The sequence below is a fragment of the Podarcis melisellensis genome (genome assembly GCF_964234715.1).
Source record: "Podarcis melisellensis genome assembly, chromosome: 16".
In the NCBI taxonomy this organism is placed as follows: domain Eukaryota; kingdom Metazoa; phylum Chordata; class Lepidosauria; order Squamata; family Lacertidae; genus Podarcis; species Podarcis melisellensis.
Genome location: NC_138533.1, coordinates 8715719 through 8836391, shown reverse-complemented (window position 1 = coordinate 8836391; position 120673 = coordinate 8715719). Strand labels below are relative to the sequence as shown.

The 120673-nt window shown below is 49.4% G+C and overlaps 4 protein-coding genes and 2 long non-coding RNA genes across 23 annotated transcripts; 3 read left to right on the top strand and 3 right to left on the bottom strand.

The window, feature by feature from the left end:
* Nucleotides 1-6561: 6561 nt before the first annotated feature.
* On the bottom strand, nt 6562-26340 carry AQP10 (aquaporin 10). Its single transcript, XM_081891886.1, has 6 exons — nt 26019-26340; nt 16443-16569; nt 12230-12367; nt 11235-11353; nt 10104-10321; nt 6562-8136 (listed from the first exon to the last, which is right to left on the bottom strand). Exons 1-6 carry the CDS (start codon nt 26121-26123, stop codon nt 7860-7862), a joined length of 984 nt encoding a protein of 327 aa, XP_081748012.1. The 5' UTR covers nt 26124-26340; the 3' UTR covers nt 6562-7859.
* A 6319-nt stretch (nt 26341-32659) lies between these two features.
* HAX1 (HCLS1 associated protein X-1) lies at nt 32660-42070 on the bottom strand. The gene is made up of 8 exons (XM_081892105.1): nt 41937-42070; nt 40597-40820; nt 40173-40321; nt 37520-37577; nt 36539-36648; nt 35225-35342; nt 34112-34235; nt 32660-32802 (listed from the first exon to the last, which is right to left on the bottom strand). The coding sequence occupies exons 1-7, from the start codon at nt 41987-41989 to the stop codon at nt 34147-34149; spliced, it is 801 nt and encodes a 266-aa protein (XP_081748231.1). The 5' UTR covers nt 41990-42070; the 3' UTR covers nt 32660-32802; nt 34112-34146.
* A 3621-nt stretch (nt 42071-45691) lies between these two features.
* On the bottom strand, nt 45692-93361 carry UBAP2L (ubiquitin associated protein 2 like). Of its 17 annotated transcripts, none has more exons than XM_081891353.1 (29): nt 93242-93361; nt 84368-84491; nt 82969-83046; nt 82605-82715; nt 81277-81445; nt 80205-80300; nt 79026-79071; nt 78719-78831; nt 76427-76501; nt 73955-74007; nt 73767-73852; nt 71177-71348; nt 70781-71018; nt 67503-67780; nt 66063-66235; nt 64337-64526; nt 63614-63668; nt 62702-62882; nt 62086-62158; nt 59888-60083; nt 57367-57455; nt 57010-57063; nt 55587-55668; nt 54068-54285; nt 53863-53968; nt 50979-51046; nt 49137-49337; nt 48767-48802; nt 45692-46445 (listed from the first exon to the last, which is right to left on the bottom strand). In XM_081891353.1, the coding sequence occupies exons 2-29, from the start codon at nt 84449-84451 to the stop codon at nt 46350-46352; spliced, it is 3417 nt and encodes a 1138-aa protein (XP_081747479.1). In that variant the 5' UTR covers nt 84452-84491; nt 93242-93361; the 3' UTR covers nt 45692-46349. The 17 variants fall into 17 exon arrangements, with proteins under 17 accessions (XP_081747479.1, XP_081747482.1, XP_081747480.1 ...); XM_081891356.1 differs by having other exon boundaries at nt 57010-57057; XM_081891354.1 differs by having other exon boundaries at nt 62705-62882.
* On the top strand, nt 74577-75959 carry LOC309358828. Its single transcript, XR_014163648.1, has 2 exons — nt 74577-74704; nt 74783-75959. It is a non-coding gene; the product is annotated as an uncharacterized lncRNA (long non-coding RNA).
* Nucleotides 93362-95291: 1930 nt separating the features above from the next.
* On the top strand, nt 95292-102737 carry LOC309358604 (protein C1orf43). Of its 2 annotated transcripts, none has more exons than XM_081891952.1 (7): nt 95292-95451; nt 97323-97424; nt 99407-99524; nt 99628-99681; nt 99771-99937; nt 101321-101379; nt 101672-102737. In XM_081891952.1, the coding sequence occupies exons 1-7, from the start codon at nt 95344-95346 to the stop codon at nt 101868-101870; spliced, it is 807 nt and encodes a 268-aa protein (XP_081748078.1). In that variant the 5' UTR covers nt 95292-95343; the 3' UTR covers nt 101871-102737. The 2 variants fall into 2 exon arrangements, with proteins under 2 accessions (XP_081748078.1, XP_081748079.1); XM_081891953.1 differs by lacking the exon at nt 95292-95451 and adding an exon at nt 95615-95766.
* A 1362-nt stretch (nt 102738-104099) lies between these two features.
* Nucleotides 104100-105768, top strand: LOC309358922. The gene is made up of 2 exons (XR_014163672.1): nt 104100-104782; nt 105139-105768. It is a non-coding gene; the product is annotated as an uncharacterized lncRNA (long non-coding RNA).
* The last annotated feature ends 14905 nt before the right edge of the window (nt 105769-120673 follow it).

The window sequence follows — 120673 nt, the reverse complement described above, 5'->3', positions numbered from 1 at the left end:
GGAGGTCCGTTCTTAACCTGAAACTGTTCTTAACCTGAAGCACCACTTTAGCTAATGGGGCCTCCCACTGCTGCTGCGCGATTTCTGTTCTCATCCTGAAGCAAAGTTCTTAACCTGAGGTAATATTTCTGGGTTAGCGGAGTCCGTAACCTGAAGCATATGTAACCTGAAGCGTATGTAACCCGAGGTACCACTGTATATCCCTAACTCAGGACGGCTCTGTTTTTCACAAAAGCTGATGCTGTAATAAATTTGCTCGTTTCCATTAACTGCCGCAAAGCTCTGTCGTTTTTCCCCTCGGTTGTCCTATGCAACTCCTACTCAGATCAGACCCATTGAAACCAATAGGCTTAGAAAAGGGTTGGAGACAGATCAGAGTGGGCTTTCTCGGGGGGGGGTGAGGGTGAAGAACTGGGGAGATGGGGGTGGGATTCAGTTCTCAGTACGAGGATGGAAGACTGAGATGAAATGGGGATATAGGTATATAAGATTGTGCTTTATTAGGAACACAAATACCGTATTGGCCCGAATATAAGCCGCACCTGAATATAAGCTGCACCTTTAAAAGGGAGGGGGGAGAGAGAAAAAGATAAAATACCCAAATATAAGCCGCTCCATTCCTGGCTGCATACTGGGGGGGGGGGCTTTCCCCTTCCTCACTCTCTCCCTTCCTGGGCGAGAGGATGGGGGACTATGTGTGGGGTGGGCGCCTCTTTGCCGTGCTGTTTGCCCCCACTCCTGGCTGCAAACTGTAAAGTCGCGAATATAAGCCGCACTTTAACTTTTCACAGTTGGAATTTGGGAGTGAGGCTTATATTCAGGCCAATATGGTACACTGGTACCTCAGGTTAAGTACTTCATTCTTTCCGGAGGTCCGTTCTTAACCTGAAACTGTTCTTAACCTGAGGTACCACTTTAGCTAATGGGGCCTCCCGCTGCCACCACGTGATTTCTGTTCTCATCCTGAAGCAAAGTTCTTAACCTGAGGTACTATTTCTGGGTTAGTGGAGTCTCTAACCTGAAGCGGATGTAACCCAAAGCGGATGTAACCCAAGGTACCACTGCATTCCATTTTGTATTTTCTTTGACAGGCATAGGCAAGCTTGGCCCTCCAGATGTTTTGGGACTACAACTCCCATAACCCCTAGCTAACAGGACTGGTGGTTAGGGATGATGGGAAATGTAGTCCCAAAACATCTAGAGGGACGAGTTTGCCTCTGCTTGTTCTTTGCACCCTCCTCAAGGGCTTTTGCCTGGCTGGAATTTGTCTTTGAACTCCGACCCTGCCACTTGCTTCCCTGGAGAGTTGTGTGTGAGTGTGTGGAGAAACTAGCCTGTGGTACAGAGGGAAAATTTGCATTTATTGCTTCGCTCCATTTTACCTCTGGCCCACCCCCCATTGCCTTGTGGCCCCTGCGGAGATCATCCAGAAGGGACCGTGGCCCCTGGGCTTCCAAACCTTTCCTGCCCCTGTCCTTGTGATAGGAATTAGAATTAAAGCCTCCCCATTGTCTCTTTCCCCACAAATCCTGTCTTAAGGGCACATTTAATATATGAATAGGGTGTGAGCCTGACCTGGCTCAGGAACTAAGTATTTATCATTACAAAAGACTAGCCAGGCTCCCCAGGCAATCCAATCAAGTGACCATTAAACAGGTAACCTGGGCAGACAGGAGGTAAACAAAGCACTCAGATTTCTCTTGTAGATCACACTTTCTGTGATGTATGTATGATGTATGTGGGGGTGGTCTTGATCTACAAGGTGGCAATTTCAAAAGTCTATATAACAGCTTGCACACCATTGTTTGAGGTCCTCCTCCTTTCCTGCGTGTGAGGAGAGCACCCTGTTGCAACAGATCAATAAAGATCAGGCTTACTAGCTGCTTTGCTTCTCAATATTCTCTGGTTGGCCTCTGTTATTCTCTCCTACCAATAGGGAACCTATGTAAGGGCGCTATATGGGCTCTTGGATACCCCATAAGGAGGAAAAGGGCAGATTTTGGTTTACAACATCCTAGTGAGGCCCTGCTGCACATCCCCTCACCTGGGGCTACTAAACCTGCCAAAGAGAGCAGGGACTTGTCAGTGCCAGCCCCACGGCTCTGAAACTCCAGAGAGCTCTGAATCTGATGAAAAGTGCCCCTTTTCCAAGGAAGCAGCCAGTTTCTGCTACGTCCTGTTTGTCAGCCGAACTCTGAAGGAGCTGCCGCCGCCTTGCCGCTCTTCCCATGCCTTTGGCAGGCGGGATTTCCGCCAAGGGCCGCATACGGTTCCATCACACGCGTCGTAAATCGTAAATGTTGTTGTTTAGTCGTTTAGTCGTGTCCGACTCTTCGTGACCCCCTGGACCAGAGCATGCCAGGCACTCCTGTCTTCCACTGCCTCCCGCAGTTTGATCAAACTCATGCCGGTAGCTTCGAGAACGCTGTCCAACCATCTCGCCCTCTGTCATCCCCTTCTCCTTGCGCCCTCCATCTTTTCCAACATCAGGGTCTTTTCCAGGAAGTCTTCTCTTCTCATGAGGTGGCCAAAGTATGGGAGCCTCAGCTTCAGGATCTGCCCTTCCAGTGAGCACTCAGGGCTGATTTCCTTCAGAATGGAGAGGTGTGATCTTCTTGCAGTCCATGGGACTCTCAAGAGTCTCCTCCAGCACCAGAATTCAAAAGCATCAATTCTTCGGCGATCAGCCTTCTTGATGGTCCAGCTCTCACTTCCATACATCGCTACTGGGAAAACCATAGCTTTAACTATACGGACCTTTGTTGGCAAGGTGATGTCTCTGCTTTTTAAGATGCTGTCTAGGTTTGTCATTGCTTTCCTCCCAAGAAGCAGGCGTCTTTTAATTTCGTGGGTGCTGTCACCATCTGCAGTGATCACGGAGCCCAAGAAAGTAAAATCTCTCACTGCCTCCATTTCTTCCCCTTCTATTTGCCAGGAGGTGATGGGACCAGTGGCCATGATCTTCGTAAATACCCGCCAGCAAATTCAGCCAGTGGGTCAATGCTGCTCGCGAGGCAGAGATCCGTTTGGGGTGCCTTGGAGGTTCCCTTCAGCACTGGCCCAGCCCTAGACCTCAACTGCCAAGGCATGCCAGGCCTTGCCCAGAGCTTGCCAACCAACATTCCTGGGCCCACTGACAGGCATGTGCTCACAAGCCCATCCGAGGGCAGCCCCTAGTGGCAGAAATGCAAAACACCGCCTGCCTGGTGGGCAGTCCTTTTGGGAACAAGCCAAGACTCTCAGAAAAAACCGTTTCCTTTGGAGCAAAAACCTCTTTGAGCCACTGAGAGCTAAGGAGCATGACTAACTTAGACCTGTCAACTGCAGCAGGGTCAGCTCGGAGTAAAACTCGGCTACCCTTTCTGGGTTTTTTAAAAAAGTGTCCGTCCGTCCCCCCCAAAATTCCTGGCTGCTTGTGGTTTCCAAACGTGAGGTTTGTTTCGTTTCCTTCGTTGTATTATTATTTTCATTTGGGAAGGTTGCAGATTTTAACACGCTGTCGCTCATTATGCCTTCCGGCAGGGTGAGCATATCGATTGACGAAAGGCGTTTTAAACGAAGAAATGAAGTGCTGTCGGCAGAATCTTGCAACAAAGCTTCTTGGGTTTCCACCCTGGAACGTTCCCTTTCTGTACACTCTGCTAAATGGGTCTTCTCCTCCTGCAACCTCTTTTCGCTTACCTGTCTCCCAGGAGAGGCTGCATAACCTGATTCTTCCAGCAGAAAAAAAGAGGGCAAAAACAGAGACACTTCAAGCCTGGCCTCACACTAGCCTGTATCTCTGTAGAAGAATGTCCACCGTGCCAAGTTAACATTGCCAGCCACACACAGAACACACCTTGGGGGCTGCTACCCCTGTTCGTGTTGCTCATCGCACCCCCAGCAACCCACCCCCTGCCTTTCCAGGTCTCCACTCTCTCTCCTTACACCTCGCCACCCCCCGCCAGTGTAAGGTTCCCAGATTTTTTTCAAAGAATCTGGGGACACTTTTTTTTTTTAAGAGAAAAAAATACTATTTAAACAAATATTATTTTTTAAATAAGAAGTAATATCTTCTCTTCTGTGGTCTCCTCTGTTGTAAACAAAAATTGCCCTTTTCCCTTATGGGGTATCCAAGAGCCCATATAGAGTCCTTACATAGGTTCCCTATTGGTAGGAGAAAATAACAGAGGCCAGCCAGAGAATATTGAGAAGCAAAGCAGCTAGTAAGCTTGATCTTTATTGATCTGTTACAACAGGGTGCTCCCCTCACCAGCAGGAGAGAGGAGGGACCCAGAACAATGGTGCGCAAGGCTTTATAAAGACTTTTGAAATTGCCACCCTGTAGATCAAGACCACCCCCAGAAACATCATACATGCATCACAGAAGGGGTGTAACCTAAGACCACCCCTCAGATACATCACACCTACATCACAGAAAAGGCGGTCTAAAACAGAAATTTGAATGTTGTTTTTCTCCTGCCATTGTTTATCTCCTGTCTGGCAGTTTACTTGATTGGATTGCCTGGGGAGCCTGGCCAGTCTATTGTAATGATAAATACTTAATTCCTGGGCCAGGTCACAGGCTCACACCCTGTTCATATCTTAAATGTGCCCTTAAGACAGGATTTCTGAGGAAAGAGACAATGGGGAGGTTTCCCACTTTGACCTTGCAGAGAAAACCTTTGCTCAGTTTGGGAATCAAAATGGTTCCAGGTCGGTCTTCCTGTGCTGATCTATGTACGTGCTTGGTTGGTACACTTATGAACATTACCATATATCTAAGACCTCAACATTCCTATCACACCTCTGTTACATGGCCTTCCTCTGGGCCATGTTACGGAAGGGGGGGGCATGTCTTCTTCACCTTATTCGCTACAATATATCCATTTATTCCCAATTGTCAATGTCAAAAGGGACTAAAATCTATAAAATCCATAGAAAATCAACGTGCCAATTTGCTCAATTTCTCTAGGACTCCATCACCCCTCCCCTGTCCTCCATAATCCCTCAAGTAAGGTGTCAAGACCCTAATCCTGTCAAAATCACTCTGCCAAACCTTTCCTCCGGGCAATGCCAGGTGACAAACTATGCATACATGGACCATTGTCTTCCCATCAGGCACTCAGGAAGCGCTTATCTGCGCATATCTCCAGCTCTGCATATTCCCCCCTCCCTCCTCCATATGTTAATCCGGTGTAACCCAACCTTTCCTTAATGTATTCATGATGTAACTGGGATGTATTTTGCACTGTATTCTGGGACATGGAGGGAGTTTCAAAAGTTCATGTCACCCCTTTCTCGCTGTTCAATCTTGTCTTGAACCTCTTGCGCAATAAACCTTGGATCTCCGCATTTTGCTTCTGTCCGGCTGAGCTCATTTTCTTCCGCAGGGACCTGCGGACACTTAGTCCGACGAGCTGGGTGGCAGTGTAGCCCCGCACCCAGATTTTAGCCGTAACAGCCAAAGCCTGCTCTCTTGGAGCGCTAGCCGCCGTGGAGTAGGCTCAGGTCGGGCCTGGGCTCAGCCATGTGTCCTTGCTCTCCTGGTGCTCCCCTACCTTTCCTAAGTGGCGGCAGCGGTGCAGCAAATTCGGGGCTCCCCTCTTTTTTCTCCTTGCTCTTTCTCTCTCTTCCTTCTCTCCTCCTCCTCCCTGCGTTGGCTCCGGGGTTTTCCTAGCCCTGGAGCACCACTGGGCAGTTGGCTGGGTGGCCGGGCGCTCTTGCTCCCAGCTTGATTTGTGTCGCCAGGAGGGGGCTGTCAATGGTTCCCCCAGTTGACGCGCCAGGCGTCCCCGGTTCCCTCTCAGCAGTGGTGGTGGCAGCGGCAGCCTCAGCAGCCCGGAGCCAGCCTGGTAGCGCAGTTGGCTCTGGCTGGCTTCAGGAGCTGCTCGCTGCCGTGGTGCCCGCCATTTTGCCTCACCGGAAGTCCCCATATGATGTGTCTTGTGCCGCGCAACATTCATTCCCTACTAATAAATCTACAACACTAAAAATATAAATCCGGGGACATTAAATGAAATCCGGGGACATTCCGGGGACGGATTTTGTCCGGGGACAGATATGTAAATCCGGGGACTGTCCCCGGGAAACGGGGACATCTGGTAACCATACTCCAGTGTCCTCTCAGCCCCTCTGTGCCCTTCCACTTCTGCTTTATCCATCCCTAAGATGCAGTTTAACAACCACAGAGCACCTCTGAGCATATAAAGAGTGCGGCGCCTGAGAGAGCCAAAACCTGACAGGGGTGGAGAGAATTAAGACAACTTTTATGTCACAGCAGAGATGGGAAACTTGTGGCCGTCCAGGAGCTGTTGGACTCCAACTCCTTTCAGCCCCCGGCAGTGTGGCCCAATGGTGAGGGATGATGGGGGTTGGAGCCCAGGAACAGATTCCGCTGCTGTCCTAGAACAATCCTGTCCCAACCAACCAGGGATCACATATTAAATGCACCCACAGAGGTAAAAAGCAGGGCTGGGGATCCAGTGGTCAGGGAAGGTAGGAGCTGGAGTTCAACGATGTACAGGGTGGGGCCAAGTTTCCCACCTCTGTGTTAGAAGGCTTTTCCCAGCGCCCTACGTATTTTAGAAACTATTTTTCGTTTTATTTCATCCTTTCATCTCGTTACAATACAGCGATCGATAAAAAGCATTTAAACAATTCATCCATCAGAACAGCAGCAAGAAAACATTGAATAAAATTAACAGAACACACACAAACACAAACAAACACACACACACACACACACACACACACATAACACAAGTCATCATAGCAGCATTACGTCAAGTAAGTTGCATTGTGCCAAGGCAAACCAGTGCTCCATGTAGCTCACTATTGTCTAGCCTCAGGAACGGGGGGAACCTGCGTCCCTCTGGACGCTGCTGGACTACAACTCCCATCAACCCTGACCATTGCTGCTGGTAATAGGAGGAAGGCGGCAACTTCCTTTTGGTCTGTGGTGATTGGCAGCTTTCCCCAGCCAATGGTGGCTGGTGCTCATTGGAGCTAGTGGGGCGGAAGGCAGGGAGCCTGACAGCAGGTGGCGCCAGAGGCAATGAGTGGCTAAGTCAACACATTCTAGTTCCGTCCCCATCCTCCTTCCTGTCCTGTTCCGCAAAGGCAATACTGTATATTAAGGCCATATTCCCAAAACACATTTAAAGAGCTATGATACTGCTTAAAACAGTCATGGCTTCCCCCCAAATAATTCTGGGAGCTGTAGTTTGCTCTGGTTGCTGAGCGTTGTTTGGAGACTCCCCTCACGGAGCTACAATTCCCAGAGTTCACTGCAAAGATGGATGGATTGCTGAGCCACTCTGTCAACTGCTGCTCTGGGAAGGGAATAGAACTACAGTTCCCAGAATTCTTTAGGGTGAAACCACGACAGCCCCTGCCCTGTAGGATAGAGCCTTCCTCCCCCAATACAATAAAAAGAGTCGGCACTGAGCAAATACTTCAAGAGTGGTCGTTCCGCAGTCGTGCCACCACAAAAAAGGCCCCGTCTCTGGTTGCTGCCATTGTGTAATCCCCAAAGGTGGGAGTCATTCTGCGCACGACCTCAGGTGATGATTTTAGCAAGCGATAAAGTTCATCTATGGTAAGGTTACCAGATTTTGTTTCAATGAATCCGGGGATTCAGTGGATTTTGTATGGGGACTAATTTGTAAATCCGGTGACTGTCCCCAGGAAACGGGGATGTCTGGTAACCTTAATCTAGGGGGGAAAGCGGTCCTTTGTCATTCCAAAACATCGCTCTTTTGTGTGGAATTCACACGCCCAGAGACCTACATCAGTCGTAAAACCAACAGCAACAACTCCATCCAATATATAAAAACGAAAGGATTAAGTCTCTCGCCTCTTCCGGCGCATGCCCCGTTTTAAAAGGAACTTGAAGTTTCCGATTTGCTATGGCCCCCGTCCGGGGGGTTGCCTGTGCTCCCGCTTGTCCAATCCTCTGCGTATTTATTCACGGCATAAATCGAGATCTCCGTATCCTTTTCCGTCCCTGGGTGATGCTTCTTGGTGTTCAAGGTCTCTTCCTCGTCCTGGGACGGCAGGTGGTGAAACTCCACCCCGAGCTCATACAGAGCCGTCCCAATGGTGGCCCCCACCATCGGAGCCACGACCGGAACCCAGCACCAGTAGTTTCCAGCACTGGAAAGATAAAGCAGAATTGGGACTGGTGGCAGAGATACAGCCATGTGGAGACAATTTGGAAAGGAGGTGAGTGTGTCACAGAATCATAGCATCGCAGGGTTGGAAGGGATCCTGCACGTCAGTCCAACCCAACCCCCTGCAATGCAGGATTAATTTTTTTATTTTTCCCCCCAAGGCAAGGTGGTTTTCGAACCCACAACCATGAGATTCAGAGCCTAATGCTCTACCGACTGAGCTATCCCAGCAGTGACTTTATATGGAAACCTCCCTACAGAAGGCATGGCTGTGGACCCTCCAAATCGACCATTGCTCTACCCTGCTCAGGGACGCAGGTGGGGCTGTGGGTTAAACCACAGAACCTAGGACTTGCTGATCAGAAGATCGGCAGTTTGAATCCCCGCGACGGGGTGAGCTCCCGTTGCTCGGTCCCTGCTCCTGTCCACCTAGCAGTTCAAAAGCACATCAAAGTGCAAGTAGATAAATAGGTACCTCTCCGGTGGGAAGGTAAACAGCGTTTCCGTGCGCTGCTCTGGTTCGGCAGAAGTGGCTTAGTCATGCTGGCCACATGATCTAGAAGCTGTACGCCGGCTCCCTCGGTCAGTAAAGCGAGATGAGCGCTGCAACCCCAGAGTCAGTCACAACTGGACTTAACAGTCAGGGGTCCCATTACCTTTACCTGCCCTGCTCATCAGCACAAAGAGACCTTGTATGTTGTCAGGTGGCTGAGGATCAAGACAGGGAAAAGTCCCTACCAACTGCTTCTTATTCAATATTCACAGAGAGGGGCTTGGAAAGGCAGCCTCTTGGAATAATGGTATTGCCCCGAGTGAGTCTCCACCCCCTCCCTCTCTCCCATCACCCATCACCAGTACAGGTGCTGAAAGGTGCCCTCTGCCTTTGAGCTCTTTGCTCTCCTACTTTCAAGGCTCGCCAGGTTCTAGGAGAAGGTTAGTGTCAGGTGTGCGTGCAGCAGCCAGGCCCTGTGACCAATAGGACTTTGCAGGACTGGGGCCTTCCTAAGTTTGTTCTGAAGAGGCAAGGCGCGGCCGCACAGGTGAGGTCAATTGGTAACTCACAGCACCTGGTGGCAAGAGCTGGGAAGGGATATAAGGTCAGCATCTCCCTTTGGCTCTTTGCCACAGCAATACGCTCCCTGCCTTGCTGCGTTTGGCTCCTTGACTCCTTGATCCTTGGACCCCTGACTTCGTGACTCCTTGCTCTCTCTGACCCTTGGGCTCTTGGCTTCCTGACTCTTGGCTTCTGGACCCCTGTTCCTGCTCCCACCCCGCCATCTTGCCCCCTGACGTCCCCTGGCGGGACCGATCGCCCGTGAACCAGACCATGACAGTGGGTCTAGAATGCTTTCTAAAGACACTGTGTCTGTCAGCTGTCGCCCCTCTGTTGCTTCTTCTTCTTCTTCCTCCTCTTCCATTATTTCCCAGCTTTCCCCCCTCATCCGCCTCTGAGCTGTGACCTTAGAATCATAGAATCATAGAGCTGGAAGAGACCACAAGGGCCATGGAGTCCAACCCCCTGCCAAGCAGGAAACACCATCAGAGCACTCCTGACATATGGTTGTCAAGCCTCTGCTTAAAGACCTCCAAAGAAGGAGACTCCACCACACTCCTTGGCAGCAAATTCCACTGTCGAACAGCTCTTACTGTCAGGAAGTTCTTCCTAATGTTTAGGTGGAATCTTCTTTCTTGTAGTTTGGATCCATTGCTCCGTGTCCGCTTCTCTGGAGCAGCAGAAAACAACCTTTCTCCCTCCTCTATGTGACATCCTTTTATATATTTGAACATGGCTATCATACCTTCCTCAACCCCCTATAGCAATTCTGAACTATCGCCTTCTTCTCTGGAAAGGTCAAGCTGTGGAGAAGGTCTCCACCATTCCCCAGTCCCTGACACACACACACACACACATGCAACTGGGCGCCGCCTCCTCGCCCCTCGCGCACTCACCTGAACACCTGAGGCCCCCATCCAGCCAGGTAGGTGAAGAGTCGTGGGCCCAGGTCCCGGGCTGGGTTGATGGCGCACATACAGTTGGCTCCCATTGCCAGGCTGAGAGCGGTGACCAGCAAGCCCACCGCGATGGGCTCTAGTCCATGTGGGACGCGCCTGTTGCGGGAGTCGATAATGGCCAGGATGCTCAATATCAGCACCCCGGTGCCCAGGACCTGATAAGGGGAAGAGGGTGGAGAGAGGACAGGACATCAGCCAAAGCAGAGGGGCATCGGAAACCACCAGAGACCAGCCTATTCGTTTATCCTGGCAACGAAGACTCAGCACCAGCCTGAGAAGGGCCTTCTCGGAAGTGGCCCCCTCCCTGTGGAACGCCCTTCCACCAGATGTCAAAGAAATAAACAACTATCTGACTTTTAGAAGACATCTGAAGGCAGCCCTGTTTAGGAAAGCTTTTAATGTTTGATGCATTACTGTATTTTAATATTTTGCTAGAAGCTGCCCAGAGTGGCTGGGGAAACCCAGCCAGATGGGCGGGGTATAAATAATAAATTATTATTATTATTATTATTATTATTATTATTATTATTATTATTATTATTATTACAGTGGTACCTCAGGTTAAGAACTTAATTCATTCTGGAGGTCCGTTCTTAACCTGAAATTGTTCTTAACCTGAGGTACCACTTTAGCTAATGGGGCCTTCCGCCACCGCCGTGCGATTTCTGTTCTCATCCTGAAGCAAAGTTCTTAACCCGAGGTACTATTTCTGGGTTAGTGGAGTCTGTAACCTGAAGCGTCTGTAACCTGAGGTACGACTGTCAATCTTTTTTAGAAAGGGGTAAGAAAGCGTCTGTAACCTGAAGCGCCTGTAACCCTAGGTACCACTGTATTATAATTATTATTATTACTACTATTATTATTATTATTATTATTATTATGATGATGATGATGCCAGGAATGAACCTGTTACCTTCTGCATGCAACCTTCTGGTGCTCTAACCACTGAGCCACGGCAAATGAATGGAGCAGCGGCAGAGCAGTTGGACATATGGGACGCATCGCCCTGAGCAAAGCATGCCTCCATCTCCGGGCAGCACTGGGAGTTCTACGGACGGCTGGCCCTACCTGGTCGAAGAAGCCGTTGCCAAGCGACAGGTAGGGAGCTGGGTAGGTGGCAAAGATGGAGGCGGTTTCACGGGGTCCGGTGACTGCAAGAGTCCCATTGCTGTAGGTGTGGATGGCGTCTGCGGAGAGAAAAGCCAGGGGCCGTGAGGCTTAGCTTTATAGGAAGGAAAGCCGAAGGCGAAAAGGAGAGCAGCAGCCCTGCTCCGTCAGTTCAGCTGAGAAACCACCTTCATGTGATTCCTTCCCAGTTTACATTCCCAACTGGTCATTATAAGGACTACCATGTAACTTTGACATCTGATTCCACTGCATTTTGTTCATCCTCTCCCCTCCTCATCCCTTTTTCCTTTTGTGCTGTGTCTCTTTAGATTGAAAGCCTGCAGGCAGGAATCCCCCCCCCCTCCGTGTCATCGTTCTTACGCAGGGGTCGGCAAACTATTTCAGCAGGGGGCCGGTCTACTGTCCCTCAGAGCATGTGGTGGGTCAGACTATATTTTGGAAAAAAAATATATGAACAAATTCCTATGCCCCACAAATAACCCAGAGATGCATTTTAAATAAAAGGACACATTCTACTCATGTAAAAACACGCTGATTCCCAGACTGCCTGCAGGCTGGGTTTAGAAGGCGATTGGGCCGGATCTGGCCCCCGGGCCTTAGTTTGCCTACGCATGCTCCTACGGCAGAAGCGTTTTAAGTAAATGAATAAATATGCAGTGAGCCTCACCGCTTGCCATTTCATAGCCTACGGCTGCCAAGGAATGCTTTCGGGCGTCAATAGCAAACTTCCCAGTGCGATTATGGCTTTTCTAGTATATCTGGTATATCTTTAACCCAAAGATTGGCTTTTCCATCAGCAGAAGATGAGCTGGGCAGAGTCAATGAATACAGACGCGGCGAGGCAGGGGAATGTGTAATATGCCGAGCTTGTGAAGTTTGGCAAGAAAGGCGCCTCTTATTTTCCCCATTGTGAAAACTCTGGGAGATAACGTTACCGTAATAAAGCATGTAGACGGTGCCTGCGCCCAAAAAGGCTCCAATAGTCTGGATGACAGAGAAGATGGGCAGTTTCCACCAGGGGCACTGGCCAAGTAGACACATGGTGAGCGTAAAGGCTGGATTTAAGTGCCCTCCTGTAAGAGAGAGAGAGAGAGAGAGAGAGAGAGAGAGAGAGAGAGAGAGAGAGAATCGTAGAATTGTAGAATCATAGAGTTGGAAGGGTCCATGTGGGACATCTAGTCCACCCCCCCCCCCCGCGATTCAAGAATCTTTTTAGCCCAATGTGGGGCTCAAACGCACAACCCTGAGGTCAAGAGTCTCATGCTCTACCGACCCCCTTGTTTGAAATCCTGATCCGTACGTTCTCTCGCTTCTGAAATTGCACTAGGCTTTGCACATGCCCTTTGCAGCAATGAGGACTAGGAACTTAGGCTGCACATACACACCATACTGTATATTTAAAGCAAATTATTCCCTCTAAAGGGACATGGGAGGCGCTGTGGGTTAAACCACAGAGCCTAGGGCTTGCCGATCTGAAGGTTGGCGGTTCGAATCCCCGTGACGGGGTGAGCTCCCATTGCTCGGTCCCTGCTCCTGTCCACCTAGCAGTTTGAAAGCACACCAGTGCAAGTAGATAAATAGGTACCGCTCCGGTGGGAAGGTAAACGGCCTTTTCGTGCGCTGCTCTGGTTCACCAGAAGCGGCTTAGTCATGCTGGCCACATGACCCGGAAGCTGTATGCCGGCTCCCTCGGCCAATAAAGCGAGATGAGCGCCACAACCCCAAAGTCGGTCACGACTGGACCTAATGGTCAGGGGTCCTTTTACCTTTTTATTCCCCCTAAAGAATCCTGGGAACCACAGTTTGTTCAGGGCACTGTGAATTGTAGCTCTGTGAGGGGTAGACGCCTCTCCGCTTGTTTCAGGCCTATACAGGTCCACTGTTCCTTAGACCTTGTGGGGGGCTGGACTATATTTTGGGCAGGGTGGGGGGGTGAACAAATTCCTATGCCCCACAAATAACCCAGAGATGCATTTTAAATAAAAGGACACATTCTATTCATGTAAAAACATGCTGATTCCCGGACTGTCCGTGGTCCGGATTTAGAAGGCGATTGGGCCCGATCCGGCCCCCAGCCCTTAGTTTGCCTACCCATGGTATAGATAATACTACACTCACCTCTTCCTCTGAGTAGCGGTGCAAATCAGCCCCAGGCAGAGAGAACCAAGCATGTCAAAAACTAGTGCCCATTAGAGCCTGGTAGGGCGGAAGGCAGGGAGCCTAACAGCAGGTGGCGCCAGAGCCAATGACAGGCAGGGCCAGCTAATTCTAGATTTGCCCCATCCTCCTCCTCTTCCCTTCTGAGTTCTACAAGGGGCAAAACTGAGACTAAGAAAGAGCAAGAGGAGGGAGCTGGCAGGCAGGGGCAATTGCAAGTAGGAAAGGGGCTGCAGACTGAGGCTGGCAGAGGAGTGTCCCATGCCCCCTAATGGACACAGCCTCCGGCCACCAAATGCCTCTTGGTAAAACTCCCTGCCAGGACTTGATGGAAACAGCCCTTTGAAACCCAAATGTTTGTTCCCTGCACCAGAGCCTCAGCAGGTACAATGCCACTGGCCATGGAGGCTCCATTGAGCTATCAGGGTTAATAATAACTACTGGTAGCTGGTCATAAGGTGGCTGAGTCATAGCTCCGGGAGCTAAGGTTGGCAGAGATAACAGGGACCAGAGGCGATAAGGAGCTTGCAGTTGACAGAAAGCAATCACCGGAGAATAAATCTTTGGCAAGCACCTCCACGTGGCTTCCCCAGGTCTGGAAAGCGGGGTCTTTTCATAGGAAGGACCGGGGAAGCAGGAGCGGCCCAGTCCCCAGCAAGCATCCCCATAAGTGACAGAGAAGAAATCTGATGCGGGTCTTAAACAACTTCATGTGCGTTTTCTGAAACAATGCACAAAACTGCGACACAGCAATCCTCTGATGTTTGTGCTTCGCCACATTTTGCAATGCAGCCAAGCCGCGCGTACAAAAACACATACACAGGGGTAAGGTAAAGGTAAAGGGACCCCAGACCATTAGGTCCAGTCGTGGCCGACTCTGGGGCTGCGGCGCTCATCTCGCTTTACTGGCCGAGGGAGGTGGTGTACAGCCTCCGGGTCATGTGGCCAGCAAGACTAAGCCGCTTCTGGCAAACCAGAGCAGCGCACGGAAACACCGTTCTCCTTACCACCGGAGTGGTACCTATTTATCTATTTGCACTTTGACGTGCTTTCAGACTGCTAGGTGGGCAGGAGCAGGGACCGAGCAACGGGAGCTCACCCCGTCGCGGGGATTCGAACCGCCGACCTGCTGATCAGCAAGTCCTAGGCTCTGTGGTTTAACCCACAGCGCCACCCGTGTCCCGTATACACATGGGTAAAACGTTCATATAATAGCACGTTAGGGAAGGTGGCTCTGCAAAGATGTCTCTGTTCAGATGAAAGGCTCCAAAGGATTAAAAAAGAAGATGACTTTGACAATATACAGTGTTGCTTTAATTTCTTACGTGAATAAATCTAGCCGAACTATAACGCCTCCATCAGCCCAGGTACTTTCAGGAGGGACTCTTTAAAGTTGATACGCTTGACTTTCCATTGTTCATTATTGCAACAGCTGCGTTGTGAATCTGCTTATTGCTTGTTACTATGGACACACCCTCCAAATGTCCCTATTTTCCAGGGACGTCCCTGATTTAGAGAAGCCATTTTGATTTGATCCTGGAATGTCCCACTTTTCCTTAGGATGTCCCTATTTTCACCGGAGAAATGTTGGAGGGTATGGAGTTATCCGACCCCCGAAGGCAATGAAGGCAATCCTGTATAGGGAAGATTTTTTATGTTTAATGTTTTATTATGTTTTAATACATGTTAGAAGCTGCCCAGAGTGGCTGAGGCAAACCAGTAGGATGTGTATAAATAATAAAATTATCATTGTGGAATGGGACATCCATATTTTCATCGGAGAAGTGTTGGAGGATACTTGCACATTTTGAAAACCTTTGAATAAAAATATTTATCCATATTGAAAAAGATGTCTCTGTCAGGCAAAATTATATACAAAATTCATATACAAAATTCAGAGACAGGCAGAGAAGGATGGTCATGTCTTGGCTACGGTATTGTTTCAGAAAATGCCACCAAAGTAGGTTTTCCGATTGTGATCTTTTTAACCCACACAGTTTCAAGCCTAAATTTTGTTCCAACACTAAGAACTAGCAACTTGCATATTCAAAAACAAAACAGATAGAAAGCCGCTATGATCAGGAAGCTGTAGCCTGAGTTCAACAATGTATTCTGCACCTCAGATTCTAGGTTTGATGAAGCCCTAATCTACTGAAGGCAATGGGTCCTTTATATGTCCAGCTGTCCTTTGTCAACAACAAATTGTCGCTGTTTTTTGTGCTGAAAATATGCTATATGGTAATTTATGGACCTCCTAGGTATCTAAAGCCATTGGCCACTGTTTCTGATGTAGGTTTTATTTTATTTCTTTTTCTATCCTATATTTTGGAAATGTACATCCAGTTGTTTTTTTCCTTTAATTTTTTTGGGGGGCCCCCAAGAGAGTGGGGCCCTAAGCTATAGCTTGTTTAGCTTATACATAAATCCGGCACTGCTCAGATTTCACCAGGCTTAACTTGTGCCCTGGCCTTTGCAAAACAAAAGAAACTCTGAATTTTCCTGCTGCTGCTTTTTTAAAAAGGATTTATAAGGAGATAGTGGGGACGCGGGTGACGCTGTGAGTTAAACCACAGAGCCTAGGACTTGCCGATCAGAAGGTCGGCAGTTTTAATCCCGGTGACAGGTGAGCTCCCGTTGCTCGGTCCCAGCTCCTGCCAACCTAGCAGTTCGAAAGCACATCAAAGTGCAAGTAGATAAATAGGTACCGCTCCAGCGGGAAGGTAAACGGCATTTCTGTGTGCTGCTCTGATTTGCCAGAAGTGGCTTAGTCATGCTGGCCACATGACCCGGAAGCTGTACGCCGACTCCCTCGGCCAATAAAGCAAGATGAGTGCCACAACCCCAGAGTCAGCTAGAGTCCTTTTTATAAGGAGATAAACATTGCATCTCCCCCCCACAATTGCCCCAAATTTTGAGCGAGGCCTGGACCAAGGGGCTCGTGCACTAGACCATCCCTGGGGCTCGTGCACTAGAGAACCGCCCCTTTCTCACCGGAAACTCCTCCCGAAACGTGGATGGCTACCATCACAGCAATTCCGCTTGCCAGGGCTGAGCTGAAATAGCCACCCTTCGTCCCTTTGCTGGTGGTGGCCTGTGCAGATGCGCTCAGAGTAATCACCTGGGAAAGAGAGAGAGAGAGAAAAATGAGGGGAAAGACCTTTGGGAGAATCTTTGTGCTGGGTCAACACTCCTGCATCATGCCCACGTTGTCCCTCCCAGGTGTTGATGGGAACCCTGTTTGTCCTGGTGCCAATCAGCTTCCATTTTCTGATGGTTATGGGGTGGAAGCGATGGGCTATGGCAGCGATAGCGAAACTTTTAGAGATGTCGCAGGAAACCCCCCCCCCCCGAATCATTCAGTTTGTACAAACTTGACACACACACACACTACATACGCTACGCTTCTGTTATAAATTCATAGAAAATCAACCATACATCGGATCTGCACTGTTTCACTTTTCTTTTACTCCATGAAGGAAGGACTACAAAATGGGGAAGGTTTGATACAGGGCAGCCATAATCCCTTGAGCATACCAGCACATACACAGGAGCCCTGCCCAGTTGCTATGCCAACCCTGATGGTCCTAGACAGAAGACCATCAAGATCACAAAGGACTTGCATATGGGAGTGGATTCAGCACGGACTGGAACAAAGGACAATAATCAGCTCTTCCCTCTAGGGGCAGGAAAGTGCAAACTCCCCTCTGTCACCTGGAAAGTACTCATGGGGAGGGGGAAAGGGGGAACCAGCCAGGTGACAGGACACTCAGATTACCACCACAACTCCTCCCTCAACCCCTCCTTTCTGTGATGTAGTTGTGATGTAGTCTTAGGGGTGCAGTTTGGGGGATTAGTAACTAATAAAAGTTGGGGTCTTCTTTTGTTCTGGGCTTCCATTTTGCTTCATCTTGTTGCGGGTGGGAGTCCTGTCGCGACAGTATTCAATAAAGGCCAAGCCTACAGGCTGCTGTTTTGCTCCAAGTTATCCTGGTTGGTGTCTTTGTTTTTGTCCAAGGGAGCCCTCAGATTTTTCGGTTAACAGAGACCAAACTGCAGCCCAAAACCCACTTATTGATCACCAAGTGCCAACATGGGAATTTAACCTGTATATCTCATTCCCCCCCCCCCGTGTGTTTCACGTTTCTTCTTCATGACTACTGTTGTAATAAATAATCCTTCATAAAAGCTACTGCATTACGTTCTTCATTAAATTATCTTTTCATCGGTATATAACTTTATGGCATAACTCAGTGCTTTCTTTCTTAAAAAAATGTTTAGGGGTACTGTTGTTTTGGCTCAAGAAAATCACCACCGGGGAAAAATAAATACAGTTCAATACGGGGAAAATAAAGACAGTGAATTTCTTCTCCCGTTAAATTCGCAAAATGTTTAGGGGTATGCGTCCCCCTGTGTCCCCACAGGAAAAAGAATTGCACAGGTATTACTCCAAAACAAAGTGGAGTTAATGAGCCATCAAACCTCGGAAATACATTTTTCCCCAGAAGGTTCCACAATTTTGGCCACTAGTGTACACTGGAGGAGTGTACGAAGAACCTCCCTCTCCCAGTTTTTAATATGATATAATAATGATTGTCTGCGTGTGCACATACAAATATAAAGAAATAAACCCATCCAGATGGGCAGGGTATTATTATTATTATGCAGGTGGCACTGTGGGTTAAACCACAGAGCCTAGGACTTGCCGATCAGACGGTCGGCGGTTCGAATCCCCACGATGGGGTGAGCTCCCGTTGCTCGGTCCCTGCTCCTGTCAGCCTAGCAGTTCGAAAGCACATCAAAGTGCAAGTAGATAAATAGGTCCCGCTCCGGTGGGAAGGTAAACGGCGTTTCCGTGCGCTGTTCTGGTTCGCCAGAAGCGATTAGTCATGCTGGCCACATGACCCGGAAGCTGTACACCGGCTCCCAAGGCCAATAAAGTGAGATGAGCGCCGCAACCCCAGGGTTGGCCACCTAACGGTTAGGGGTCCCTTCCTTTATTATTATTATTACTTTGCCATTTCTTTGGCTGCTGTTTGATTGCAGCCTCCACGAAATGAATTTCTCTTGTTGGCTTCTGCAAGAAAGCCCAGCGAACATGTAAACCCCTTCTTAGGTTGCTTACTGACCTGGGAGTTAAGCTCTGCTGAACTCAAGGCGGCTTACTCCCGAGTAGGAAAAACAAACTGGTGGGAGGCCCAGGCGCATCAAAGGTCTGCTCAGCCTCTCACTCGCTCGCCAGGTCCTAGTGCCACCCCCGGCATGGAAGCTACGGCTCTGCTGGGGCGACGGTAGACGTGCCCACAGAGAGAGCTCTGAGTGCCCTTTCTGGCACACGTGCCATCGGTTTGCCACCACCGGGCTATGGGGTCCTGGATTTTGGTTGCCAGCTGGCAAAGTGATAAAAATGTACCTAGAGGGAGGAGCGTTGGAAGTTGCACCCTACGGAGCCCGTAATAAATGATAATAATTTTATTATTTATATGCCACCCATCTGACCGGGTCGGCCCAGCCACTCTGGGCTTCTCCCAACAAAACACACTAAAACATCAACCATTAAAATCTTCTCTGAACAGCACTGCCTTCCGATGTCATCCAAACGTCAAATCGTTTCATCAGGACTAGGGAGTCCCCTCTCCCAGAAATCATACTTCTGTCTTGTCAGGATTCAACCTCAATCCATTGACCGCCACTCATCCTCCAACTGTCACTGCCAACCCATCAGAACGTTGGTCGTGGGGCAAGGATGGGGCAGGATTTGGTATTTCCGGTCAAATTGATCAGTCTGAATGCTACGAAATGGTATAGGAACTTGTATCTTTCAAAATCCCAGACAAACCACTGCTACAAACTTAAAGCTTTCAAAATGCACCTACTAGGAGAAGCCGTGCAAAAAAATGAATCTGAGGAGTGCAGTCACTGACAAGGAAGTTAAAGGTAAAGGTGAAGGTGAAGGTGAAGGAACCCCTGACGTTAAGTCCAACTGCGGATGACTCTGGGGTTGCGGCACTCATCTCACTTTCAGGCCGATGGATCCGGCGTTTGTCCACAGACAGCTTCCGTGTCATGTGGCCAGCATAACAAAGCCGCTTCTGGCAAACCAGAACAGCGCACGAAACACCGTTTACCTTCCCGCCAGTGCGGTACCTATTTATCTACTTGACTTTGACATGCTTTTGAACTGCTAGGTTGGCAGGAGCTGGGACCAAGCAACAGGAGCTCACCCCGTTGCGGGGATTCGAACCGCCAACCTTCTGATCGGCAAGCCCTAGGCTCTGTGGTTTAGACCACAGCACCACCTGCATTGTTACACACCAGCAAAATCAGGGGGGGGGGGGCTTACTTCTGAGTAAAGAGCATAGGGTGGAGAGGCTTAGCGATGACCCTATTAATTATTATTATTATTACTACTACTACTACTACTATTTCAAATGAGGAGAGGAGAGCCCAGGTTATCTCCCTGAAGCACCTTCCAAGCAAGGGAACCTGAACTCCAGAACTATTTTTTGCATTCCAGAAGAGGTGGAAAACAAGCCTTTTGGACCCTGAACTTTGCCTCTCTGGCTCGCCCGCTCCAGGGTCAGGTGCAATGCAATTAAACGCCCATTGCCCATGAAGGCAGGTCCAGCATTAACAGCAAGACATCAAAGCGTGACAGGTAGCCAGACAGGAACCCCATTCCTAAAAGCATGTCTTCAGAGACAGAACTCAGATCCAGATGTTGCAAACAGCCAACCTGCAGTGGCGTGCGGCAGCAAGAGCATTAATATCACCCAGGGCAACCGATGAACTCCTTTTTTTATAATCTTTATTAATTTAAATTACACACTTATACATAGAATTTGCAATCTCATACTACAAAAAGAAAATTAAAGAAAAAACAATTCAGAAACAAGAAAAGAAAATACAGAAAAAAAGAAAGAAAAAGCAAATTTACGTACATAAAAAAACACCTTAATCTTCCTAATTAATACTTAATTAAACTGATGAACTCCTATTGTTTCCTGGGTGATAACAAGGTCTTCAAGTTTTCTTTTTATTTGGTGATGGATTAGCAGGGAGGAAGTCAGAGGATCCGCGGGGCTGCGGTTTTGGATTCTGTTTCGGGAGCTGGTTGCGTGTGTGTTGTCATGGTGGACTCCTGTATTTAAATCATTTACACTCCCAGCACAGGCCAACCTGCGCCTGAGCTCTAGGATGTCAGGTTTCAGGTAGGAAAGATGGAATGATGTGATAGGGAGCTGACATGCCGGCACTGACTAGTCATCTTGACACCGATACCAGGGAAGATCCCAGAACGGATAATTAAACAGATAATTGGTTGGTGAGCAATCGGGAAAGGATGCCCGGAGCATGGGTTTCTCAAAAACAAGTCATGACACATGAATCTCGTTTCTGTTATTGATAATTACAGGTTTCGTGGATCATAGAAATACTGTGGACATAAGTGTACCTTGATTTCAGTTAGGCTTTTGACAAAGTCCCCCATAATATTTTTGCAGAGAAGCTGGTAAAATGTGAACTGGACGAGATAACCGCAAGATGGATTTGTAGCTGGTTGACTGACAAAACCCAAAGACTGCTCACCAATGGTTCTCCATTCTCCTGGGGAAAAGTGACAATGGCGGCATGCCACAGGGGTCTGTCCTGGGCCCTTTGTCTGATGTCTTTATAAACATCTTGGATGAAGGCACTGAGGGGATGCTCATCAACTAAGCAGATGGTACCAAACTGGGAGGGGTAGCCAATGTCGCTGAAGACAGAATCGGGTTTCGATGTGGCCTTGACAGATTGGAGAACTGGTCTCAAGCTAATAAAATATAGTATATCCAATATACTATATATACTGGATATATATATATATCCTTCAGTATATCTGAAGGAGCGTCTCCTCCCCCATCGTTCTGCCCGGACACTGAGGTCCAGCTCCGAGGGCCTTCAGGCGGTTCCCTCACTGCGAGAGGCCAAGTTACAGGGAACCAGGCAGAGGGCCTTCTCGGTAGTGGCACCCGCCCTGTGAAAAGCCCTCCCAGCAGATGTCAAAGCGATAAACATCTACCTGACATTCAGAAGACATCTGAAGGCAGCCCTGTTCAGGGAAGTTTTTAATATGTGACATTTTAGTGTATCTTTCATCTTTGTTGGAAGCCGCCCAGAGTGGCTGGGGAAACCCAGCCAGATGGGCGGGGTACAAATAATAAATAATAATAATAACAATTATTATTATTATTATTATTATTATTATTATTATTATTATTATTATTAAATGGATTTCAATAGGGACAAATGTTCAGATTCTGCACTTAGGCAGGAAGAACCAGCTGCACAAATATAAGATGGCGGACACCTGGCTTGCCAGTAGTAGTAGTAGCAGTAGTAGTAGTAGTAATAGTAATAATAATAATTTATTATTAATACCCCGCACATCTGGCTGACTTTCCCCAGCCACTCTGGGCGGCTCCCATTCGAGTGTTAAAAACAATAAACAATAAAGCATTAAATATTAAAAACTTCCTAAACAGGGCTGCCTTGAGATGTCTTTTAAAGATAAGATAGCTGCTTATTTCCTTGACATCTGAAGGGAGGGTGTTCCACAGGGTGGGTGCCACTACCAAGAAGGCCCTCTGCCTGGTTCCCTGTAACTTGGCTTCTCGCAGGGAGGGAACTGGCAGAAGGCCTCGGTGCTGGACCTCAGTGTCCAGGCAGAACGATGGAGGTGGAGATGCTCCTTCAGGTATACTGGACCGAGGCCATTTAGGGCTTTAAAGGTCAGCACCAACACTTTGAATTGTGCTCGGAAACGTACTGGGAGCCAATGCAGATCTTTCAGGACTGGTGTTATGTGGTCCCGGCGGTCGTTCCCAGTCACCAGTCTAGCTGCCGCATTCCGGATTAGTTGTAGTTTCTGGGTCACCTTCAAAGGTAGCCCCACGTAGAAGGCATTGCAGTATTCCAAGCGGGAGATAACCAGAGCATGCACCACTCTGGCGAGACAGTCTGCGGGCAGGTACAAGTGAAAAGGATCTAGGGGTTTTAGTAGACCACAAGCTGAACATGAGTCAACAGTGTGATGCAGCAGCAAAAAAAGCTAATGCTATTCTAGGCTGCATCAACAGAAGTCGAGTGTCCCGATCAAGGGAAGTAATAGTCCCACTCTATTCTGCCTTGGTCAGACCTGGAGTCCTGAGTCCAATTCTGGGAGCCACAATTTGAGAAGGAGATTGAGAAGCTGGAAGGTTTGCAGAGGAGGGCAACCAAGATGATCAAGGATAGAACTTTCTTTATGTATGCCACAACAGCAGCAAGAATACTTATTGCAAAGTACTGGAAAACACAAGACCTACCCACTCTGGAAGAATGGCAGATGAAGGTGATGGACTATAGGGGATTGGCAGAAATGACTGGCAGAATCCGAGACCAGGGAGAAGAGTTGGCGGAAGAAAATTGGAAGAAATTTAAAGACTATTTACAGAAATATTGTAACATTAATGAATGTTAGAATGATGTTGGATAGAAATTAAGTGGTTTCCAGCTGTGATGCTTTAAGAGAATATGAAAAAAAAGGTTTAGAAATAGGTAAAAATTTAATGGTAAGGATTTGCTGAACTAACAATCTGAATTGGAATACAAAAAAGGGAGGTATGAGGAGGTCCGGGAAATAAGTTAAAGGAAAATAAGTAATGGAAATTCTGTGTGTTTTTAATTATTTTTATTTTTGTATTTTTGTTATTTTTTCTTTTTCTTTTCATTGTATTATTATTGAAAATTTTAATAAATATTCTATTAAATAAAACACAAGATGATCAAGGGCCTTATGAGGAAAGGTTGAGGGAGTTGGATATGTTTAGCCTGGTAGAGACTGAGAAGAGATACGATAGCCATCTTTCGATATCCATAGGACTGTCACATGGAAGATGGAGCAAGCCTGTTTTCTCCTCTTTGGACCTAAACCAATGGCTTCAAGTTACAAGAAATGAGATTGTGAGGTTTGGGAGTTGAGTTGAGAGTTGAGGTTTGGGTGTTGAAGAAGGAAGAGGGAGATTTAGGTGTGGGTTGGTAGAGTTGCATTGTGAGAGAGTGAGAGGAATTGTTAGGTGGAGTCAGATTGTTAGTTGGAATAATCAGTTTGGAGTTGTTAGGAACTAAGAATACAGTGGTACAGCGCAAGACGAAATTAATTCGTTCTGCGAGTTTCTTCGTCTTGTGGATTTTTCGTCTTGCGAAGCACGGATGCACCCTGGTATTAACGGTTTTAAGAAAAAGGAAACAAACTCACAAGACGTTTCGTCTTGCGAAGCAAGCCCATAGGGATAATCGTCTTGCGAAGCAACTCAAAAAACGAAAAACTCTTTCGTCTTGCGAGTTTTTCGTCTTCTGAGGCATTCGTCTTGCGAGGTACCACTGTAAGAAACTGCCAAGAAAAATTAACCGTAACCATAAGCTTGTTCCTGCATTTAAAAATAAACTTGATTATTTGTTTACAACTGACTGGACTCCGTGTGACCCTGTGAGATACGGGGTGGTGGCAGCGGAAAAAGCAATCGCAGTGGCGGCACAGGGTCAACAGACCGTCAAACTTCTGGGGGCCCTGTGTGTGATCGCCACAGACATCAGGAAGAACTTTCTGACAGTAAGAGCTGTTCAACCGTGGAGCGGACTTCCTTTAAAGGTGGCAGTGGGCTCTCCTTCCTTGGAGGTTTTTAAACAGAGGTCAGATGGCCATCTGTCATGTATGACCTAACTGAGATTCCTGTATTGCAGGGGGCTAGACTAGACGACTCTCTGGGTCCCTTCGAATTCTTCAATTCTATGGTTCCAGCCCTCATAGCTCTACACAGAAGTCAACCTTAAACAGGAACATAGCAAGCCACCTTCTTCCAAGTGAGACGATTGGGCCCATCTAGCTCAGTACGGTCTGCACTGGCAGGCAGCAGCTCTCCAGGGTTTTCAGACAGGGAGCGTCTCCCAGCCCTGCCTGGAGTTTTCAGGGTTTGAAACTGGAAAAAGCAGGTGTTCTACCACTAAGCAAGCGCCAGCCCTTTCTCTGCAACATAGGGATCATGTACCAGCTCAGACTAGGGTTACCAGACATCCCCGGATTCACAAATCTGTCCCCGGACAAAATCTATCCCCGGATTTTAATTAATGTCCCCGAATTTATGCCTGGGGACTTTTTGGTGAGGCAACATGGTGGGTGTCATGGCAGCAAGCAGCACTAGAAGTCCCGGCCACGTCAAAGTCCCAGCCAGCCAATCCGCTGGCTGGGGGGACTATTTAAACCAAGGCGGGAGCCAGAGAGCTTCCTTCTGGCTCGCTTCCTTGAGCAAAGCTCGCCCCAAAATCACACAGAGCCGTCCACAGCAGAGCCCATGGCGCTCTTCTGCTGCGGGCTCTGCGCACCCGAGTTGGGGGTCAGCGAGTGAGGCGCTGAGGCGGTGAAGAAGAGGAGGAGAAGCGTAGAAAAGAGCTGTTCTGCATTGCGAGACAGAGAGAGAGAGGAGCCTTGTGTGTGTGTTTTAATGCGTGTTTTTCCAAGACCAGCGAGTGCCTTTACTCAATCTATTTCTCCCCCCCTCAAACCTCTTTTTTAGGGGACATTTGTGTGTTTGTAAATGGGCCTAGGACTTGCCGATCAGAAGGTCGGCAGTTCAAATCCCTGCGACGGGGCGAGTTCCCGTTACTCGGTCCCTGCTCCTGCCAACCTAGCAGTTTGAAAGCACTTCAAAGTGCAAGTAGATAAATAGGTACCACTCCGGCGGGAAGGTAAACGGCGTTTCCGTGCGTTGCTCTGGTTCGCCAGAAGCGGCTTAGTCCTGCTGGCCACATGACCCAGAAGCTGTACACCGGCTCCCTCCACCAATAAAGCGAGATGAGCGCCGCAACCCCAGAGTCTGGCACGACTGGACCTAATGGTCAGGGGTCCCTTTACCTTTACCTTAGATGGGCTTATCTGCTTGCCTTTTGTCCAGGTGCATGCCTGACAACTTTGGGGTTCCCCCCCCCTAAAAAGGTGAAGAACTCTGGGCAACCCATTTCCTAAAATAATAAAGCATGACATTTTTAAAAAGTACCTCCTAGATTCCTTGAAAAAAATCTGGTAAGCATAGCTCAGACTTCTTCTTCTAGCTCAGCATTGTTGACACTGACTGGCAGTGGCTCTTCAAGGCTTACCATATTTTTCACTCTATAAGACTCACCAGACCACAAGACACACCTAGTTTTTGGAGGAGGAAAACAAGAAAAAAATATATTCTGAATCTCAGAAGCCAGAACAGCAAGAGGGATCACTGCGCAGCGAAAGCAGCAATCCCTCTTGCTGTTCTGGCTTCTGGGATAGCTGCGCAGCCTGCATTCGCTCCATAAGAATTCACTCCTACTTTTCAGGAGGGAAAAAGTGAGTCTTATAGAGCAAAAAATACAGTAATTCAGGGTGGGGGTCCTCTCCCCAGCCCTGACTGGACTGAACCTGGGGCCTTCTGAATGCAAGACAGATGTCCCACGCCTGAGCTATAGGTGCTTTGCCATCTACTGTTTCCCCTGCCACAAAACCAGCAAATATTTGCAACTTACGATCAACATGAAGACCCCCAGGAGCTCTGCGAGGCACTGGCGGAGGAGGAGGCTACGGAGACGGAGGCAGGCTTGCGCTTTGGCTAAGAAGCGGGTGTAAATCATCGCCAGCCGGGAGAGAAAGCTTTCCGAAGGCAGATCAGAAATACAGATGTGTGCGTCGCTGCATGGGAGCTGCTCTCGGGCTACCGGTGATAATAACTAATTATTCTTGGAACTCGTTGCTTAAATGCCCGGGGAAGTTATGTAAGAAGGGAGAACGGGAGCGTGCAGGCGAGAAAAAAGGGCATGGATCCCTCCGGCACCAGCCTCTCCCCAGAGTTGGAATTATGACCTCTGTTGTCAGGAGCAAAAGGCGTGCTTGACCCATATGCCAGTGCTACTGGCACGGTGAGGCCATGCTGGAGTTTTGCATGTGCCCTTGCAATAACGCAGAGAGAGAGCCAGCTGGATCAGGCCAGTATCCGCCCCCCTCCTTGTCCAGCATCCCTGTTCTCGCTAGACAAAAGCCCCAGTGGGAAACCTTCAAGCAGGATTCGAACGCAAAGCCCTCTCCCCTCCTGTGGTTTCCAGCACCTGGTATTCAGAAGTATCACTGCCTCGAACTGTGGAGGAAGAGCGTGCTGGGCCCGGGGGTAACCCGTGAAATGTGGTCCAGGACCAGTCCAGAATCTGAAGGTTCTGCTAAAAGTCCGTCCGACAGGGCCAAGGCAGGACACGAGGCAGGAAACCAGGCAGGGACAGGTACAGGGGTAACTCTGGATGCGAACGGGATCCGTTCCGGAGCCCCATCGAGAGCAGAATGCAACCTGTGTCTGCACTTGCGCAGGTTGCAATTCGTCGCTTCTGCGCATGCACGTGGCGTCATTTTGAGCGTATGCGCATGCGTGAGCGGCGAATACCGGAATTAACGTGTTCTGTTACGTCTGGGTTGCCACGGAGCGCAACCCGAAAACCCTCAACCTGAAGCAACTTTAATCCAAGGTATGAGTGTACAGTGGTACCTCGGGTTACATACGCTTCAGGTTACAGACTCCGCTAACCCATAAATAGTGCTTCAGGTTAAGAACTTTGCTTCAGGATGAGAACAGAAATCGTGCTCCGGCGGCACGGCAGCAGCAGGAGGCCCCATTAGCTAAAGTGGTGCTTCAGGTTAAGAACAGTTTCAGATTAAATACAGACCTCTGGAACGAATTAAGTACTTAACCCGAGGTACCACTGTACAGGATCTCAGGCAGGATCTAGCATACAGCAATGTCGCTCCCGCAACCTGGGGCAGGGTCCGTCAGCCTTTTATCTGGGTAACGGCCGGGCCTGATCCCGACTCACCTCCCTGTTTCGCCCGAAGGCGAGCACTCAGGTCTCTCCTTCTCTCAGACCTGAGTCTCTGCAGCTCAGGAGACATCGGTGGGTTACTAGACCCAGAGGCTGCCTCAGCCTCCCCTGACCCAACTGGTAGTGGAGCAGCTGTAAGTGATGGCCCAGCTGGCGGCAACAAGGGAATACCCAAATCTGGAGCCAGGGCAGGCTCAGGCCCCTGACTCAGCCCTGCTTGTTGCAGGGGAACCTGTGCAGACTGGGATTCTTCAGGATCAGGCCCCAGACTTGGTTCAGATGATGCCTGAGGCAAAGGATCCGGTGAGACTCCTCTGGTTCCGAGCCCGAGTCCCAGGTCATCAAAAAGAGCACAGCAGCTGTAACTAGAAGCCATGAAGACAGTTTCCATGAATTTGTCCAATCCTCTTTGAAAGCTATCTGGGTTAGTGGCCTCTTGTGGCAGTGAGTCCCACAGTTTAACAATTTTATCTCTTATCTGTATTGACTCTTCCAACAGTTTTTGACTCTTAATGGTTTTATTGTACGGTTTTATGCTTTTATTGCAATAAACCGCTTGGGTGTATTTTTTTATGATATACCGGTAGCAGTATACTTTTTTTTTTTTTACATTACAGTGTTATGAGAAGAGGAGAAAAACGTCTCTCTATCTACTTTCTCCATGCATGGTGTAATTTTGTTAACTTCTATCGTGCCATCGCTTACCTGCCCTTTCTCTAAACTATAAAGTCCCAAACATTGCAACTTTTCCTCACAGGGACACCTCTCCATCCCCTTGATAAGGGGTCAGCAAACTTTTTCAGCAGGGGGCCGGTCCACTGTCCCTCAGACCTTGTGGGGGGCCGGACTAGATTTTGAAAAAAAAAGTAATGAACGAATTCCTATGCCCCACAAATAACCCAGAGATGCATTTTAAATAAAAGGACACATTCTACTCATGTAAAAACACCAGGCAGGCTCCACAAATAACCCAGAGATGCATTTTAAATAAAAGGACACATTCTACCCATGTAAAAACACACTTTTTCAATCCGGCCCACAGACCTGACCGTCTGTGGGCCGGATTGAGAAGGTGATTGGGCCGGATCCGGCCCCTGGGCTTTGTTTGCCTGCCCATGCCCTTGATAGTTTTGTTTGCCCTTTCCTGAACTTGTCCTCAACTCTACAATGTCCTTTTTTTGTGGTCCACTGAGGGTGCCACTTCAGGTGTGGTAGTGCACAAACTGTCCCATGTCCTGTGTAGCCATTTTCCCTTTCTTGTGTACACAACACAGAGACACACAAAGAACACGGAAACATAACCTGGCCCGGCCAGAAAGATGGGAACATCTCAGCCGGGGCTTGGCGGTACAAACAAAATGGCCGCACTCCGGTCAAGGGGAATGTTGGCTGACAGATGGTTTCTTCCTGCCTTTTCCTTCCTAACTGAACACTTTGCTTTCATCTCAAGCTTTATATTAAGCAGCGCAGGGAATCGTCTCCAACAAAGTTCTGCTTTATAATAGATCACGGAATATGCAGAGATGGCAGGACTGACAGCTCTGATAGAGATACAAATCCAGAATCTTTCAAGGAGGAGAGAAAACTTTTTCTACTCTATTTTTAAAAATTATTTTCCATACACACAAAGTCCACAGCAGGATTTGAAGTTTAAGGCGGGAAATAGCAGAATATATCAGGAAACCTGTTAAAGAGGATGAAACTGGAAATGATGGGATTTGAAGACACAATTGTTTGCAACTGTGATTATAAACTTTGAGGATGAGCAGAAAGTCATTTGTATTGTTGAATAAGGATTATAACCCTTGAGCGATCAAATGTAACTTTGAATTCTGAAATAAAAGAAAAAAGAAATATTGGGGGGGGGGGAGTAGACCCATGGGAATGAGTTTGGTATCGCAAACATTTTTTAAAGGTTATATTTAAAGAAACGGACACTAGGTGGAATATACAGGTTTTATTTTAGCAGTTTGCCTCTGGGCATTTCTGTAGGATGGTATGTAGAGTCGTGTGGGCTGAGGACAAAGTTGGCAGCCATCTTTGGTGGCTGGGAAAGGTTCCCCACGCCTACTGGCAGAGCTTGGAGGTAAATTGAGTCACTAATTAAAACCAAGTTTCCAAGGTCAGAAACATTAAAGAGCCCAAGAGGGTGATTAATGAGGGCAAAGGAAGAGGATCTGGCAATCGGCAAGAGAGACTGGTTTTGCGGGAGGGAACAGGTAACTTAGACCAGGGATGGGGAACATCTCAGGTCTGGAAGTCTGCTGGAACTCTCCATCTCTATCTGGCCCGACAGATTCTCCCTAGGCCCAGGAGACGTCGCAAGGGGGGTGCGGTCCACCCTGGGTGTCATGCCTGGGAGGGGGGTGACAAAATCGCCCTGGGCGGATCGGTGTGGCGGCGCTCACACTCCCAGTGGGTGGATTTTAGCGATTGGCGTGATCATCATAGCGAAAATCCGCCCGCTGATTGCGCAAATACGCTGGAGAGTTTTTGACACTCATCGGGCGTCTCTTCAGACGGGACGGGAGGGGAAGTTGCGGGGGGGGGGAGATAAAGGAGGGTGGCTGGCAGTGTTAAGTTGTGGGTGAACATATCAGACGACACAGCGATTCTTCAAACAGCTCTTGTTTATTCAGAGGCCAGGACAGAACTGAACTGAAGGGTTCAGTCAGCCTGCTTATATAGAGCTCCAGTACTGTACATCGTAACTGTAACAACTTTCTAAAACTATCCAATCACTGAACATCACTTTCAATCCCTTATTTGCATAACTATCTACAGTATCCCCCTGCTGGCCCAGGGTGTGAACTTCAGTACATAACAGGCAGAGCGATGTCTGTCGACTGGGAAATGAAAGTCAAGTCTCGAAACCCACCCCCCACCTCCCATTTCTGGTCCTCCTCGTGGGATGGGGGGCGGAGAGGAGGGGGCGGGGACTGGCCGGCTGCTGCCACTGCCCCACACGGTGCCGGGGCTGGCGGCGCCCCCGGCAGGTTCCCTGTGCACTCCGTGCCCCTCTTGTCATGTTTCTGGTTTGGGACGAGGTGGCGAGTCTGTGCACCAAGAAAAGCCGCATGCCCTCGAGCCCCGCTGCAGACCACAGACAGCGCGGGCCCCGAGCACCAGCTCCCAACGCCGCTTTGCCCGCTGCTCCTTGGAGTGAGGGAGACGGGTCCAGAGCTGCCAGACCCTCAGTGAGGCAAGGAGCAGGCACAGGCTGGAGCCCCCCAACCTAAAGCCTGCCATGCGCTGCCAGGGGCAGAGCACGCACCCCTCCGCTGCCTCTGCCGTCGCTGCAGCAGCAGCTTGAGGCGAGGTGACTGAGCTCCGATCAGCCGTCCAGCAAAGCGGCGGGCCGTGCTCACTGGCTCCCTCTCCTCTTTCCCTCCACGTCACCACAACCATACCCGGCGTATAAGACAAACCCCGACTTTTGAGAAGATTTTCCTGGGTTAAAAAGTCATCTTATACGCTGGAACATACCGTACCCCTGCAGTGGTCAGCGCCACACGCCGGGCGTATCTGCACGATCGGCAGGCAGTGCTGGCACCCCCGGGAGGATTGTCACACCGCTGATGGCACCCCCGGGAGGATCAGCGACTCCCCCCCCCGGGTGCACGTCATGTTTGCCGCTCCAGGTGCCCGAGCGTTTTACCTCCGCCATTGCTAGGCCCCGCCCCCTCTTCAGCCCTTCCTCGCGTGTTCTTGCCTGGCTGGAATTTGCCCTTGAAACCTGACCATGCCTCTTGCGTCCCTGGGTGGAGGATCGGAAAAGGGTGTAGTGAGTGTGCACCGAAAGCAGCCTACCGTACCAAGGTGAACTTTGAATTATTGCTCCACCCTCTTTTGCCTCGGGCCTCGTCCACCACTGGTACGTATCTCCTCCTGCCCCAGGCACAGAGCCTGAGAAGAGCTTGCTGGATCCGGCCAATGGCCCCTCGAGTCCAACCAGCGGCCTGTCGGAAACCCTTAAGCAGGGCCTGAACAAAACTCTCCCCTCCTGTGGTTTTCAAAACTTTGCTGCCTCCAACTGTGGAGACAGAGTATAATCATTGAGGAAACCCAGCCAGATGGGCAGGGTATAAATAATAAATTATTATTATTATTATTATTATTATTATTGGTGGCGGTAGTCACTGAGAGCCTCACCTTTCATGAATTTGTCCAGACTTTTCTTCCTTCCTTCCTTCCTGCCTGCCTGCCTGCCTGCCTTCTTTTTTTTAAAAAAATAAATTTTATTAGGATTTATAAATAGACATACAAAGCTTAATATCAAATACCTTTTGGGGGGGGGAGTCAAAAACTAAAATATTGATCTAAATACAATAAGAACATAGAAAAAAAAGAGAGAAAGAAAAGCAGGAAAGACAGAGAAATACAGAAGACGAAATAGGTAAGAGATTTTTTAAAAGAGAGAAAAAAATAAAGTTCAGAAATTAAAGAACTTCCGACTCTTTGTCTGGCTGCTGTACATAAACAACATTCACTTCAGCCTCTCCAGTTTAGCATCCTATAAAAGTCACGTTCTATAAACAAACATCATCTCCCATCCTCAAATTCCAGTCCTCTTTTTTCATTGGGGTGTTATTTTTCTTCCTTTTCAGATTTGAGGCCGAGCTCCATCAGGCCTTATAAGAACAACTCTTTCAGAATGTGTGCCCTGAGTTTGTTTTTTCCCTCTTCCCTCCCTGTCCCTTTCCCCTTTCGTGCCGTGCACCTTCTAGGTTGTAAGCCTGCAGGTAGTGACTGCCTTGCTTTGATTGCATGTAAGCTACTCTTCTGGGAGCCTTTTTGGCTAGAGAGCAGGGTGCAAATGCTCTAAATAGATACAGTGGTGCCACGCAAGACGAAAAACCCGCTAGACAAAAGGGTTTTCCGTTTTGGAGGCGCTTCGTAAAACGAATTCCCCTATGGGGTTGCTTCGCAAGACGAAAAAAACCTTGCATCCCCCCGCGGGTTTTTTCCGCTTTTCCCGCCCTTTTCTTAAGCCGCTAAGCCGCTTATCAGCTGTTCCGCTGATAAGCCGCTTAACAGCTGATCGCTGGAAGCCGCTTGACAGCTGTAGCGCTAATCCGCTAAGCTGTCAATGGGCTTGCTTCGCTAGACGAAAAAACCGCTAGACGAAGAGAATCGCGGAACGGATTCTTTTCGTCTTGCGAGGCACCACTGTAAGCAATTTGACACGACACAATGGATGCGACAGGGTTCTTTTTCAGTCTTCAAGAGGAGCTGAGCAGGAGGGTTTGCCCTTTTCATTCCTGCTGAAAGCAACTTTGGATGGGAAATAAGCACACAGAAAAACCTTAAGCATAAATAAAGGCTATTTAATGTTATATTTCTGGGAGATGGAGCCCACGCGGAAGAAAGAGGAGGCCGCAGGGAACTGAAAACACACAGGAAGGAAGCAATATCTGAAATGGAGGCCTTGTCCGCAGAGGGCACAAATCTGAAAAGAAAAAGAAAAACAGAAACACAATGAAACGGAGAAGAACCCGATGTCCCTCCCCTCACCACCTAGCTTCCCCCCCCCAAAAAATCTCCATTTTCATTCTCACAGTAATCCTGCAAGGAAGTTTATGCTGGGAGCTTGTGACTGACTCAGTGACCTTTTAGGGCCAAGCAGGGATTTGAACCCTGGCCTCTCTCCACGCCTCGTATGACGCTCCAACCCACAACACCACACCATAGCTGTCAACTTACAGATTTGAAAATAAGGGACCAACAGCCTCGAAAATAAGGGATCAGCAGCCAAAATAAGGGATTTTCCCAGCACAGGTATGTTCAACTTCTGAGCCCCTCCAAGCCAAAGGCAGAAAGCCCAGCCAGCAGCCAAACGAAGCCTCAAGCGGTGGTTCCCACAGCGCAGCAACCCGGCAAAGGGGATGCAGCAAGGAAAACCACCGTCACCTCTCCGCTGGGAAGCTCTGAGCAAAGGCGAGTCCCCAGGCAACGCGGCCGATTTGATTGGCACAAGGCATGCAAGCTCCACCCCCCCAGTCGTTCTTAGACTCCTTATTGGGTGAGCAACGCAGCCAAGCAACACAGTTGGAGCCTCCCTCCTCCCTGGCCGGCAGGGAGGGAAGGAGAGGGGCTGCTTCCTTTGAAACCCAGGAAATTTAAGGGACATCATCAATAAGGGACAGCAGTGGGACACGGCGCTGGGATAAGGGACTTTCCCACCAAATAAGGGTCGGTTGACAGCTATGCACCACACTGCCCTCCTTGCTCCCTGAGCACTCAAACTTTGGATAAATTACGCCATGGGCTTCCGTAGTCCCTGGGGCAAAATCTGTAATGCTACGCCAACAACTCAAGCATCATGGAAGGCCACAGGCTTCTCGCCTACGTCCTAGGCCCATGTCCCAGCCAATCAGGGATCCCATCCCTGACCATTGGTGCTGCTGGCTGGGCCTGATGAGAGCCGAGGGTCTGCAGAGCTGCTGGTTCCCCACCCCAGCTCTAAGGTTGAAGGCGAGAGCCCCCAAAGCTGTCTGACTCAGCCACAGGAAAGAGTGGAGGCTGCTCCATTTAGAGAGAACGGGGGCACTGCCTCACCAATCTCAGCCCCCCTTCAGCCACCCCCACCTGCCTGCCTTCTTACTTGCATCCATGTGTGGGGCGGGACTGCCTCTCATTGGTCAAGGCTGTGCCTCTCGTTGGCTCTAGCGCCATCTGCTGTTGAGCTCCCTGCCTTCCGCCCTACCAGTCCGAATGGGAGCCAGCCTACCACTGCATAGGAAGCCCTCAGATCTTACCCTCTAAGGCCACCCACCAGGCAGAACTATCGGCTCTAGAACCAACGGCGGAAAAAGGTGTCCAGGATGGAAGCGGAGTCGCCTAGGTCCTCTCCAGGGCGTGAGCGGAAGGGTGACAGGTCTCCTGCGAAAGGAACCAGCCCGGTTAGCCAGAGGTGGTGTCATGGATAGGCTGGATGCCAAAGAGCGATAGAAGGTACCAGCTGAGGAACCCCCGAGGGAAGAAGGCTTCAGAGCCAGGGGATGGGTGGTGGGAAGGCGATGGGTGGTCAGAGGGAGAAGACTGGGAGGAGGAGGTGTCGGAAGCAGAAGATGCAACAGGGTTTAGTGAGCAGGAAGAGGCAGTGGCAGAGAGCGGTTCAGACTCAGAGGTAGAAGCGGAGGCTGGAGAGGAGGAGGTGGCCAGGCTGCTGAAGAAGCCAGGGAGTCTCCCCCTCCTGCTGTGTGACCAGCTCCTCTTCCCTCCTGGTCTCCCAGAACCAGAAGAGGCATGAAGAGGGTGAAGCAAAGAGTGACAAGACAAAGGAGTTTCAGGTTGCTGGGGAAGGGCCCTGGGGAGAAGCCTTAGAAAGTGGTGGGAGGGGGGGGACCTTCCGTCCTCACAACGGCCTCACCAGGGCAAGACCTACAGTGGTACCTCGGGTTAAGTACTTAATTCGTTCCAGAGGTCCGTACTTAACCTGAAACTGTTCTTAACCTGAAGCACCACTGTAGCTAATGGGGCCTCCTGCTGCTGCTGTGCCGCCAGGGCACAATTTCTGTTCTCATCCTGAAGCAAAGTTCTTAACCCGAGGTACTATTTCTGGGTTAGCGGAGTCTGTAACCTGAAGCGTATGTAATCCGAGGTACCACTGTACTGGGAAGAGTTGCTGTGCTTGCTAGGCCTGGACTGCTTTGTTTCTTTGAATGAAGAGTGAACTTTTCTGACACATAAGGACTAGAAACTTAAAAAAAGAAAAACCGGAGAAGCAAAAGTTGAGATTCTTAGGAAGCTTCTGTGTGCTTCTCAGGAACAGCAGAACAAACGCTATGCCGAATCTCTGTTTCTCGTGACTGTTTAGCCAGCATGAGATGAAAGTTCTCTCGAACCAGGCTCCCCCTCTTTGCACTCACCTGAGCCTCCTTGCCGGCCACCGTCAAACCCCGGACGTGGCTCCCCTCTGCTCTGGCGGGTGACAACTGTCTCCTCGTGGCCCTGACTGTCACGCACCGTCCGCCTCTCTTCCACTGTCTGAAGCAAGAGGATGTAAGGGATGGGTGAAATTTGGGGAAGATTCCCGGGGTAGAAGTATAGACTCAGCTAATTAAGAAGGGGATCCAGTAGGATCCAGTGTGAGGAATGGCATGCTGACATTCAGAGGAGACCTTTACATTCCCAGGCACCTCAGGAGTCAATTCCTCCTAAACTGTTTTGAAGATTAATAAATTACTGAGCCCATTGTGTAGTTTGCCATTTTTCAGTTTAAAGCCAGGAGGTCCTGAGAGATGTCAATCAACAGCACCCCCTGCTGCCAGGTTAAAAAGTTAACTTCACAATGCAGCTTGACGCTGTCTTCAATTCACCTGAATGCAGAACATATTGCTAAATTATCATTACAGCATACTCTACATATCACTATATAATAAAATTGTCAGGCTGTCATCATGTTGCAGTTCGCATGGCCACCAACAGGTGGCTCCACAAAGTGACAGAACAGAACAATATTACATATTGATATGTTACCCTTCAACCACCACCCAAGGCCAATTACCGTATTTTTCGCCCTATAGGGCGCACCTAGGTTTTTTTGGGGGGGGATACAGAATTTTTTTTTATTTCCCCCCCAGGCGCGGGGCTGGGGAAGACCGAGCTTCCCCCGACCCCAGCCCCAGAACAGGCTGCTATCCGCAAGCCTAGGGAGCCCAGTGGGAACTCCCTCCGGTCTCCCCAGGCTTGCGGAGAGCTGCCCGAAGCCCAGGGCGCGCTGCGGAGCGCTCCCTGGGTTTCGGGCTGCAGGCTGCTGTCCGCAAGCCTTGGAAGCCCGGCGGGAACTCCCTCTGGGCTCCCTAGGCTTGCGGATAGCAGCCTGTTCTGGGGGCTGAGGTCGCCCCATAGGACGCACACACATTTCCCCTTCATTTTTGGAGGGGGAAAAGTGCGTCCTATAGGGCGAAAAATACGGTAATGCAGATAAAATATTCAACACGATGAAATAAACCTATCCATCACCATTGCTTCTCAACCTCTCCTTGGCAGAGAATCTAGTTTTCAGGAGTGAAAATCCAATGGACACAAGTACCATCTAAGTACTCCTGAAAGTAGATCTTCAAAATGAATGGGCCTAAGTGAGTTATGTCCATGGATTTTGAATGCAACTATTCTACACAAGTCTAACACAACCATTCACACACACACACACACTGGATTAAAGAAGCTTTGCCACATACCCCATCTGGTGCTACCACTTTTGTGATTGAGACGCTTTTGAAATACGACCGGGGTTGGGCTGGGGGAAGAATAGTCTCAAGCCCTTTGGATGTGACCTGCGAGTCCAGATCTGTAATAAAAATGTGACCGGGTATCAGCTGAGCCACTTTTTACACTCACACACCCCTCTCCATTCTTCCTGCAAGACATCCAGGTTTCCACAACTAACAAATCCCCCCTTAAGAAAACAAATTCAGCATGTCAAAACACTTTTGCTTAGAGTGTGAATCGTTTTTAACCGAGAGAGAGGCTTCTATGCTTTCCTCTGCAACAATAAGGACTGGCCACTTGAATGCACAAGAGTTGTCCTGGCAAAACAGATATGGCTAAGTCCAGTATCTGGCTCCCCGCTGAGGCCAAACAGACACCTCTGGGGAGATCACAAGCAACAGCCCCCTGCTGCCATACCTAGGGGTCGCCATGTGCCTGGAATATCCCGAATATTTGGTAGCAGCGTCCTGGTGAAAATCAGAGAAATGTCTGGGAAAATCCAGTCATATGGCAACTCACGTCGGCAGTGGCGTTTTTTGGCGATTTCCCATAAAAATAGCTCCAAAACGGTAGTTTTGTTTGCGATTTTGCCCAAAAAGGCTCATCAACCTTGGGCAAAACTAAAAAAAAATCTCGATAATTTTGCCCCCCCCCCGAAATGCTCAACAACTTTTTCACTGTTTGAAATATGGCAACCCTAGCTATCCCCAGTCACCGAACAGATATACTGCTCCTGAACTTGGAGGGTTTATCTTCCCAAAACGAAAGGATAGATTCTTGCATCACACAGCAAATTACATACAGTCGCATACAGCATATATACAGACACCCAGCCATTTCCAAATCACTCATGAATAATCTGGGTGGTCTCAAAAGACCCAGACATGTGGCTCTTCGGATGTTTTGCCCCAAACCAACCACTGTTCCCTCCCCTCCGTTTGCCCTCTGACCTCTGTCTTCCTTTGGGGTATCTTTCAGTTCTGGGAGAGGTGGATCAGTCTCTCGCAGCTGTAAAAAAACAACAACAGAGAACGTAGTCAGTAAGGCCTGTGATAGTGTGTGAGCAATGGGAGAAGGAAAAAACACATGCAGAAGGAGAAGGCGGAGTGATATGGCAGAGCGATTGAAAGACTGGCTATCTAATCGGCGTTCACCCATGACAGGGCCTTTTTAGTGATGGCACCCCAGTTGCGGAATCCCCTCTCCATCATTATTAACTTCCGGGAGGAATTGTAAAAACACTTCTCTTCACCCAGGTAATTGGTTGCCAAAGAAGACTGTTCCAAGCAACCCTGAGATCACTGCAAGGAGTATTGTTTTCAACTGTAATTGCTTTTAGAATGTCCTAAATTGTTATTAAGGACACGGGTGGCGCTGTGGGTTAAACCACAGAGCCTAGGGCTTGCTGATCAGAAGATCGGCGGTTCGAATCCCCGCAGAGGGGTGAGCTCCCATTGCTCGGTCCCTGCTCCTGCCAACCTAGCAGTTCGAAAGCATGTCAAAGTGCAAGTAGATAAATAGGTACCGCTCCGGCGGGAAGGTAAACGGCGCTTCCATGCGCTGCTCTGGTTCGCCAGAAGCGGCTTAGTCCTGCTGGCCACATGACCTGGAAGCTGTACGCCGGCTCCCTTGGCCAGTAAAGCGAGATGAGCGCCGCAACCCCAGAGTCGGTCACGACTGGACCTAATGGACCCTTTACCTTTAAAATGTTATTGGTTTTAGAATGTTTTTGTTATAGCTGTATATAAAGGTAAAGTAAAGGTAAAGGACCCATGGACGGTTAAGTCCAGTCAAAGGCGACTAAGGGGTTGCGACGCTCATCTCACTTTCAGGCTGAGGGAGCCGGCGTTTGTCCACAGACAGCTTTCTGGGTCATGTGGGCAGCATGACTAAACCGCTACTGGCACACGGAGGACCGTGATGAGTGCCAGAGTGCATGGAAATGCCATTTACCTTTCCACCGCAGCAGTACCTATTTATCTACTTGCACTGGCGTGCTTTGAACTGCTAGGTTGGCAGAGCTGCGACAGAGCAACGGGAGCTCACCCCGTCACGGGGATTCGAACCACTGACCTTCTGATCAGAAAGCCCAAGAGGCTCAGTGGTTTAGACCACAGTACCACCCACGTCCAGAGTAGGAGGCATAGCTATATATATAGCGTATCTGTTTGCTGCTTTGGGCTCCTTGGAGAGGAAGGGCAGGATCTAAATTCCATCCATCTGTGGAAATAACTCCCTGCCTGCAGAAAAGTAGCCTATCAGGGAGGAAATGCTATCTGTGACGTGATCATTTCCTATGGGAAAGGTCTTTTTTGATTGTTTTTTTAAGCATGCGTGAGATTGTGCAGAAATATCACCATGCCCCTCAAAATTTAAGGGGCAGAGCTGTAGCTCCATGGTTGAGCATCTGCCTCTTGAACACAGAAGGTTCCAGGTTCAATTTGTGACACCTCCAAGCAGGGCTGGGAGAGACACCTTGCCTAAAAATCCTTGGCAGCCACTGTTAGCCAGTGTTGGCAGAACTGAACTAGACGGACCAGTAATCTGATTCAGAACGAGGCAGCTTCATGTGTTCCTACCGGTCACGTGACGTAGTGCCACCCCGAATTCTACCACCTTCCAACTCATTCTGCATTATGGGCAGAACAGGTCAAACCAGGTAATTCCTTTGCAATGATCCCTGACTTTGGGGATTTGTTTAAAGAACAGACTGTCCCCATCTGTCTGGCCACCTTCCCTGCCCAACCCCAAACATCAGGCTTCCTCTGCCAGAACTGCAACCATTTCACTTGGCTACCTCAGTGGGAGAGAAGAGAAGCAGGGCTCAATCCCTCAGCTTTTCTTCGTCAGGCAGCTCCTACTGGTACCTGAGTTTGCTTTTTTCCTCTTCCCTCCCTGTCCCTTTTTCCTTGTGTGCTGTGTTTTTTCTTAGGATGCAAGCCTGCGGGCAGGGATTCTTTGATTTAAATGATTATATTTAAATGATTAAATGACCTTTAAAGCCCTTCACAGCTTAGGACCCTCGTACCTACGGGACTGCCTCTCCTGGTATGCCCCACGGAGGACCTTAAGGTCCATAAATAGCAACACCCTAGAGGTCCTGGGCGCTAAGGAAGTTAGATTAGCCTCAACCAGAGCCAGGGCCTTCTCAGCACTGGCCCCGGCCTGGTGGAACGCTCTGTCTCATGAGACCAGGGCCCTGCAGGATCTGATTTCTTTCCGCAGGGCCTGTAAGACGGAGTTGTTCCGCCTGGCCTTTGGCTTGGAGCCAATTTGATTCCCTCCCCCTCTTTCTTTTTCCTTTCTCCTCCTGTGAAGAGGCTACATCCTAATGTTTTAATGTTGTATTTTAATCTTGTTTTTTAAATTGTACTTTAATCAACTTGTTTTTATTATTGGTTGTTAGCCGCCTTGAGCCCAGTATTGGCTGGGGAGGGCGGGGTATAAATAAAATTAATTATTTATTATTATTATTATTATTATTATTACATAAGCCAATCTGGGAGCCTGTCCTGGAGCAGAATGGGTACCAAACACTCTAAACCAATAGGCAAAGATGAGGCATCGTATCAGGGATGGTCCCGGGTTCAGAGCACCACACACCCCTTGGAACGGCTGCCAGGGCCTCCTCTCTGGAGCTGTGGGGCCCAAGTCGTCCTCTAGGGCTCTGCTGCTGGACCTCTGGCTATCCGGATGTTTCAGCATGAAATCCCGCAGAGTCTGTCTCTTCTCAGGTGATGGTGCCGGTGGCTCTGTGGGTATAGAAACAACAGTTGCTCATTTTGATTTTATTTATTCTGGGGTTAAGGCTGTAGCTCAGGGGCACAGCAACTGCAGAGAAACCGCCATCTGAAAATCTGGAGAGTTGCTCTCTTTTATTCAGGACCATGAGGACTAGAATCTTGCAGTCTTTTTAAGGGAAGAGAAGAAATTTCCAGGTTCAATTCCCGCTTGCCTATTTCCCTCCAAACCAGGCCATCCCTAGCAGGACGCAAACCCAGCTGAAACCCCCCAAGATCTCGCCTACCAAAGGCCCCAGAAGGCAAACTTCTCGCTCCCATCTCTTGGAAGAGGTTGTTGAAATCCTGGAACAGCTCATCAAACCCGAAGGTGTCGTGGAAACGCATCCCGCCTGGGCTGAATGTGAATCCGAACCCAAAGTCCCCCGGATGCCTCGCCCCAAAGCCATCTTCATCATCATCGTCATCGTCGTCGTCCCGTGTGATTCCCCCAAAGAAGGGGTCGCGGGGCCTGTAGCAACAACAAGGGGAGAGGGTTTTTTTTGGGGGGGGGTTTGCTTTAAATGTTAATGTGCTTTACAAAACACATTTTGTAATGTTTTTCTTTTTTTCTTTTTGATAAATGTGAAAATCACTAAAAAAAATTGGAAAAAAATAAATAAATGTTAATGTGCTTGCTCAGCCTTAGCTTATTTACTGTTAGGCGGTACTCAATTTCTGTTTAAATAAACAAAAATCAAAATAGTATGTAATGCACGATGCAACCCACACCTCGTAACTACACAAAATGGCTAAAAACGATTACATGGATGGACCCAGGTTTAAATCTCCACTTGGGGATAAAATGGGGGGGGGCTTGGGCCAGCCCATCTCCCACAGCACAGACTACCTCGCAGGGCTGTTACAAGGGGGAGGTCGGGGACCCTCCAGCTGCTTTTGGGGAAGGGCAGGATACCCACGGTGATGCGGGTCACCCACAGGATACCCACAGGATAGAAGGGCAGGATACCCACAGGGACATGAGCGGCGCTGTGGGTTAAACCACAGAGCCTAGGACTTGCCGATCAGAAGGTCGGAGGTTCGAATCCCCACGACAGGGTGAGCTCCCGTTGCTCAGTCCCTGCTCCTGCCAACCTAGCAGTTCGAAAGCACGGCAAAGTGCAAGTAGATAAATAGGTACCACTCCAGCGGGAAGATGAACGGCGTTTCCGTGCGATGCTCTGGTTCGCCAGAAGGGGCTTAGTCATGCTGGCTACATGACGCAGAAGCTGTATGCTGGCTCCCTCGGCCAGTAAAGCGAGATGAGTGCCACAACCCCAGAGTCAGCCGTGACTGGACCTAATGGTCAGGGGTCCCTTTACCCTTTACCTTAGGATACCCACACTTCGTTAAAACGCCACCAAATAGGCGGATTACTTGGAACGAGGCCTTAGTAAATAATGCGATCGCCTTGCCAGCTGCAAGGCAGGCAGAAACTCGCCCGGTGCAGCCCCAGGGTGTTGGGAGGGAAGCTGCCCCGGTGGGATTTCCGCCTGCCAAGCTTTGAAAAGCTCAGAGGAGGAGAGGGGGCAACCGATTTGCGCACAAAATAAGAAGCACTGAGGACCCTGATCTCCCAGAGTCTCACCTCCGCTCCCCGGGGAAGCCGAAGAAACCCCGAAATACGTCGTAGAGGCTCATTCCGCGGCCAGCCGTAAAGCAATACCGCCACGCCTCCCTTCGCGCTTCCGCCACTCTGCTGTGAAACGTCCCCTTTCCTCCTCCTCCCGTCTGCCCTTATGTGGCGGCCGTAAAGCGAGCCCGGCTTCACGACGCTACCTCTAAACAACACTCCACAGATAGAACTGACGTTCTGCTCTCCGGCGGCTCATAGACTTATTCGTGACTTAGACTGATGCAATGCGCAAGTTTCCGAGTTCAATCCCAACGTCCCCCAAAGGACCTTGTAAATCAATGGAGAATTTAGAGTACCTTAAGAGCGATTGTTGAGAGGGCACCAAGTATTACGGTATTATCATAGCTGTCAACGTTTCCCTTTTTTTAAAGGGGAATTCCCTTATTCCGAATAGTATTCCTCGCAAGAAAAGGGAAAAGTTGACAGCTATGATGATTATTACATAGTACGTGGCTCCCTCCCCATTTTAGCCTCGCAGAGGTTGATGTAAAAGCCTCCCTTGCCAGCGAAAATGCTGATAACTGGAGATCTCTCAATTCCCATTCAATCTTGAGTTTATTTCAGGTTTATATATTGCAAGCAGGCTGGCTGGCAGGCCCTCTCCTTTTAACTATTGTACACCACCCAAATTACTTAAAAGACTTAAATGCAGTTTTGTACAATAGTTACAATAAAGGTTTTGCTACCATCCTTGGACAACAGTCAAGGCTGCCATAGAACAACTTGGGACTCAGATGCCTCCCAGAATTCCTCCTCCAGGCCAAAGATCTACAGGCTAATGGTTCTAGAGAAGGGATAAAAAAATTAGTTCCTTCCAGTAGCACCTAGAGACCAACTATGTTTGTTATTGGTATGAGCTTTCGTGTGCATGCACACTTCTTCAGATACACTTCTTCTGTGTATCTGAAGAAGTGTGCATGCACACGAAAGCTCACACCAATAACAAACTTAGTTGGTCTCTGTGGGTTAAACCACAGAGCCTAGAACTTGCTGATCAGGTCGGCAGTTCAAATCCCCACGACGAGGTGAGCTCCCGTTGCTCGGTCCCTGCTCCTGCCAACTTAGCAGTTGGCTCCTGCCAACCTAGCAAGAAAGCACCTCAAAGTGCAAGTAGATAAATAGGTAGGAAGGTAAATGGCGTTTCCGTGCGCTGCTCTGGTTCACCAGAAGCGGCTTAGTCATGCTGGCCACATGACCCGGAAGCTGTACGCCGGCTCCCTCGGCCAATAAAGCGAGATGAGCGCCGCAACCCCAGAGTCGTCCGCAACTGGACCTAATGGTCAGGGGTCCCTTTACCTTTATGGTGCTACTAGGATTTTTAAAAAAATATTGTTTCAACTATGGCAGACCAACATGACTATCTAAAGGTACCGCTGCCCGTACGGGCCAGTCTTGACAGACTCTGGGGTTGTACGCCCATCTCACTTAAGAGGCCAGGGGCCAGCGCTGTCCGGAGACACTTCCGGGTCACATGGCCAGTGTGACATCGCTGCTCTGGCGAGCCAGAGCTGCACACGGAAACGCCGTTTACCTTCCCGCTGGTAAGCGGTCCCTATTTATCTACTTGCACCCGGAGGTGCTTTCAAACTGCTAGGTTGGCAGGCGCTGGGACCGAGCAGCGGGAGCGCACCCCGTTGTGGGGATTCGAACCGCTGACCTTTCGATCAGCAAGTCCTAGGCGTTGAGGCTTTAACCCACAGCGCCACCTGTGTCCCTACATGACTATCTACCTGTAACTAGAGAAGGGATATTGGGGAAGGGTTATGCATGGAAAGGGTTCTCTTGGGGTGGGGTATTGGGGAAATTGCTGGAATAATCCATCCCTCTTGGATAGCCACTTATCCTTGGTCTTTCTGGGGGAGTGAGGAAAGCAGGATCTGCAGATACTGCGCAACACTGCAACACCTCAAGAACCACCTTTCCCCATACCCGGAGGACCCTGCGCTCATCATCTGAGGCCCTTCTTTGTGTGCCTCTTCCATGAGAGGTTGGGAGGACATTGACAACCAACAGGGCCTTTTCTGCAATGGCTCCCCGCTTGTGGGATGCTCTCCCCAGGGCAGCTCACCCGGCACCTTCATTACATAACTTTGGGCACCAAGGAAAAAACCTTCCTTCTCCCAGGCCTTTGGCTAACTAAGCAATTAATGGCTTGGGGTGTGTGTGCTGTTTTTCTTACCGTTTCTTTGTGTTTTTATATTGTAAAACACCCTGCAACCCTGAAAGGCAGCATTGGAATTTATTAAATAAACTACCATGAGCCACTCAAGTTCAAAGTTATCTGCTAAATTGATATTATGTTTATGGATGTTCTGTATAGTTCCAACGAGTGAAACACAGGTAAGTTCAAGTCCACGAAAGCAGCTGCTCTCGACTTGACTGTCTTGCAGTCTGCAATTCTTCTAGTCCATGCAAATCCATCCCCAAGATTTTGGCCCCCATAAATCCCAACACTTCACTGCACAAAATTAGGGTACATACAAGCAATGCCAAACTAGTATGCAGCATTGATTCTGGAGTTCTTCAATCTCGAGTCTGCAGGTGTTGCTGGGCTCTGACTCCTATAATCCAGAGTGTGTTTAGCCAATGGCCAGGGATAATAGGTGTAGTCCCAACGTAATGTTTGAAGGCCAATTATCTAATGATGGTGGTGGCTTTTGAGGACAGTGAAACTGAGTTCTTTATGGCATTGCTTTGTTTTTAGTTACTAATGCACAAGTCACTTGAAGTAGCTGAACAGAACAAGGACTTGTGTACACATCCTCCTCTTGACTATACAGTGGTACCTCGGGTTAAGGACTTAATTTGTTCTGGAGGTCCGTTCTTAATCTGAAACTGTTCTTAACCTGAAGCACTACTTTAGGTAATGGGGCCTCCCACTGCCGCCGCGTGATTTCTGTTCTCATCCTGAAGCAAAGTACTACTTCTGGGTTAGCAGAGTCTGTAACCTGAAGTGTCTGTAACCCAAGGTACCATTGTGTTTGTACCTTGCCTGACATCACAGGGGGTGCAAGTGGCAAATGAATGGCCAGCCCTTGCAGAAATCCGTTATCAGAGCTCAAATAGGTGGGGGGAGAGGGGGGGGAAGGCACCATGACCTGACCACGGTGTGTGTGTGTGAGGCTTTCTCTGGTAGGCAAGAGACTGGGAAGGTGGAAGGAGAGAGATTGAGGAGGAGAGATATTGTGACCCTATTGTGCATGGGTAGGCAAACTAAGGCCCAGGGGCCAGATCCGGCCCAATCACCTTCTAAATCCGGCCCGTGGACGGTCCAGGAATCAGAGTGTTTTTACGTAAGTAGAATGTGTCCTTTTACTTATAATGCACCTCTGAGTTGTTTGTGGGGCCTGCCTGGTGTTTTTTACATGAGTAGAATGTGTGCTTTTATTCGAAATGCATCTCTGGGTTATTTGTGGGGCACAGGAATTCATTCATATTTTTTTCCAAAATATAGTCCGGCCCCCAACAAGGTCTGAGGGACAGTGGACCGGCCCCCTGCTGAAAAAGTTTGCTGACCCCTGCTATTGTGGGTTGGGTAGAGAAAACAGACAAACACAGCAGTCCTGGGGAGATGGCTTCAGTGTGGGGAAGGAAACAGGCTTGGAGTGGGGCTGGGGCTGTCTGGCAGGTACCCTCTAAGTGCACGCGCGCACACACACACACACAGTCCAACTATAGATGGAAAACGCAAGGCCCAGAGAACAGAGTGGGGTTTTCGTTTTTATATACAAGACACATTTATCCATTAAATTTAGAACACAGTACAAAAAAAACACTTCAACTAATTAATCTTACAATGCGGTTCATATCAATTACTGATCTTATTCCTAATAATAAAGGGGGGCATTGTAGGAGGAGGAGCGGGGAGAGAGAGAGAAAGAGAGAGAGAGAGAAAGAGAGAGAGGATTCCAGATGTTGACTCCTTTGGATCCGTCAGGCGGTACTTCTTCTTTTTTCTTCCTTCCTTTTTCTGGGCGGGTGGGTGGGTGGGGAGGGGCGGGAAGAGGAAGAGTAAAGGAGTAGAAAAACAAAACAAAACAAAAGGCCCCTACGGCTGAACAGCTCGTAATCTGAATGAATGCAGAGAAAGAGAGAGAGAGAGAAAGGAAAGAAAAAAGATACAAATTCTATATTACATACAATGGGGAAGGGAGGGGGAAGAAGGTGGCTGGAGGGACGGGGTGGGGGGGGGAGGATGCTGAGCCCAGAGCCATTTTGGCCGGGGTCCGCCGGGGCTGTTGCAGGGCTGTGCTGAGGGCAGGGGAGCTCTTCTTTCCTTCTGGGGTCCTTCCTTCTTGGGTAATCGCTGTCGTCCTTCCGTTTGTCTCTTGGTTGAAGTGTGTGGAGCCGCCTCTGAGCCTCTCCTCAATTGGCGCCCCAGTTGTAGCTGTTGTAGGCAGACTTGTTTGCCTGCGACTTCTGTGGGATGGAGGTGCCCTGGCTGCGCTGCCCAGTGCCGCTCTGTGCAGGAAGAGAAGGGGGGGAAGTAGGGAGAGAGAGAGAGGGGAAAAGGAAGGTGAGCGAGGCTCGACTAGCAGCTAGCTCAGCTCCCCAGGCCTTATTTGGAGGCACGAAACAGGCTCCAGCAACCCATGAGCATGGGAAATGAGTGAATCAGCTCAAGAAAAGAGGTTGCTTCTCTTGCCAGCGACAGGAATGCTCTGGCTGCCTCTAGATCAGTGTTTCCCCAACTCGGGTTTCCAGCTCTTTTCAGACTACAATTCCCATCATCCCTGACCGCTGGCCTTGCTAGCAACGATGGGATTTGTAGTTCAACAACATCTGGCGACCCACAGGTTGAGAAAGGCTGCTCTAGATCAATGTCCCCCCAACTTGGGTTTCCAGCTCTTTTCAGACTACAATTCCCACCATCCCTGACCGCTGGTCTTGCTATCTCGGGATGATGGGAGTTGTAGTCCAAAAAACCCAGCTGCAGACCCACCTTTGGAAAACACTGACCTAAGCGCTGGGCTGCAGCTCCCACCAGCCAGCAAAGGCAAATAAGTCAGGGATGATGGGAGTTGTAGTCCAGCAACATCTGGAGGACGCCACAGGTTTCTCGCAGCCCGGCTCCGGAGCAAGGCCAGGCAGGGCTTGGGGTTTTTTAATAGGGCTTTTGTTAGTCCACCAGCCAGAGCCATGTGCAGCACAGGGTGGGTGTGGAGAGATGCACAAAATGACAAGTTTTGGGTGGGGGTCGAAGCCAAGCATACTCCGGGAGACATACATGGGGATGACCTGTGTTCACAAGTAGAAATCGGCACCTGGACTGCCAATTCAGGGTTTGGAAAGACCCTTCTGCTGCCAAGCAAGGGAAAGTCAGAAACCTTTGCCAATTCCATGGCAAGCGGCAACTCATCAGTAGATCCTCCCTCCTTCTACTTTAGAGGGAAGAGTCTGGACTGTGCTACCAATGGCTAAGGACCATAGCAAACTGCCACAAACACTCCCTGTGATGTCCCAAATCCTACTGTGCCGTTGGGTAGACTGGGAAAGCGAGGTACTCCAATTCTAGTTGCAAAATCTGACGTGGAAGTGTTTTACGACCTGGCGGGGCAAGACACTAGCAGCTGCTATTAGTTCTCAAAGCATAGCCAATAGTCTGGACAGCTCTGCCTGCTGAGCGTAACGGCACCTGCAGCGTATCTCTGTGCTTGGCCATTCAGATCTGAGGTGGGAGACCTAAGCTGGACAGCTTTTACCGTATTTTTCGCTATAAGACGCACCAGACCATAAGACGCACCTAGTTTTTGGAGGAGGAAAACAAGAAAAAAAATATTCTGAATCTCAGAAGCCAGAACAGCAAGAGGGATCGCTGCGCATGAAAGCAGCAATCCCTCTTGCTGTTCTGGCTTCTGGGATAGCTGCACAGCCTGCATTCACTCCATAAGACGCACACACATTTCCCCTTACTTTTTCGGAGGGAAAAAGTGAGTCTTATAGAGCAAAAAATACGGTAATTTGATTTTATTCATCGAGCCGACTTGGATCCTGGTATTCTGTGGCGGGGAATCCACACTGCACACGACACAATTTGGTAGAGGGAGCAAGTGCTTCTTAATACAGTGCACGGTTAAAGCTCATCACCAGGGATAGCCAACGTGGTGCCCTTTAAATGCTGAAGGACTGCAGTTCCCACCAACATCCCAGAACTATGTTCAGGGATGATGGGAACTGCTAATCAGCATCATCCAGAGGGAACTTAGTTGTCCAGCCTCGTTCCTGGTGGAAAGAGCTGTTTGATGGTGGAACAGCTTGGATCTTTTGTTGGAGGTTTCTAAGCAGAGATTGCTTGGCCATCTGCCTGGAATTCCTTTAACTGTGCTGTAGATGACCCTTGGAGTCCCTTCAAACTCTCCGATTCTGCTCATGATGTGCTGCCTCACTTCCAACACGTCCTGCCTTTGCTCCGTTCTCCCTAGAGAGCCTGTGCAAGGCTGGTTCATCATCGACCAGCCCCAGGACAGAGGGAGGAGCAGGGAAAGAAGATTTCTGTGGGTCCGTCGCCCTGTGCGTGTTGTGTGTGTGTGGTTGTGTTTTTATGCCCACATCTGTCTGGGGCAGAGCTGGGGGTACTGGCAGTCTTTTCCAGGTTCTGCTGGACTCCTAGGAGCCTCCGGTCAACGGGCAGGAAGGAACGATGGGAGGCTGGAGTCCGGCACACACATGGGAGGAATGCAAGGTTCCCTCCAGCTCCCTAGCCTACGGCAAAGACTGAGCACGGCCACCAGAGCGCAGCAGGATGGGCGCAAGCAATCACCCCCTTCCAAGAGGTTCGTTACCTGGTCTTCCTGCTGGCGTTGGAAGTACAAAATCGACTGTTTTGGGAAGGTGGAGGCAGGCCCAGGATATGGAAAATACAAGGAGACATTATGACAGCCCCCCTGGACCCAAGTGTGCAAGGACGAGTCTGGGATGTGGCAGGAGAGGAGAAGTGTACTGGCTAACGAACCAGTAGATGGGGCGGTCAAGGCACCTCTTAGAAAAGTATCCCAGGGCCTTCTCCCTACTGCGTGTGCATGAGGTGTGTTGTTTTACGTCTCTGTGCAATGAGGGGAATGGAGATGGAGGAGGAGGAGGAGGAGGAGGAGGGACCTGGAGACAGGTGGTGGTTGCCCAAAGGAGGGAAGGTGTATTGGGACCCGCCCTTACCTGCCCGTCCTGCTGCAGGTGGTGGTGCAAGATCTGGGAGTGCGGCTGCTGATGAGGCGTCAGGATGTGCATGAACGGGGCCGGCGGATATGCTGCAGCGGTGGCAGGGTTGATGGGGCCGCCACTGCCCAGCGCTGACGGCAGGTTGAAGGAGGCCGTGGGGGTTCCGGTGTGGAATCCCTGCTTCTCGAACGACTGCTGCTGGGTACACATACACACAGAGGGGCCTTTAGGGACAGGAACTCTACCCCAAGCGTCTCCTATCTCCATAGCTGTCAACTTACAGATTTAAAAATAAGGGACCAGCGGCCTCAAAAATAAGGGATCAGCAGCCAAAATAAGGGATTTTGCTGTTGTGGAGAGTTGCATACATTGGTAGGATTGACAGATGCTGTCAATCCGGCATGAGGTGGTTGCGGCGGCCGCTGAAGCGCCGCCCTTCTGTGTCCCTTCCCATCCCCTACTCTTCCTCCTCCCCCAGGCCGCCTCCTCAGCTGCCACCACCGGGCTCGCGGGCAGCGTGGGCAAGAGTCTCTCTCCCTCCCCCCGGGCGGGGAAGGGACGATGGAACTCCTCACACTAGGACGACAGCGCCAGCATGCGCTCTCTCTCACAGTGGACGACCCTGAGCCACTCCTTCCCTCCCAAAGTGGGCGAGCATGAAACCCAGGAAATTTAAGGGACATCAATAAGGGACAGCAGCGGCACACGGCGCTGGGATAAGGGACTTTCCCGCCAAATAAGGGACGGTTGACAGCTATGCCTGTGTCGCTGGCAGGGAACCTGCGTCACCACCCCACACCCAGTTCCTGATGCTGCTGGGCTCCCATCAGTCCCTGCAACAGTCACAGAGTGGCTCAATGGTCAGGGATGATGAGAGTCAGGAGTGCAGCAATATCTGGCCATCTGCAATGGGCTCCACATGGGGCTGCCCTTGAAAGTGACTCAGAAACGGTCTGAAATGCAGCTGTCAGATTACCCACTGGGGTTCCATTCAGATCACACACAAGCCCTCTTTGAAAACAGGTTGCCAGTTCATTTCTGGGCCCAATTCTAGGTGCTCACGTTAAACGTTTAAAGCCCTAAACCACTCAGGCCCCAAATATTTGAAAGACCAGATCCCGCCCTACAGACTCTCTAGATGGGACCTGCTCGGTAGTTTTGCCTCCCTCAGGAGGATCAGGGAGGGGCTGGCCAAGGTGTGGGCCTCCTCTGTGGCAGCCCCAAAATTGTGGAACTCCCTCCGCACAGAGACGCTCCTGGAACCTTCATTATACAGCTTCTGGCAAATGCTGAAGATACATCTCTTTACCCATGGGCCTTTGACTCCCAAGATGTATGCAGGCAACCCTTGATTTGTGTGGGGTTTGCGTTCTGGGTCACTGCGTGTTTGCGTGAAATCATGTGCAATTGAAACACCTCGTTCTGCCCCTGCTCCACTCTTTTAATGATGTCTTTCTTGATGTTTCTGGGTCACTTCGGGGTTCGGTGCTATGTGCATGTTCACAATCATGCACAAAATAATATAATCACAAAAAGCAGGGGAGGGGGTCCTGAAACATATAGGCAACCCGTTTTAGGCGTGACTAAAAAATACAGGCAACCCGTTTTAGGCGCGACTAAATGTTGCACCTAAAACGAGTTGCCTGTCTTTTTCAGGAGCCTCCCCCGTTTTTTGTGACTGTATTATTTTCGTTTCTCAGCAGTGGAAGAGGCGATTTTGGTGGGGAAACCGGGGCAGTTCCTTTGCTCCTACGCTCCAACTGGATTACTGAAAGGCAGCCAAGCACCCAAACCTCACACGGGACACTCAGGAGCCACCTCCCACATTGAAGCACCAACCTGTGTTTTGGAGTAAACAGAACCAGAGATGTCTGGCACTCCTGTGTTACTGGATGTTACTGACACACCTGTAAAAAAAGGGGGGGGGACAAAGTGGCGTTAGCAGTTAGCTTGGTCGGTTGCATGCAAAGACTAAACTCTTCCCCTCCTGGCTCCCCTCCCCTAGCTCCTTCCCAGAGCGATTTGAGGGCGAGAACAGCCTCCTAGCCATATCATGATGTTGCAAAGGCTTGCTTTGGTGTACATGTGCGCACATCAGCTTGGATGCAGTGGAGAGATGCAAGAAGCAAAACAAGCCGAGCTTGTCTCCTGGCAAGAGGGAGGCACTGTGGGAGAGTGGCTCCCGTGTCCATGAAACTGGTCAGTTGTCTTCCCCAGAAGAAGCAGGTTCACAATCTGGCAGTGCTGCTCTGTCACTGGAATGCCCAGGTAGTCGCGGTGGCCAGATGCTTATTTTACCATACTGATGCAGACGGAGTTCCTTGGAGCGTTAAAGGTAAAGGGACCTCTGACCACTAGGTCCAGTCGCGGATGATTTTGGGGTTGCAGCGCTCATCTCGCTTATTGGCCGAGGGAGCCGGCGTAAAGCTTCCGGGTCATGTGGCCAGCATGACTAAGCCGCTTCTGGCGAACCAGAGCAGTGCAATGAAATGCCGTTTACCTTCCCGCCGGAGCGGTACCTATTTACCTACTTGCACTTTGATGTGCTTTTGAACTGCTAGGTGGGCAGAAGCAGGGACAAAACAACAGGAGCTCACCCCGTCGCAGGGATTTGAACCGCTGACCTTTTGATTAGCAAGTCCTAGGCTCTGTGGTTTAACCCACAGCGCCACCTCAGAGTGTTAGGCCCTAACTATCGCCGTGTCTGTGTCTGCTTTCCTGATTAAGTGGTGCAGGGTCTGTATCTGGGAACAAAACCAGGGTGGGAGTTCCCAGCTACCCCAACCGCAGCCTCTGGAAGCCTTGAAAGTTGCTGCAGGAGAGGGACTGTGAGCAACACAACGGAAAGGGTGTTTCTGGGACCAAGGTGAGACTGCGAAGCTCCCTTGTTATTTTTGCTGTTGCCAGGAGGTCTAACGCTAACATAATCTTGTTTCAGTTATAGTAATGACGTGCTGGGGTTTTTTTTTGTATGCTGCTATATTTGCCGCTAGGATGCCGTTATGAAATGGCTCTTGCAGTGGTTGATTGTGAGACATGCTCCTGTTTTCTTTGCTGTTCTTCTGGCTGGAAAGAGGCATGCAAATGAAACTACAAATGAACGAATCTGTTGGAATCTGTGGAGAAATGTGGGGCCATCAAGAGGACCAACCCAATGGAGCTATTTTTGAGGAGTCAAAGCAGGCATAGGCAAACTCCAGCCCTCCTGATGTTTAGAACTACAATTCCCATCATCCCTAGCTAACAGGACCAGTGGTCAGGGATGATGGGAATTGTAGTCCCAAACATCTGGAGGGCCAGAGTTTGCCTATGCCCGAGTCAAAGGATGGCCGTAGCATTTTATAACAGACCCTCATATTATGAGCATGCAAAGTTGCCTTGTCTCAAGTCAGACCACAGGGTCCATTCAATCCCGGATGATTTTGGTTCTCCAGAAGGCAACTCTCAGGAGCAAAAAAGGCTAGTGCTATTCTAGGCTGCATCAACAAACATCTAGTGTCCTGGATCAGGAGAAGTTAATAGTCCCACTCTATTCTGTCTTGGTCAGGCCACACCTGGAGTCCAGCTCTGGGCAGCAGAATTTAACAAAGATGTTGGCAAGCTGGAACATGTGCAGAGGAGGGTGACCAAGATGACCAAGGGTCTGTAAACCAAGCCTTGTGAAGAATGGTTGAAGGAGCTGGGTATGTTTAGCCTGGAAAAGAGAAGGTATGATAGCCATCTTCAAATATCTAAAGGGCTGTCCCATGGAAGATGAAGCAAGCTTGTTTTCTCCTGCTCTGGAGGGTAGGACTCGAACAAATGGCTTCAAGTTACAAAGAAAAGAGATTCTGGCTAAACACCAGGAAGAACTTTCTGACAGTGAGAGCTGTTCGACAGTGGAATGGTCTTCCTCAGAAGGTTCTCCTTCCTTGGAGGTTATTAAGCAGAGGTTGGGTGGCCACCTGTCATGGTCACTTTAGTTGAGATTCCCGCATTGCAGATGACCCTTGGGGTGCCTTCCAGCTCTATAATCCTATGATATAGGATTGATCCTATGATATAATCCTATGATATAGGACGACATAGATAGCCAGGGATGATTGGAGCTGGTGTCCTGCAACATCTGGAAGTAACCATGTTGGCTTTTGCCTCGATTTTTAAAAATGAACCACTCTGTTATATTTATAAAAAGATCTATACAGTGGTACCTCGGGTTACAGACACTTCAGGTTACAGACTCCGCTAACCCAGAAATAGTACCTTGGATTAAGAACTTTGCTTCAGGATGAGAACAGAAACCGCGCGGCGGCGGGAGGCCCAATTAGCTAAAGTGGTGCTTCAGGTTAAGAACAGTTACAGGTTAAGAACGGACCTTCAGAACGAATTAAGTTCTTAACCTGAGGTACCACTGTATACCGCTTACAACAACTGTGCCCAAAAACCATATATGAAAGTTAAAAGTCAGAAATCACGGTAACTCTTGCTGAAAGATGTTGGCTTGCATACTAAGCCTGGCGGAACCCAAGTTTCCAGCAGGCATTTAAAAGGCTGCAATGGAAGGGCCTGCCTGAAGATTTCTAGTAGCAGGGCGTTCTGCAGGACTGGGCTGAAGGCACCAAAGGTTTGGCCCCTTGCCAACGCCCAGTGAGCCTCGCCAAGGCAGGGAACCACGGCAAATGATGCCCCTTGCAGACGATCTCACGCCCTCCCTTCAACTCTTGTGGCCGCCCCTCCTACTCACCGGTGCTGTATCCATGGGAGCCGTAGCCGCTGGGCTGCTGGAAGGGGGTGGCCGAGGCGTTCATGCTGACGTTGACGCTGTGCTGCTTGGAAGAAGTGGGAGCCACCTGGGGAAAGCAAGAGGCTGGGGAGTGAGCAGGCTGGGAGGAAGCGGCCGGGTCTGGCTCCACCCCAGCCCCACAGCTCCACAGCAGGCCGGCACTCACGGGGAACACAGCTGGCCCGTACTGGAAGGTGCTGGGCAGCCCCGGGACTCCGGTGTAGTAGGGCAGGCTGGTGTAGCTGTAGCCGGGAGGCAGGGCCGGGTTCAGGAACGTCTGCTGGGTGGTGTGGTGCGTCTGGGTCTGGTTCTGCTGAGGCTGGGCCAGGGTGGTGGCCGGCGCGGGGGAAGAGGCGTCACCGCGGCCAAACTTCGTTAGGTCACCTGGGGGGGAAGGGGAGAGAATAATAATAATAATAATAATAATAATAATAATAATAATGATACAGTAATGCATCAAACATTAAAAGCTTCCCTAAACACGGCTGCCTTCAGATGTCTTCTAAAAGTCTGGCAGTTGTTCTCTTTGACATCTGATAGGAGGGTGTTCCACAGGGTGGGTGCCACTACCGAGAAGGCCCTCTACCTGGTTCCCTGTTACTTGGCTTCTCACAGCAAGGGAACCGCCAGAAGGCCCTCAGTGCTGGACCTCAGTGTCCGGGCAGAACGATGGGGGTGGAGACATTCCTTCAGGTATACTGGACCGAGGCCGTTTAGGGCTTTAAAGGTCAGGACCAACACTTTGAATTGTGCTTGGAAATGTACTGGGAGCCAGTGTAGGTCTTTCAAGACCGGTGTTATATGGTCTCAGCGTAGCGTCCCAATGGCAAAAGTGTGTATCTAGTTTGCCATCACCCTCCTCCAGCAACACAGGGAGATTACGTCACATTACTGATAGGATACAGCTGCCTCTGCGTGTTGTCCACCACCTTGCTCCACTTTCTGTTCAAATGATGTTTGTAAATACTTTAAATACCCTGTATTTTTCAGCGTATAAGACGATTTTTTTTTGCTACCAAAAAAACCCCATTTTAGTCCAAAATTGCAGGTCGTCTTCTACATGGATAGTGAATGCACAGGGGTCCATCAAATGTCTGGGTTTTTGGCTTGGGTGGGCCAGAGTGTGGTGTTTGGCAGGGTGATTGGGTGGGTCTTGGTTTGCCCAAAAAATAGCTCAGTGGCTTTGAGGGCAATTTCCCCCAAAAGGCTGAACAACTTTTTGCCGCTGCCGATTGTTCAGATTTTCACTTCTAAAGATATGGCCACCCTAAAATATTGATTTCCTAATTTTGGGTTCAAAAAAATAGGGGTCGTCTTATACCCAGAAAAATATGGTAAGTGGCAACCCACCCCCACAAGAAAAACCCACCCAAAGGACCTAGCTTGGTGCCACCAAGTTAGTGTTCTAGCAGGTATCTTTCTATATAAAGAAGAATGTAAGATGTCGTCATGCTTTGCAGTTCACGTCGCTCCCTTCCCCATTCCCCTTTCTTTCATGTGTCATGTCTTTTAGGGAAGGAACTGCATTGTCCCTTGGAGAGCTTCTTTCGACTGATGGACAGGATATGAATACTGGAAATAAGTTTGTTGAACAGAAACCTACAGAACTAGCCTGATTAGGATGACAACTGAACTGCCCTTCCCAGGTGGCTTAAATCCAACTCCCTTCCCCAACCGTCTCCTACCAGAGTAAGGATTGCTGCTCAAGCTGGCGTCTCTTCCAGTAAGCGGGGTGGTCTGTGTAGGGAACGGGATGCTGTAGTAGTCCTGGAAGAGAGGCAGGAGGAGAAGCTAAGCATGTTCATCTCGACTGGGGAGGAGGAGGAGGGAACTGGCCTCCAGGGACCAGAATGCAACTGTTGTAAATAAAAAATATGCCCTTTTCCCTTACGGGGTATCCAAGAGCCCATATAGAGTTCTTACATAGGTTCCCTATTGGTAGGAGAGAATAACAGAGGCCAACCAGAGAATATTGAGAAGCAAAGCAGCTAGTAAGCTTGATCTTTATTGATCTGTTGCAACAGGGTACTCTCCTCAAACACAGGAGAGGAAGAGGACCCACAAAAATGCTGTGCAAGGGCTTATAAAGACTTTTGAAATTCCCATCCTCTAGATCAAGACCACCCCCAGAAATATTATGCATACATCACAGAAGGGGTGTAACCTAAGACCACCCCTCAGATACATCCCACCTACATCACAGAAATTTAAATGTTGTTTTTCTCCTGTCACAGTTTATCTCCTGTCTGGCAAGTTACTTGATTGGATTGCCTGGGGAGCCTGACCATTCTTTTGTAGTGGTAAAATACTTATTTCCTGGGCCAGGTCACAGGCTCACACCCTATTCATATCTTAAATGTGTCCTTAAGACAGGATTTGTGAGGAAAGAGACAATGGGGAGACTTTTCCAGTTTGACCTGGCAGAGAAAACATTTGCTCAGTTTAGGAATCAAAATGGTTCCAGGTTGGCCTTCCTGTGCCGATCTATGTATGTGCGGTTATGAACATTACCAAATATCTAAGGCCATAAAATTCCTATCACACAACCCCAGCACACATTTGAAACACGTGACCTCCCCCAAAGAATTCTAAGAAATGTCGTCTGCTAAGGATGTTGGAGGCTGTGACTCTGGGAGGGGGAAATTACAGTCCCCAGGATTCCTTGGGGGGAGCCTTTGCTTTAAATGGGCACAGCGGGGATCTGCCCCAAGTAAAAAGGTTGGCGTGCTTGTGAAAAACAAGAGCAATATCCAAAAGGGCAGGCGAAGAAGGAGAAGACCAAAAACAGTACCTTTGTTCAAAAACTGGGCTTGTTTATTAGTTAATGGCAAAGTACCACTCCCAGATGTCACATAGCATTTAGCGGATGTTACGGGGTGGCATACAAATGTCATTGACAAAGACAATCTATTTTCAGTTTAATTCGGGGGGTTTTGCATTTAAGATTATTCCAGTCTGCTCCATTATGAAAGTGTTACAAACATTGCAAGAGAAGAACAAAGGTGTCCTGCTACGCAATGCAGAACAGCGGGAGGCGGCATGTTTTCTAAGTAGCAATGATGATGATGTTATTTTAGGAGGGCAGAGGGAGGGCTGAATTTAACTCACCAAGGGGAATCTCGTCTGAAGCATCTGTAGGTCGTCGTAGCCATAAACCTGCGGCTGCAAGAGAAGGAGCTGGTTAGGGAGAGGCCCGTGTCTCTCACAAGGGACGTTCATTTTCGTATTGTATTGTATTGGTTTGTTGGGATTCGCTTCCCATAAACCAGGATTATTTCAAAGGTCGTGGGTTGTTGTTTTTTTTGTCGGAGTCAGATGTTGCAACACAAGCAGGCTGGAGGCTGCTTTGACTGCATCTGGTACCGACTCCAGGTTGATTTCCCATGCTCTGTCCCTCCTGCCATGCTATGGTCAAGAGCCAAGCAGGATCTACTGGCATGGAACTGTAAAGCAGCCCCTACTCACCGGGTAGGCGTGCAGCAGCCCTGGAGCCATGATGTACGGGTTCGGCAGCAATGGCGGCACACCTGGAGGCAGGTTGGGTGGAGCCTTCCCTATGGGGAGAAAGCAGAGTTAACTACGGACATCCCAGGACCACTGCCCCTCCTCTCCCACAGGCACCGAGAAGCGGGGAGACTTACAATTAAGAAAGAGCATGCACAATCCAAAATTTTAAAAGTGTGTGACTGGCAATGTTAGATACGGAAGAGTCCTGAGTGGGAGGAAACAAGCTTCTGTGTGCGGAAGATGGCAAGTCCAAAGCCTGCTGTCCCTAGATGTTATTGAACTCCACCTCCCATCAACCTCAGCCAGCATGGATAATGGGAGTTGTAGTGCAGCAACATCTGGCCACAAGTATTCCACGCCTGTCCTAGACACATGTCCCAACCAATCGGGGACCACGTAAGTGCACTTGCAGAGGTGCAAAGCAGGGATGAGGACCCTGCGGCCCTCCAGATGTTGCGGAACTCCAGCTCCCATCAACCCCACCCAACAGTATGGGATGATGGGAGTTGTGGTTTGGAAATACCTGGAGGGCAGAAAGTTCCCCATCCCTGGCTTAGGGGCATAGGAAGCTGACTTTGGCCAGTTTTATATTATATTATATTATATTATATTATATTATATTATATTATATTATATTATATTAATTATATTATATTAATTATATAAAATAAAATAATAATAATAATAAATTTATACCCCGCCCATCTGGCTGGGCTTCCCCAGCCACTCTGGGCGGCATCAACCAAATATTAGAATACAGTAATGCATCAAACATTAAAAGCTAAAATAGGGCTGCCTTCAGATGTCTTCTAAAAGTCTGGCAGTTGTTGTTCTCTTTGACATCTGGTGGGAGGGCGTTCCACAGGACGGGTGCCACTACCGAGAAGGCCCTCTGCCTGGTTCTCTGTAACTTGGCTTCTCGCAGCGAGGGAACCGCCAGAAGGCCCTCGGCGCTGGACCTCAGTGTCCGGGTAGAACAATGGGGGTGGAGACGCTCCTTCAGATATACTGGACCGAGGCTTTTGGTATATTCAGCTCAGTATTGTTAGCATTGGACTTCCTTCATCAGTAGAGGGAAGGGCTACATGACTTTGGAGGTCTGTACCAACTCTGTGATCCTACAGTCTATGCCAGGGGCACCTCCAAGCATTGCTGGACCCAGCTCCCCTCAGCCACAGTCAGTGTGACCAATGCCCAGGGGTGATGGGACCTGCAAGTGCAGCAGCTACCTTATCCAGTCCTGCTCCAAACTAAACTAGTCGCTAGTCACAGGGACTAGACATAGCTGAAAAGGAGGGATTGGACGGCCAATGCAATGAAGGTGCACCCATGCTTCAGGGCGTGTGGAACAGAGGGTGCTCACAGTGTTTTCCCCACTTCTTGCTTTATTACAGGGCTGGGGCAAACCTGTGACAAACCCCCCACAAGAGGTTGTTGGACTACAACTCCCATTAGCCCCACATAGGAAGCCAATGGTCAACGGCTCATAGGAACTGTAGTGCAACAACAATTGGACTCTTATAAGAGGGCAGGAAATGCGAGAATCAACCAACCCATTTAAGCACAGCTCTGCTGGCACTCTCCATTGTTAAAACCCCCTCCCTTTATACATCTGCCTCCTCCATGAGATATCTGGAGGGTGGAAACACGAGAACGGGCCTTTTCTGCTGTGGCTCCCTGTTTGTGGAATGTTCTCCCCAGGGAGGCTCACCTAAACACCTTTGTTACGTATCTTTAGGCGCCAGGTGAAAACATTTCTCTTCAACCAGACTGATTATTATTCTATAGCATTAAAAAAATGTGTGTGTGATTTGTTATTGTTTTATTATGTACAGTTGCGCCTTGGTTTTCGAATGCCTTGTGATTCAAACATTTTGGCTCCCGAACGCCGCAAACCCAGAAGTGACTGTTCTGGTCTGCTAACTTTTTTTGGAAGCCAAACGTCCGTCGCGGCTTCTGATTGAGTGCAGGAAGCTCCTTCAGCCAATCAGAAGTCGCGCCTTGGTTTTCGAACATTTTTGGAAGTCGAACGGACTTCCAGAAACAGATTCAGTTTAAGAACCAAGGTACGACTGTATTCTCATTCTGTATTTTTCTGCTGTAAACTGCCTTGGGCTCTTTGGATGAACTCGTTTTATAAATAATAGTAATATTATATGAATGACGGTCACGTCAGCTCCAGTTCGGCTCCGGCAAGCACTCTCTCTCTCTCTCTCTCTCTCTGCTCAAAGAAGAGAAGAGAGGCTTAAGGGAGCTCAAAGCTGACCACTTGGCTGGCTGCTAAAGTGATTGCATTTGCCTTGCCTTACAGAGAGGGACACTGTCCAAAGAGGGAAGAGCAGAAATGTATATATGAATCAACAGCCTCAGGAACAGAATGTAAAGCAATGTTTTAAAAAGGAGCAGCCCTGCTCTCTCCTTTCTCATGCACACACGTGCATTTTAGCCGCTGGCCAGGCCTAGAGTCTTGAGGAAGCACCTGAAGTCGTGGCAACAGAGCTGCGGGTCGTGGCGGTCACCGTGGAGTTGCCGCTGAGGCTCAGGCCCAAGCTGCTGACGCTGCTCAGGCTCGAGGAGGCGCTGACCACGGGGGGCGCAGCCGAGACGGTGCTGGAGGAGGTGGAGAAAGTGCTTGCGGATGAATGGAGCCCGGCGTCGCTCTCCACACTGGTGTGCTGCAAAAAACCGGGAGGGGAAGCAGGGGAAGGGAGGAAGTCAGGATCTGCAAGACGGGGACCGATGTGTCCGTGCAGAAAAGTCGCATGGCGCACACAGCAAGGTGCATGTCAGAGCACTGCAGTTCAGCCAGCCACGGGTTCTAAGCTGGATGCATCTGGTTGCGGCTCAGGGGTTTGCTTTCGCACGCTCACCGCCCTCCTGGATAGCTACGGGGCAAGCTAGACAGGATGTTGGGGGGCATGCACTTTGCAGGCCTCAAACTTAGATGGGAAGCCAAACGCAACAGAGACAAGAGATTTACAACCGTACAGATCTACAAACACCAGCAGACAACCTTGCATCTTCAGCTGTTCCTGCTCCTGCTTAGCCAAGTCAGGGATGATGGGATCTGAAACTCACCCGTATCTGGAGGGTCACAGGTTCCCCATCCCTGGTTTTAAAAAACAAAGCCTTACAACCCCTTTAGCTCTCGCAGCAGAACAGGAACAAAGGCAGAGGCGATATGCTTGTTGAGAGACTGTTTCGTTTCAGAATACAGTTATGGGAGCATCTATTTTTAGTATTTCCTCCTCCACACAAAACGCCCCATAGACACACAAGGCTAGTATGTCACGGAGAATAATATGGGGGGGAAACAAAATATTCATTCCCTCCCACAGGATGTAGTCCTATACATCACACAGGGCTCATATTGAATGGGGGCGGGGGCAGAGAGAAACAAGGGGCGAGTTCCACTACATATATTTCCAGGGGCCAAAGAGCAATTGGGGAATAAACCACTAATCTTCCCCAAGCAGTTCTGTCTGCCACATGACAAGCAGTGCAACTCCCTGGCCTACGGCCTAGGACCCTCGTACTTATGGGACTGCCTCTCCCGGTATGCTCCACGGAGAGCCTCAAGGTCCATAAATACCAACACCCTAGTGGTCCCGGGCCCTAAGGAAGTTAGATTAGCTTCAACCAGAGCCAGGGCCTTTTCAACACTGGCTCCGGCCTGGTGGAACGCTCTGCCTCATGAGACCAGGGCCCTGCAGGATCTGATTTCTTTCCGCAGGGCCTGTAAGACAGAGTTGTCCCGCCTGGCCTTTGGCTTGGAGCCAATTTGATTCCCTCCCCCTCTTTCTTTTTTCTTTTCCTTTCTCCTCCTGCGATGAGGCTACCTTTTAATATTTTAGTGTTTCAATATTTTAATGTTGTATTTTAATCTTGTTTTTAAGTTGTAATCATTCAACTTGTTTTTATTATTGCTTGTAAGCCGCTCTGAGCCCGGCCTTGGCTGGGGAGGGCGGGGTATAAATAAAAAAATTATTATTATTATTATTATTATTATTATTATTATTATTATTATTACTACTACTACTACTTTCCTGAGGTTTATCTATCATCATTATTTAGCCTCAGTCATATGCTGAAGTCACACCTTTTTATCCGAGCTCAGAATCACGTTTTGAGACCCACTTAAAAACTGTCAAGTTACCTGATGACTTCTGTGCACGGCTGGTTGGTTTTACTTTGATCTAAAGGGTATTGTTTTGTTGTAATCTACACTAGCACATAACAACAAAATAAGAAGAGTCCTGCAGAATCAGGCCCATGGCCCATCTAGTCCAGCACCCTGTTCTCAGAGTGGCCAAGCAGTTGCGCCGATGGGAGGCCCACTTCACTCACACACGGTTCCCAGGAACTGGTATTCAGAGGCATGACGCCTCTGTCGATAGGAGGCACAACAACTCCCTCTTGGAAAGCAGAGAGGGATTCTAGTATAACCTCACGTAAATTCAACCAACGGAGCTCTCCTGTGTGCATAAATGCGCTCTTGCCCTTAAAGAAGGCACAGCCAAAGCAGAAGCTATACCATGCGTGTGACCCAGATAAGGGTACCTGGAAACAGATCGCTGTTGGGTCTTGGGAAGACAGACACAAACTTGCACTCCAAGCCCACCAATAGGCACCTCCGGCGCCAAAACCTTACTCTCCCCTCTCATTCCCTCTACTCACCAAGAGAGTGGAAGTTGACGTGCGTCCAGCAGAGGTTGACGAGGAGAGGCTGTTCTGAGGGGTGGGTAACGTGCTGTGGGGAGAGAGGGAAGGGAATGCTGGTCAGCCCACAGCCAAATGGCTGGCAATGCCCTGTGCCTGGCCTTGTCCATTTAACTTGACCTTTACAGAATCTTTGGCGGTATTCCATTGGTTCTCCCCTCCTTTTTTTAAAAAAAAATTATTAAATTTATATGCTGCCCTTCATCCAAAGATCTGGGGGCAGTTTACTTCATTTCCGTAGTTGTTTTAAAAACAGCTTGTTTTTAAATCCAATCGACAGAAAAATGGAATAAAACAGAACACACGGCAGCCAATGCAGTGGTTTTCTTAGGTGCAAAATACAGATCCTCAACTTTACTGCAAAAGGAAGTTGCTAGCCCTCATGACTGAGCTTGAGAAAACTGCCTTAGGCAGAGTCCAGCCGTTGGGCCCAATTCCAGGGGTGGGGAACAGAAGATATTCATCTCCCAACTCCCCACCCCCAACATCTGCCATGGCACCAGGTGACTCAACTTCAAAGGAAAGCACACTATTGGGGGTGGGATTGGGGTCAGTTCTGAGGCCCCCCTGCTGCTACCTGCTGTGTTGCGTGGTGGCCGTGCTGGGGAGCTCCTCCGTGTGGTTCAGGCTACTGAGCACCGAAGAGTGCTGGGTGGCCGTGGTGAGCAAGGATGCTGCGGACACAGTGTCGCTGAGAGGGGTCGTGATGCTGGGGGCAGAGGGGGAGTCCGATTTCACAGCGGGGCCTGCAGAACCTAGAGGAGGGGGCAGATTTGAAATAACGAGAGAGTTAAGGGGCAGATCGCCCAAGCAAGACACCTTCCCTAACCCCCCTTGCAAAATTTGAAGCAGCATAAAAAGCAACGTTAAAAGGGAAAAAAACAAGATACAATACACAATGACTGTTTTATAATTTATGATAATTTAGAATTTTAATGGATTTTCATGTAATGCTTGATACTTCCAGCTGATGGTGAATACATCGAAACAGGGCCCTGTCCTGGTTTCTGATCCATAACTGACTTCTGCTCAATGACTGAAACAAAGACCTTCAGGTCGAATCTGACTATAAACTAACATGAACATATCTCTACTCATAAACTCTTATCCCTAATTCTGTAACGAATTATTGTGTTATACATATCCTTATGAGTTTAAGTTTGTAATCCTTATCAGAATACATACTTGGGAATGGATTAGTTTTTGTTACAATTGATTATTGATTTGCGAGTAGGGACTACTCCCACTACTGAAACTTAAACTGGCCAGAGTTCTTGGTGTGCTTTTTTCAAGACACAATACACGTCAAGTCCATCCCAGCGCCCTGTTCTCAAAGGCGCCAACCAGATGTCTGCTAGGGGGCGCCTGCAAGCGGGAGCAGAGCGTGCCGCAGGTTCGCCAACCCTGCTTGCTGCACAAATTCTTTGCGAGCTCAGCTCGTTTCTTCCCCCCTCCCCAACCGCAGGCATGCTGGAGAGGCACTGACCTTCGGCTGTCTGCGTGGTCTGCAGCTGCGTGGGCGGCACCGAGCTGAAGCCGTTCTGAGAAGAGAAAGAGAGGGGGAAAGAGAAGTCAGCTGCCGTTGATACAGAAAAACACATTCGGTGCACAGATCAAGCATCGCTCCCACCCCAGCCAAGTCCCCTGCTCTCAAACATCTCCCTATTTTAAGACTCGGATCCGTTAAATGTTTCTAGTAGCGACGCTCATCGTAGGCACTGGTCAAGCTATGAATTACTTGATGCTTTGAATGTGAGACCCAAAGGCATCCACTATTCCCCATATTCTTTCTAGGCCTGGGATGGGGAAGCTGCAGCCCTCCAGATGTTGCTTGGACTACAACTCCCATCATCCTTGACTGTCAATCCTGATGGGAGTTGTAGCCCCAGCAACGTCTTCTTCCCCTGAAGAAGAGCCCTGATGGATCTAACCCCTTCTAGTCCAGCATCCTCTTGCCATCAGCCAGATGCCTCTGAGAAGACAGAAAATGGGAGATTTTCATGTTCTGTGAAGGTTTTATCCTAATCCAAAAGAGACCACCTCTGGTGACAGAGTTTTCCACAGGCTGCCATGCTGAACATCATCGCTGTTGTGTTGTTAATAAGGCCCCATCTTAACAGAGCACACGGTCTTCTAATGCAACACACAAGTCAGTCAATCCCGTTCTCTGAGAAACGCAGAGGCGACGGCACTCGGGGACAAAGCTTACCTTGGCCTGGGTCAAGTCTTTTTGGGGCGAGGAGGAAATGGAGTTTGGGTACCGCCGGGTCTGAGTGGATCTCTGCTCGTACAGTGGTCCCTGAGCGCTGTTCTGGGAGGTATATGTTGCTGTAGGCATGGTGCCGCTCTGGTAACCCGGCTCCTGGCTCTTATTGGACGAAATCGTGGATAGAGACTCGCTGCAGGTGAAGAAGGGTCAGGAGATTTCAGCACACAAACTGCCAATGGGCTCCTGCCAGTGGCTTGCAAGAGGCGGCTTCCACCAACTTAGCCTCCTAGAGCATGGGTCGGCAAACGAAGACCCAGGGCCCGGATCCAGCCCTATTACCTTCTTGATCCAGCCTGCGGATGGTCTGGGAATCGCCGCATGGATCGGTGTGGGGATTCTGATCGTTCAGGCTGCGCCATTCCCCTCCCACACACAACCGCCGCGACGACTCCTCCCTCCCTCCTCCTGGCTTCCCCCCGCCCTGCCTAGAGGAGGAAGAGGGCTGGGCTTTGTTGAGCTGTTGGCTGAGTGCCATTTTAAGCAGCCCCTCTCCAGAGCCAGCCCTTTTGCCCTGCCGCTCGCAAGGCACAGGTAGGTAGCCACTGGGGCTCGTCTGATGCTGTGGAGAAGGGAGGGGGAGTCGGTGGGGGGATTTTCCCCCTTCAAAATATAGTCCGGCCCCCCACAAGGTCTGAGGGACAGTGGACTGGCCCCATCGAAAGAGTTTGCTGACCCCTGTCCTAGAGCAAAACATACACCAGGAGGCTTAGTTTGGTCAGAATCGAGTCCACACTTCCAGAGTTGACACTAAACACATTGCTCCTGGGAAAAGAGCCACCATAGATGCTAGAAGGCCATAAAAATTTGTGTCCTGGGTTTTTTAGATTCATCTACCCACGTACTAGGGACATGGGTGGTGCTGTGGTCTAAACCACTGAGCCTAGGGCTTGCCGATCAGAAGGTCAACAGTTCAAATCCCCGTGATGGGGTGAGCTCCTGTTGCTTGGGGCCAGCTCCTGACAACCTAGCAGTTCGAAAGCATGTCAAGTGCAAGTAGATAAATAGGTACCGCTCCGGCGGGAAGGTAAACGGTGTTTCCGTCCGCTGCTCTGGTTCACCAGAAGCGGCTCAGTCATGCTGGCCACATGACCCGGAAGCTTTCTGCGGACAAATGCCAGCTCCCTCGGCCAGTAAAGGAAGATGAGCGCTGCAACCCCAGAGTCATAAGCGACTGGATTTACCATATTGTTCGCTCTATAAGACACACTTTTTCCCTCCTAAAAAGTAAGGGGAAATGTGTGTGTGTGTGTCTTGTGGAGCGAATGCAGGTTGCGCAGCTATCCCAGAAGCCAGAACAGCAAGAGGGATCGCTGCCCAGCAATCCCTCTTACTGTTCTGGCTTCTGGGATTCAGATTTTTTTTCTTCTTGTTTTCCTCCTCCAAAAACTAGGTACGCCTTATGGTCTGGTGTGTCTTATAGAGCGAAAAATATGGTAATTGTCAGAGGTCCCTTTACCTTTACCTATGTACTATCTGAAACCAAAGGGGCTCATTGTGAAATTTACTGGCACTATTTTCATCTCTCTTACCCCACTAAAGGGGTCTTTTTGCAGCCCAATATAGAGACGCCACTGAGGGTTGTGCCTGGGACCTTCTGCTTGCCAAGCTGTCTCCCACTTAAGCTAAGACCCTTCCCCCAAATACAATGTCAACAGGCTCGTCTCACCTTGCAGTACTCGTGTACAGGCTGCTCGGAGGCTGGCTGACGGAGGCGCTTGTCGCGGGGGCAGGCTCGTACTCTGAGAGGACAGGCTCCGAACCAAACTGCAACGCCCCGAACTGCAAGTTGAGCCCCGAGATATCCGCAGAGCCGGGCATCTCCACTGCCAGAGCGGGAATCTGAGGAAGGAGAGGTGGCCTGATGAGCTGCCGACATGCAACCCGAAAGTGCCGTTCCCGCTCTCAAACTGGCAAACCCTGAAGAGCGGAGGCTGCCTAGGCTTTCCATTTCCTTCTGTGGCAGAGGGTGTGCCTGGGTTTCAACGTCGCCTTTAGAGGCTCAGGGTTGTTGCATATTTAAAATTATCACCATCATCATTTAATTGCTAAAAGCGTGCCCTCTTCCAAGCTGCAACAACAAAAAACTAGTTTTAAAAGTAACAGGGTGTACAAAGAACTAAAAGCAACAAACGGCTGTATTATCAACGTTCTACTTAGTAGTTCAGCATATCAAGAAAAACACACACACCGTTTTCCCATGGATATATTAGGGTTTTGATTCAATGGCATCCTCCTAATCTAATCATATTGAGCCGCTGTGAGATATACGGGGATAGGGTGGTATACAAATTTAATCAATAAAATAACAAATAATCTAATGATTTTCACCACTGCCCGTTTTTCTCGTTCCTTTCTAAGATGGCAGATGGTGCATTTCCCCCACCCTGTAAGACGCGAGGTTTTGAACAACAGAATCAAGGAGCTAGAAGGGACCCCAACCCCCTGCAATGTAGGAAGATTAAGAAACTTAAGAGTCTCATGTAGCCGCTGGGGGTTGAATCAGAGACCTTGTGGACACAAAGCAGCTGCTCTACAACTGAGATTCTACCCTTCCCCAGTACAATATCTTTGAGTCATCATCATCATAATCATCATTTATTTATACCCCGCCCATCTGGCTGGGTTTCCCCAGCCACTCTGGGCGGCTCCCAACAGAATATCAAAAACATGATGAAACATCAAACATTAAAAACGAAACAGGGCTGCCTTCAGATGTCTTCTGAAAGTCAGATAGTTGCTTATCTCCTTGACATCTGATGGGAGGACGTTCCATGGGGGGGGGGGGGAGACACTACCGAGAAGGCCCTCTGCCTGGTTCCCTGTAACCTCACTTCTCGCAGGGAGGGAACCAGCAAAAGGCCCTCTGCGCTGGACCTGTGTCTGGGCAGAATGATATGGGGTTGAGACACTCCTTCAGGTACACTGGGATGAGGCCATCTACAGATTCAGACCACTGGGTCCACCCAGCTCATTAGAATAGCCTCTGACGCTCCACTCCTGAGCTACGGGCCCCTTCCCGCTCACCTGCCAAGTTCATTGGGCCCTTTGGGGGGGGCTCCCTCAAGACTAAGCCCCGCGCCGTGCAGGATGGGAAATTCCTGTGTACCTTTGATGTCAAGGATGCTTTCTTCTTCTGCTGCTTCATCTTCTGCTGGGCTGGCTGGGGGCTGGAGGACTGGTTGTCCGAGGAGCCAGGAGACATCTGGGGGACGGGGTTGGTTTTGCTGGCCAGGGGGGACGACGGAGGCGGCGGGGCTGTGACGGACGCTGTCACCACAGGCTGCTTGTCCTGCAGGAACACTTCCATCATGGCGGAGGTGGGCGGGAAGGCCTGGCGCTTGGCAAACGGGCTGTGCACAGCGGATTCCGACGGGTTCTTCAAATCTGCGTGCCGGAGACGGAAGGAGGGTGGTCAAGCCCGGGACAGGAAACTCCTAGTTCCTCCTCCTTACAAAGCATCTGTGTATTAACCTATGAGCTTTGCCCCACCCACACCAACCTCTGGCTGCACCTCATATTAGCATGTGGCCCCCAGATGGTTCCCTATGACACCATGCAGCCCCAGGCTGAAAAGCTCCACCAACCCTGGTTTTAGACGCAGCGGGATCTGCAATAAAAACCTTGTTTGTTTGATCACCACAGGCAGTCAGTCAGCTACCACAGACACAGGACTGAATTTGCTGATGATGCCAAGACTTGCTATAGCATACGCTGTCCCCCCTTTATAGCTATGAGGGAGCCAGAAAGGGTCTACTGGTATGCAGCCCACACTAAGGCAGGAGGGATGTGCAGATTTAAATCAGGATTTAAAAATCAGTGAGAAAATAAAGCTCTCCGTCAGTAGTACAAATCTGACCACTAAACCCATGTTGATTTAGGGTATTACTTTTACCAAGAATACTTGTTTTTATTCAAAAAAAATGGCTTTTTAAAAAAAAAACTAATTTCATAGCATACTTTAGCAGGCATTTCAAGGTAGTTTTTATGGTGAATTTTAACTGATCTTATACTCGGTATGGTTTTACTTTTCAATGTTTACATACACCCATTAGAAATTCTGAACTATTATGTAATTGTACAGATACCCGAAATGTTACAGAATCTATTGCTAACCGAAAAAATGTCTATGGGCTGTTTGCTGTATGCAACACTAATCCAGACCCACTGCATAATAATGGAGATATTGGTGTGCTATTGGCCCCTTCTGCGTATGATTTTAGTTGGCTGCAATCCTAGGTTTGTTGGGAAGTGTGCAAATACTCAATTTTTCACAATGTTTTTATTTTCAAGGTACAGAAGCTAAATTTTGAGAAAACAATTGTTACAACAGTAAGCGACAAATAATTTGTCCTGATGAAATTACAATTTTTTTCCATGCCAGGTATAAAGTTTCATTTGATAGTCTAAGAGATCACACTGCATTTTCCCCGTGAGTACTAGGTAGATTCCTGCCACAGTCTGAACAATTTATGTATTCAAAAAACATTTGCTATCTGTTATAAAAGAAAAGTGGATTGCGTTTGCCCTTTGTCGCTCTCACCTGGCATGTTAGTTTCTCAGCCAATGCTGACTCTGTCAAGCCAAGAATCAATATTCAACCCAACACCTGGCTATCTCCATATGGGCCGCAGTCAACAGAAAGGCTAAGAGGTTATTCTTTAGGATAATCATGAGCAGATGGGATCCTAAGCCCAAGTAGTGCTAGCGCAGGGGACATTTCAATTGTTTTGTCGTAGCGCTTCCTCAATTTACACTAGAATATGGCAATCTATTGTACACAAAAGTGCCATGGGCAATGGGACCTAGATGTGCAAATACAAAATGAAAAATGGAATGACTTTCTGGTCTGGGAGACCGTTGAAATCAGTTTCTGCAAAAATATTCATATTTGAGAAATGCTCATTTACACAGAAAAAAGCCTCCTTAAACGCAGTGTATTTGGTAGAGGAACTAGATCAGTTTAGTGATAAGCAGTAGGGCTAACATGCTTCTATTCAGATTACTTAAAATGAACCAATTATTGCTTAGGACAAAAAACTTAGCACTCATAATTCTTAAAAAATATATTTTTAATCTTTTTTTTTTTAATTCCACCCTGGCCTCTTAAGGTCAGTTCAAAGGCTCTGACCAACCGTACCACCAGAGGTGCAGGGCAAGAGTGGTTAAGAGGGCCAGACTAGGACCTGGGAAAAATGAGGGTTCAAATCCCCGCTCAACCATTACACTTGCTGGCTGGGACCTTGGGCCAGTCACTGCCTCTCGGCCTCACCAACCCCACAGAGTTGTTGCGGGGATTAAATGGGGGACGGGGGGGAACGACAGCGTGCAGCGCCTTGGAGGTAAAAGAAAGGTGGGATATAAATGCGAAATATATAAGTGTTCTTCACAGGTTCAATTCTGGCTGCTGGAGTGGACAGATACGGAGTTAGGTACACAATGGTACCCTGAACATAATACGTTCCGGGAGTCTGTTCAACTCCCAAAACCGTTCGAAAACAAAGGTGAGGATTCCGATTGGCTGCAGGAGCTTCCTGAACTCAAACGGAAGCTGCGTCAGACGTTCGGCTTCTGAGAAACGTCCGCAAACCGGAACACTTACTTCCGGGTTTGCGGTGTTCGGGACCTGATTTGTTTGACAACTAAGCCGTTCAAGAACCAAGGTACCACTGAAGAAGAAGAAGAAGAAGAAGAAGAAGAAGAAGAAGAAGAAGAAGAAGAAGAAGAATAGTAGTAGTAGTAGTAGTATTAGTAGTAGTTTGGATTTGATATCCCGCTTTATCACTACCCGAAGGAGTCTCAAAGCGGTTAACATTCTCCTTTCCCTTCCTCCCCCACAACAAACACTCTGTGAGGTGAGTGGGGCTGAGAGACTTCAGAGAAGTGTGACTGGCCCAAGGTCACCCAGCAGCTGCATGTGGAGAAGCGGAGACGCAAACCCGGTTCCCCAGATTATGAGACTACCGCTCTTAACCACTACACCACACTGGCACTGTACTAAGAAGTTATTACCGTATTTTTCGCTCTATAAGACGCACCAGACCACGAGACGCACCTAGTTTTCAGAGGAAAACAAGAAAAAAAATATTCTGAATCTCAGAAGCAAGAACAGCACAGCGAAAGCAGTGATCGCTCTTGCTTCTGGGATAGCTGCAGCCTGCATTCGCTCCATAAGACGTGCACACATTTCCCCTTACGTTTTAGGAGGGAAAAAGTGAGTCTTATAGAGCAAAAAATACGGTAACTCAACCAAAGATCCTCAAACAGATTCAGAATTTGGGGGCATTCGGTGTAGCCCTGCCAGGGCTGTAACAGTGAACTACGCATTCCAACACCCTCCCCATTCACAAGACCCCTCCAGCCTCCAGCTGCCCCCTTCCACCTTACCGTACTGCACAAGAGACGAGGAGTGGCTCGTGGTGCCGCTGTCCCAGGACGTGCCCGCGCTGCTGCTCCCGGATGGCTGAGGATGCTGAGCTGCCAGCTGAGCCAACGCCTGGGCCGTCTTGAACTGCTCCAGGAACTGCGAGCCGGTGGTGGTGGTGGCAGCGGAGGCGGAGACTGCGGTGCCTCCGCCGCTTTTGGCCTCGCCGACGTCGCTGAACCCCTTTCCCAGCATGCCGACCTGAAACGGCAGGAAGGGAAGGCCAGCTGAAGCAGGCGGATGGAGGCTTTGGCTGGGCGAAACAACACAGCAGCCCCAGATGGGGACCAGGAGGCTGAACTCTTCTAAATACAACACGTGCACGACCGCAGGGTTCAGAGGCTTGTCCTTTTCCTTACCATGCCGTGGTGCGGGAAGGTGTTCCCCGAACTGGGCTGGGATATAGGAGCCTGCTTGGAATTGCTGAACACCAGCGGCTGGCTGAGGGCAGGTGCCTGCGAGGAATCCAGGTTGGGCGACTCGTTCTCCAGAGAAGAAGGGGTCTTGCCTAGCAGCACAGCAAGGTCGATTCTAGAAAGGAGGCAAAAGCGTCACCGTGAGCGAGGGGTTGGGTGAGTGGCCTGGCCGGCCCACCACTGCTCCTGCACCAAATGGGATGCCCCATGCCATGGCTAAAGCTAACAAAATGAATTTCAATAGGATCAAATGTCAGGTTCTGCACTTAGGGCAGGAGGAACCAGCTGCATGAATGTTAAGATGGGGGACACACCTGGGTTTCCAGTAGTACATGTGAAAAGGGTTTAGGGGTCTTAATAGACCACAAACTGAGCATGAGTTAACAGCTGCAAAATAAGCCAATGCTATTCTGGGGTGCATCAACAAAAGCACAGTGGTACCTCTGGTTGCGAATGGGATCCGTTCCGGAGGCCCGTTTGCAACATGAAAAGAACACAACCCGCAGCAGTGCGTCTGTGCATGCGCAGATTGCGACTCGCCGCTTCTGCGCATGCATGTGATGTCATTTTGCGCATCTACGCAAGTGGCAAAACCCAGAAGTAACCCTTTCTGGTACTTCCGGGTCGCCACGGGACGTAACCTGAAAGAACGTAACATGAAGCGGACGTAACATGAGGTTTGACTGTATAGTGTGCAAATCCAGGAGGGTAATAGCACTGCTCTATTCTGCCCTGGTCAGACCACACCTGGGGTTCTGTGTTCACAGTTTAAGAAGGATGCTGACATGCTGGAACGTCTGCAGAGGAGGGCCTGGAAACCAAGCCTTATGAGGAACAGTTGAAGGAACTGGGTATGTTTAGCCTCAGAAAAGAGGAGACTGAGAGGAGATGTGAAAGTTATCTCTTTAAATAGCTCAAGGGCTGTCACATGCAGGATGGATCAACCTTGTTTTCTCCTGCTCCGGAGGGTATGACCCGAAGCAATGGATTCAAGCTGCAAGAAAGGGGATTCCAACTAAACATCAGGAAGAACTTTCTGACGGTATGAACTGATTGAAAGTGGAATGGGCTCTCTCTCTCTTGGGAAGTGGCGGAGTCTCCTTCCTTGGAGGTTTTTAGCAGAATTTGGATGGCCACCTGTCACGTATGATCTAGCTGAGATCCCTGCATTGAAAGGGGTTGGACTAGATGACCCTAAAGGTCCCTCCCAACTCTACAATTCTATGTGATCTGCTTGTGCACAGAATTACTGTCCAGTATAGAATCAGGCAGGGTTGGCAGAGGATCTTGGGCATTCCAGCAGGCTGCTGAGGTGGCTGAATGCATCTGATGCCGCCTGTGCCAACATGACACCCTCCAGATGTTTTGGACTACATTTCCCAGCAGCCCGTGCTAACCCAGCCATTGGCAGAGCTGCTTTAGTCTCTGATCTGGCATCCACGGTGAAATTGCTCGTGTTCAGTTTATGCTACAGTATGGTCTTGGGAAGCAAACACACACAGAAACCAGGGCACAAAAGACCTTACACCTCAGGGAGAAAGTTTGTGGGTTTTGTGTTGGGTTTGGGGTTTTTTTTGTGCTTTTTCAGGCAAAGGGAAGCCCCTTTTGGGGGCCACACATAGAGCTTGGGCAGGGCCAGAGGCGAATGTGGACAGAGCAAGGAATGTGATTTTTTCATCTGTGCAGCAGCCTAGTTTGTACACATGCACCCCTCTCTCTATCCTCCATCCTGGGAAGCAAAAACAGCTTTATCAGAGCTCAAGGACACATTCCAGCAAGACAAAAAACTCCCAAGAAGAGCGCAAAAGAGGACTGTTGGTGAGGAATGTGCCTCTAGATCTTGCGCAATCTGGGGTGGGGGGTGGAAGAGTCCCAAGGGCCAGATGGAGAGGACTCAAGAACTGCATTGGTAGGAGCCAGAGGAACAACTGGTAGGAGTCAGCTTGGGGGACGGGAGCAAGAAAACCCAGAACAGTATATGGGGCAGTGAGAGAAGCAGTAAGATTGTTCTATCTGGCAAGCAGAACTGCTTCCGTTGATGGAAAGATTGTAATAACACGCCTCTGAATTCTTCCCAGGGTGGCCTGACACAGCCCTGCCTGACCTCTGGTCATACAGTGGTACCTCGGGTTACATACACTTCAGGTTAGAGACTCCACTAACCCAGAAATAGTACCTCGGGTTAAGAACTTTGCTTCAGGATGAGAACAGAAATTGTGCTCTGGCGGCATGGCAGCAGCAGGAGGCCCCATTAGCTAAAGTGGTGCTTCAGGTTACGAATACTTTCAGGTTAAGTACGGACCCTCTGGAACGAATTAAGTACTTAACCTGAGGTACCACTGTACTGGCCAGGGCTGAAGTGCGTTGGAGAGTCCAGCAACATCTGGAGGACTACAGGCCTGTCTGCCACATTCTGGATAGGGCAATGGTTGTTTGCTTTCTTCCCCTGCTCTCTCTCCCCCAGCCCCGCCGCCAAAAAGAAACTCATTTCTAAACTGAAACCCAGCTACTGTGGCAGGCGCAAATGGACCACCTCTGTCCAGCCGTGATGGTCACATTTTCCGCAGGCAGAGGCACAGAGGAGACGTTGGAGGCAGTGAAGATCTTGGTCTCTGAAAGCTGGGGAAGGAAATGAGAGGCAGGAAAGTTAGGGTGATCCCAAGTTAGAAAGGCAAAGCGCATACAGAAAGGGAAGCGACGAAAGGGCTGGGGTGTACCTACATCTTCATTCCAGTCCTCGGTCCCCCATTCCTCCGTCGCCGTCCTCCACGCACCTGGCAAAGAACAAAGCAGAGAGGGGGTTTGGTACAGGCGGATACTGGGTGCTTCCCGGGAAAAGGGGGTGATTTTCAAGAAGCATTGCAAGCAGCTAAGCAGGTTGGTGACCCTCGCCCAGACAAGACACAAGCTTGGGGTGGGGGGAGGGGGGGAAGGAAAAATATGGGCACACCACGCAAGCTCCCCCACCCACTGAACCCCAAAGCAAAGAGGCTGGACCCTGGAATCACTGTGGGGAAAAGAGATGTCTTCCTTGACCTAGTCCTGAAACTCTCTTCCCTTAGGAACAAATGGTGATGGACAGCCCTACTGATATTCTACATGCCCCCTGCCCAGTTCCACTGCTCTCTTGCAATCAAACATGGCATCTCTCGACCCTGCCCATTCCTCCTCCTGCCACTGCCCCTCCCCAAAGTCCTGCAAAAGCCCAATTTTCCCAGAAGATCGCAGCCACCAGGTTAGGATCCGTGCAAAACGGTCAAGTCAAGGGAAGGTTTCGTTTGTGCATACATGTATGTTCGCGCAGATTTATTTATTCAGGCAATTTATAAACTGCTTAAACAGTCTCTAAGCAGCGTATAAATAACTCAATGCTACATGATACTCATGTATCCTGCAAGAGACTCGCTCACATGTCTCCCCCCTGCAAAAATTTGCTTTCAGCCCTATGAAGGCGAAGGCGGATCTTTTACCGTCTCAAAGAGGAAGGTTGGGTAAATGGTTTAAAAAAGCTGAATCAAGCCAAGATACATTTCTTTCCCATGTTTTAAGGTTACTAAATAAAAAAGCCCCCCCCCCGCCATGCTGCTGTTCAGGTCAGTTGCCTGTTCCTTGAAATCTTCATTTATTGACTATGGGCATTTAAAAACATGCATACACTCTGCTGGCTCCTGAAGGTGTGTTTTGTTTTTTCAAAAACCCACATAGCGCCATTAGCCAAAAGTGCAAGGGAAAAGATATGAAGACTTGAAACTGGGGGGAAAAGAAAACTCTGCAAGGCACTACAGCTGGGAGTTGGACCAGGGAACTTGAAGCACACCCACCCACACCCACCCCAGCCACGCTTCTCAGGCATTTAGTCGAGAGACCTTGGAGCAGTCCCACACTTTCTCTCTCTCAGTCTAATCCAGGTGCGTAACCCCCAGGGCCTCCCAACTCCCATCAGCTCCAGCCAGCAAGGCCAAGTGCCAGAGATGATGCAAGCTGGGAGTCCTGCCACTCACATCCCCCCACCTCCCCAATCTGCTCTGGGGTTTCTTCCAATTCCCCCCCCCCAAAAAAAGTAGAACAAGGTGGCGTGCCAGGAGAAATTCCGCTGGGCCAGCTTGAGCGGTTTTACTCACACAAGACCTTCGCTAGATTCAACACCCTGTCAGCATTCGCCAAATCTGCAGAAGTCTGCACATACTTGGTCCCTGGATGGCTAGCAAACCTGACTTGTGTAGCAGGACTGCCTCCCCTTCGTAGTCCATTTCCCCCCCACTCTGCACCCGCAAGTCAGGCTATCAGTGAGTTTTTTAGAAGCTGCAGAAGGGGATTAACTCAGGATCTCTTCATGGTCAAGTGATCCCTAACCTGTCTTCAGTGATCCCAAGTCTGCACTCTTGCTTAAGAACATAAGAAATGGCCTCACAGCATCAGACCAAGGCCTTGCCCAACTTTCTCTGCAAGAAATCTCAGCCGCCTGCCAGCAACTGGCCAGCGATCCACCAGGAGATTGTAAGAACCCACCAGTGTTAAGTACCCACTAGTTGGAACTGCAAACGAACCACCTGTAGATCTTGAGGAAGGCGTTGCAGCAGAAATTGCCTCATCATTGACTCCTCAGAAGGCCAATTAGATGGAGTGTTTAGAGGCAGTGTATCTGTGGATGCCAGATACTGGGGGACTGTCACCTTCAGTCCCACTTGTGAGAGCTCAACAGAGGCACCTAGCTGGTTCCCGCCCCCCCCAAAACCCAGAAATATAGATGGACTCCTTGGTCTGAACTGACAAGGCCATTCTGAGCTTATGTCCCAAGGATACTTGGCCTTCGAATCAAGATGCAAGAGCTTTAAAGTGCCAGGAGAGAGGAACCACAACAGGGCAGTCACAGCCGGTGGAGGGTGCAATCAAAACAGCCAGGAAAGCAAACTCATCTTCCCAACCCCACCAAACACAGAAAAACACACACATGGAAGCCCAAACCCCACCTCCCCTTAAAAACACAGAGGTGTGGGGAAGGCAGGGTGGGGTGGGGTGTCGGTGTTAGTAAAAGCACAGGCAAGAACGTACACATATTCATTAAATGAAACCAAACGAAGATGGAAAGAGATGGAGGACGGCAGGGGTTGTGGAGTGGGAGGAACGAGACAATGACATATCCACAGATATATTCCAACTTATAAAGAAAGAGATCCCGGGCAATTAGTGCACCTGGATTTCTCGTACCAGGAGCAGTGTCAAATTTTCGGGGATAATTTGACCCCTCACCCCTAATGTAATCAACTCCTGAAAAGAAACAGAAGAAAAAGAAAAAGAAAAAAAAGAACGGGGTAAAAACAGTGAAAACGGTTTTGTATTCTAACGAGAAAAGCGAGGCGATTCTGCCGCTGCCGCCACCCGCTTCTCCACCCCAAGACTACTCTGCCGCCCACCATACCTGTGGATATTGTTAAAATTAAAAATATATACTTAATACTACAAACTAATCATGGGAGTATGAAATGAGGAGTGCGTTCTGTAGACACTGTGGACAAGTAAACCCTCCTTGGGGGCCAATGAAAAGGGTCGTTCCCTTCCAGCGACAACTTTTAACAGTCCCCCTTTCTTAGCTCAGGACACACAAAGAACGGCGGGATCTACTTCCAAGAGAAAAGTTAAAGCCACTGCAGTTCTCTCCCCGCTTCTACATTTCTACTGCACACCCAGGTAAGGGAACCTTCCCTCAAAAACCTCAAGTGGTCTTTTTGCCCAAGCAGAAAGACATTGTTGTCTTCCTCTACGGAGGAAGGCCAGAGCTCAGAGGCAAGGTTCCAGGTTCAATCCCCAAGGGCATTTCCAGGTAGGACTGGCAGAATGGCCTCCCCTCTGCCTGAAACCCGGGGGGGGGGGGTTGCCTGCCGGTCAGTGTAGACAGTACTGAGCTAGATGGACCAGGATTTCCAAAACTTGGGTCTCCCTACTGTTTTTGAGCTACAATTCCCATAATCCCTGACCACTGATCCTGCTAGCTAGGGATGATGGGAGTCCAAAAACAGCTGGAGACCCAAGTTTGGGAAGCTCTGGTCTAAGCCATTGCAAGGCAGCTTCCTGCATTCAACACTTTAGTTCCCTGAAGTTATGCTGTTGCTGAAAGAGATGAAAAGCGTGTGCAATGGAGCGGTGGGTGGAGATTATTTCTCTTCCCTCTCAAAAGCTTTGGGAACCCTTCATTAAAATCATAGGCAGGCGGACCCAACTCACCCCTGCCCAGTGGAGGTTAACCACCACATTCTAAAGACCAGGGGTAGCTGATGGGATGCACTCAGATGATGCTGGGACTCCCAGCTCCCATCAGCCCCGGCCAGTGCGGCCAAAGCTCAGGGAAGATGGGAGTTGGGAGTCCAGCGGCTTACAGGGTGCCACAGGCTCTCCAACCCTGCACTAGGACTAGCCAGGGAGACCCTCAAACTCCAATGCAACTTTCCCCACAGGTTTCGCAATCGAAAATACGAAAACGGATCAGAAGCACTTAACGTGGATTGTAACCGCGACCCAAAGCAGTTTTAAACTGAAATAAAACCAGCCATTTTTTTTACAGCATCAAGCACAAGTAAAATGGCTGGGTTTAAGGGCATAATGGGGCAAGTGGATAGCCATTAAGTGGCTCTAAAGGTAAAGGTAAGGGTAAAGGTACCCCTGACCATTAGGTCCAGTCGTGGCCAACTCTGGGGTTGTGGCGCTCATCTCACTTTATTGGCCGAGGGAGCCGGCGTACAGCTTCCCGGTCATGTGGCCAGCATGACTAAGCCGCTTCTGGTGAACCAGAGCAGCGCATGGAAATGCCGTTTACCTTCCCGCCGGAGTGGTACCTATTTATCTACTTGCACTTTGAGGTGCTTTTGAACTGCTAGGTGGGCAGGAGCAGGGACCGAGCAACGGGAGCTCGCCCCGTCGCGGGGATTCAAACTGCCGACCTTCTGATCGGCAAGTCCTAGGCTCTGTGGTTTAACCCACAGTGCCACCCGCGTCCCTATGATTAAGTGGCTCTAGGTGGCAGAATTGGCTGACTTCAATCACACAGGGGCATGGCTGGTCATCGCTCAGCGGCAGGGCAGGTGCTGGGAATGGTGGTTCTCTCCCCCCACCCACAGTCTCCATTTAAAACAGTGTTTTTTCAAACTTGGGTTGTTGGGCTACAGTCCCCACCATCCCTGACCACTGGTCCTGCTAGCTAGGGATGATGGGAGTTGGGTTCCCAGCTGTTGTTGGACTACAGGTTTGGGCAGTGTTGACATAAAGGGATCTCTGGGGAAGATGTCTACCTGTAACACCCGGAGTGCTGTTGCCAACCAGCCTAGGCAATACTGGGATGGCTGGACCAACAGGCTGACTTGATAAAATGCAACCCTTTATGTTGAAGAAAGGCAAGCTGTATTGAAGGGGACCCACTTGCTGGCCTTTTTACTAACAGGAGCTGAACTCTGGCCCCAAACTGCGGCAGCACAATGCGCCCAGGTCACTTACTCGTGCCGTCGTCCGGCTCAAAGCTCCCGGTGTTGTTCCATGTATTGCTGTTACTGTTCCCGTAGCCTTCTTCCGTGCTCGTGGGCTCGGCGTAGTCCGCGGGGTTGAAAGTTCTGGAAGGCAGGGTGGGTGAGGAAAGGGGAATTTGAGCGTACATCTCAAGGGCACGTCTGTCCTGCTTTGACCCTTTAGTCTCTTCCCTCCCCCTATCCAGGCCACAGGTGAGTGTCATCTGGTCACAGATAAACTCCCTTCCTCTGCCCATCCCGCCCAAGATTAGAGTTAAGACAAAGGCTGCAAAGCTTACCCCATGCCTTGGGCTGAAAACCTTCCTCCCCGCCTTCCAGATCCACCTGCAACAACAAAAAAACAGGCAGCTTTAAACCTTACTGGACCCAGGATACACCTCCAGGTAAACTAAACCAGATTTTAAAAAGTCTTCTATCTTCACCCACCTCTTATTTTCCCCACCAATTTCACTCCTTTGAACCAAGGATGGGACTACAACTCCCATCATGCATCGCTGATGTCGGTTGGGGATGATATAAGTCAGCCCCCCCAACAACTTTGGGGGGCAGAGACAGAGGGCCCCCAGCCTTGCTTTAAAGCAAAACACAAATGAGCCTACTGATACAACCACCCACCTTGTAGGTACCCAATTGAGACTGAGAGCTGGACTAGTGCCAGAGTTCAAGTCCACAATGAAGGTGGGAGAACGTGGGATATTCTAGATGTGGAGAACCTGCGACCCTCCAGTTATTGGGCTCCCAACTCTGACCATCTGCAGCAGGCATTGCTGAGGGCCAGGGTTGAGGGGCACTGTGGCCCCCAGAAGGTTCCCTATGTGGGAATGAAACTTCAACTTCCCCTGCCTGGTTTCAGGTGCACTCACATTAGGAATCGAACACCTTGTTTGTTTGATCACCACAGGCGGTCAGTCAGCTAACACAGACGCAGGACCGAATTTGCTGATGATGCCAAGACTTGCTATAGCATACGCTGTCCCCCCTTTATGGCTATGAGGGAGCCAGAAAGGGTCTACTGGTATGCAGCCCACCGTACGGCAGGAGGGATGGATTCAAAGGCCCTTTAAATCAGGATTTATTTATTCTTTGTCTGTCCTGAGTCTTGCGACGTTCGTTTGATGAGCCTGAATTCTAGTGCTAAGAGAGGAAAACCTCTCTAGATCAACTTCCTCCTCACCATTCTTAATTCGATACACCACTCAATCACCTGTTTTTATGGTCTTACAAAAAGTGCATCTGATCCATCCTGTTCTCAAACGGACAAGCTAAGTAAGGGAAGCCTGAAAGTCTCACTTTCCACACTTGATTCCCAGAAACTGGTTATCAAGAGATACCCTGCCTCCGACAGTATGGGGAGAAAACAGCCACTGTGCCAAGTAGCCACTGGCAGCAGTATCCTCCATGGTAATTTCCAGTCCTCTTTGTAAAAGCTATCCAGGCTGCTGAGCCGCCTCTCTCACCTCTGCCTCGCCCGCGGCCTCGTCGCCCTCTCTCTGTGCCTCTTCCAGTGGGTCCGGCTGTCTTGCCACTGTCCAGTCCATTCTCCTGGCCCCGAACTGGAAGACACAAAACCACACTAGTAAGTTTCCAGTGTGTTGAGTGCATGGGGGGGGGGCGGGGGCACCAGGCTTGAGTGTGAGCTGCAGAGAAGCTGGCAGAAGCTGGCTTTGCCAAGGGTTTGCCCTGCCCACCAGGTGCCCTCTCTCGGAAGTTCAACCTCTTGCCAGGGGAGAAGTGGGCGGTGACAATCCACACATGACCCCCTTCCCAGTGGCGTAGCGTGGGTTGTCAGCACCCAGGGCAAGGCAAGTAATTTGCGCCCCCTAACCCGTGGATTTGCGCCCCCTAACCCTAACCCCCAGATGTTGCGCCCAGCCCCCCCTGCACCCCCCACGCTACGCCACTGCCCCTTCCTCTACTACAGGAGAAGCAACCCACGCCACTCCGCTCCAGTTTTCCCAGCCCTGCCCTGCAATATGCTCGTGTCTAAATTTTACAGACTCAGCGTCCTCAATTTCCCTTGAGGGTCTTTAGAACGAACCATCTGCTTTTAAAGGAATGGAGATACGTGGTCTTCAGATGAAAATAAAATACAACCCATAGGTTGCAAAACAGATGTTGTAAAGGGGGTTGGGTGGTCTTTTTTGTTTTAAAGAAGATGCAAACACCCAAACGAAACACATCTTCACAGTCGGCTTGTGAAACGGCATTTGTATAAAACAGGTCTCCATTTTAAAAAACAAAAAACCCTAAGGATCCCGATTACCCAAAACACCTGGATATTTGAAACATTTTGTTGACTCCCAAGCAGAGCTAACTATTAAAAAATAAAGGAAGTGTGGAGCAGGAATTCAAAATGTGACTTATTTTTCCAGCTCCGTGCACGGCAATGCCAGGTATGACAGGGAAGCCATAACTGCCCCCACGCTGCACACCTCTGGCCGTGAGGTTTTAATCATCTGCTACCTTTCCTCTCGTCTCATTGCCCCACCCCACACCGGCAGCTATTCCGCACAAAGTTGTGACTCTTACACTCTCTTCCGCGGCTCGTCCCTCGGCCCCTTCTTGGCAATCCACCTCGTCGCCGGCTGAAGTCCCGCTCCCTCTCTCGGTTCTCTTTGCTTTCTTCGCTGGGTTCCGTCTGCCCGCTGTCTTTCTGTCCTGAAACCCCCTTCTTCTTCCCAACCATCTCCCAGGAGTGCTGCGAAGGGAGAGGCAAGATTTATTCCCACTCTCCATGCACGTAACACACATTCAATTTCACAGATGCATGCAAGAAACATTCTACAGGTTTCATTGAAGACAGCAGAATATTTTGACAACTAGAAGCAGTATGCAGAGGAGGCCATGAATGTCAGGAGAGGAGAACTGCAAGATCTGGGTCTGGGCCGATGAACAGGTGAGTCATCCTTAGTCTTCTCAGGTTGGGGGTAGGAAACCTGTTTCTTCCCAAGGGCCGCATTTCCGCCTGGGGAACCTTCCAAGGGCCACATGCCAGCAGTGAGGCAAAAGTGGGTGTGCAATAAATGTACAAACACATCCCTCTCTGTCACCCATACAGATGGGAGGCATTATCAGAGCTCAAGGACACATTCCAGCCACCCACAAATGCTTGGGAAACCAAGCAGGGCTAGGGAGCAGTGTGGTCAGGGAAGTGTTCCAAGGGATAAGCCATGGGTAAGGAAACTAAGGCCCGGGGGCCGGATCCAGCCCAATCGCCTTCTAAATCTGGCCCGCAGACGGTCCGGGAATCAGTGTGTGTTTACATAAGTAAAATGTGTGCTTTTATTTAAAATGCATCTCTGGGTTATTTGTGGGGGATAGGAATTCGTTGACCCCCCCAAAAAAAATATTCCAGCCCCCCACAAGGTCTGAGGGACAGTGGACTGACCCCCTGCTGAAAGTTTGCTGACTCCTGGGCTAAGCTGAGAGGCCTGGAGTGAGGCATGCAGCCCCTCGGGCTGCTGTTCTCCCTCCCTGCCTTAGACCCACACTTAACTTTAATTTAAACCGCAGAATCCTACACAGATTTTAGAGTGCCCCATGACCTGACTTTTCAACATCTGCCCTCCGCAGATCTGCCTCACTCTGTCAGCTTTTCTCCTGAGTCTGTCTCTCTCTCTCCTTTCAAACTCCCATCAGCTGCAGCCAACACAGCCAGTTATGAGGGATGATGGGAATTGTAGTCTAGCACAGATAGTAGACTGTGAACTGCCTCATCTTCTGAGACATGGGGTCTATACATGGGCTGCCCTTCTCCCCTCCCCAATGCTACTCCCTTTGCCCAACAGAGAATAAAAAAGGCCTTTGCAACCCGCAACGCCACTCTGCCAACCGAGCCTTCAAAGCCACAGATTTACCGTGTCCGGGTTGCCTTCCAACAGCACGTTGATGGCTCTGTTGACGTCCCCATTGCAGTCGTGCAAGGCGATGACACACTCATCCTGGTTCTTGCCCGTGATGTCGATCAGCTGCCGAGGGAGAAGCAACAAAGGATAAGGCCACCCGTCAACTCGGCTGGGACCTGTCACCAGTCACAGGACTTCAAGCCCTTGAACCCGAGTGCCTCCCTAAAGCTATCCAAAGCAGCCATGAGTGTGTCCATCATGTTCCTTTTTCCCAAGAGAAATCAAAGTCAGCTGGTAGGGCAAGGAGTTAAAAGGCACACTCTCCTTGGAGAGTCTTCCCCTTTCCTCACGTCCTCCAGCATCCCAAAAAACTTACTTGTTTCACTTTCTCCTCAAAGTCAGCATCGTTGTGGTCGGATATCATCTGTGCAAGTCGGATTTGCTCTGCAGTGGCCTGTGGAGACAGGGGCCAGAGGTGGAAGTGTTAGAATGAAACAGGGCAGAGAGACAACAAGTTAGCCCTGTAAGTGGGGCGTCTGGCCAGGAACAGGGAAGCTGCCTGGGTAAGGAATGAGCTGGACACTGCCATTCGCTCTGCCCTCAGATCTGAATTGGGTACTTCCAAGACCAGGCAGCCACAGACATCAGCGAGGGAGGAGGGCAAAGCCACAAAGCTCCCACCATCAAGTTACGAGGGAAGTGCTGCACAAAGCCCTGCCCTACTAGCTTAGATATTAATCACCTGCTCAGCTTCCAGAGCTGACAGGGAGGAATTTTCTCATATAGACACAACTATATAACTACGTTATTTAGAACAAGAATTTGCACCCGAGCTTGCTTCTTCTCTCCCTAACCCTTGCCTTAAGATTGTAAACCCAAGGAGCAGGGACTGGTTTGTGTAAGCTGCTCTGCTTTTTGGCTAAGAAGCGGAGTAAAAATACACTGGGACTAATGCTGAGACTAATACACTGGGACCAAGACTGAGAGGTTTTAGTCCTCAGTTAAAGGTGAGGATCCAGAGTGCAGTCTAAAATATAGATGAGATGTATTTAAATTCTCTCCCATCGTGTCTTTTCTGATCTCTGTTAAACAAGGATAAAGGCTTGTTGTGGTTATCAACGTAAGAGCTCAACTCCTCTATGTTCACCTCTCATTAATCTGGTATTAATTTTCTATTTCTTATACATATCAATAGCACAACATGCTTCCATGGAATGCAGATTAATGGAAAAGCAGAGGTTCTGGAACAGAAAGGATAAGATATTGTCCCCTTTTCCAGCCTCTCTTCCCCTCTTTGTGTCACAACTGAAAAAAACCCAAACGTTTGAAAACTGTAATTAATAGGCAACTGGTTGGGCTTATCAACGGGGGAGGTTTCAAAAGCTTTTCACTGCCCAGGCAACCAGATGTTTTATCCAGATATCCCAACAGGTTCAGCGTCAGTGGCTGGGAAATTAGTCCGTTCACCTGCCACACGTATCAAGAAAGTCTGAACACTGTCTTCTCTTTAAAAAGGTAGAAGGGTCTTCCCTTCTCCTTCCGATTCTTCCTGTGTTTGCCCACAAAGCCAGAACTTTGCCTCAGCTCCTAAGCATGCAAGCTAAGAGCAGCCCGAAAGGGTGCGGAGGAGTTTTCCTTTGTCTTGTGGGAAAGACGTTAGGCCAGCGTGCTCTTAGTCACAGCGGAAAAAAGGAAAAGGTGAGGGAGCCAAGAGGACTCCTCCCCTCTCAAAGCCAACTGGTTTCCATGGACACCCTGGCCTGCTCCGCCCTCACCTGTGGCCTCTGTTTGTGCTGTGCCTGGTTCTGCGTCTGCTCCCAGCTTCCCCGGGCTCGGTTAGTGCCCACCGATGTCATCATTTACAGTATATACAAATAACAGTATTTACAAGGTAGAACTCTGTGGAGTGGAGAGAAGAAGAAAAAGGTGTTTTTTAAGGAAACGAGCAAGCAGATGGCCCAGCCACATCTTGCCAACACAACCAACTCCTGATCCCTTAAGTCAGGCATGTCCAACAGGTAGATCATGATCACTGGATGATCACTGGCTCCCCCCCAAAGAAGCTCACCAACTTTGACCCGATCATTGCCAGTTTTTAACTCTGTGAGTAGATCACAGCCTCTTGGGAGTTGGCCACCCCTGCCTTAAGCCAAGGGGTCAAGTATCTTTCTCCCAGGTCTGCCCCACGTCCCGGTACAAATTGCCTTCTTAAAACCATCAGGTTGCGAGGACTCGCATGTCCCAGGTGCAGAGTCCACTCCTCAAATCCCTCAGACACGCACCAGTTCTCAAAGGGGAGAGTTCCAAGCTTGTTCTCAGCTTTGGGTGAAAAAGCCTTTGATAAAACCCATCTCCTCAAGGAAAGTTTCCATGACCAATGGAAAGTTACAGGTTGGTGTTGCAACAAAAAAAGAAAAGAAAAAGGGAACTTGGACAAGTTGGCATCTCAGAGCAGGGCAGCGACATTCTCCAGCTGAGCTGCATCCAGCAACCCTCAGAGCTGGTAACCAGGGAGTCGTCTTCGCAAGATCAGAGGTTGAAGCAGGGTCTTTCCTCGTCCTCGGGCTCAGATTCTGGCCCCAAGACCACACCAGTTTTCAACAAGAATGAAGCCAAGCTTTATAAAGTGGCATAAATCTACGCAGCCCTGCCTAAAAACAGTGGCACAAACACTCTGGAAATTTGCAACCTGGTAGACGCATTTCACCAAGAATGCCTACAAATGCAAGGGATCAGAGACAGCATACATTTCATAAAACCCACACCTACTAAGTTTGAGAGGAGGACCACAGCTCAGAGGCACCAGCTTCAATCTCCAGGTCATGCTGGGAAAAGGCTCCCTTGCCTGAAACCCTGGAGAGCTGCTGCCTGTCAGTGTAGACAGTATGGATCTGGATGAGCTAATGACCTGACTTCCTAAGTTCGTGAGTAGGCTGTTATTCACAGTGGCCAATGCTAACCAAATCAGATACAAAGAAATCCAACTAAACGATGGGTTTGCCCCCCATGAGTTAACAAGACACTGTGGCAGTGGGGGGACAGTGTTTTTCATCAGCCTCCCCTTCCTCCTGTTTCCAAAAAAAATGCTTGGGAGAGTAAAGAGGCCCTGGTACTCCATGGGCTGAAGCACGGCCAGATTTTGTACTAGGTGATTGCAGGGGAACAGAAACAACAGAACTAAATATTGGTGTATTTTTTTCTTGCAGTACGGATGAAGGCAAGGAAACTTTTGCAGTTCAAGGGCCACATTCCCTCACAGACAACCTTCCAGGGGCCACATGTGCAGGGCCAGAGGAAGGTATGGGCAGAGCAACACATGCAACTGTTAACATTATATCAGGGAAGGGGAGACATTTTGACCCCTAGATGCTACTGAATTACAATTCCCTAACCACAGGTGTGCTGACTGGGACTGATGAGAACCGAAGTCTAACAAAAAGCGTTATACTGTAGGCGACAGTCCAGCCACACAAGAACCAAAGATTTCTACACACCGTTCTATATTCAGCTAGCCAAGAAGCATTGCCACAGTTAAATGGTACATTCCAATCAGGGAAAAACCCTTGAACAGGGTGCAGAGCAGTGGAACAGTCTTGGAAGAGTCCCAAGGGCCACATCCATGCTCCAAGATTAAGGTTTTCCATCCCTGCAGTATGCTTCCAACAGGCTATGCTTCCAACAGAGATTGCGGGAGAGCAGGAGAGAGAGAGAAGGAAACCATTTCTCTCTCACCAATCTGAGAACAACGTTCTATGGGGCCACCAGAAAGGAAAGCATGCTTGAAAAATAGGCTTTCTCCAACAACTACCTACTTTTCCTTAGGGAATTCTGGCATCTACATGCAGAATGACCACAAAAACACAGCAATTATTCCCAGGCGATGGGAGTTGTGGGCAAGCGGCTCACGTGGCTCTCGGGATCCTTAGTGGCACACACTGGGGGCACCTGAGCACAGGAGTGGCAGACAAAGTTACAAAGTGGTCTGGAACAATGGACAAAAACTCCCATTGGCAGGTCAGTGCTCCCTGTACACTCTTATCTCATGTATGAACTACAGCCACAGGCAACTGAGGACCAAGCATATGACCTGCTTGCCCCACTGAACAGTTTGTTTGCTGCTGGACACAAGACAAGCTGCAGAGCACAGACGTGCTTTGCACACACAGAAGGTTTTTGGTTCAGTCCCCAGCAAACAAGGTTTAAGGATCCCGGGTAGCAGGTAGAGCCAGCCTGACCAAACTCAGATATATAAGCTAATCGCCCAATGGCGATTAAACCTAGGTTGCGGTCACCACAATGGCATGTCTAGATTTGTTGTTGTTATTATTATTTTCATTTCTATACCATTCTAGATCCTTAAGAAAAAAGTCAAAGCAACATTTGACAACACATTAAAACATCAAATAAAACAATCCAGATTATAACAAATTCAAGCTTCAAAGAAAATATTTCCGTTCCTTTTGCAAGTGACATTTTGCTTTCCCCACATTTATTTACCTACTTAATTTATAGAGCTGCCCCGTAGCAGAAGGACTCTAGGAAGTCAGTGTAGTGTAGTGGTGTTGGACTAGTACTTTGGAGATCAGGGTTCAATCCCCACTCAGCCATGAAGCTCACTGGGTGACCTTGAGTCAGTTGCAACCTCTTAACCTACCTCACAGGGCCGTTGTAAGGATTAACTGAGGAGGGGGAGGTGAACCATGAACTCCTTGGAGAAAAGGGTGGGATATAAATGCAACAAATAAGCTCTTCTGCTTACCTGATTAAGAAAAGCTGGAGGGGCCAGCCAGATGGGAGATGTCAGTTGCTAGCCCAGCACCCAGAGACCTCCATGTGGTTGCAATTGGACCCGCACCAGTCGCAAAATGCACCTGGCGCCTGGCTAATTTCTAGCACTGAGCTTGTCTGTTAGAGGAAGTCAGGCAGCAGGAAGGAAAGGCCTTGGAGGCCTGTTGCCCTCAAATGTGGTAGACAGAAAAAAGACTCTGCTGCTACTCAGTGTGGGTTTTATGCATGGAAAAGGGAGGGTTTTGCACCACCCTGTCTTTGCCTCAAACAGTAAAATATCTTGGTAAAGACCCCTCTCTGACCAAGACCCTGGAGAGATGCTACCCTGGCAGACCCTGGCAGGGATGCCAGTCAAGAACAGACTATTCTGAGCTAAATGAACCAATGGTCTGACTCGAGATAAGGCAACTTCCCTTGCTGGGAGGAAAAGCCATAGCTCAGTGAAGTGAGGTCAGGCTGCAGTTCAACAACTGCTTTTCAGCAGTGAGCTAAGCAGCTCTGCATACAGAACACAGACTTTTAACCCTCTGTTCTGCAGGATGGCTTCAGGACAGAGTGGCTCCCCTCCAAACCCTCACAGCTTCAACAAAGTCGAAAACCTTGCTGAAGACAAAACTCTTAAGCCCAGCAGCCTGTAGTCATGATTTGTGTTAAAATAACCTGGCTTTTGTAATTCAGAGTCTGTTTTACTTGAATTTTCTTTTTTAAAAAAACAAAGATGGGAGAACATTAAGAACAATTAGCATGAACCTGTTCCGCATGCAATATGCCATAAGAGTTTTATTTTTAGACCTTTCCAAAAAGGTTGGGAACGACGTCACTGCCCAAGACCTTGGGAAGCTGCTGCCAGTCAGAGCAGCCCTGATGGATCTCAGCAAATGTCTAGCATCCATTCCAGCAGCCTACTCCACATAACCAGACAGATATGTCCCAAGACGGCCACAAAAACAGGACAGAAAAGTGAGCGCAACAGGGATCCAGAGACAGATTCCAAATTAGCCATCATGGCTAATAGGCCTCTCCCTCTTCCATCAATCTGTCTCATCCCCTTCTAAAGTTATCCAAAGCAGCAGCCTTCATCACTTTCTACTGTGCTGAATCCTACAAATTAATGCAGCTTCAATTAGTTAATGTATAATGCAGCTTCAAAATACTCAGATGACATTGAGGTAGTTCTCTTCCCCTACACTCCTTTTCGGTCCCTATAAATTACAGGGCCTTCCAAGGGAAGCACTGTGGGGCTATTTATGCTCAGGTCCTGGCCATAAACACCTCCCTGAGTTGGCATAAAAAGGAGCCTTAGTGAACTTCCTGTATTACAACGCCAGCGGCTTCCATCTCGTGGGTGGAATAAACTTCCTGTTTATATGTGTGTAGGCCTTTGAGTCAATGACAGAAATCTATAGTTGTCCATTGCTTTCATACAAGAAGTTTCATTCCCACACAAGTCTGGGGGCTTAGAGGGGTCTATTCAGGTGCCCTCAGTACCCACAGCTGGGAATTTGGAGAGAATCCAACTAGATTTCTCAGTCCCTACAGATCACTGCACCAGCAAGAATAAGAGTTAAACAGCGTAATCAAACCAGACTGGACACCGCGGAAACTCACTGATAAGCTGGATAAGATTTTGCAGAGAGAGAAAAGAAACTCAGAAAGAACACAGAAAGGTCCAGATAAGTTGTGTGCAGGGGAAAGCCTGAAAATACTGGTATAGATAGCTAAAGAAAATAAAGAGAGATGAAGGATGTGATGAGTTTCTTTAAAGGAGAACAGCCACTATTATCTGAGATCACAGTTTGGCCAGGATGAAAAGCTGTTGGTTTCAGTTCACTCAGGAAAATTAAGCATTAGAAACAATATTTATACAATACTCAAAGCCTTCAACCATCTTTAATATAATTAGTAAGATTGGTCAGTGCTAGGATTCCCGTTATTACTATTCAGTACAAATTGATAAGGCAGTGTTGCTCTCCCAATGGAAATTTATTCCTAAATATCTGACACCCCTAATATCAAAAGATAATGAAGAGCACTGCTGATGTTCAGGTCATAGCTTGAATGCTTAATCATTACACTAAGAAAAAGTTCCTCAGATGCCTCAAAGCCCTGCTTCACATCTCTTTCGTGCAGAAGACCCCAGGTTTAATCCCAGGTAGGGTCAGGAGACCCCTGTTGGAAACTACAGAGAGCCACTGCTACCCAGTGTGGAGACAATACAGAGCTAACTAATGAACTGAGTAGTTCCAAACAAGGTCTCCCAGAGCAATATGCAGTCTTTTTTTATAAGTTTGAAGGAAAGGCTGCCATGGCTCTGATAGACCCTTTAGTGATGAATACTCCCATGTCAAAGAAGAGATCTGGTCCCACAAAGCATCTTCTGGGACTCCAAGGTTCTAAGAACAAAGCAACAAGAAAGATGGTTATTCTTTGCTGGAAAGACTAGATACTGGGAAAGGAAAGTGATCCTGACAGGGTGTTTATGCTTCTGGCAACCTGAGCAGGCAAACCTCACGGCTATAGACGGAAAAACACAGGTACACAAACACGAAAGCAACTTTCCCTTTAGCAAAACTTTTTTTGTACCTAAGGGTGCAGTTTTCTGTGACTTAGCCCCACTGAAGTCAGTGAGTGTGGTTTGGAGTCATAGGACTGGACTGCACAGCAGATCACAATGCAAACACACTTTACTAAAAAGCTATACACCTTCACCCTGAAACTTGTTGTGTGTCCATAGCAGAACATACATATTTAGTTGTAAATATGATTTATTCATTAGTAGTAGTAATAACACCTAAAAAGAATCTTATCTGCTGGACTCTATTTTCTCAAGATGAAAAAGTTTAGAGTACTATTTTGGTTAGCTACAAGAACCGCCTTAGGAGAGACATAATGGCAAAAGTGTTGACTTTCGTTGTGTGATGCCTGAGCCCTTAAACTCCTAAAGCATGGATGGGGAACCTTTGGCCCTGCAGAGGTTGCTAGACTGCAGTTCCCATCATCCCTCAACCATTGGGCATGCTGAGGCTGATGGGAGCTGAAGTCCAACAACTTGTTCTAAAGAGCAAGGGAGGGAAAAGGAATATTCGCACAAATCCCAAGCCTCAGAAAGGAGAAACAAATAAAATAAGCAACAAAGCAGCCACTCACTGGTTCTGTTCCTTGTCTGTGAGACAAAAATTAACAGCAGCCTAGGTTATAGAGGGATTGCTCCAAGGATTAAACTGTTCCATCTACTGTCTCTTAAAAGCACAGAAGCTGCAAACTTAAACCCACTTACCTGGGAGCAAGCCTCACTGACCTCAAAGTAGGTATGGTTAGGATTGCAATGTATGTTATTAAGAATCCCTTTCCGAAAAGCAAGAACTTAGGTTGAAGAAGCCAGGCAGAAGAGAAGATGCTGAATAGCAAGAACAACAGAACCAAGAGTGTTTGTGCTGTACTGATGCAAGTTCTCTGGCACAAAAAGAGGGCTGTTCGAAGGATGGGAGGCAGAAGCCACGGAGCTGCAGGCAGTCAGCTTTCTCAAAGGCACCAAATCTCAACTGAAATTGCCATGTGGAAAGTGGAGGCCCTAGAAATGGTACTGGTGACTTGGAGCAGATGGCCTGGCCGGAGGGGACACTGAAGAGAGAAGAGTGACAGAGATCAACACAAACTCCCAAGGTTTGAGGAAAAATGAGTTAGCTGTCCTGCAATACAAGCAGAAACACCATTACGCAAATCCCACTGAGTGGCAGAATCCTCAGGAGAATGGCGGTAGTTAGCTTTTAAAGGCAGGACAAGAAGCAGCTCTGCAGTATTTGAAAGTCTCTTTTCGTAAACACCACACCCTTTGGATTGAAAGCTTCCGGCACCGAGGGAATCCTGGTTCTTTCAGTGCCCCCATCTGTCTGCCTGGCACCAGAGGTCTTCGCAAAGTGTCCTAGACAAAGTTGCAAGAGTAATCTGACAAGGAAGTTCAGCAGCAGTGCAACACAGGATTCAGAGATCTGGATTCGAAACACTGTTCGGTCACAATGTTCACCAAGGCCAGTTATGCTGTTTCATCCTCAAGCAAAAACAGTGAGGGTTAGATAGAAGAAGGTAACCCTCCCACATAAAGGGGAGGGCAACATCCTGAATTCTTTAAAGGAAGGGCAGTATCCAAAAATATTTTTAAAATCCAAGGGTGCAGCTAGGAGTTTAAGGAACTGTCCAGAAAATTATTTAGCATAATAAAGGGGGGAGTTTTATAGCCAGTTAACAGTTTATTCAAAAGTTAAGTACCACTTGCGTGAGGTAACTTTATAGGAAGGGATGCACTAGCAGCTCAAACTTACAAAGTAATAAGGTGCGAAGAGTCTTGCAAGATCTGGAAAAAGGCCCATCTGCATCTTGTTCTCAAAGTGGCAACTAAACACTTCTGAGAAGCCTACAAGATGGGCATCAGCACAGGAGCATTGATCCTTAGGAAACTGGTATTCAGAGGCCTTTGATAAGGGAGGACATAACAGAGCTACGATGATTTGTAGCCACAAATGAGACTCATCTTCTTAAGTTCCAGCAGCACCGGTCCTCAGGAAACCAACACTCAGAGGCCTTTGATATGGGACGAAATATATAACCCTGATGACTTGTAGCCACTGATAAGAATCATCCCCCGTAGTCCCGCTTTGTACAATGGAATTTACCTCTTCACTTGAGCGCCCAAAGGACTGCAGCTAGAAGGAGCCCAACCTAGATTCAGAGTTACTCTGAAACAGAACGCTGCTGCTGCTGCAAACTTGGCACAAGCTGTTGTTTCTCTCCCCCCACACACAACACAAAAAGAAAGAAAGAAGAAAGAGGAGACTGAGGAACTTTCTCTCCTCCCCTGACTTTTTTATTTTTAAATCGTTTCCACGTGCAGGTTTTTAAGGGCTACTTGGGGAATGTTTACAGATCTGCGGGCGGTGGGGACAGAAAAGAGAAGTCGTCTAACTCTCACAGCCACCAGCCAGATTTACCAGCTTTTTACACCTTGGCGGGGGGGGGGGGAGAAAGAAACAGAAACAAGCGGTCCAAGGGGGAAGGAACAATGGATCGGGCTTTCTAGAGAGGAAAAGAAAAGTCTCCCCCAGCTCGATCGCAGGAAGCTCCCCCCAGGCCTGGTTGTCCGGGAAGAAGGATCAGCTTGCAGTCAAGGGTGGGGTTGTGTTTGCGGTAAAGGATTTAGAGTGGTGGTTTGGGGGGGGGAGGAGAGAGTTGGAAAGAAAGACTCCTCTCTCTCTCTTTTCCCCGGTCCACGGAGCTCTCTGGAAGCGGAAACAGCCCAGAGGGCCTCAAGGTGGGGCGAGGAGGAGGAATGCTTTAAAAACAGTGATGAGAGTAAGAAGTGGGGGGAGGAAGTAGTTTACCTACCCAGAGGTTGTGGGGAAAGGATCGACCTCGAAGAAGTTTGAGCTGGGGGGGAATCGGTCCCGCCTGGTTCAGCCCGACTCAGCCCCTCCCTGGCCCAGCCTGGCGCGCTACGCAAGTCCCCGGCTTCGCTCTGGCCGACTAGGCCGCGGTGGCGCTCGGGACCGGAACTCTCCCCTCCTCACGCCCCCTTCCCCCGCCCTCGCCCCCTCCCTCCCTCGGAAGGCCCAGCAGCTCCACCGCCTCCTGGAACAATTCCTGCCGGCCGGACTTTCCCCCCTTCTACTCACCCTCCACGGAAAGCTCCTTTTCTGAAGCCCAGGGGAAAGGGGAAGAAAAAAAATCCCCTCACAAAATATAGATATACATATATATAAGTCTGTATTAAAGAAGGAATTTATTATTATTATGTGGTGGGGGGGAAAGGGGCGGGGCCGGCGCTTAAAGGGCCCGCGCGCAATTCCCGGCGCGGCCGCCAACTTTACCTGAGTCTCCACCGCCTCCTCCGCCGCCGCCGCCGCCGCCACACACACTGACAACTAACCCAACGCGGCCGCGGGGCCGCCCCTCTGCCCCCACCACGTGACGCGCGCGCGCGGGGATTGGAGGGAGGGCCGCGGCGCGGCTTCGGCCCGCGTCACGTGACGGGCGGCGGGCGAGGGAGGCCGGGCCACGCCCCCTTTTGCTGTTGTCCATCAAGAGTCCGCCCGCCCGCTCTTCGGCTTTATCCCGGCGCGCTTTCGCACTCTTACCCCGCCCCTCGCAGCCTGGCCCCGCCTTCTTAAAGGAACCACGTGACGCCTCCCTGCCAGAACTCACATGGCCAAGGATGAAAAAGGGGAGGTGGGTTTGTAGGATAGGGAGCCGTTATCGCCAGCGGCCACTTCCGGTTCCCGTTGGACACGGCGGGTTTGGTAGAACTATGGTTTACTTAAGAGTAGACCCTTGTTGAAATTCATGAGCCGAAGTTGTTTATTTATTGAATTTATTATTATACTAGTCATGTCTATTGACTCCAATGGGTCTGCTTTGAGTAGGACTAAGCACTGGGTGCAACTCAGCGTCAGACAACCCAATCAGATGGGCGGGGTACAAATAATAAAACTGTTGTTGTTGTTGTTAATAAAACTGTTGTTGCTGTAGACCTTTTTTTGAAGAGGCGGCGGAGAGAGGACTTCAACTAGGAAACCTGTGTAGCGTAGCAGTATAGTTTAGTTAACTATCTTTGTTTTTTAAAGTTTTCCTGCTTTTGTGTTTTCTTGCTAGTTTATTAACTGCACAACTAAGAAAGTTTTCTGATTAAGTGAACTTTACATATTTCTATAAAATATAAAACAATAAAAGCGATTAAACATTAAAGCATGGGTTAGGGGGGGAAGTAGCAGTACAGTGGGTTGTTGTTGTTGTTGTTGTTTAAAGGTAAAGGGACCCCTGACCATTAGGTCCAGTCGTGGCCGACTCTGGGGCTGCGGCGCTCATCTCGCTTTACTGGCCGAGGGAGCCGGTGTACAGCTTCCGGGTCATGTGGCCAGCAGGACTAAGCTGCTTCTGGCGAACCAGAGCAGCACACGGAAATGCCGTTTACCTTCCCGCCAGAGAGGTACCTATTTATCTACTTGCACTTTGACGTGCTTTCGAACTGCTAGGTTGGCAGGAGTTGTTGTAGTTTAGTGAGTCCAACTCTTTGTGACCCCCTGGACCAGAGCACGCCAGGCACTCCTGTCTTCCACTGCCTCCCGCAGTTTGGTCAAACTCATATTAGTAGCTTTGAGAACACTGTCCAACCATCTCGTCCTCCCGTCCCCTTCTCCTTGTGCCCTCCATCTTTCCCAACATCAGGGTCTTTTCCAGGGAATTTTCTCTTCTCATGAGGTGGCCAAAGTCTTGGAGCCTCAGCTTCAGGATCTGTCCTTCCTCAGGGCTGATTTCCTTCAGAATGGAGAGGTTTGATCTTCTTGCAGTCCATGGGACTCTCAAGAGTCTCCTCCAGCACCAGAATTCCCTGACCACTCACTGGCCCTGCTGGATGTGAGACTGACAACAACCAAAGGGTCACCAATTGCCCCCTCGTAAATTAGAGAATGGGCCCTGTCTCGTGCACAGATCTCCCTTTCTGTTACAAAAATCCTGTGTACCTACTGGCCCTATCCCTTTCTCTCCAAGTTGGTCCTGCACGTGGCGACGTCCCATTGGGAACCGGAAGTGTCGCTCACATTCCACTCAGTGGGTAACCCCAGCCCTTCACTCGCCCCCTGTAACCTCCCCCACTAGCCGGGCCACGTGACCCTCACATTCCCAGCCCCCTCCCCAAAACCCGCTTTCCCTCAGTCCAGCATTTGCTATTATTCCGCCTCCCCCCTCTCGCAACACACACTCTATGTCTCCTCCCCTATATGTTATCGCTTCCTTCCGGTCACCTGACCCGACGCTCCTCTTCTCCCGCCCTCCGGAAACCATAGAGTCTGAAGTCTGAAGCGGGAGGTGTTAGGGCCCGCGTCACGTGACGGGGGCGCAGGCCGGCTTCGTCGCCCGCCATGTTGTGTGGCCCTTTCGGGCGGCCGGGCCAGGCCAGGCGCCAGGGCCGGGGATGGCGGCGTCCTCGACCTCGTCCTCCTCCTCCTCCTCCCCCCCTCCCCAGTCCAGCAACTGGCTCTCCGGGGTGAACGTGGTGCTGATTATGGCCTACGGGAGCCTGGTGAGGACAAACGCCGGGCGGGAAAGGCGGAGAAGAGCGGCGAAGGAAGGGCGGTCCCTCTCGGGGTGCTGACGGGAGGGAGGGAGGGAGGCGAGGGGCTGGGGGGGGGGTCCCGTGAAGGGCACGCGTGGGGGGGGGAACCGCAGCGTCGCCATGGCAACACGCACCTCCCCTCCTTTCCCCGGGTCTCTCTTTTTCCCATTCACGCCTTTGGCCCCGTCGCTATTTCGGTTATCTCTTCATGCCCTTCCGTTCTCCCGTTTCGCCCTCACAACAATCCTGTGAGGTAGGAGCTCCCAGATTTGCCCCTGCAAGGTAGGAGCTCCCAGATTTGCGCCCACGACAACCCTGCGAGGTAAAGGGTCCCTGACCATTAGGTCCAGTCGTGGCCGACTCTGGGGTTGCGGCGCTCATCTCACTTTACTGGCCGAGGGAGCCGGCGTGCAGCTTCCAGGTCATGTGGCCAGCATGACTACGCCGCTTCTGGCGAACCAGAGCAGCACACGGAAACGCCATTTACCTTCCCGCCAGAGCGGTACCTATTGATCTACTTGCACTTTGACGTGCTTTCGAACTGCTAGGTTGGCAGGAGCAGGGACCGAGCAACGGGAGCTCACCCCGTTGCGGGGATTCGAACCGTCAACTTTCTGATCGGCAAGTCCTAGGCTCTGTGGTTTAACCCACAGCGCATAGTTCCTACACATAGCACTCTTGATTCACCACCCAGAGAAGGAAGTTCTAGGACACCGGGCAAAAATATCAAACAAGGTTTAACCCACAGCGCCACCTGTGTCCCAGATTTGCCCCCGCAACAACCCTGCGAGGTAGGAGCTGCCAGATTTGCCCCCGCGACAACCCTGTGAGGTAGCAGCCGCCGGAACAGCCTGCGAAGAAGCCGCGGCGTTTTGAGAAAGCTTCACAAATTCTACAGCGGCGTCAGTTTCCCCCTCACACACACCAACACGAAAGCTTGTGCACAGTTGGTAGAGAGCATGAGACTCTTAATCTCAGGGTCGCGGGTTCGAGCCCCACGTTGGGCAAAAGATTCTTGCATCGCACCGGGATGACCCTCGGGGTTCTTTCCAACTCTAGGATTCTGCGCTGGAGCGACCTTTGTTAGTCCTCTCCAGCACTACACAGACACCTTCATGTCTTTCATTTGTGGGGCAGTTTGGACACGTTGCAGATCCCTCTTAGGTTGATGCCACCTGCGGAAAAAGAATTCCAGCTTTTTGGAGCTACAATGACAGAACTCCTCTAGTTTCACATTCTCCACAAAAAGATCCTTCTGCAAGTTCAAAACTCACACTAAATCCTTTCCATTTTTGCTTTCTTTTTCCTTGAATGGGTCTTGACTGCCCAGAACTGGCCCTACAGCCATTCCAGTGCTCAGTACTGTGGTGCCTTCTCACGTCTCAGGCATGATGCCCAGGTTATAATAATACAATGGTACCTCGGGTTACATACGCTTCAGGTTACAGACTCCGCTAACCAAGAAGTAGTACCTCGGGTTAAGAACTTTGCTTCAGGATGAGAACAGTAATCGTGCTCTGGCATCGTGGCAGCAGCGGGAGGCCCCATTAGCCAAAGTGGTGCTTCAGCTTAAGAACAGTTTCAGGTTAAGAACGGACCTGTGGAACGAATTAAGTATGTAACCAGAGGTATCACTGTAATAAGGTTGACAGCAGCCCACAATTGTATTGGCCTCTGTGCCACAGCAACGCTTTGCTGGCTCGTGTACAATGTATTCTCACTATAGATACTTTATAAGCGTGGAGGAAGTAAATCCCTGTGGACAGATTGTGGGAAGGGGTCAGGATTGCTTCAGTTCTGTGATATTGTTTCAGCATTTTTTCTGTCCTTTATTCCAGGTCTTTGTGCTACTCTTCATATTTGTCAAGAGGCAGATCATGCGCTTCGCCATGAAGTCCCGCCGTGGCCCCCATGTGCCAGTTGGGCAACACGCACCAAAGGTTTGTTGACAGGCAACCCTGTTTTAGGGTTAGAAGGGCTGGTGTCTATGAGCTGTATGCTGCCCTCCAGGCCTCTCTGCTTGTCCCTTGGGATTCTCTTCCTACATAAGACTCAGACCAGATAAAACAAAGTGCTTCTTTGTGTAGCACATAGTTAAACAATTCCACTCGCTCCACAGGAGGCAGGGATGGCCACCAACCTGGATGGCTTTCAAAGAGACAAATTCATGGAGGATTGCTGGAAACCACAGGAGCAGCATTAGAAACTGAGATATGAAAGCTAGGAGCTCAATGACACCTTAAACCTAGGTTATCGGCACAACAATGGAATATCTAGGCATGCTTTTTTGATAACAAGAATTCAAAGCTGAAAATGAATGAACTGCAGCTAAAATATGGTGTTCCTTTTTCTTGAAAGGGAATGTGGCCCTCTGACTGAAAAAGCTTCCTGACCCTGGTTGATGTGTAATCCCTGGTTGGGAGCATAAGGTCCTGGAATTGAGCTGTATAAATAAAAATAAGTACTGTGTTAGGGCTGGGTGATATCTAGTTTTCAACATTGTAATATATCACCAGCTAAACCGCATGATATATTACAGTGTCTGAAATAAGAATGGAGCATTGGCTGATGCTTTTACCGCATCGTGATTTTTGCTGGCGCCTGCTCTTGCGATTCACTGGCTCCCTGCAGGAGACAGCGGAGAGCTGAGCCGGCAGAGTTACCAAGGGCTGCAGGAATCAAGAGAAGCATTGCCTGTCTTCACTGTTTTTCCCACATTGTGATTTTTTGCCTAGCAAACTCAAACAGTGATTTGCAATACAGTGGTACCTTGGGTTACATACGCTTCAGGTTACAGACTCCGCTAACCCAGAAATAGTACCTCGGGTTAAGAACTTTGCTTCAGGATGAGAACAGAAATCGCGCAGCAGCGGCGGGAGGCCCCATTAGCTAAAGTGGTGCTTCAGGTTAAGAACAGTTTCAGGTTAAGAACGGACCTCTGGAATGAATTAAGTACTTAACCTGAGGTACCACTGTATATTGCCAGGTCAGAAATTATGAAACTGATATAACGATACAGACTTCAGACCAGTTTTGGGCAATATGCTGATATATCACCCAGCCCTAATAAGTGTTTAGGAATGTTTCATTTAGAAAATGAAATGACTACTGGCAGGGGAAAACTGTGAATACTTGACAATATTTATTATTGTTTATTATCTCTTTCTACTGTATCGTTTTGCTCAAGGCAACAAGCATTGTTCTCTCCACCCCACCCCCACTTTATTATCACAGCATGACATAAGCTGACTAGCCCCTCCCTCTTTTGCCTCAATAGGAAGATAGGAAAGTATCTTGTCCCAAGTCAGATCATTGGCCCATTTACCTTGGTATTGTCTGTCCTGACTGGCAGCAACTCTCCAGGACTTCAGGCAGGGAGTCTTTCTCTCCCAGCCCTGCCTGGGGGTGCTAGAAATTGAACCTGGGACCTTGTCCTTGAAAAACAGATGCTCTACCCACTGAGCTATGGCCCTTTCTGACAGTGCTGTTTTGTCTGCCTATGGGTTAACGCCCAGAGAACGAGCTTTGCTATTGGTCTGTTGGATCTTCCGCATTCCTACCTGGAAGTGGCTATCTTCAAACTTCACCCAAAGCAATCACCGATGTCTGGCTGGCACTTAGAGTTTTCCCAGGAAGGGAGATTGGCAGTGCTGTTCATGATGCTTCATTTAAAAAGATTTTGATTGGTGCTCTCCCACTGGGCCAAGGACTTTTCTTGGCTCTGCTTTTGATGAAGACCACAGCCTTCCAGATCAGGGCCGCCCCTACCATCAGGCAGAGTGAGGTAGCCTCGGGTGGCTGGTCTTTGTGCGATATTGAAAAGGGAGCAAATTGTTAGGTTTATGGATACCTTTGTAGTGTTTTGGTGTGCAAACCGTGTGCTGTACCTCTCACCTCTAACCCTGACCCTTTACCTGCTCAGGGCCTGAAGGAGGAGATTGACATCCGACTATCGCGGGTTCAGGACATCAAGTATGAGCCCCGGCTGCTGTCCCACGACGACACTCGCCTCCTTCAACTGGAGTCGCCTCGAAGCCCATGTACTGTTTCCTAATTCACGCCAAGGGGGTGGGAGAAGAGGGCATGACTGTTCACAGAGATGCCAAACTGACTCAGCCTCTGGGCTGTCTTTTTTTATTGCAGTTTGCTATAACTACATGTACAGGATGAAGGCCTTGGATGCCATCAGGGATTCAGGTAAGCAAACGAATGTTAAGGTGGCTGGCCTGGTGGCTACAATTCCTGCTCGTATTCACACTCTCTCTGTTCCCCCTTACACACCATAGAGATCCCCTTCTCCTCTGAAGGCAGGCACCCCAGATCCCTGATCGGGAAGAACTTCCGGGCCTACCTGGTGGACCTTCGGAACTCCAGCACCCCCTTCAAAGGCGTCCGCAAGACGTTGATTGACATACTCCTGGATGGGTACGAGAGCGCCCGTTATGGCACAGGGGTGAGTAGTCTCTGCCCAGAGTGCTGTGGAATGGGTCTCTGGGACTTCAAAAGCATCTTGAGAACTCTTGACTGCGCTCCCATCATCTCTGACCATTGGCCATGCTGACTGCTGAGGTTGATGGGAATCCAAGAACGTTGTTAAACCACAACTCCTTTAATCCCTGAGGGCGTAGGGCTGGGGGAAACTGATGCACTAGCACTGAAAGCATTGGCTTCTCCTTTTCCTCCTGTGGCGGACAGCCTTAAAATGGGCCCTGCCTCCTTTCCCCTTTAGATCAGGGGTAGTGAACATTGGGGGGGGGTGTCCTAGAACTTCCTTCTCTGGGTGGTGAATCAAGAGTGCTATGTGTAGAAACTATGCACTGTGGGTTAAACCGCAGAGCCTAGGACTTGCCAATCAGAAGGTCGGCGGTTCAAATCCCCGCAACGGGGTGAGCTCCTGTTGCTTGGTCCCTGCTCCTGCCAACCTAGCAGTTCGAAAGCACGTCAAAGTGCAAGTAGATAAATAGGTAACACTCCGGCAGGAAGGTAAACGGCATTTCCGTGCGCTGCTCTGGTTCGCCAGAAGCGGCTTAGTCATGCTGGCCACATGACCCGGAAGCTGTACGCCGGCACCCTCGGCCAATAAAGCGAGATGAGCGCCGCAACCCCAGAGTTGGCCATGACTGGACCTAATGGTCAGGGGTCCCTTTACCTAACATCTTACATCTGTTGCCCCATCCACTTTTGCCGTTGGCCCTGCCCACCGCTGGCATGTGTTACCCAGAAAGGAATGCAGCTATTGGGGGGGGATCCCCAGCTACCTGCTTTTGTTGCAGGCGTTCACTTCCTTGGCATGATCAGAGGTGGCCTGCGCCTGGCATTTCTGTTTGTATGCGTATTTAATCTGTGTCGACTGTGGTAACAGCCAGGATAGCCTTTTGCTCTGACAACAGTGTTGATAGACGCAACACCCAGCTGACAGAATCCACATGTTCCTTGTAGATCATCTTGGCCTTCAGTTTGGGACGTGTGTGTATATATGTGTTTGTATGGTGTACAGTGAAAGATGCCCTGACTCCCCATTCCCATGACGTGTGTGCTGCTGATAAGGCCACTTTTTGCCTCTATCTTTTGTCCCTTCCTTCTCCAATGCCCAGCTAAACGGGGTTGGAACACTCCGCAATCACCCGTTCTCTTGGAACCAGAAAGCTACATTTCTCTATGAAACGGGCTGAGGGGCGCGCCTGATGTTGTTGTACTCTGAATTCTTTATGTCTTCTTTTTGCCTCTATGCTTCATAGGCGGGAGGGAGAGTGAGATGTTCCGGAGCAGGCATGACCCACAATGCTAAACCACCTGATATTCTTGACCCACTTTTGTGTGTGTGTTTGTTTCCCAGACTTTCGGGAAGACGGAATTCCTCAAGTACCAGGAAGCTCTGTATGAGCTGGCGGCAATGTAAGTCCAGGGGCTGGGGTTGTTCTTTTGATAATCACCTCCTTCCATCTGGGAGAACTCTGCAGTGTCCTGGGAGACCTGTAAATCCCTTGCACAAACCGGCAACACTTTGCAAGAGCCATAGCTCAGCGGTAGAGCCATCTGCCTTGCAGAAGGAAGGTCGTGGGTTCAAATCCCGGCATCTCCTCTTCCCGAAATGAACGAACCGAAGTTAGTTGCATCTATGGGCTTATGCAGCCGCTCTCTAATCCAGCAACTGCTCATTTCCCTCTCCCCCTCTCTTCCGGCGCAGCATCAAGGCCCGAGGAGGCAGCAGCCAGCGGCAGCACCAGTCCGCAGCCAAGGACCTGACCCTCTCGCCTGACCTTTCCGGCCCAACCACCATCCAGGTCACCTACTTGCCCTCCAGCCAGAAGAGCAAGAGAGCCAAGCACTTCCTGGAGCTCAAGAGCTTTAAGGACAACTACAACACGCTGGAGAGCACCCTGTGATCCTCACCCTCGATGCACAACGGGGCCAGGGCTTTCTCCCTTCTCAGCGGCGCTGGCCTGCTGTCGGTTGGCCCGCCAGGACCAAGAAGACTCTTCTCACCCTGCCTTTCTTATTTTGCCTGCGCACTTGGGTGCCATTAGCTGCTGCCAGGTGGCGTTTCAGTGGACAGTCCTGTGTGAAGCATGTTGCTGCTTTGGGGTGGGGAGCGTTTCCCTTCCCTCTCCCACCCTGTCTGGTCTTGTAAATATATCATTCAGTTACCTCTTTTATTTATTTAAAAAGACTCAGCCTCCCAGGCACGCCTCTCTCTCCCTACTGCCCGCCGAAGATGCAGAGAACGAGCAGAGGGGCTTGTTTTTGTCATTTTATTAACTCTGGCTCCTCGTCCTCCATCCCCTTCCACCGTGGGGACATTGTTTCTGTCCTTTCCCCACTTTCCCAATATCATTTCCCTCCCTCAATTCTTCCCCCATGGCTTTCCCTTGCAATCTTCCCCATCTCTACCATCCAGCCAGCGAGGAAGAAGCGAAGGTCCGCAGCCACGAGCACAAGAGGCGGCTGGGTTGTAAAACAGCCACGTTGGGACGGCTGTTTTTCTGCAGTGCCATTTTGGAGTGTTGCGACGAAATGGCTGCTTGCCACTGTGGGTCGGGCCAGGGCCCCTGTTTTGCTTTTTGTCTACTTGCTGTTGATGCGCTGGAACGTCAGTGTCCCCAACACGACCGAGGGGGTGTCCCGTTCCCCCCTACCAAGCTGGGTCTCAGCACAACAAGCCTTGCTTGCCCCTCTTCAGCCTTGAGAGAGAGCCGGTCTGTCCTTGTCTATTTCTGAAAACCTCTCTTTAATAAAGCAGACACTTGCACAGCCATGGGCTCCTGGTTCTCTCTTCTGCAAAAAAGCAGGGCTGACTTGGATGAGGCTCCCAGGCCCATCTCTTCTCTGTCTCCAGGAACTTTTGAGTCAACTGGAAGGGCCTCCTGGGATATCCATTGTGTCCCCTGCACCCCATTGCCATTGAAAAAGATTCCCCGCCTCTGCTTTTAAAAGACACAAATGTTGACTGGTTCCTACTTCAAGGTGAGAGAAAACCAGCAGGAAGAGCACAGGAAAGCTAAGGACTAGAGAGGGACTCCCCCATGGCTGCATGAGATTTGAATGCGGGAGAGAGAGAGAGAGACTTTGTTGCCCTCACACAAGCACATATGCTTTCTTCCTTGTCCTCTGGGACTTCAAACTCCCGATCTTGGAGCTGCGTCATTCTAAGCCCACATGGTTTGTGTTGCTCTGGGCTATATCGTGGGGGGGTAAGGAGCCTGTGGCTGTCTGCATGCTGTTAGACTACAACTCCCATCATCCCCAACCATGCTGGCAGGAGATGTAGGCCAACAATATGGAGGGCCACAGGCTCCCCTTCCCTGCTTTAATATGTGACCCCTGATTGGTTGGGACATGTGTCTAGTTCAGGGGTGGAGAACCTTTGGCCTTTCTCCAGATGTTGCTAGACTCCCAACTCCCATCATCTGTGTCTGAGTCTAATGAGAGTTTTGAGTCCAACATCAGCTGGAAGGAGGGTGTCGTCCCTCCATCCCTTCTATATCGGAGTAAAGGCCAGATTTCCACTCTCGTCAAGTTTTGAATGTGTTCGTTCAGGGGCCTTTCCTCTTCAACATCAATAACTGAATTTAAAACTCCGTTAAAATTTGCATCGTATTTCAACAAAGCCCTCCTTCGAAATTTACACTGCTCCCAATTTTTGAAGTGTCCTCTGGCCCAGGAATTTAGACGAAACTGCATATACTTTTTATTACCATCTATTAGTGATGGTAACATACACAAATGCGTTGTATTTGGGGAAAATGTGCTTTGCAAAGTTATATAGAAATGCGTGTATTTTAGGAGGAATAAATGCCAGTTTTCATGACTTTTTAAGAAAAATGGGGATATGTGTAGAAATGGAAAAACAAGAAGCCTAAAGAGAAACCGAATTTGACATGTTTGCCCATCCTTACCTGCGTGTTTTCTGTGGTCGTCTAAGTGGGGGTCACCCTTGTGCCAGAGTTCGCTCCTTCTGGTGGCAGTCTGTCGAAGATAGGCAGACACTGCACTTCCTGCCCTGTGCATTGGACAGTGCTGAGCCGACAGAAGAGTTTGCAGGATCAGGCCTAAGGCCCATTTCGTCTTATACCCTCACTTACACTCACAAACGCTAACTAAATGCTTCAATGAAACCATGTAGATCCAGCCCAACGCTGTGGCTCTGTGTGTGAATTCATTCCTGTTGCAATCAGCTACAGACCACCAGGGCTTGTTGCCCTTTCTGTGGCCAGCAGATGGCAACTTTTCTCTGAGAAAGGCAGCTGGAGGATGCTCCCAGACCTATCACAGCCAACCCATGAGGGTCTTGTTACAGCTGTCCGTACAGGGCAGAGTTCTCCACAACCTTCGGTCGCCCAAGGGACGTTGGACTCCAACTCCCATCATCCCAAGCCTACTTGAAGGGAGCTGTGGTTCAGCAGCAGCTGGCAACCCCAGGTTGAAGAAGGCTGGTGGAATAGGCAAAGTGAGTCTCAGGAAGTGAGGAACCTTGGAATGGATCTCTGGCAAAACACATGCTTTGCATTGGGCAAATCCCAGGTCTCACTCAGCATAAAAGAGCTTCCTAGGTTTCTCTTTAAACTAGCCGTCTGTTTTGGACGGTGCAGACTTGAATCTTACATTATTCTTAGAGGAAAGTCGATAGATTCAGTGGCAAAGCACAGGCCTTGAATGCAGAGGGGCCCAGATACAATCTTCAGCATCTCCAGGTTAGGGCTGGGAGTACCTCTTGCCTGAAACCCTAGAGAGTCCCTGCCAGTCAGTGCAGACAATGCTGAGCTGGATAGACAAATGATACCCACTCCATGGGATGCAGGTGGCGCTGTGGGTTAAACTACAGAGCCTAGGACTTGCCGATCAGAAGGTCGGTGGTTCGAATCCCCGCAACAGGGTGAGCTCCCGTTGCTTGGTCCCTGCTCCTGCCAACCTAGTAGTTTGAAAGCACGTCAAAGTGCAAGTAGATAAATAGGTACCACTCCAGCGGGAAGGTAAAACAGCATTTCTGTGCGCTGCTCTGGTTCGCCAGAAGCAGCTTAGTCCTGCTGGCCACATGACCCGGAAACTGTACACCGGCTCCTTCGGCCAATAAAGCGAGATGAGCACCGCAACCCCAGAGTCGGCCACGACTGGACCTAATGGTCAGGGGTCCTTTACCCACTCCATACAAGGCAGCTTCCTATGTTGGTTCACAGGGGCACCCCCGTTTTTCATCTGTGTGCCATCAATTGCGATGAGTGCCAGCCGCTGCTTGTCCGAACCCAAGGCGTTTTGCAGCCGGAGGTGGAGGTTGGCAATGGGACAGTGTCTTCCATCACACCTAAGGGCAGCAGGCTTGATTAAAGAACATGGGGCTGGGTGGGGGAAACGAGAGTGACGGCCTCCCCTGTCTGAGGCAGGTTGTCACTTTGCCTAAGGGTAGGGATGGCCCTCGATTCCAGGTTCAAATACAGTGGTACCTTGCTTGTCAGAACGGCTTAGCTCCTGAACAAATTGGCTCCTGAATGCCACAAACCTGGAAGTAAATGTTCCGGTTTGTGGACGTTTTAGGGAAGCCGAACTTCTGGCACTGCTTCCACTTGAGTTCAGGAAGCTCCTGCAGCCAATCGGAAGCCGTGCCCTGGTTTTCAAACGGTTCCGGGAGTCGGAACAGATGTAAGTTTAAAAACCAAGGTACCACTGTACAAACGTCCTCAGGTTTTCAGATGAGCACAACTGTGCTTTGTTCGCAGAATTTGGCATACATTGTGCCCAGTACTACAGGGGATTGTGTGTGTTTGCAAGAAAAATGTTTGCACTTTCTGATTCATTTTATTTAGTCGCTCACCATGTCCATTTGTGGAATTTTCATGAAATACTTGGCATTTGAAATTATTATTTTTTTAAAGAAAGTTTAAGGGGGATATTTTGTTTCCCTCTTAAATAACGCCAATTTTGATGTCACTAGTTTGGTTTCGCATGGTTTGGGATTTGGAGAGTGGTCAGTTTGAATGATACCTGTGATCCCTTCCACGCCTGTGATCCTTCGCAAGAGAGGGTAGAATCTGTACGAAGAAACCAACCAACCAAACCAGCCAATGGCATTTGCTGGCCAGTTAAGTACCACCATTTGCATGGCCAAAGTGGTTGCCCTGTTGCCATAGAGACAAATGAAGGTAGGGAAGAGGGGACGGCTCTCTCGCCTAGTTGGAAGCAGCATCACCTTGTAAGGTAAAAGAACAAGAGCCAGAGTTGTGCTGGATGCTGGAAACTGGGGAGACAGAGGAATGTCTGCTCCGAGTTGGACCCAAAGTGGAGTTTGGGGCTTCCTAGGCAAGCTCTGCTGAAGTGTTAATGCTCTGAGCCTCGCCGTCCTACGCTCTGGTTGTAAAGGTAAAGGGACCCCTAACCATTAGGTCCAGTCATGGATGACTCTGGGGTTGTGGCGCTCATCTCGCTTTATTGGCCGAGGGAGCCGGCGTACAGCTTCTGGGTCATGTGGCCAGCATGACTAAGCCGCTTCTGGCGAACCAGAGCAGCGTACGGAAACGCTGTTTACCTTCCCGCCGGAGTGTTACCTATTTATCTACTTGCACTTGGACATGCTTTTGAACTGCTAGGTTGGCAGGAGCAGGGACTGAGCAATGGGAGCTCACCCCGTTGCGGGGATTCGAACCGCCGACCTTCTGATCGGCAAGTCTTAGGCTCTGTGGTTTACCCCACAGCGCCACACACTCTGGTTGTACATACGTCCAAATAAAACAAAATGTCATAAAGGCACCGCAAACTCCATTGACCTTGATTCCAAGAAACCCAAACTCTGGAGTCTCTTCGGTAGGGTGTGTGCAATGGCATTTTGCCCTGTTCTGATTAGAAATGGCACGTCTTTCAGAGCAGACCCCCCCACGAGATGCTCTGCCCACCCCCTATATCTGCCGTTCCCCAATCGCCCACCCCGCCGACCTTGATGCTTCTCTGCTCTAGGGCCCATCAGTGCCTGGGCTGGTTCTGGATATTGACAAGGGCGAGCGGAATGGGGGCAGGCCCCCTGCTCATTACGCAGGCTGTCACCCCGGATCACATCAGCCCTGCCACGCACGAGGAGCAGGCAGAGCGTTGGCACCAAATCAGGCCGTCAGGCTTGGAGGTCAGACCCCAAATTCTTGCCCCTGCCAGAGCTGGCCCCAAGAAACAGGCAAATAAGGTTTGGGGAAGGCGTATGTTGATCTAGGTACACCCTAGAGAAGTCTCAGAACCTGCTTGGGAGCGTATTAAGCAAGGTGAATGGGTCTCTGAGCATGTTCAGAACGCTGTAATCCTATATGCCAGGAGTCGCTAGCTTTTGGGGACACATCTGGATTTTTGAGTGAGCGATAGGGCTGTAGCCCCTCCAGTCCCTTCACTCCCCCTCCCCCAAATAAACCCACCACCACCACCTGAAAAAGAGAGGGCACCTGTACACACTTTTCCAAAGTATCCGGGTAAAAGTGGGATCCAGTAGAATTAGTCTGGGACTTGGAAAGCACATAGAGCTGAAACAGAAAGTGGTAAACAGTGCCCTCTCAACTTCGTATTTCTTTGTGATTTGATTCACATACAGTGGTACCTCGGGTTACATACGCTTCAGGTTACATACGCTTCAGGTAACACACTCCGCTAACTCAGAAATAGTGCTTCAGGTTAATAACTTTACCTCAGGATGAGAACAGAAATTGCGCAGCGGCGCGGCAGCAGCAGGAGGCCCCATTAGCTAAAGTGGTGCTTCAGGTTAAGAACAGTTTCAGGTTAAGAACGGACCTCCGGAACGAATTAAGTACTTAACCTGAGGTACCACTGTATTTGTTCAGTAAGAATGTTGGGGCTTTTTAATTTGGAGAAACAGTGCGTAGTGGGGACAAAGGACACAAAGGTTGCTGAGCTTTTTGGCAAAATCTCAAAAAAAAGAAATAAGTTTTTGGGCATATTTATAAGGAAATCCACCCAAATCTACACCTCCAACACGGGTTGCCATGTGTCCAGATTTTCTCAGACATTTCAATTTTTGTCTGGGCACTGTTTCTGATGGCTGAATCCTGGCTATGTCCGGGAAATTCTGGACGTATGGTAACCTTAACATCGAGACATCAATTGCTCAAGTTGTACTGGATGTATCTGTGACTAAAACTGTATCTCCACTGACCATCGTGCCAAGGTAACTGAACTCTGGGTAATCTCAGACACACCTGGAGTCGTGCTGCTTGGAGATTGGGCTGTGTGCCACACTGGTGTCGGGAGTGGGATCTGGAGGACGAGGTGTCAGCCCCTCCATCCTGTGCTCAGGTTGTGTGTGTGTATATATATATATATGTAAATAAAACAATCAATCCCAAAGCCACCGCCGTCTCCATTGACCTTCATGCCAAGGAAGCTGAACTCTGGGTAATCTCAGACACACCTGGAATCGTGTTGCTTGAAGATTGAGTTGTGTGCCACACTGGTGTCAGAAGTGGGATCTGGAGGAGGAGGTGTCAGACCCTCCATCCTATGCTCAGGTTGTGTGTGTGTGTGTGTGTGTGTACAGTGGTACCTCGGGTTACCGACACCTCAGGTTACATACGCTTCAGGTTACAGACTCCACTAACCCAGAAATAGTACCTCGGGTTAAGAACTTTGCTTCAGGATGAGAACAGAAATCGTGCTCCAGTGGCGTGGCGGCAGCGGGAGACCTCATTAGTTAAAGTTGTGCTTCAGGTTATACAGTGGTACCTCAGAATGAATCAAGTACTTAAACTGGGGTACCGCTGCTGTATATATATATATATATACAGTGGTACCTCAGGATACATACGCTTCAGGTTACATACACTTCAGGTTACAGACTCCACTTACCCAGAAATATTACCTCAGGTTAAGAACTTTGCTTCAGGATAAGAACAGAAATCGTGCTACGGCGGCGCAGCAGCAGCAGGAGACCCCATTAGCTAAAGTGGTGCTTCAGGTTAAGAACAGTTTCAGGTTAAGAACAGACCTTGGGAACGAATTAAGTACTTAACCATTAATCCCAAGGACACCACCATCTCCATTGACTTTAAGGCCAAGGAAGCTGAACCTTGGGCAAGTACAGAACACATTGGAGCTTCAAAATATGAGAGACATTACACTTACTCTGTAAAACAAGAAAATCTTTAATAAAAAAACCCAAAAACAACAAAAACAACCATAGGGACCTTACACCGGTCAGGAGTTTTACTCTACCCACACTCCAAGCTGAACATACACGCAGTGGCGTAGCGTGGGTTGTCAGCACCCGGGCAAGGCAAGTAATTTGCGCCCCCTAACCCGTGGATTTGCGCCCCCTAACCCTAACCCCCAGATGTTGCGCCCGGTGTGGCAGGCCCCCCCTGCACTCCCCACACTATGCCACTGCATACACGCATGCAAACGTGCGCCACAAACTTGTAGAGGGGACCGAAATGTTCCCTGCGTTTAGCCACTGTCACTCTCCCTCCCCCCAGCCCGCTGCCCCCTTCCCAAGGTCGGGCGTGTACTACCCACTGAAGCATGCCCCGTCGTGGCCGCAGGGGAATCTCCATCAGCAGATGGGCCGAGCGGATCGATGCATCAGTGGAATATAGCAGTGGAGGGGAAGGGAATTGGCTGTGCACTAATGGGGCGAATTATGGCTGGAGAACGCACTGCATTAGTTAGTTCCTCTGCCTCTTGGCACCTGGGTTGGAAAAGGAAGGTGCAGTTCTGTACACAGGGCTGAAGGCCACCTGAGTCCCGCTCACTGCGGACCTGCCTAAATTGATGGATTCCTTACATGACATTTCAATTTCAATTTGTATACAGTGGTACCTCAGGTTATATATGCTTTAGGTGACAGACTGCGCTAACCCAGAAATAGTGCTTCAGGTTAAGAACTTTGCTTCAGGATGAGAACAGAAATCATGCAGCGGCAGCAGGAGGCTCCATTAGCTAAAGTGATGCCTCAGGTTAAGAACAGTTTCAGGTTAAGTACGGACCTCCGGAACGATTTAAGTTCTTAACCCGAGGTACCACTGTACTGCCTTTCTATATGACTCTACACAAGGCGGTTTACAAGCCGAAGAGACAACAAAGATAACTTTCAATAAAATGGTTATATCCAAGAGATTGGAGCTCTAAGCTATAGCTTGTTTAGCTTATATGTAAATCCGGCACTGGACTCTGTCTCCAGGCACTACGGTCGTCTGCAGGGGATTCCCACATAGCAGGGCTGATGTTGCCAGCCTTGATGTCATGTTGGCCGACATCTTTGTAAAACAGAGTTAGTCTGCTAACAGGCCTGAAGCCAGTTAGTTCCCAATAGAACAGGGGCCGGATGTGGCCCAGTCGCCTTTTCAATCTGGTCCACGGACAGTCTGGGAATCAGCGTCTTTTTACATGAGTAGAATGTGTCCTTTTATTTAAAACGCATCTCTAGGTTATTTGTGGGGCCTGCCTGGTGTTTTTACTTGAGTAGAATGTGTGCTTTTACAGTGGTACCTCAGGTTACAGACGCTTCAGGTTACAGACGCTTCAGGTTACAGACTCCGTAACTCAGAAATAGTACTTCAGGTTAAGAACTTTGCTTCAGGATGAGAACAGAAATCGCGTGGCAGCAGCAGGAGGCCCCCTTAGCTAAAGTGGTGCTTCACGTTAAGAACAGTTTCAGGTTCAGAACGGACCTCCGGAACGAATTAAGTTCTTAACCCGAGGTACCACTATATTTAAAATGTATCTCTGTGTTATTTCTGGGGCATAGGAATTTGTCCCCCCCCCAAAAAAAAATACAGTCCAGCCCACGGCTGAAAACGGTTGCTGACCCCGCCATAGAGCATGTCTTTGGAGATCATTCCATCTTCCATTCTGTGGACCAAGCCAGAGTAGAAACTCCTGAGACAGGAGGGGTGTGAATATGCTGGAAATGTGGAGCACATCTTTCTTTGAGACACTGCCCTGCCATGTGACGCCCAAAATCTTCCGAACACAAGTACTTACGGAAGGTATCGAGGCATAAAAATGCATACGACTGCGGAAACAAAGCATTACGTTAGGGAAAATAGAAAAAAATGCAAAATGGTGTACAGTGGTACCTTGGGTTACAGATGCTTCAGGTTACATATGCTTCAGGTTACAGACTCTGCTAACCCAGAAATAGTACCTCAGGTTAAGAACTTTGCTTCAGGATGAGAACAGAAATCGCGCAGCAGCGGCGGGAGGCCCCATTAGCTAAAGTGGTACCTCTAGTTAAGAACAGTTTCAGGTTAAGAGCAGACCTCCAGAGCCAATTAAGTTCTTAACCTGAGGTACCACTGTACGTATATTTAGGCCACATTGCATACAAAAGAATTTATTTATTTATTGGATTTATATACCGCCATATACCCAGAGGTCTCAGGGCACTTCCCAGAACGAAATCAAAATATAAAACCACAAAATATAAATTAAAAATAACAACTCAATAACTCCCTCCCCCCCCAACCCACATTTAAGAAAGGCAAGGAATGTGTCTATTCAGAGAAAGTCGCTCTAAAATGCTGGCAAATTTTCAAGGAAACTTTTTGTCGTCGTTGCAAACTTCTGTGGAAATGTGCAGAAGCTGAACTCAAGACTGGAAAAAACCCGAAAAACTTGACAGGAGCTGAAATCGACAAATTCAGGCATCCCCAATCCTGAGTCTCCCATCATTCAGCTTCTGTGGGTGACCTTGTTTGAATATTGTGCGCGATCTCTCTCTGTCCCAATCATCCGCCCCACTTTCCCTAAACTAACCAAATCAGAGCTGGACCATCAAGAAGGCTGAACGCCGAAAAATTGATGCTTTTGAATTCTGGTGCTGGAGGAGACTCTGGAGAGTCCCATGGACTGCAAGAAGATCACACCTCTCCATTCTGAAGGAAATCAGCCCTGAGTGCTCACTGGAAGGACAGATCCTGAAGCTGAGGCTCCAATACTTTGGCCACCTCACGAGAAGAGAAGACTCCCTGGAAAAGACCCTGATGTTGGGAAAGATGGAGGGTGCAAGGAGAAGGGGATGACAGAGGACAAGATGGTTGGACAATGTTCTCGAAACTACCAGCATGAGTTTGCCCAAACTGTGGGAGGCAGTGGAAGACAGGAGTGCCTGGCGTTCTCTGGTCCAGGGGGTCACAAAGAGACGGACACGACTAAACGACTAAACAACAACAACAAACCAAATCAGGGACTTTTCCCTGACAAACAGAGATACCTGGCTCTCCTGGACCAGAGTGGGAAACGGGAAAAATCGGGGGGCACATGAGAGGAAAATAGCCCTCCCCCTCCAATATATCCTGGCCTCTTGATGGAAGGAACTGTCCAGAGTAACGTATATTGACGTGAAATTGACAAGGCCCACAGGCCAGCCAGAGAGGAGGACAGAAGATCGAATCTTTATTGATCAGGATAATTTGGCTCCAAGGGCATTGAGGGATGGGGCTGAGTTAATGGGAACACGGACACGTGTGTGGCAGTGGGGCTGGAGCCCCTCGATGGGGAGACCCCACCCCACTGTGCCGGGGGGGGGGGAGCAGCAGGACATGGTTATAAAGTAGGCTCAGGGCAAGGGAATTATCAGATCGCCAACATCCGCTGGGCAGCCCATCCATCGCTCAGGTAAGGCGCCGAGAGCTATGGGAGGTTTTTTGAATCTTCTGCGGACAGATGGGTGAAGGGGGAGGGAAAAGGTTCGCAGAGATCCTTCCCTTAAGCCCTAACTTGGCTCCAACCTAGAGGAGCACCAGGCGTCGGATTTTGGTGGATCAGAACATTTCCCCGGTCTAGTTCACTTTTATTATTGCTGCCATTATTGTCGTGGTTATTTTATTCAACTGTTGAATGGCTTGCCTGCCCTCCGACAACAGGTCCCAGGGAAGGTTGCAGCAATTTTTTAAAAGCAGGATTAAAAACAGTGGCTTTATTTTGTACTTGCTTACTGCTTTTCATAGGAAATGCAGAATTGTAGCATGGGTCCCCCAGCGGGCATCTAGTCCAACCCGCTGAAGTGCAGGAATTGCAACGGATGGGTGGCCATGCAACCTCTGTTTAAAAACCTCAAAGGAAGGAGAGTCCACTGCCTTCATATAGCCCACCTTTCTCTCTCTCTCTCCGAGGGGCTCAAGGTGATGTAGATGATTCTCCCCCTCCTCATTCAGTCCTCACAACGACCCTGAAAGGTAGGTTAGGCTAAGAGGCAGAAACGGGCCCAGGGAGCTTCGTGGGCCAAGCAGGGATTTGAACTCCCCCAAGCCCTGGTCTGATGCTCTAACCACTATTATTATTATTATTATTATTATTATTATTATTATTATTATTATTATTATTTATACCCCACCCTCCCCAGCCAAGACCGGGCTCAGGGCAGCTAACAACCAATAATAAAAACAAGTTGATTAAAATACAACTTAAAAAACAAGATTAAAATACAACATTAAAATATTAAAATGCAGCCTCTTCACAGGAGGAGAAAGGAAAAAAGAAAGAGGGGGAGGGAATGAAATTGATTCTAAGCCAAAGGCGCCAGGTGGAACAACTCTGTATTACAGGCTCTGCGGAAAGAAATCAGATCCCGCAGGGCCCTGGTCTCATGAGACAGAGCGTTCCACCAGGCCGGAGCCAGTGCTGAAAAGGCCCTGGCTCTGGTTGAAGCTAATCTAACTTCCTTAGGGCCCGGGACCTCTAGGGTGTTGCTAGAGGTCTATGTTCACTATGCCATGCTGTCGCTCTTACAATCACAGTACTAGGGTGAGACTGGCAGGGTCAGTCTCAGGCAGTGATGTGCCCCTGAATGCCAGTTTCTGGAAAGAGTTGCTCCTGAGCTCGGATGCTGCTCTTGAGCTTCCTTTGGGCACCGGGTTGGCCACTGGAAGAGCAGAATTCTGGACTGGGTGGGCCATTGGCCTGATCCAGCAGCCCGGCTCTTCTTACATTCATAAGGGTGCTTCACATTACCTGCTTCCAATACTTAAAAATATATATTTCTTTTTAATGGGGATAATAATAATAATAATAATAATAATAATAATAATAATAATAATAATAATTTATTATTTATACCCCGCCCACCTGGCTGGGTTTCCCCAGCCACTCTGGGCGGCTTCCAACAAAACACTAAAATACAATAACCTATTAAACATTAAAAGCTTCCCTAAAAAACATTATAAGCTTCCCTAAACAGGGATACCAAGAGATCATGCAGAGTAGCTGAGGAGATCCACTCAGATGGACAGGGTACAATTATTATTATTATTATTATTATTATTAATCACCTGCTCTGCCACTAAGCTATGTTGCCTTTGCTAGCTGGAGACTGTAGGCAGGGCTATTCATCTTTTTAAAAAATATATAAAATCAGATTGGTAGTGCAGGCCACAGAAAAGAAATCCTGGGGCTGAACTTGGAGGACTTAATGCCTGCTCTACTACCAGCTGGCTCTTCTCTTTGCTAGTGCTCTGGATCCCCTGGACGGATGTGAGATTCCCCCAGATCAGGACTGATCCCCACCTAGGCATTGCCCCCAGTAACCATCCTTCTGGTCTTTTGGGCTTCCCTCCTGCCTCTCTTAGCGATGTGGATGGTGCTGTGGGTTGAACCACAGAGCCTAGGACTTGCCGATCAGAAGGTCAGCGGTTCAAATCCCCGTGACGGGGTGAGCTCCCGTTGCTCAGTCCCTGCTCCTGCCAACCTAGCAGTTCAAAAGCACACCAGTACAAGTAGATAAATAGGTACCAGTCCGGCGGGAAGGTAAACGGCATTTCCGTGCACTGCTCTGGTTCGTCAGAAGCGGCTTAGTCATGCTGGCCACATGACCCGAAAGCTGTACGCCGGATCCCTCGGCCAATAAAGCGAGATGAGCACCGCAACCCCAGAGTCGTCCGCAACTGGGCCTAACGGTCAGGGGTCCCTTTACCTTTTACCTGCCTCTCTAGCCCTGTCCTCATCCCAGTGCTGTCTGGGCACCTGTCTGGGCACCCCTGCTCTATGACCTCCGACAGTTCGATGCCCATTCAGTCAGTCATGGCGTCTGGCGACAGCTCTGCATTTTAAGCCTGAAAACATCTTGTTGAACTCCAGCTTCCATCATCCCTGACTGGCTGGGATCTTATGGGAGCTGGAGTGCAAGCGCATGAAGTTATTTCTCTTGTCGAGCTGGAAAGGACCATGTGGTCATCTAGTCCAACCCCATGCAAATGCAGGACTCTTTTGTCTAATGTTGGCAACTCGAACCCACAACCCTGAGAGAAATTACTGCATGGTGTGACTCTGATGCACATTTTTTTTTCTGTCTCCTTCTGCAGACCTCTCCGCACCCCAGTGACGTCGTTCAGGGGCCCGTCGTCTCAGCCGGGGACCCACCTGCCTCCCCTGCTTCTGTCTGATATGTTTGATATTAGGTTGTTCTACTGGGAAACCAACTAAATATCAAACATATTCTTACAGCGCCAGGGTTGTTTCGACACCCATTGGAGCCGCAGCTTGGACCAACACACAGGCGATCCTGATGTCTTCCCCTTCGGCTTCTTGGTTGCTCTCCCTTTCCTTGGGCTTAACCGATTATCCCCCATTGGGTTGGATAGGACAGAATACAGGGAGTTCAACAGCAGGTGGTGCCAGAGCAAATAGCAGGCTGAGCCCAGCAATTGAAGTTTTGCTCCCATCCTCTTCTGGGGGTCAATTGGGGGGGAAACAATCTTTTTTGTCGTTGTTTTTTAAAAGGAAAAATAATATTATTTTTTAAGGAAGGACATGTAATGGAGTCGGCCAGAGGAGAGCATGGCCGGCAGATTGGAACTCTGAAAAGATACACTCTGCACTGCAATGTTTGATTGCAAGTTCCGCTGTGGAAAATGGGGTAGGGAAGGAATTGAGTAGCCTGCTGGCTGGCTGGCACCCTGAACACTCTGAACAGTATTTGATTGTAAGTTCCCCTTACAAGGGGTTTCAGAGGACAGCTCTCTGTTTAAAGGGCTGCCTATCCAAATGTGGTTTAAAAAGACAGAGCCCTAGGAATGTGGAGGAGAGAGCCTTGAAGTTGCCTTGAGGTCACCTGCTCATCATCTTCCCACTATATTCCTATTGAAATGATAGCATTTTTTTCTGAAAGTTGCACCTATAGATATATATCAGCATATGTGAACTTTGCGAAAATCTCCTGTTTTTGTTTGTTTTGAAGCGGGTATGGGACATGGGTGGGCTGTGGGTTAAACCACAGAGCCTGGGGCTTGCCGATCAGAAGGTCAGCGGTTCGAATCCCCGTGATGGGGTGAGCTCCCGTTGCTCAGTCCCTGGCCTGCCAACCTAGCAGTTCAAAAGCACGTCAAAGTGCAAGTAGATAAATAGGTACCACTCCGGCGGGAAGGTAAACGGCCTTTCCTGCGCTGCTCTGGTTCGCCAGAAGCAGCTTCGTCATGCTAGCCACATGACCCGGAAGCTGAACGCCGGCTCCCTCGGCCAATAAAGCGAGATGAGCGCCGCAAGCCCAGAGTCGGTCATGACTGGACCTAATGGTCAGGGGTCCCTTTACCCCTTTACCTTTAAGCAGGTATCAGAAAACAGAGATTGCCCCTGGTATAATAAATTGATTGCCTACACTGCAAGGAGGGAGGTACTGGGAGGGATGAGGCTTCCCGAAGGGAGCAATGGGTAAAGTACTTCATAGGAATTTGGGTGGCCAGAGCCCACAGGAGAAGTGGAACAGGAAGAAGAAATTAATTCGGAGACACTGAGGACTAGCAACTTAAATATGATTTGGCCCTGGTGAATAGCAACACCTTTGACCATCTTAATGACGCCTGCCCCCTTGCTGAGGTTTAGGTTGCAGGCTGAAGAGGGCATCCATTACCCGTGGCAGCCAGGGCATTGTCTAAGCAAGCGGGGGCATTTTGGGGACACAAGAAAGGTTGGCATCTCACCACCTGTCGGTGCCGGGATTGAATAACAGAATGCGAGCGGCAGCCTTGAATAAAAAGTGACAGAGCTGCTCGGCTCCCCGCAGCCTCGCTTGCTGGGCACAGAGGGCGGTGAACGGTGAGGAATTGTTCCGGGGCTATTTAAAGAAAGAGGATAGCATATCAGCAGGACAAAAGACCGGGAACAAGATCTGGTGGGCGGCGGAGGTTTGGGCACTGGGGACATTGCTGCTGGCTGCTGACCTTACCAGCCCGGGCTTGCAGCCTCAGCGTGAAGAGACAGAGGCAGGAGAACAAGGCTGGGGAGCAAGGGGAACGGTCCTGAGCGGACTGTACCACTTCAAGGCTAGGGGTGCAGGAATTGGGGCCCCTCCAAATGACATTAAGATTATTGAGCATTCACCGTATTTTTCGCTCTATAAGACACACTTTCGCCCTCCTAAAAAGTAAGGGGAAATGTGTGTGTGTCTTATGGAGTGAATGCAGGCGGGAGGCTCTGCTCAGCGCTCCCTTTAAAGAGCCGCGTGGAGCGTGTATGTGGCTCTTGGAGGCTTTTCCTTTGTGGCGATCACACAGGGCCCCCGGACCTTTGACGGTCTAATGACCCTGCTGCATCTGGGCTGCATCAATAGGAGTATAGCATCTAGATCAAGGGAAGTAATAGTGCCACTGTATTCTGCTCTGGTCAGACCTCACCTGGAGTACTGTGTCCAGTTCTGGGCACCACAGTTCAAGAAGGACACTGACAAACTGGAACGTGTCCAGAGGAGGGCAACCAAAATGGTCAAAGGCCTGGAAACGATGCCTTATGAGGGACGGCTAGGGGAGCTGGGCATGTTTAGCCTGGAGAAGAGGAGGTTAAGGGGTGATATGATAGCCATGTTCAAATATATAAAAGGATGTCACATAGAGGAGGGAGAAAGGTTGTTTTCTGCTGCTCCAGAGAAGCAGACACGGAGCAATGGATCCAAACTACAAGAAAGAAGATTCCACCTAAACATTAGGAAGAACCTCCTGACAGTAAGAGCTGTTGGACAGTGGAATTTGCTGCCAAGGATTGTGGTGGAGTCTCCTTCTTTGGAGGATTTTAAGCAGAGGCTTGACAACCATATGTCAGGAGTGCTCTGATGGTGTTTCCTGCTTGGCAGGGGGTTGGACTCGATGGCCCTTGTGGTCTCTTCCAACTCTAGGATTCTATGATTCTATGACCCTGTGCCACCACTGTGATTGCTTTCTTCGCTGCCACCACCCCATTTCTCACAGGGACACATGGAGACCAGACAGTTGTTAGCATTAACAAATAATCAAGTTTATTTAAAAATGCAGAACGAGCTTATGGTTTCAGTTAATTTTTCTTGTCAGTTTCTTAAACTTAGTTCCTTTGCTGTCCTATACGTTTCTAGCAACTCCAAACTGATTATTCCAGCTAGCTATCTGACTCCACCTAACAATTCCTCTCACTCTCTCACAATACAACTCGACCAACCCACTGCCTATTCCTCCCTCTTCCTTAGGGAAGGAAAAGCCCCCAAGAGCCGCACACACGTTCCGTGCGCTCTTTAAAGGCAGCATGGTTCTTGAGGGAGCCTTCAGCCCCCTGCCCGGGAGAGGCTGTGCGCAGCTATCCCATAAGCCAGGACAGCAAGAGGCTATCCCAGAAGCCAGATCCCTCTTGCTGTTCTGGCTTCTGGGATTCAGAATATTTCTTTTCTTCTTTTCCTCCTCCAAAAACTAGGTGCGTCTTATGGTTTGGTGCGTCTTATAGAACGAAAAATACGGTATTTCAGTCTTCTCACATCAGGCTTACACAGAGGTTACATCAGAACACGAGAAGAGCCTGGCTGGATCAGACCCTAGCATCCTGGTCTCAGATGGAAAACCTGCCAGCAGGATCCAACCCCCTCCTGTGGCTTCTGGTATTCAGAAACATCGCTAGTAGCCACCAATAGCCTTTTCTTCCATGAATTTGTCCAGTCCTCTTTTTATAGCCTCCCAAGTTGGCAGCCATCTCTGCCTCCAGTGGGAGTGAGTTCCAAAGTTTAACAAAGAAGGGCTTTATCTTATCTGCCCTGAATCTTCCAGCATTCAGCTTCTCAAATTCTAGCGTAGAGAGAGAGAGAAGCGTCTTGCTATCCACTTTCTCTATGCACTAGGACAGGCATCCACAAACTCGGCCCTTGAGATGTTTTGGGACTCCAACTCCCATCATCCCTAGCTAACAGGACCAGTGGTTAGGGACGATGGGAATTGTATTCCCAAAAAACATCTGGATGGCCAAGTTTGGGGGTGCCTGCACTAGGAGGAAAGGGAGTACAAAAATGTATTTATTAGCATGAATTTGCACCGAATACTGTAATAGTTTTTCTTGTGCTCAGTTTCTGCTTGCAAGCATCCTGGGGCCATCTGTGAGAACAGGCTTTTACTATGTACTTAGATCCAGATGAATGCGGCTGGTGCTGTGGGTTAAACCACAGAGCCTAGAGCTTGCCGATCAGAAGGTTGGCAGCTCGAATCCCCGCGACGGGGTGAGCTCCCGTTGCTCAGTCCCTGCTCCTGCCAACCTAGCAGTTCAAAAGCACGTCAAAGTGCAAGTGGATAAATAGGTACCGCTCCGGCGGGAAGGTAAACGGTGTTTCCGTGCGCTGCTCTGGTTCGCCAGAAGCGGCTTAGTCATGCTGGGCACATGACCCGGAAGCTTTACGCCGGCTCCCTCGACCAATAAAGCGAGATGAGCGCCGCAACCCCAGAGTCGGTCACGACTGGACCTAATGGTCGGGGGTCCCTTTACATTTACCTAGTTCCAGATGTGTGCAGATATGGCTGTGGTCACCTGCTGGTAGGGAAGGGCACTCAGCACATGCTCAGAGATGGTCTCCTCTCCAGCTGTTGAAAAAAATGGACAGCACATCGACTTAGGATTCAAGCAGGCTTGTGTGAGGGAGACCAGGCACATCAAATCCCACATTTCTAGGGACTCGGAAACTGCCCCTGAGGATTATGACATCCTAACTAGGCACTCCCAGATTCCAAAAAGTCAAGTTTCTGGTCCTTAGGATTTCCTGGCGTTGCTCTTTCAAGCCCCTTTGCCAGGTGTGAGTCATTGATCTCGCTGCAGCGCTTGGGCTGTAGCCTACGAAGAGTAAACTTAATGAACAGGACAAACACTGTTCTGTTATTTATTTGATTTCTTTATTGCTTTCCTAGCCTGCCTTTTTCTCCAAGACGGCGTACATGGTTCTTCCCCTCCTCAGTTAATCCACGCAACAACCCTACAAGTAAGGTGATGTTGAGAGGCAGCGACTGTGGATAGCTCATATTAAAAAAACCAAACCGCTGTGAAAATGCTTTTTAAAAATGTTTTAAAATATATATGGAATTTGCCATTAGCTTACCAGCGCCATCTAGTGTCACATTTGTAGAATGCACTTATGCCCTTAAAACGTTATATTTGCAGCGGTATAGCTGAGTCCCAAATCTCAGGGTCCTGAGCCCCTTGTTAGGCGAAAGATTCCTTCATTGCAGGAGGTTCAAGTAGATGACCCACGTGGACCCTATGATTCTGTGATTCTGGCTCAAGGTGGCAACCAATGACAGCTTTGTGGCCACAATTCTGGGGGTGGAGGGATTCGAAACTTGCTCTTCCCCAGGCCCTAATCCAACACTCTAACCGCTACACCACACCACACACTCTCAGAACTGAGTTGGCGAAAACCCACCAACAGTATGCTCAGTGCTTCTTCTTTTCCACTAGGGATGGGGAATGATCCTGGTAACTTAGAGAGAGGTTTCTGAATACCAGTTGC

Excerpts from the sequence above, each read along its gene's own strand:
- HAX1 (XM_081892105.1), bottom strand. The coding sequence starts at position 41,989 with ATGAGCCTCTACGACGTATTTCGGGGTTTCTTCGGCTTCCCCGGGGAG. Across the intron at positions 36,649-37,519 it reads TACCCCAAAGGAAGACAGAG|ATCTGGACTCGCAGGTCACA; the intron begins GTCAGAGGGCAA and ends TTTTTATTACAG. Across the intron at positions 34,236-35,224 it reads TGGCCGGCAAGGAGGCTCAG|GAGACCTGTCACCCTTCCGC; the intron begins GTGAGTGCAAAG and ends TTCCTTTCGCAG.
- AQP10 (XM_081891886.1), bottom strand. The coding sequence starts at position 26,123 with ATGATTTACACCCGCTTCTTAGCCAAAGCGCAAGCCTGCCTCCGTCTC. Across the intron at positions 11,354-12,229 it reads CGTCTACATGCTTTATTACG|ACGCCATCCACACCTACAGC; the intron begins GTAACGTTATCT and ends TTCTCTCCGCAG. Across the intron at positions 10,322-11,234 it reads GCAACGGCTTCTTCGACCAG|GTCCTGGGCACCGGGGTGCT; the intron begins GTAGGGCCAGCC and ends TCCCCTTATCAG.
- LOC309358604 (XM_081891952.1), top strand. The coding sequence starts at position 95,344 with ATGGCGGCGTCCTCGACCTCGTCCTCCTCCTCCTCCTCCCCCCCTCCC. Across the intron at positions 99,525-99,627 it reads GGAGTCGCCTCGAAGCCCAT|TTTGCTATAACTACATGTAC; the intron begins GTACTGTTTCCT and ends TTTTTATTGCAG. Across the intron at positions 99,938-101,320 it reads GCGCCCGTTATGGCACAGGG|ACTTTCGGGAAGACGGAATT; the intron begins GTGAGTAGTCTC and ends TTTGTTTCCCAG.
- UBAP2L (XM_081891341.1), bottom strand. The coding sequence starts at position 84,451 with ATGATGACATCGGTGGGCACTAACCGAGCCCGGGGAAGCTGGGAGCAG. Across the intron at positions 81,446-82,604 it reads TGGAAGGCAACCCGGACACG|CACTCCTGGGAGATGGTTGG; the intron begins GTAAATCTGTGG and ends CTCCCTTCGCAG. Across the intron at positions 46,446-48,766 it reads AACGCCAGCAGGAAGACCAG|AGCGGCACTGGGCAGCGCAG; the intron begins GTAACGAACCTC and ends CTTCCTGCACAG.